At 39.6% G+C, this 144,179-nt stretch overlaps 3 protein-coding genes and 1 pseudogene across 3 annotated transcripts; 2 read left to right on the top strand and 2 right to left on the bottom strand.

The window, feature by feature from the left end:
• Positions 1-25,597: 25,597 nt before the first annotated feature.
• On the top strand, positions 25,598-34,162 carry HSPA13 (heat shock protein family A (Hsp70) member 13). The gene is made up of 5 exons (XM_049824899.1): positions 25,598-25,674; positions 26,866-27,206; positions 28,148-28,361; positions 28,975-29,142; positions 30,682-34,162. The coding sequence occupies exons 1-5, from the start codon at positions 25,650-25,652 to the stop codon at positions 31,350-31,352; spliced, it is 1,419 nt and encodes a 472-aa protein (XP_049680856.1). The 5' UTR covers positions 25,598-25,649; the 3' UTR covers positions 31,353-34,162.
• A 3,489-nt stretch (positions 34,163-37,651) lies between these two features.
• On the bottom strand, positions 37,652-75,318 carry LOC126048814 (multidrug resistance-associated protein 1-like; annotated as a pseudogene).
• A 2,400-nt stretch (positions 75,319-77,718) lies between these two features.
• RBM11 (RNA binding motif protein 11) lies at positions 77,719-87,680 on the bottom strand. Its single transcript, XM_049824242.1, is given in 7 exon segments — positions 77,719-78,128; positions 80,054-80,147; positions 80,909-80,987; positions 81,906-82,068; positions 86,255-86,609; positions 86,611-86,763; positions 87,604-87,680. Coding segments are annotated over 7 exon segments (1,254 nt in total). The 3' UTR covers positions 77,719-77,795.
• Positions 87,681-92,768: 5,088 nt separating this feature from the next.
• On the top strand, positions 92,769-113,408 carry LIPI (lipase I). The gene is made up of 10 exons (XM_049824900.1): positions 92,769-92,908; positions 96,047-96,423; positions 98,015-98,123; positions 100,640-100,741; positions 102,151-102,240; positions 103,387-103,554; positions 105,121-105,213; positions 108,605-108,716; positions 109,104-109,277; positions 112,979-113,408. Exons 1-10 carry the CDS (start codon positions 92,860-92,862, stop codon positions 113,079-113,081), a joined length of 1,377 nt encoding a protein of 458 aa, XP_049680857.1. The 5' UTR covers positions 92,769-92,859; the 3' UTR covers positions 113,082-113,408.
• The last annotated feature ends 30,771 nt before the right edge of the window (positions 113,409-144,179 follow it).

The following is a 144,179-nucleotide window of genomic DNA, read 5'->3' as shown; positions in this document are numbered from 1 at the left end:
TGTCAAATCTTCTATTTCGTCCTGTCTAGGAAAGGCCAAGAAATGCCACTACAAGCAAAAGGGACAGGGGGATAGTAATACATTCAGGGAAACAGAACTGTTAACTCTACAGGGTCACATCACATATGCATAATAAACAGCAGTCATTGCATGAACCTGAATTTCTTTGGAAAGATGTATTCTCTAGAAAGAAGAAAGAGGTGGGATGAGGTCTATGATAAGCTAGGGGGATCTGAGATGTCATCCCATTTTTTTGTGACTAGGCAGAGTTTGGTCTGACATGCCTAGCAATCTCTGCTAGGCATGAGATGTGTTTGCTGACTGCGTGAGCACAGAAAAACTGCCTGTGCCAGGAAGTCAGGCACAAATGAGGGACAAGAGGGCTGAAGGTCAGGTGGTGTTCCTTAACAGTTCACATACCTTGGTTGCTTAATTTAAACCTGGCCAGTGTCCCACAATGCATGTGTTCCCTGGGTAGAGCCCACATGTCCTCACCTCCTAAGGTGCATTCCCCATGCCAACCAACTACATTAATGCCCTCCTACTTACTGGTGCTCTGATGTGGGGCTGTGGCAAACCCCGGGCTTTCTCAAATGATCCACATTCAGAGATCTCAGATTTCAAAGTCTGATTCTCCATGACTCCTTTGTGCTCACAGTGAGTGAGGGTTAGATGCACTCTTACTACTGTCTCATTACTTTCCCATTATAGAAGCTGTGCAACCCAGGTTTTCCAGAATACCTATCTCTATTCCTCAGTCATGGCTTCTGGAGATGTTCCCCACATATGGGCAGCCTCTCTTGTTGTGTGCCATACATGAGTTTTTAGGGTGGAACGCCAAAAGGGTAGACATGTTGTGCAATTCAGCATTGGGACACAGAGACAGGTCAAGAGTGTGCAGGACCATGACAGACTGTGGGCAAGCTGTTGACACTGTTTGGGTGCCAGTCATGTCCCTATGGCCGAGGGAAGATGTGGGAGGGCTTCAACCTGAATCATTCCCAAGCCTTAGCTTGCCTGCAGAAGGAGCCAAGCTGTGTGAAACATAGCTACCCTGACTGCAAACTAACATTCAAGTGTTAAGAGTTACTTGGTGACTTGGGATCGAGTTTGAATACAGCAGCGTATACTCCACTGTCATGACAGAGATTCTGCTACTTCTACTCTCTCAGTTTTCGATGTACCCTCATCTGGACACTACTGGCCTGCTTTGTTGGGTGCCCAGTACTCGGTGCAGGTCTCAGTGACTGCTCCTGGAGCTGGTTAGCTCAGCCAGAGCTGAAAATCAGACCCCAGCCTTTTGCCACTTTTCCATGATAAGAAACAAGGTACTTGTAATTTGTGCCTGTGATACACATCATATCACAAATCCCTCTAAAATGTTCATCATCATATTAGAGAGCAGTCCCTTGCTGGCTCTCAAAAAAAACATCCTCCAGGGAAAGCACTTAAAATATTATCAGCAACAACCTTACACTTTACAGAGTGCAAATGTAAAAGAAATGGAAAGAGAAAGCCACTCATGGGGAAAATATGCTACAGAGAAAAATGAATACAGAAAAACTGAGGAATTTGCATGCTTTCAAAGAAATCTCTCTGTATATTACTTAACTACTTTGCCTCCTATGTTTGCTCTCATCTTTAACATAAGAGGTGAATGACTAACACCAATCTTTACAACGGTGTATTAAAATAAAATGTAACTTACTGGAAGAAGAGTTATTTATCTTTAAATAACTTTGTGGTAAAAATATACAGTAAATACTTCTTTTATTTGCTTGCCTATCTGTCTAGCTACATACCTATTTAAAGACAGCGTATCAGAAGGAGCTAGAAGATTATTAGTGTAACTGATAGCTCTGCACCACTCAATAAATGCTATGAACATGCCTACAGGACATTTACCTGTCATCTTAGTTCTGCTTTATTTTTAAACAAAATGTATTAGCAATCTTTGCTCATTTTAACTTGGTTAAGCAAAACATGCTTTATAACGTAGAAAAGGCTTCCATCTGGGGCTTTGGAGGGGTTGCTTTCTCACTTTGCTTTCATAGTGAAAGGAAAGCCATCATTAGTGGAAGTGGATGAGGGACCAGTGACTTTGTCAGCTATGGCTTCCCTTCATTAGAGGAAAAAAAAAATGGTAAAATTGACTGGTTTGGACCGAATTTGTGGACATATGTAGAACTTAGTTAAGGGATCTAAAATACTCTGTGTTGCAAAAATCATTAAGACTGTGGCTATATTGGCCAGGCCCTGCAGGTGGTTAGTGAGGTCTGTGAAAGACAATGTCTCAGTGTCTAGCAGAACAGGACCCATGTATGAGAGAAGCTGTATATACTCTGACTTACACGTTTGATATAGCAGTGAATAAGTGTTTACCATAATACTGGTTTGCCCTGTGAGACAGACCAACCACCTATAATTCTTGTATAAACTCAGTCTCTGTAGTACCATAATTTCATGTTTTGCTCTGGAGAAAGACCTGAATCTTGCACAACTAGCAGAGAATTTAGACATTATTTGCTAAAAATAAACAAATTTCTGTGAGACACGATTCGACAATTTAAGATCCTAGATAACAGGATTAGCTACATATTGTACAGTACTTCACAGTTTCAAAATTGACTACAGGGGATCATTTAATTAAAACCTATTCAACTGAAAATCCTATTTATCTGAAACAAATGTTTGTCCTATCTATAATATCAACAAACTATTCACATGAGCAACTAGCAATAAACAACAGAAAGATGCACAATGAATATCAATTAACATAATTTCCTTTCAAATAAACTTTCAGTTTATGTATACAGCTTTAGTACTGTCCTGTGTATCCATTATAAAGGTCAATTAACCTCAATTGCAACTAGTCAGCTTGTTCTAAAACAAAATCAGCATAAGATACCTTTTTTTTTTTTTAAATCAGCATCTCAGCAGTTCAGTTGCCTGGCACTGAAGAAGTTTTAAATTGCTGAAAGTCTTTGCTGAAAGTTTTATGTTAGAAAAAGTAAAAAAAAAAAAAAAAAGGGGGGGGGGGGCGGGTAAGATTAGCTTAAATTGGTGAGGTATCACAGTGTGGCTGCATAAAGCTTTTAAAAAATATTCATTATTCAGCATATAATCATACAGATTCAGAACAACAAAGAGCTTTGGTAAGTGTGTGCCTCAAAGGATGAAAATCTTCCTAAGTAAAGCTTTCAATGCATACGCTAATCCAAGACTACACTAACAAATCTCTTGAAATGGAAATCCTTGCTGAAAATGGTCTGTGTGCTTTAAACACTATCAAAGATAAATTTTTTTCCTTCTCCCCTTTGGCTGCAGAATGTCAGCATTTATGGTAAAAGTCAATCAGGTGCTCACTTGTTTTGCTTAATCAGGAAGAAATGGTACCACGTGAGCACTGAGAGCTCTCATCTGGAATTGCACAAGCATCACTAACTCAAAGGTCCATCAAAGTTATAGAAAGCAAAGGCAAGTGATTGGAAGTCTGACATACTGGTCTGTGAAAGAGGCATATGTGTGACATTTTAAATGAGAATATTTGTAATCACACTCAGGAAAACACAGCTGAATCACTGGACTCAGAGGAACACTTGTTTCCTCAGATGTTAATAATTACATTGCTAATTAAAACAAAAAAAACCTCAAAGCTAAACAAACCCAAACCCAATATGGATTATTGATCACTTTGCAGGACATCATACAATGGCCATTCCAGCTGCTGACCACACCAACTATTGAGCCAGGCTTATATTCAATTTGTCACTGTCTGAAAGGATAACTCACTTCTTAAAAAATAACATGAAAGGTAGTGTCTGACATCATGAATCAGAATTCTGGCCTCACCAGATGCTACTAGGGTTTTTTTGAAGCTGATGATAGTTATAAAATGACTATGGTGGTGTCTTCTCTCTTTAGAAAACATACGAGACTGTACAAAGACCTAGGGGGAAAAAAAGATTGCTTTCTCAGAGCGTAGTAACAAACCTCCATTTACAGAAGGTTAACAGGGCTCTGTGCTTTCTGCGTCCTTTATGATCTTCGTCTTTGCTGTACGCAGACAGCGTTCAGTACCACAGTGCAATTTTCCCAATAGTACTGCTACTGAGGCTCATGGAATATTAAAAAAATATGCAAAAACTTGAGAACATAATTATACCGGACATAAAACTGTAGGAAAATGCTTGGTTTTCTGGGTAAAATTCACCTGCATTCCCTAAGGCCTATGAAACACTTGCTTACTATTGCAGTCTGAGAAATACAGAATCTCTTAACTACATTAGAGTATCCTGACTCACTGCTTCATCCTACTTCAGTGCTTAAGTCTTCCTAAAGTGATCTTTACTTACCACTTCATTGCTATAGCAAACATCAAACTCCATTACACTGTTTCACTTACTAGGATTACATCACTATAAAGAGCAACTACTGTTCATAACAAATAAGTCATAGCCCTGTTTGATGGGTGTGTGCTTTCAAAATTCAGCAACAAAAATGAACACAGTTCATGACTACAGAAGAAGTGAAAATTTTTCTTTTCATTTGTTCACATTGCTAAAGGAAGCCCTCCTAAAACCAAGTCATTGTCTTAACCTTTACATTATGGTTTAGCATGAGATAGAGTGAAAACAGATGCTTGGCTTGGTTAGCTAACAATGAATGGTTGACCTGTATAGACTAGGCTAGAAATCTTCTGCTAATCCCTAAGTTTCATGTGAAAAGAGAAAATGTGCAGCTATTGATCCAGGACATGCTGAGATGCTGCAGTTCCTTCAACTAAAAAAAATATTTACTATGATCTCTCACTAGTTGAAAAACTTTGCAATGAAACAGTTCTGTACCCACATAGGAACTATTTGCTAGAGGAAAGCATGCCTTGTAAATCATGGGGTTTGGTCTGGTAACATTATAAGAAATAGACCATCTGAGTCAGCCAGATTGGAGTAAGGTAATACCTCCTAAAAGGCATCCTGAACATCATCAGGGTCTTGTGAAACAACATTTTGATTAGCTAAGTGAAAATGAATCACAAGTGTTGGCATACAGCTATGCTATCATTTTATTCGAAGAATGATCAATCAGTAGCAGAGTGATGAAACATTAAACAGAAAGATCAATTCAAGACATTATATTCTTACACGACTCCTAGATCCTCTACTCAAGACCTGACAGTTTCCACAAGACTTATCAGACATGAACGATAATTACAAAGATATGGTAATTGAGGGCATTAAATCAAGCATGCGAGCTAGATCTGCTGTCACAGCAAGAACTTCTTCATCGAGAACTGTCAGAGAAGGATTTTCTTCCCCCTCGACTGGCACAGCAGGATCCTCATCCAGCCACTGGCACAGTAACAGGTTCCACTTTAAATCTATCCTATCTACACCCTGTTGAAGTAATTCAGTTAATTCCGTGCATCAGTCTTTGGAGAAATCTTTCATACTGCTAGTTATGTCCTTGGGTGAGCATGCTAGCAATTGAGCAGTGTGGTAGCACACTGCTGCCTGCTAGATCTGGAGTCACTGCTACAGAGCCAAGATTCCACTTAAGCACCAAGGAACCAAGAAGCCCACAAGACCATCTAAGCTTTTAAATGCTATAAATTACTCAAGAAGGGATGTACCATAAGCATAAAATGTTCACCATGGCGCAAAGCACTATATGGGGGGAAAAGCTAGCCAGAATATGACTTGACAATTTAAAGAATTTGAAACTAATGTGACTTTATTAAATTTCTTTTTTCAGCTTTAAGGGAAAAGAAAGAAAGAAAGAAAGAAAGACCAAGTAAAACCAAAAGGATTGCAAGGAAGGCCAGACAAAACATTCACCCAGACAGCTGAGCCACAGTTCTTCTACAGACTGTGCCAATATTGACTTCCACATAAAGTCCTACTTTTTTTATAGAAAAGGTTAACCTTCCACAATTTACTTACTCATGAAATATAAGGTGAACAGAGACACTGATGCAAATGATCTAGTATATTAAAAAATGCATTGAGCCAGGAAACATTCAAAGTTCTGTTATAAATTATCTTTTAAGGTCTGGGATAGCAGACATAGTGGCTGTGCCAAGCCCTATTAACTGGAATAGCTGGATTTAGAAGGAATCTGCTATTAGGGCTGGTCTCTAAAAGATATAGGGGCTTCCTGTCCCACTCATCCTTTAAAGATTATTTCAAAAAGGTTATAGGTAGTCTATTGTGTTGTTAGGAGCTGAGTAGCAAAGTAGAGATGGACAACTGGAAGTATATGTTTCAAAGGAGCAAGGTATAATAACAACTGTTTGATCCCTTCCTATCCTATCCTATAAAAGTTACTGCTATAATTTATTAGGGTGGGTGAGAAAGAGGCTAAGTTGGCTTGGTTAGCTTTTGAAGTGAACTGAAAATGTTAGGCTGTGGTGTTCTCCTTCCCCTATTGCCCTCAGACAGCAGTCAGAGAAGTAACCAAAGACAAGCAGGGAAGAACCGAGTTTGTATGCTGCTGATCTGAATAATAAAGTTTTTTTGCTTCTCTCTCTGGCCTAGGACACCAGAGAGATGAGTTCACACCCCCCCCTTCTACTATTCCACTGAGTCAGAGCATTTGTGGTAATGCTGGGAGTTTGAAAGATCAGGCGCCTATAAGAAATTCCCCCAAACTTCCCACTGACTAGGGACCTGAAAGGCCTGTAGCTGTTCGTTCCTAACTTAAGGCTTGCATGAAATAGCCTATGTGGGGCAGTAACACAGTGCCAGCTCTCTGTGCAGACAATTTCATTCTGCTGTAATAGAGCAATTCTCTCCTCTTTATGAAGAAAATAGGGTTGTGGAGGAAGGTTTTGTACAGGAGAGCACTTCCAATTAAGCCCCAAACAATTACAATACTCATGCACATATTTCTTAGAAGAGGCAAATCTTCACAAAAAGAAATTACTACATTCCAGAATCAGAGCGCTTATAGATGGGATGAGTCCCTCTCCCTGTAGGACTGTCCCTTAGTAGATAAGTTTACAACTTGCTAACATTTGGTGAGATGAATGGAAAGGTTCTGATACAGAGTGGGACAGTCTTTAAAATTAATTGTATTTTTCCTTTAAATATGACTAATGTTCTAGCTGGTGAGAATTGAAAGGAACAAAATCAGAAAAATGAAAAAAAAATTTCCTTGGGTATGAGATCTGATATAGAGATATTTACTATGTAGGCTGTGCTGAAAACCCTCTAACACTTTGGAGGGACCATTCTGGTCCTGCTTACCTGCTGCGGTTGAGGCAGAACGGGGTTAGTGTTGGGACAGCAAGAGAAATTCCCTGAGAAAAGGATTTCCTCTGACAGGTGTATTGACCCTGGCTAATGAGAAATGCCAAAGAGATGCCAGATTTGAGAGGAGGTTTGAGGAGACCTTGATCCAGTGTCCCCACGTTCAGAGTTTATGTGAATCCAGTGTCCCATACCTTTGCAAAGCCAAAAGAGACAGCAGACTATGCAGTCAGCTGGGTTTGGGTTTCACAGTTCTTTGCTCAATATGTGAAGCTCTTACGAGGGCCACACAAGTTCATCAGTCAAGCATGGAGCAACCCAGACACCATGTCCTCACGTGTTCAGCCACTCTTTACAAGCTGCAGTATTTTAATACTGTATGAAGTAATACACCCAGCCAAAGCAGGTTTCTCCTACGTCTGCCAGAAGGTAAATTAGCAGTAGTGACTTTTACAACTACACTTTCTCAGACATTTTAGAGTCAGTTGGTAACTTATGTGGTCACTTTCTTAGCAAGAAAAGTGCTTGTGCAGTATCTGCCGTATGTGCTCTATCTGGCATTTAATCATTCTTTTTAATTTAACTGAGAAAGATAACTCCTCTTGTGTCTAGTCTCTTCAGGAGGTGACTTACTTCCTGTGTAATTTCACTTTGTGTGGCATGAAAAACAACTATGCTGTTCATTTCTTCCTGTCTCCTCATTTTTAGCTCTAAGGTATAGAGCTCAGTACTCTTGCACATTATGCTAGAGGTCTATTAAGCAGCATACTGGTGCACCGATCTGGAAAAATGTAGCAGTCAATGATGCTGGCTGCATTCAGCATGAGCCTCGTAAATTGTGGGCACGTTCTCTGCATTGCTTAAGAGGTGCTGAGGTAAAAGAGAGAAGCTGTGCTACCTGCATGCATGATTGATTGCCAGCACTGAAACATTCCCTTGGAGCGCGCTGTTGTTCCTTTGCCACCTTTGCTCCAACGGGCATTTCAGCAGGGGAGACAGAGATGAGAAGGAGAAAGAAGGGTGCAGGGGATGCAGCCAGGTTATAGCACGGTCTGTCCATATTCATTGTGACTAAGGCCTTGGAGATGCCGCTAGGTGCTGCATGTCAGAGCAGCTCCCTGGCTGCCCCAACCTGCCTGTGGGCTGGCAGCCAGGCAAGGAGTTTGGAAGCCATAACCAGTTCCTCCCTCTGCTTCAACAAATGTGGACTCAGCAAAGCTGAAGCTCTGGCCCAGCGCCTTTGCTGAACACAGAACCTGGGATACGGGTGTATTTTTACCACTTGCATTCTCCCTCGAAGTCTGAGACTGGAACATTTATGCAGAATTCATTTGCTGAGTTTTTAATTCTTTGCAGGCAAAACAGTGTGTCAGCAGGTATTGTCTTGCTCTCTGAAAGAAGTAATCATCTTTAGCAGCGCTTCCAGTCAGAGGGTCTCCAGGGCTGACTCCAAGATCTGCAAAGTCAAACGGGATGTTTGAAAGAGGGGTATCTGGATTCAGCTCCAAAGCCTGTCAGACATTTTAAGTATGTCACTCGGCACTCCTTGAAAGTATCACTGTCCCGGTATTATGGGCGTAAATTGTAATGTAAAGAGACCCAAGTTTTGCTAAAGACTCCTATGCAAAATGGTGGTGGCTGCTATTACGAGTGATATCCTGTGTTTCTCTATGTTCTCCCTTGATCATGTACCTCTGAGGGTATCAGCACCTCAGCTCTCACTGGTGTGAGCTGGCACAGAATTTGGAAATAACCTCTTAGCTGCTGTCTGTGAGGGAGTTTCGAAACAGTGCCTGCCTGCCACAGGCAGTGAGCCACCAGCTGTGAGGCGGTGCTGCCCGAGCAGTTCCCATGCTGCCAGGCGGCCCTTGCAGAGCAGCCTCACCCCCCAAATCTTCCACACCAAGTGCCCAAACAAGTACCAGGAATGATGCTCAAGCAAGCCATTCACGGTACGGGCACGAAAACAAAATAACACCCCTTGCCTTGATAACCATTTCTGAATTAAGATAAATACATCTTCCACTCGCTGGGTGTGACTGAAAAAATTAATGTGCTCTTCCTCCCCTGACCCTGCTATTTCTGTCACCAGTGTGCTGGTGGCAGCCATCCTCCCCTCCGCAGACCTGTCCTTCCCATCCATCCGAGGCTCACTGTGCAGGTTTCAGAGCTGCAGTGGACTAGGGAAACCCAATGGCCAACCTGCAAGGCTTGACTCCTGGCAGGCCAAAAAGGGCAATGGTGAACCCTCACTAAAAATGGTGGGCTGCATCTCACCCAAAGGTGGGCCCTCGGTCTGCACTGCCCACGCACCGCTCCCTGACGTGGGCTTGCAGGAGCCATCCTGGGCTCAGCACTTGGTTTTACCCAAGAAGTAACATCGAACTACGTGGTGATGTGGGGAGACAGCGCTGAAACTGCCAGCCTCTCACCTGCGTGAGAAGGACAGACAAGCTGAAACCTCCTCGCCAAGCGAAAGCTCCTGGGGGCTGGGGTCTCTCATAGCCCTGGGTCAGGGCAGCGCTGGTCTCCATTAACACCACACGGGGAAAGTGTCCTGGCTGTGGGGGCTGCCATGAGCGGCACGCGGGGCATGGGCGAGGGGAGGTGACGGCCCCTGGGCAGGCGCAGGGAAGGGGAGCGCAAGGCCGTAGCACGACGGCTTGTGGTGAGGAGCTCCTGTGGGGGGCAGGGTGAGGGACCTCAGAGCCTCCTGGAACTTCCCAAGACCTGACAGCTCAGCTGCCAGGTGCTCCTCCATGTTGTTAGGTAGATGAGGAGGGGAGAGCCTCTCCTTTGGAAAGGGGGATAATTAAGACATCAGGACTCAATTTATTTGTCTTTGCCCTAAAAATGTTGCATTAGAAAGCTCCTGTTTTCTGTGGGGTTATGAAGGACAACAAATGGACAGAGAGGCCAGAGGACCGAGCTCTGGTGAGAGCCATGCTGAGGAATACCTCATCTTAAACAAGCAAGATAATTATTCTGCTGTACTTAGCATCGGCTAGGCCTTATTCGGAGAATGGCAATCATTTGGGGGCGTTGCGTTTTAAAACAGACAGAGAAATTGGAGAGAGTTCAGATGAGAGCAACAAAAATTATTAAAGAGTTAGTAAATAAGACCTCTGAGAAAAGGTTACGAGAGCAGGGCCTGCTCGGTCTGGAGGAAAGAGGGCTTGAGGGGAAGCATTACTGTCTACAAATATGCAAAGGGCTAGTATGGAGAGGACATAGACCAATTATTCTCATTAGAGAACAAGGACAGAAAAAGAAGTAATGGGTTTAAGATGCAACAAGGGGGAATTTAGATTTAATATTAGGCAAATGTTATAAGTATTGGAAAAGTTAGGCAACAGAACAAGTTTACAGAGAAGATGGGGGAATCATCCTTACCAGAGAAATATGTGGCTGAGATTAGAGACTCATCTATCAGGGCTAGGCTAAGACTGATGAAACTCAGAATCCTTCTGCAGTGCACAGGGATGTTCCTGAGCCCCTCACAGGCAGACGACAAGGGCTCCTAACAAACAGAAAGCTATCAATTCAGAGGAAAATGAGAGGCTTGTGTATACGCATGTGCATGTGTATGTATATGAATACTGCTGAAATTAACACCATACAATGAAAGAAATGTTATCAGTAGTCACAGCCATTATTGTTATCCAATATTTTGTCCCAAAACGCAATGCCTCCACGTCAGTCTTTCTCCAACACTATGGAAACCATGACTGGGACATCAGTAAAACTGTATATACAGTTTTGGGTCCCAATTCTGCATTCTTTTTCCTACAGGATGATGAGCTAGGCAGAAAGCTCACAGAGCTTGATTTACAACCAAAAGAACACACAATGTAGAGGTTACTGTGCTACTGCCATGGATGCTACTGTGACAGCTTCATCATTTTCACCCCTACGCCTAGTTCAGATACAGCTGCACAACTAAAACCAGGTCCTTCCTACTCAATGATTACCTTAACTGCAAGCCAGAAGTCATCCAAGGCACGAGCAGGGAACCACAGATGGTAATGCAAGCACTGAGTCACTCCTACTACTACCTGCAGTGACTGAACACTGTAGAGCCTGAAAATGCCACTTTTTTGCTATGAAAATAGAGTGCAAACAGAATAGCAGTATCTGAAACTCAAACATTCCCTTATATTTAGATTAACTTCTGTGAAATCCTAAATGCTTTGAAAATCAACATAAGTGACCACTGTGCTTTAGAAGTTTAATAACTATCAATACATTTGGTGAAATTTTTCCAAGAAAGACATTAATTTCTCCTTTTGTCATTTAAAGGACGTCCAACCTAAATCAAAAAAGCTCACACATTTAGTCCACTCTGAATCTTCAAAGGCTATTCTGATAATTTTGAAAATTTTGGACTAAATAATACAATTAATTGCAGGCAGGCAGTCTATGTACCATTTAGCCTAGACCAAGGTTTTATGCTGAAGTTATAAATTCATTTGAAACAGAAAAAAAAAAATGGGGTGGAGCTATCAGAAACAAAGTATTAGTCCAACTGTGAAACACTGAAAAGGGTGACAGCGTAGTCAAGTGCAAGCACAAACTACTTATTTGCTAATATACTGTAGTCATCTGGAAAGATTCCTCTCCTTGCTGTAGGTCAGTGTTCTGCAGAGGTTATCATCACTGACCAAGCTCTTTGTAACATTTTTGAGGCTATTGTAAAGTCAAGCAAGAAGCATGTGTTGATAAAGATCTGATTTGAAATGTCAGCCATATGGGAGAAGGTGCCAGCAGAGCTACCTGGCTTTTTTCTTTCTTTCTTTTTTACAAGTACAAGAGGATTAAAACCTTCCTGGTCAGGAAGCAAACCCTGAGGAAAAGAAGCCAAAAGTCTGACAGGGCTGTGAACCTCATAGCCATAGCAATAATTTTGCAAATGACTAATAATAAGGAGTCGATAATCCAAAGGATGATCTCTGAAGTGAAGAGCGGCAAATTACTTTGGGGAGAAAATCAATTATCTCCAATGCAGTTTCGTGGCTGCACAGCCTACAATATGCAAATGCACAGAAGTTACCATAGTCACAGAAACCTGAATATCAAACTTAAAAGAAAAAAATCCAAAGAATTTTAAAAGACTCACTGAAAAAGTATCCTCCTCATGAATGGATGCATATCTGCTTTATTGACACAGCTACATTATTCTAATATTCTTCATCACAAAAGCTGACAGCCATCTAGAGATGTCAGCATCTATGAAAGAGATGCTGCACTGTGGTGAAAGCAGACCAGGGGACTGGATCTGGGAGGCAGTACAGAAATCAAATTATCATCAAATACTGTGGGCAGATTTTTAACATCTTTTCTCTTGCTGAGTGGTGTCTTACTCCATAACTGGGTCACTGAAATTAATGGAACTACTTGCAAGTAAAACAGTACTCAACATGCCTTAGAGCATCAGAGTCTGACCCACAGTACATATTCAAATGTCACCTTGTATTTTAATGTACCTCAGACTTGAGGGGGTTTTAAAATTATTATTAATTTAGAAATAGATTCCTTATTGGGATCAGGCTCTTTTTTTTTGTCACTAGAAGCACAAATGTCTTTAGAGGGGACATCTGAACATTTGGCCACTTGTTACTAAAAATCCCATTTCCATGTGTGTAATCCACATTCCCTGAAGGTTTTAAGAGCAAGAAGCTTATTGTTGATGAAAAGGGAGAAGTGTAGCCTAAGGGCTGCTGGCAACTCCAGGCGGATGGAGGCCTCCAAGGGGAGGGTGCGTTCCTCAAGCATCTGCTGGCGAGCCAGGAAAACGACTGTCTGGGACAGACCTCATTTACATTGCAGTTAAGCATTGGGTTTGGGCACTTTGGTTAAAATGCATTTAACCTTTGGATTTAAGGATAATAAAATACTATTATCCCTGTTGGGGGATAACTGGCAAAAGGACTGTATCAATTGTGCTTGGAATGAAGAGTTTCCCTAATTACAAGCACCGCCTTCACCACCACACGAGGGAAACCTCTGAAAAGGCTGGGGAAGAAATGAGACAAGAAAAGTTTTTCCCAGAACATCTTATTTAGGAGCAAGGATTTTTCTCAGCCTTGGTATATCACTGGTATTTTCTAAAATATCACTGGTATTTTCTAAAAAATGGGAACAGAATGGTGTCACTTCTGAGCTGTCAAAAAAGAGCTGAAAGTATTTGGACTCAAGCCATGGAGAGAGAGTAACCTAACTGAGGGACATGGATAAGGACCTCCTAGCCTTATTAAGTGATCTGAGAGAAGGAAGGGACAGACACTTTTCTCGGGGTCAAAAAAAAAAAGCCGTGAGAGATCTTTGTGCCCCACAGGTGAATTTCCCCAATTCTGGACAATACATTTTAAGACATAACAGAGAAGATGGAAAAAGTATTTGCAAATTGCCTCAGTACTTACAGCTGTTAGAGGCGTACTGGAGTTAAGACTTCCCTTGGAGGAGGAAGACTCACCTAATACCATTTTACTGTTTTTCAAGCTTATTCTGTGACCGCTTTTGTACCTGCCAATAATGAGCTCTTCAAAGATACTCACTGCCAGTGAATATGTGGGGCTGAATAACACCTTCAGAGATAACTTCATTTAGTGTCCCAAGCTGCTGGGATAGTCCCATAGCTGCACTAAGTTGGAGTTACTTAAATATTCTTTTAAAAAAGAAAAAAAAGTAACTCCTAAAAACTTGAATATAGACCTTACTATTACCCATAGGACTTCACTGAAAGCATGGTGAGTTTTAAGAAGCTGCAGACTTGTCCAGTCCAAGGTCGACCCAAGTGTATGTACTCCCCAGGCCACATGCCATGAAAGCAAATATTGCCTCCAAGGATCGTTTAGGTCAGGCCATGAAGTTCTGGGCTTTCAGACACCCTCTCTGCTGGGGTGTTGTTGCTGAGTTATTTTCAATCCCAAATTAAACTGACACTGCACCAGCATAAGCACAAGCACTAAATCCTCTTTTTTCATCAGGTATAAAGTACAGCTGAGTGGCCCTCAAAATAAACATTTATGGCAAAAAACAGTCAGTCATGGCTGAGACAGCTGGATGAGAACTACTGTGCAAGTAGTGCCTCAATTACACTCTTCACTCTTTTGGAGCAGCACTGAGTTATGCACACTTGCTTGCTATAGTATATGACGTGTTCTAATATTGAAAATATGTATACGGAAATAAATACTAAAACCAAGATGTAAAGACTACACACCATATCCCAAGCCTCTGGGCATTCCTTTGCTTAGGCTCATTAGTGACAAGAATTACCATAACAGAGAAATACATTGGTCTGCATAACACAGCAAGCAAAAAGAGCCATCTCAGAAGGAGGCGCTATGAAATATTTACATATATTAATTCTGTGAAGGCATACATAGACCTTAGAAGTTTTGCCCTAACACCTATTTTGTACAAGTTGGCCAATGCTCTGCAACTTGAAAATCATTATCCCTTCCATCAGCTTCTGTTCTTATTCTTATTGTCAATCCGAAAGTCCAGCCCAAGGTACCCACAACATTTAGCCTTTTATAAGACAGATCTCATCAAGAATTCAGTTCACCAAATCTTGACAAGAATTTTCTTTTTTCAAGTAGCATAGACAGTATGTATATGTATTTAAAGATAACATGGGAGTTGGTTGTCTTAGTAACAGGATCTTTCAGCCATTGCGTTTAGTATTTACTCAGCACTGGAAATGTACACTGTATTGAGAAGAAATGTGGTATTTTTATTACTCTGCCCCTGTGTATATGTCCATCAGCAGCAAATGCATGCCGTGTAGTTTGACTTTCCATTTCTGAGTTATGTGAAACCTCTGAGAAGAGAACACGCAGAAATGAAACCAGGGCACCTGGTGCAATGTATTTTTGTTACAAGTATTTTGAGAGAAAAAAACTGTTGTGAGAGTTTCAAGCACTGCCCTAAAGGTATTCCTTATCTCACAATTTTATCTCCAGCAGCAGAAGAGTGTAAAAGCATTTCTATTCCATAGTTTCATATTCTGATGAAAAAAATCTACAGAAAATAGTTAGGAAAGAGGGTATTTCTACAGTGCCAGTTTCCACAACTGTATTAATGTACAGTAAAAATTTAACAAGCACAGTTAAATGCTGTTTTATCTGACATTTGGGGGCGGGGAGTGAGGGAATATACATATAAAGGGCTATTTCAAAGCCCGCTTCAGTCTGGGAGAAGTAAGGCATCGGTTATAGCTGCATCAATTAAAATGCAGGAGAAATTAAGTAGGAGAGAGCCATTTAATTTTGGGTCCAGCCAGGATGCCAAAAGGATTGTATTTCCTCTTCTGCGAACATGCCATGGGATTTTTCATCCTCCTAGCAAGAGACCAGAGTTGCCCTCAGATGCTAAGGAAAAATCTACACCTCCAGCTGCCCAGTGCCTCCTGGGAGGGTGCGGGGACGGAGGCCGGGCTGACTGGGGACAGAGTGCCACCTACCGCGGCACCGAGCCCCATCCTTCCCGCCGGGGCTGTGCAGAGCCTGGCATCAGTTTGCTCCAAAACCACGGGCAAAACTCCCCGTGGCTTTGATGGATTTTGTTTCAAGCCCTAAGGACTGCATCAGCCCCTTCCCACTGGGCTAGTGCGAGCCGATGGGATGACAGCACGTCGCTGGCGGTGCAAGAGTGCGTTGCGCGGGACCTTGTAGTCCCAAACGCACAAAGCTGATGCTGGAGAAGACTTAAGTGCACGAGCTAACCTGGTGGTCTGTTTCTTGTAATAGTCTGTGTGTTACCTCTTGCTATTAGGTTAACCCGGCTATTGCACCAAGAAATCCACTCCTGGGCTGCTCTCTCTCATTACAATTTCAGACTGTGTAAAACACTTCTGTATTATATCAATTTAATATCTGATATGGCCTCCGTCATGGTATTATATCATACCCTTACAGGATGATGGTCTCCAGTCTAATATGGCTTTTCCTTCTCTAACTACTGCGATCCTCTATCCATTTTGCCATTCAGATGGAACACAGCCTGCTCAGACAGAGAAGCAGAATGTTCTAGTCACATAGAATAAGCATAATGGCAGACAGAACATTTATTCTGTATTAAAAAAATAAGAGCTGGAAAATAGACGTGGAAAGGCACCATGGTGGTGAGAGCAGGTTGAACCAGACAGTTCCACTGGTTAAAGCACTATCCAACAAATGCAGCCTTTTTCTTTCATCATGAACAGTTTTCTCCCCAGTCCTGACTTTCTCAATTTTGTTTCACTCTAAATACCGTTTCATAGATGGGTTTGCAATGGACTTTTTGGTTAACTGCTGAAAATGAGCCAGGAAGTCTTATGTTACCAGACGGCATTATCGGACTGTGTGTGTGCTTTCCCCAGAGGGGAAGGCACATGATTTAATCATGTTTCCTATGTAGGGCTCTCCTGATGCTCTGGCAAAAGCTGGCGGTGCCACACAGCACAGGTGCAAGGGAGGTTGCAAAGCACCCAGCTGGATGGAGGAGATCAGCAGCAGGAGGAGCAGAGAGGTGGATCAGTTTCTCAGCAGTAAGCACTTCCCCCAAGTCATTTAAAATATTTGTGTTTAGAAAAGAAAACTGCTTTTTTTCTCCATTTCTTTTGCCATCCTTTCGTATAGGATAGAGAAAGCTTCCTGTTTCTGTCAAAAGAGGAGGAAAAAAAGATAGATAATACACGTTGTTTAAAAATGGCATAGAGATTTTAAGCTGATTTTCCTGACAGGCCCTCCATGAATTATCTCATTATCGTGGGCTGCAAACTAAACCGCATTTTTCTTAGGACTGCCTTTTACAGGAAGAGCTTTGCTCCTAACAGTTTATCACACATCTGAGCTAAAATCTATCAATCTGCACTAAAAAAATCAGAGAGTTCTGAGAACCGGGGAAAGGTTTCAGCTAGTAAAGCTTTTTGTCTAATGAACTTTCCAGAAAAAATAAATAGGCTTTGCTTATCCTGCTCAGATTTTAGGGCCATGCAAATCAAAACTGAAATATATAAACCAGTCACACAGAAACAGGCTTATCCATAGCATTCTTACCCCCCCACAGAAATCAGAACAAAGAAACAGAATGGCAAAAAATTACTAGCCCTTAGTGACTGAAAGTAACCTCAGTGACTGAAGGTGTTATTTTATGTGAGATCTACTGTATGAAATCAAAGAGGTTTAACTATTTGGCTCCCAATATCCAGACATGCCATATTTTCCCTATATTGAGCCAGAATGTGTAATCCAGCTTCAAAAACTGTATATTACTAACTGTGTCTGTACACAGCGTGATATACAACTATCGTTTTGCTTTAAATGAATGTAATAGCAACAAGGATGTAGACACAGATCTTTCAATTCAGATTATTTATTACCACTGAAATTGCAAACCCCTTCTTTACCACTTGTTTTTTTTTTGCTGATATGCATATTGCAGGTGTTGTAGATATGTAGCAGTTGCCTAACTACATTCTTTCTGAGTAGCACATTGTTATATATCTATATCTATCCTACAGTTCTTCTGTCATACTGCTGTTGAAATGAAAGCATGGAAGATGGTTACCATAGCATACAGCAGACAGAGAAGGACAGGTAGCACATTGTATTGTTCCTTGGATCCTTTTCAGCAAAGTGAGGGCAAGGTATTGATGTTGCATGATATGAACTGAACCTACGTCTCCTTGTGAGAGAGAGGACAGCTATGGTGGGAGTAAACAGGTAAGGGAAAAAAAAGAAGTTTGTTGTTCTGCAGCTGAAGCTGTCAAGGTCCTTAGGAAAGGGAGAATCTGAAAGAATCGACATCTGTCAGCTCTGCTCACTTTGGGACTGACTGACAGCAAGAAAAGAGCTATTATACTGAGATGGAAAACATTTGGGGCTTCTCCAGAACATATGAAGAGATGCATTCTCTGTCACAACAATTCAGCAGGAATTAATGTACTTCTATTACATCTTTCTGAGATTGCAAAATTCCTCCCTCACACTGCTGTTTAACTGTAATTATTGGTACTGTGGGACCACCTCAGGGTGTTGACAGCCACAGCTCCCTTTCTGCTATGTGCAAAGAACAGCAAAAAAAAAAAAAAAAGCAGTCCTGTCCAATGAGACTGTTTGTACATAGTCAGAAATGTTTATTAGAACCACAACACAAACATACTGTTGCATTTTTATCAGTATTTTGTATTCTGTAAAAATATTCTGAAGCTTGAGGGCTCAGTGCCCACAAATATGCTTGCACGCAGATTTCACATATCTTGTAAAGTCTACTACTGTGCTGGTGTGTGCATATGCAGTAGCTGATTTTTCAAATAGGCAAAAGCATGCACTTGCATATCTGAGCAGCAGGACTGAGCCAAAAGCATGGCAAAGAATTACTGGCTGCAAGAAGGTACTGGTGCAGTCCAGCAGACTTATACACAGCACAATCATTCAAGAAAGAGAGAAAGCTGGCATGGGATTTTTATTTTAGTGTGATTGCACAGAAAGACTCATTTCTGCTCCTGTGGATGGATCATTTTCTGTAGCAGTGCACACTTCTAGAATAGCTCTAACTTTACAGGATCTGCTTCCAACAAACTTCTCTCCAGGATTCACATGACAGTGCATGGGAGAGTGATGCTGAGAAAGGAAGACACACTGTGGCTAACATCTTTGCTTGTCTTGTAAGAGTAATCTGACTAATGTCAGAATGATTCCATCAAGATTGTCAGAAATAGGTTCAAGAGCCCTCCAGGTACATTGCAAGCCTTGGCACGCGCAACGACTAATGCAAAGTGGATGCCAACTGACCAGAGGTTCTGGGAAGGTACAAAGCAACACTAAGGACCTTGACTTAAGCTGATGAGCCCAAGTTTTCTTCTTCTGTGTTCTCAGTATTTCTTTCCCTATTTCAGACAGACTAGAGTATATAAGAGGCATTGTGGGATATGCTGTCAAGTGCCATTGGTCTCACGTATCGCACTCAGAAATAAAACCAAACTGAGTTTGTATAATGCTAGATGAGCTTGCTCACATCCTGGTCATATTTGAATTATGTATCCATTAAACTGAAGTATGCTGGATATTCGTACAATAATGACAACTCTGGTTCCTTCAGGACAGATATGTGTTATAAAGATCATTAGGAAATGCCACTAACACTTTGCCCAAACAGCAATTATAAATGAGGACACTTATCTCCCATGATTTTTGCTGACTTTCCTTAATACAGATTCCTTTCCTTAAAAGAATGAAAGAAGGCTGATGTTATGAGCTCTCTGGAACAGTGTTTGAGACATCTTGCTTCAAACTGTATTTGGCCTCCAGGCTTGTTTGCTCTTGAGTAGTTGAGTCACTGAATTTCTGTGTTCCTCTGCTTCACACTGTGTAGAGAGGAATAATAAATTCTCTTACCTATTATTTCTACTGTATACTTGGATTAGAAATCATTTCCATCAGGGACTAGCTCTTCTATCAAAGTAGGCATGTCATAGTTGCTCCTAGAATACCATAACACTATTTATAAGGGATAATTGAAATAGATCTTCTGTGTCAGTGGAAAGATTCACTGTAAAGGCCCAAAAGTTCTTAACCAGTGTACAATTCGCTGATGTACTCTAAGGTGATACCTTCAGGAAAAGAACAATCATAAAACAGATATTCTGAGACTTTGGCCTCAGTACCCCACAGAAAGAAAAGCAAGACTTCTCCATCCACACATATTGCAAAACCTCTTCCTCCTTGCCTAGGGAGCTTGCTGTTAAGGCAGTTATATTTGAGTGCATTCCTCTGTTTATCCTTTTGTTGTCACTTACAATAGACAAAATTGACAAGCCTGACTGACATCTGTATGGATTTCATATACACAGCAACAACGTGAATGAGAAAATGGGCTCCTGGGAGACTGCTTGTTCATTACCACTATCATGATTCATGCAGTTGATGAGACTCCCAGCCATATCCTCCTCCTTGTGCTCTAGGTTGCACTTTGCAGCACCTTGTCACCAAACAGTTGTACAAGCAGTTTTCCTGTCACCCCCAGAGTTTCTGCAGTATTGTTTTCCCTGCTTCCACACAGGACACCTGAGCAGAAGGCAGATGATGTGCTCCAGACATCAGCACAAATCCAAGACAAGACACAATTCAGCCCCACTAACCCAGGCCGCCAGTGGCTGGGGAGAATTCAGCCAATCTCACAGCTGCTGTTGAGCTGTTGGCCTTGCAACACCTACCCAAAATGGCACTTTGGTGAAGCAGGAAGAGAAACTCTCATACCAGACCAGTAAGTGCCAAACCTGCTCCGTCTCATCAATAAAAGATCTCTGCTTTTTTTTTTTCACACCACAGCAAGCTGTATCAGCATGCAGACTAACTGAAATTCCAGTAGAGAAGTGGTAGAGAGACGTGTGAAAATCTCATTTCTCTTCCAGACTGTTTTTCCTGGACATCTACTGGGTCAATTTACACTGTTATTGCTGCAACTGTATTCATGAAAGGGGAAATAGTAATTTCATTGTTAACCTCAAAATTATTTCATGAGGGTTCTGTGAAATAGGTATGTTAATGGCAATTAAATAAACTGTAATGAAAAATGAGGCAGTTTTCATTACTTATGCCTTTACCAGAATTTGGATAACGATTGCAAAAGGTTAATACGCTTTATATGAATCTGCAGGTATCTGTCAAACACTAAAAGCAGTCTGGGGAAGCAACACTGCATGGCAGAGACATCTGCTGGAAACTTCTCACACTTGTCTCACGCCTCATGGTTCAGTTCTCTGGGGCTACAAATCCTCGGAGCAGCCCCACGCTGCCCCTGCTGCCTCAGACTGGGGAGCGGGTTTCTGGCTAATGAAGAATTCAGCTCACACCTGCCTGGCGATGGCCAGTCAGCCACTCAACAGGAGCCAGAAATCTTTAAGCTATACACTGGAATTTAAATGGAAACTTTTGCATCTAAATTGAAGGTTATACTTCTCTTCCAGCTGCCTGACATTGAACTGTCTGTCAGAGGAAGACCAGGCATTGGTGAAATCCTTCCCTTTCCCAGCCATATACTGCAGGAGAAGATCAATGTTTTAATTAGGGAAAGGAACTTTCAGTGAAGTTCTCCGTGATTTTGACGATGTTATTACACTAATGCTAAGAACCTACTTTTACCCAAGTTAAAAACTCAAAATGAGGTGTCAGATTTTAGCATGTAAATAAATTGCCTCCCTTCTCACAGACATTGACTACACTTACCACCTAAGAAGTGGATCCAAATCCCTCTCCCTTTTCCTCCTTCACAGTGGGAAAATACAGTTTGATTATACTGTGTTGCTGGGATCATACCATGTTTTGACTATACCCTGCCACCCTGCGTTTCAGTTTTGGACACCGGCTTGAAAATGATTGAGAGGGTACAGAAAGCACTCACTGAGTCCACCCTAGAAAGAGGAAGCCCCGTTTTGTACAACGGCAGAAAAGAAGATGCTTTGCAAATTCAATTCCCTTTTCTCCACATGCGAGGATGCAGCTGATGCAAAGCATCCTACAACTGAAAACGAGCTTTATTTGATTCCACGCACACTGAATACTTGAACTGTGTTTAGCACATCACAGGTCTACGGTTTGAGCAATACTCCCCAGTGTAGCAGCTTTTTTCCTGCAGACACCAGTTTGTATCTGATGGGAGACCGTTTTAAAAACCAGCCTCTGCTCTTACATTGTAAGAACAGCTCTCTCCCTCAAGCTGCTTGCAGACAAAAACATGTTTACCTCCACCTATCAAAGCACCGAGGGAAAACAACAGCCCCTTGAAGGAAATTAATCCCAAAACCCTTTTGAAATGTTATAAACAGCTTACTACCAGAGTGAATAGATACACTAATAAGGATAAACAAGCACTTGCCTTAGACCCTCGGAGGCAGTTAGCTGCACGCCCATCTTCCACTCAAGTCAGCAGGCAGGTGAGTATTCAGGGCCCAGCGGGTGGTCACCAAGGGCTGGTCGACGCTGCACTGCCAGCACGGCCCAGGTATCCAAACCAGCAAAGATACCAGAAGCTGTTCAGTCCTAGTAGCCCATGTCACCCCAGCACCTCGCCTACCCTCATTCAGCTACAACCAGTGAAGCTTTATCACAGTGGGGAGCTTTTTAAAAGCAGTTCTATGGGTCTGAACTTGCAAAGCCCACCCACAGGTGAGGATGTTCAACACAGCAGTATGTGTCTTGCCTGCCATTACGGGGAAGTGTCTAAAGTATGTCATTTCAGGAAAACGCAACCTGCCTTCCAGTGTCTGCCCCAACCATGTCTACGTATTCTCCATGAGGTGGTCCGTAGGGCAGGGGCTACCCATGGCTTTCCCCTCCCAGCCAAACAAGCCTCTCCCTCTATTGACCAATGAATATTTAATTATCCCATGCAAAATCAAGCAATTTTTTCCACAAACACTGAATCTTCCCTTCTGCTCCTGAGCAACCTGCTCCTGGGTGTAGCACCCCCTCAGATAAAAGAAAAAAATTGAAAACAGGTCCAACGCCCCTGGACAAGAGCTCTGCAAGGGTGGTAGGTAGAAGACGCTGATCCAGAAGATGCTCTGGTAATGCCCAAAAAGCCAAGGGCAAGCTCACTAGCATTAGTTCTGCCAATTTTGCAGATGCAAGAGAAGTTGGGCATCTCTGTGCAGAGTCCAGGAGTATCCATAAGCAGGTCCTGATAGTTCATGAAGAAGGTGTGGGGAAAAAATTAGGCACTTCTGGACTTCATCCAAGCATGGGTGCTGATTGCCTTCAAGGGACTACAGAGTACGTAGCACAGATCCAGCCTTCAAACTACACAAAAGCCAAAAACAGCTACAGGGAAGAAGGTGGCTTCTGACAGATTTTCTGGCATGATATACCTTTGCTGCAGGGCAGAAAGCCTGCTGAGATGCTCTCCCTGACTTGACTCCCAGGCAGGTGAGGTGGCCTGTGCTGTGTAATTCTGCAGGGAACAGCCAGACCTATGGGGAGTCAAGAGTCGGGTGGGGAGGCCTTGACTGATACACTGAATTCATTAGGCAGCTTTGTTTTGAAGAAACAGAATGGAAGCTCTATAGGAAAGGGCATTTGAATTCTGTCCTTCAGCAGATACATTATCAAGTGATCCCAATGTCTGTTTCAGAGTTTTAACCTCCAGGATGAAAAGCAGAGCCTGGCCTATGCTTTAGGAAAGGATAAAACCTCTGAAATGAGGCTTTGTTATCAGTATTTTAAAAAAAACATCCCTACGTATCTGCATTCTGTAGTGTGACATTTCAGATGCTGCCTATGTATTAAGGCATGTGGTTGCTATCAAACATGAAACTTATGAGCAAACCCCAGTTTAATCATATGCCCTGTTTTCACTAAATCTTTTTATTCTGCTCACCATCCACTGACAGTTGCATAAAATGCAAAGTGCCTGCGCTTGAGTTATACAAGTGAAGAAATACTTGTAAACAATTACTACAAGTTCCCCCGCCCCACCTTTAACTTAAGAATGACCACAATTACAATGGTGCCACTTCAAGAAACATGACCAAGTATTGAACTCTGATGTATGGAAAAGAAACTAGATATGTAGTTTGAAAACAGTCAGATCATGAGTCATTAAGAAGGCTGAATGGCTTAACCTCCTCTTCTTCCCTTACCAAAGAGTTTCCACCTTCTCACGCAGAGAATGACCCACATTCCTATGTTAACAATAAATGGAGAATGCATCCACTTTTGACTATTAAGTGGTGCTGCTTTTTGCATAAAGCAGCAGCTTAGAAGCAAGCAAGAACTCCTGGGAATTACTTTTGGGTTATGTGTCTTCCCCTCACTTAGAAGAAAGAGAGGTGCTAGAGATGGTAACTGCAGTAGAACTTAGCCTAACTTTTCTTCCACTATGCTATTTGCTACTAGCTATCCATTTATGAGCATTGCCTATTAAAAACCATCTGACTTAAACTGCATTAAGGAAACCCCAGGTTCTGACATTCGATTACTGCCCGAAACTGAAACCTGATCAGCAAGAACCTGAAAATCCGTTACTCCTTACGAGAGCAGAGCTTAGCAGAGGGACAGCTGACAAGAACCAAACCCACACCATACTTCACGTTGCACTTTTTGGATGAATTACTACTTCCACTCCTCCAGGATGCATTTGAGGGGCCGGTTTCATCTGCGTTCTCCTTACTTGGCTAAATGTCAGATGGGCGAGAAGGAAGCCTGCCCTCACCATTGACAGGAAGAGGTCAAAGCTGCCATGGCTGTCTCACTGTTGAACCACGGCATCCCAAGAACGCTGTCGTGTTGCAAAAACGGACCAGAGGACCGCGGGGAGAGGAGGTGACATGTTTGTAAAAGTGAAAGTGCAGCCTCAGCACAGGAGGCCCTGGTGCTCTCTGCGGGGTTGGCACGACAGGGCAGACGAAAACGCCGGTACTACGCCTCAGCCGAACGCCTCGGCTCAAAGCCCCGGCGGCCTCGATCTGCCGCCAGGACCGGCATCGGGAGGATGGATCAGGCCCCTGGGCCGGGGGTTTCCTCGGTCCCGCTCGAGCCCGCCTCACCGCGGCGCCCGGCGCTTTCCCACGAAGCCGCGGCCGCAGCAGCACCCCCGCTCCGCGGCAGCCGGGCCCGTCGCCCTGCCGCCCGCCTCCGCCCCGGGGCCGACAGGGTAGCCGCCCGCCTCCCCGGGCGAACGGCTCCGAAGCACGAACGCCAGTGACCACAGCAGGCACGGAGGAGTCACGGTGGCCGCTCTTTTTAAAGGCCCGACAGTTTTAACGGCTGCTGAGCTGGCGGCGCCACAGCCGCGGTCTCTGACGCCTCACGCCGGCAGCAGGCCGCCGGGCGGACGGGGCACGCTGCGCCGCGCCGCGCCGCCTGCCCGCGCCCCGGGGGAGGAGATGCGCCGGGAGCGGGGCGTCGGTACCGTCCCAAGCGCCGAACCGCAACCGCGGCCGCGGCGCCCGGCGCACCCGGCACGGCGAGGGCGGCCGCGGCCGGCGGGTGTCCCGCCGCCGCCGCCCGCCGAACTACCGCTCCCAGCAGACGCCGCGGCCCGGCCCCGGCCCGGCTTGCGCACGCGGCGAGCAGGAACGAGGCGCGTCCCTCCCCGCCCCTGCTGTGCGGCCGAACGGGCTCCGCACAGAGGAGCTGGCGCCCGCCGGAAATAGCCGCGCCCCCGCGCCCCCTGGGAGTTGTAGTTTTCTGCCCCCCCCAGCAGCGGAGCAGCCTGACCAGGGCGAGCGGGACTCCCGTACCACCGGTCCCGGCGGGCTGCGCGACGCGGGCCGGAAGGGGCCGCGGGCCGGAAGGGGCCGCGGGCCGGAAGGGGCCGCGGGCCGGAAGGGGCCGCGGGCCGGAAGGGGCCGCGGGCCGGAAGGGGCCGCGGGCCGGAAGGGGCCGCGGGCGGCACTGGAGTCGGCGGGCAGCGATGGCCGGGCAGATGGCGGTGCTGGGTGAGCGCGGGCGGGGGTCCATGGGCCCGCTCCGCCCCTCGGGCTGCGGAGGGGACGACGCCCGGCGGGGCGGGCGGTGGCGGGGCCGGCGGAGCGCTGGGGAGCTCCCGCCCCGCCTTGTGGCGGCCTGCGCCGGGCAGGGCCCGGGCGCGCCCCGTCACCCCGCCTCGGGCGGCGGGCCCTGCCGGGGCTGCGGCAGCCTTTCCGCCAGTGTCACCGCCCCGGAGTGGCCGCTCAGGGCGGCGCGGCTTCCTGCGGCGCAGCCGGCGTGTTCCTCCGTTCGGAAAACCGAATTGCTCGGTCGTGTATTGCGAAGAAGCGCCTGGGGAGGTTCGCCGCAAAAAGGAAACCTGTTCTTTCTCGGTAGTCTGTTTGCAGCGCAGCTGTGACCGCCCGTCGCTCCCGGGAGAAGGAGCTTAGCCGCTCGTGGAAATTTAAGCTATTTAGATTTCTTCTTGAGTTTTTGTTTGTTTGCCGGTGCTTTTTTTTTTTTTCTCCTTTCTCTTCTCAGGCATTGCTCTATGTTAGCTTTTGGGGTTTCTTGGTTTTTTTCTGTTGGTTATACGTAGAACTTGAAAAGAACCCAGCCAGCTGCTCTGCACTTGAACTAGTCTTTCCCTTGATTTCAAGGCATAGAAAGGATTGAGAGGTGTGGGAAGATGCTCTTTGGGAGCTATGACTGAAATAAGAGAAGTTAGCATGGTTTTGCATCTCCTTATTTTTAGGCTTCCGGTGAAGTTGGAGGAGATGGTTGAATCGGGATTTTGTCGCTTCAGTGTGATTTTGTGCAGCCTTATTAACTAGATGACCCTTAGGGGTCATTTGTAGGCAGTTCCCCCCAAAATGCTAATTAGCCTATATTTTTGAAGTACCTTGTAGACAGAAAAAGAACTATTACAAGGTGGTGATATTTGCTGCTTTGCTGTACCTCTTGGGCTTTTTTTTAACCTGTTTAGTATTTAATGCCTAATATGTTTTACTTTTCTACTCACTTTTTTTTGTTGAATTAAGAGACCTGAAATTGCTGGTGACCTTTGAAGAAATTGAAAACTAATTAGGTAGCTGAACAGACTTCAGAGCGTACAATAAAACTGCACAAGGTGTAATGTACAATACCATGTAATTTGCACTGACTTCTAAGTTTGCAGCAGTAGATACTCTGACCCTGTTTTTTTTAAATATGTGTTTCAGGTTCAGCTATTTTGGCTCTCTTGTTAGCTGGCTATCTAGCACAGCAATATTTACCGATGCCTACACCGAAAGTAATTGGGATTGACCTTGGCACGACTTACTGCTCTGTTGGTGTCTTTCTTCCTGGAACAGGGGAGGTGAAAGTTATTGCAGATGAAAATGGGCACAACAGCATACCAAGTATAGTCTCTTTCACAGACAGAGAGGTATATGTAGGATATGATGGCCTAGAACTGGCTGATTCAAATCCTCAGAACACCATATATGATGCAAAAAGATTCATTGGGAAAATCTTCACTTCAGAAGAACTGAAAAATGAAAGTAGCAGGTATCCCTTTAAGGTAAGTAGCCATCTTCTTCAGTTCTCTCCAAGCAGTAAGCTATAGGACATTTGAAACATGTAGTAGGTGACCAGCTTGGCTGACCATTAGCCATTTGGCTAAATCTGATGCGCCTAGAAACCGTAAGAGCTATCCGGAGAGGGGAGGAGGAAATGGTTGTGGAAGTCGCGTACCTCTGTGTGAATGCTGATAGTGATTTTCCAGAGGACCCTGTCCTCTACTGTGAAATGTGTTTCTGGGTAACCTTCCAGCCCCTTAAAATAAAAATTTCAGCTAGAAGTTCTAACTGTGCTTTGTTGAAACTTCACTTCTCCCCTGATATTCTTAAAAAAAAAAAAAAAAAAAAAAAAAAAAAAGTGTAAAAGTCACATCACTTCTGTCCCAGTGCATTTTTTTTTCCCCTAGCACTTACTTGACCAGCAGCAGATTTTGAAAGCTGCTTTATAAAAAAATATATTGCATTAATTTAGCATGGTGCAGTATTTGCTGAAAAGAGACAAATTTCCAGGTACTGGAAACAGTCTTTGAATCCTTTACTTGTTAAGACAAGCTCTTCCAGTACCAGCCTGTTTGCTTCCTTTCAGAAAGAAGAACCTATGGGAAGCTTTATCAGTAGGGTAAACCTAATGATTAAAAGCAATACTTTTATCTTTGAATGTGGTGTTGAAGTTGATTACATAGTTGCTAGGTCTTAATTTTTTTTTAATGTTCTTACCTGGGCACAGTGGGTGTTACTACTTTGGATATACTTGGACACCTTAAGTGGCATGTTTTGCATAATAGTAATGGTCAAGGAATAAAAGTGATTTGGGAAGTGGCAAAAGCACGTTTGTATTTTTCCAGAATAAACAGACTATATGCAAATAAAACATTTGGCTGGAGCAGGGTGGGAGAGCATAAGAAGATGACTTCACACCTGTTGTGTTGCTTTTTCCTCCTAGATTTTCAACAACAATGGATCAGCTGAATTTTCTGTGACAACTAATGAAACCTTTCGCATCACTCCAGAGCATATTGGCTCTCAGCTGCTACTGAAATTGAAGAGAATGGCAGAAGGCTATCTTGGCATGCCCGTTTCGAAGGCAGTCATCTCTGTGCCAGCAGAGTTTGATGAAAGGCAACGGAATTCTACCATTAAGGCAGCTAACCTTGCAGGTGATGTTTCTCTATTCCAGTGTTTTTCTAGGAAACCTTCAGGTCTGTTTCACTAACAGTAAATTCTTTGGGGAGGATATGGAAAGAGTGAATCAGTGATAGAGAACCTTGGAATGGATTTTTTTTTTTTACAGTCCATTAACAATTGTGAGGAACAGCAGAGAACTCTTGGGTACCAACAGGTGCAGCTAATGCAAGCATAGATAGCTAGAAGAAATAAATTTTACGTGAGGGAAAATAGTCTTTTTTGGTAATCTCCAAACAGAGAGACTATGCAGAGCATCCTTGGACAATATTTTAACTGGAAATAGAACATGTGAAATAAGTCTCCTTAGCAAGGTTTCTCTGGAAGAAACGTGTTTGGCCAAATCATGGTTCTTGACTTCACCCTGATGCTGAAGTAGTACACTTTAGGCTTAAATAAAGAAAAATGTTAATTGAGTATTACTGCTTAGGAAACAATTTCCTTTAGATCTGACATTTTACTTAAGGTAAGTTTGGTTCAAAACAAAACAAAGAAACCCAACAACTAATGGTAAATGTCATTATGATGGAAGAAGTGCAGTTTTCTGGAGTGTACCTGACTGTTGGTTGGTATCTTTGCTCTTTGTAGGGCTAAATGTGTTGAGAGTAATCAATGAACCCACAGCTGCAGCTATGGCTTATGGACTCCACAAAGCCGATGTGTTTAATGTTCTGGTGGTGGATTTGGGTGGAGGAACTTTGGATGTGTCTCTGTTGAACAAGCAGGGAGGGATGTTCCTCACACGAGCCATGGCAGGTGAGAAAAATGCTTTACTTTCTTGAGGAGTGGGGGGGAAAGGAAAAGTGCACTTAACGTCACTATTAGAGGAGCTTTTGAAAACATACCATCCTTGTCACAAAGTGTTCTCCAAATGTGTTCTCAGCTGTCTTTCATGCAAAATTAAGCTTGTGACTTGTTTCAACAATTGAGGTAAATTCACAGGTTTTGGCTGACTCAAAGGAATAAGTTGTGGTTTCATTTTACCCATGGCTGTTAAATTTTGTGCCCATGAGTAAAGTGCTGATGCATATTACAATTACTTTGACTGGACTTTTGGGGGCTGGGGGTGTTGCAAATTTTTCTGTTACCTTTGTCCAAAGCAGAAGTACTTGCCAAATCATTGATCAGTGATTTTAGAACATCCTCACCTTGTGTTTGACTCCACCTCAGTTGGGCAGGGTTTGGGAATGCACGCGCTGTTAACCCAGAAGTTTTGTGATATATATGTGCTGGAGTGTTTCATCACTTGGCAAAGAGTTGTGGCAGCAACGTTTAGTAAAAATGTAGTGAATACGCAACTGCTTTTCAGATGACCTGGATTCAGACAGGTCTTGAGATGCAGTGCTAGCTGTCTGTGTTGCCTTCAATGAAGAATTTTTGGTTCCAGTAAGACTGGAACAGCAAGAAATATTTAGCAGCTTCATTCTGATTTATTTAGATGGAGGTCCACTAAGTGAATTCCCATTTTCAGTCAAAACAAAACAGTGGAAACTTTGAGAGTATTGTTCAATGTGGATGAAAATCTGCAGACTGGTTTTTTAACTCTGAATGGAAAGCGTGAACAATTGTTTGAAAGGTTCTGAAAACATGGTGCAAGAATTATCTTTCAGTAGAAATTGGCTATATATTATACTTTTTTTCTCTCTTTCTCTCTCGCTGAAGGCTAATATATCTGTTAACAGAGCTTGAAGTTCACTGCTTGCATTTTATCACTTTCTTCCGCTTTTGGCAGGGTATCTACATATACTTCAGTAGCATGTAGTTTTCGTGTGGGTGCATGGAGACACTGAATAACTTGAAACTGTTAAAACAGAAATCCCAATAAAGCTGTACTGTGGAAGTGCTAAGAGAAAAATCCATTCTGGGCAGAGAGAAAAATTTGAAACTGAGAATTTTAGCTGGAAAAGCAGTTTGCTGTGAGAGATTGCACTTCAGTTACAGGGTTCCAGCTAGAAATCTATCGTTATGTGTTTTCTTCTATAGAGAATACCTCTGAATTAACAACCACTGCTTTTTTTCTGCTGTAGTGTCGCAGAGCAGTTCCAAGGGAAAAACATTGAGGGGGAGTAGATTCTAAAATAGTTGCTAAATAAAAATCTGGAAATTACTATCCATCATGTGTTCTTCAGTGGACAACAATTATGTCTATTTTTGCAGCTCTTGAGCTATGCCCGTGGTTCCCTAGTATCATTGTTCTGGTGCCTGAGCACCACCTCCTAGTAACAGAGAAGATGCATGCTGTGTTCTGAAGCTTTGAAGGTGACGTGTCTGATGCCTTCTATTCTGATGTTTCAGGTAACAACAAACTTGGAGGACAGGATTTTAATCAGAGGTTGATGCTGTATTTATATGATCAGCTCCATCAAATGTATGGTTCTCTGCCAACAAGAAAAGAAGAAACACATCGTCTCAGACAGGCTGTGGAAGCAGTTAAATTAAATCTGACTGTTCACGAGGCAGCTACACTAAGGGTGTTGTTGACTATGCCAGAAAGGAAGCTTATAAAAGAACTTCCAGAAAGTGAGGTAAAAACAAACACTGTGCTAAAAGGCAAGCCTTCACAAAGAACAAAAGAGCTGAAAAATCTTGGAGACACTTCAAAAGTAGAGAATAACTTTGTCAAAGTTGTGTTTGAAACAGAAATCTCTAGGAAACTATTTGAGATGTTAAATGAGGACCTTTTTGAGAAGATTCTTGTGCCAATTGAACAAGTGTTGAAGGAAGGCCACCTACACAAAGCAGAAGTGGATGAAATTGTGTTAGTTGGAGGCTCCACCCGGATTCCTCAAATACGCAAAGTTATTCGGGATTTCTTTGGAAAGGAACCTAACACCTCGGTAGATCCTGATCTAGCAGTTGTAATGGGTGTAGCTATCCAAGCAGGAATTGTTGGTGGGTCCTGGCCTCTTCAAGTCAGCGCTATAGAAATTCCTAATAAGCATTTACGGAAGACTAATTTTAACTGAAAAGAAACTCTTCCCCATTGCATTCCATCTCTTCGAAAGTGTACTCAGATGGTACATACTTATCTGACTGGCAGTGGACCCTAATCTTAGCCGTATTATATTAATTTTTTATCTATTCCAGTTAGGTGATACTGGACACCTAACTGTGTTAAAGCTAGGTGTTACTTTAAAGGTACGAGTGATTTTTGAAGTTCTGAAATGTCCTGTATTTGCTTGTAGATTGAATATTGGATGAAAATGCTAGTGATGACACGCCCACATATTCTTGCTAAATTTTATTAGCAAACCCTGAAGAGGTGTATGTTTAAAATACAAACGGAGTGTGACCAAAGGTTAGTGATAGTATCGTATGGTACTGTAGGTATTCCCAGGTCCAGTATATTTACTTTGAAAGAATGTGAAGCAGCGTTAATGCACGTAGCACTAGCAGTGTTGAGCTTAAATTTATTTATTAAATTGAGTCATTTGAGCATTTAAGCACCTTTCTAAAAGGCATGTTGCAGCTTGAATGAGGCTTATGCATTCACTTGATTCTTTGCTGTTCATAACAGCATAATGGTATTACTGAGGCAATATGGCAAACTGTCTCACGTTTCAGCTGAACCATATTAAGAAACTTGGCTCTGCTAACGTAGAGTTACTTAGTGGGTCTCCAAGGGCTTTACTTCCTGATCTGGTTTTGATGGTTAATGTACAGGTGCCGCTGTCATACCACTGATGTTCTCCATGGAGAACAAGGACATATTGCCAACTATACCTCCCCCCGCCTTATTTGAAAACTTCAGTAGTTTTATGTATCTTAAAGCTACACCTGGATATCTTCCCTTGAATTTGACCAACACCAGTTTCATTGTTGTGCATCTACAAGTGTGTGATGTCTGTCCCCTGGAGTACCCCAAGCTGTACTGTTCTTGGGGAGAAAGTGTGGGACAGAAGGGACTGCCCGGATGAAGTCGAGTTACTGTTGTCCTAGTAAATGAAAATTCACCCAACTATTTTGTACTTTTTAGCTCACATCTCTGGTTTAAGTTTTATCATATCCCAACTCTAAACTGAACATAGAGCAGAGATTGTAGCTATTCTTTTGGGAAGGAAGCAGTGTGTATAACTCGGGATTTGAGGTAGCGCTTCTTGGGACTTTATTTTAGGCAAATAGTTTGCTACCGAGCTATCTAGCAAATGCATGAGAAGGAAGAAATTAATGATCTGGAAAAAAAATAATTGGTGTCAGTTCTACTCTCTTTGGAGAGTTAAATCAATGCTTAAAGGCCAGTTGAGTTATATTGTCTGTGCAGGACTTTCTACAGTGAAAACACTTCTTTCAGCTAAGACTGGCTTCAACATCCATCAACCCAGTCTTAATCAGGTAAGCTCTAGTAACAGGTGGTTCTAAGCATTTTCTTGTATTCTCCAGAATAATTTTGATTGTATTAAGCTTGCCAAGGTAAAGTGTGGGGCTTAGATTTATTGTTTAACCTATGACTGTATTAAAATAGGCCTATTATTCTCCTGGCAGTAGGCCTGATTTATGGCACTTCCATAAATCGATTGTGCTGATTCAGCTGTTTGCATAGCTATTATCTAAACATATCTTTGAAGTAATCCAATTAAAAACCTCTTCAATTGAATCATAGTTGCACACAACCATTCCATCAGCATTGCTTAACTTCACGGAGGATTCAAAAAATACTGCTAACACATGTTTCATTTCACTGAATTGAAAACCAAAGTGATTTTTTTATTTGAGAATTTTTTTCCTTTGTACCTCTTTGAAAGTGACCCTGTCTAAGTCTGTATGGAACTTCCAGTAACTAAAACTCCTGCATGAAAGAAGTGCCTCTTCAGTGAAATCATGGATGAATGCCAATATACAGTACAGTTCTCATACATGGTTGCTATTTGGGGCCTTTGCTTTGCAGATATAAATATATACGTATTTAATTTAACATATATTCCAATGTCTTTGGAGTCATTGTGGCCTTTCCTTCTGCCCTGCTGTAAATTCATCTCAAAGTCTCCTGGAGTTACAATAGGTCTTTAGTCTTCATTTTTTTAATGCACTCTGTAAAATGAGCAGACCTGTGTAAAAACAGAACCACATGACAGTGAAGTTAAACTGTTAAAAGCTTTTTGCAATTTTGGGACAAGTTAGGTAGGAGTAACTTTAAACTGTTAAACTCTCAATGCAAATAAATGAAGTACTACTTTTCTTTTGCATACTCCACTCTGGAGGAATTAAATCTCCTTCAGTATTAATCTGGGAATAGTAAGGGAGGGGTGAGTTGTTTACTTGTAAAAAAAAAAAAAAATACACAAAAGAGTATTTATTCAGATATCTATACAGATTTTTTTTTGAGTAAAGTTACTGTACATTGGATATCTCACAATGCATCCTTATTTATTAAGTAACTTTTCTGAATTCTGTAATCAAGTTATTTATTTTGTATCTTTTGATTTTAATACTGTATTTTGGCACGAACCGTTGAATTTTAGAGATGAGTCCACTGTACTAAGTGGGTATTTCCAGGTATGCACATGTACTGCTTACCAAAAGTCTCTCTTTAAACAAATTGGTATTTGAGGACTGAAATCTTTCTAAAAACAAGCCTTGAAATGTGAGTATGGTTTCCTGTGGTGTTTGGTGTGTAACAAATTTATATAGCTAAAGTTTGTTTTGTGAGTTGAAATTCTGAAGTACAAGATGCCTCACCAGTTGTATCTTCCTGAATTGTTTCCAAGTGCAGATGATTAAATGCATTTTATAAATAACCTTTTAGAATGTTTTTAATAAAAGCAATTTCTGTCCCTTGGACACGTCTGTCTTCAGTTTCTCAAGGAAGTACTGTAACAACACTATTTGCCTCTCTTCCTTGAATTCCTTTGGGGTTTAGAGGATGAGGTTGTAATCCCTCAACTTGTCAAGGGGTTGCTATACCCCAGAGTGACAGATCTTTGGGTAGTGGTACAGAGGAGTGTTAGGAACTGGGGTGGGAGGGGGAAAAACCCTTTGTCCTCAAGCTGCAGTTTGGGATGGAAGAATGGAACTGAGAAGAAAAGTGCAGGTTGGTACAAGGAAAAGCAAGGAATGACTGGGAGGAAGGAGGAAGCACCAACAGGGAGGGAAACCCTGGTCAAGGGGTGATAGTGAACTTGCTCCTGTTGGGAGTGGGGAGAGTTCCCACCTCTCCTATGCTCTTTGTGCCCTGCCTGCGGGATCACAGGATGCGGGGCAGGAACAGTCCCTTCCTTGTGTTGTTCAACAGCTTGCAGTGTGGATGTGGGGAATGGCTCCCAGCATATGCAGAGCGAAGGCTGGGGGCAGGTTCATGCAGAATATGAGCAAATGTGATGATGTTTGAAAAGTTGCAGGGAGGGAAGCTTGCCCCAGTAGGTTCCAAATTGTCCTTCAGTATTTCTAGCTGTGAGAGGATTTCTACATGTATGTCATCTTGGGATTCAGGCTGGGAAATGTAAGGTCTAGAGAGCCTGAAAGATGATGGTATTTCATAAATGAATCTTAGCCTGCAGTTTAAACCCAATTCAGAATTTTCATGGACTGCTACACCCAGAAACAGCCAGAGAAAATGCTACAGTGCAGTGGCAAGCCTCTTGCTTCCTGGTGTAAAAGCTGTGCTGATAACCCTTAAGCCTAGTCCAACATTCCCCCAACAGACAGCCATCAACTATGGCTGGCAAAAGGCAGAAATGTCTATGTTCCTGTTGGGGAATGGAGGGTTTCTGCTCAACTTCTTTGCAGTTTCTCCTGTGATGCTGCCAGGAAAGTGTAGAGCAAGGACTGGAAGCAGGCCTGAGGGAAGGTGGCACCTGAGAAGATGCTGCCTCTGGGATTTTTGAACGCTGTGGGGAAGAAAGTTGAAGCAGACCATGAGCAGATTCTGCTCCGTGCTTCTTCCTGTGAAAAGGAAAAACAGAGCCATGGTGCCCTCCTGAGCTGCATCCTCACTTTAGACTCTGCCCTGATACCCTGGCTGTCCCACCTTTCCCTAACCCAAGCAACCTAGCTGAAAAAAGAGCCATACAGGATCTCCTCAAAGGGGTGAACTGTTGGGTCTCTCATACTGTCTCCAGCCAAGTGACAGTAACCTGTGCTGTCAGAAGGCCCTTTGAGAATAGCCCCAAGCTGGTTTTTTCCACACTTGCCTTTCCTCAGCCTGGCACCTTCTCAGGAGTCTCAGCAGTTAGTGGCCCATGTGGGGCAGAGCATTTTACAGGTGGGGGCTGCCTATGAGTAGCCCCATGGGATGAGGCTGGGACCTGATCCCTAAATGCCCTGGAGGCACGGGAGAATTGCTGTTTGGAGGAGAAAGCGCAGGAGAGGCGAAGTATGGGCTGAGCTGGCGTGCAGGGCTATGACACAGCTTTGCACTGTCAACAGCGTTAGCTGGTGACATTAGTATTGAACTTGAGGCAGGCAAGTGGTCCCTCTTTGTTTCTTAGAGTGAGCCTCTTTGACATCAGGCATGTGGGGAGAGGAGATGTTGCAGACCCTGGGTGATGTTCTTACTGCAAAATTGCCTTTTCCTGCTTACCCTAAGCCTGTTAGATGATTTGGTGATTGCTGCATGAAAACATAGCAGGAGCATATCATGCTGCTTCTGCCTTTGCTGCACCTCCTTTTTTCAAAGTATAGCTGTATGTGAGGACTACAGCTTGCTGAAAGAGAAGGAATGGCTATTCGGCTTTTGCTGACACTAGTCCACTGTTTTCTTTTCTCTCAGACTTTGCAGTTACTCAGTCTGCAGCTTTTCCCAGCTGTGGTCTGAAGGTAGTCTGAAGCTGTAAGGCTATGTCAGTCCACCAGTAGGCATAGAAAATCCTCCTTGACACAAACAAAAATAATGATTAAAAAAAAAAAAAAAAGGTAAACATTACCATGCATTGCTGCCAGTCCTCAGATTATTTTCTCTGGACCTTGCAAAAGGGGTTGGTCTCTGAGGTACTGACATTTACCTCCCCTAGCCTTACACCTAAAACTTATTAATCAGTTTAGGAATGGCACTCACTTCTGCGATACTTGCAGGTAAGGGTGGGGTTGGAGAGGAGCATGAAGGCGGGTAAGGGATGGGGACAAGGTTGAGGGAAGCAGAGCTTCAGCAGAGTCTGGCTGTGGCACTTTTTGACTGTTTTGGGGAAGATAAATGTTGGTATGAGAAGGTTCTGCTCTGTTGGCAAGGTACTGTTGGCCTCACTTGGGGGAAAGAAGAGGAAAATGGAGATGAAAAGCAGGAAGCTGTTCTCCCTCCTCAGAAAATTTGTCACACCAGTCTTTCCAAGACTTTCAGAAGATAATAGTTACTTGGGCAGGGTTGTTGCTAGTCTAAAATCATTACATACTCCTAATAGTTTTGTGCGAGTGATGACAGTATATTTAATTGTGTTTTGTAGCCAATTAAACTAGGTAGTACTGTGTCTTTGATGTAGGAAGAAGAGACTTTCTTTTTTACCTTCAGGAAAGGATAGAGAAATCATTCACCTTTGCTGTGGTAGAATCGCATCTTTGAGGAACTCTCATCAGAGCCTCCATCACTTCCCACCACCTTTCTAAAACAGCAAATACAGTTTGCTTGCTATCAGGCAAGAAATTAAGATCCTACTTGATATTGAGCAGGTGTCAATATTAAAGTAATACAACAGGGCTGTAGCCTGAAACTTTATTCATGTACTTTGGGGGTTTTTTGTTGTTGTTATAGTTTGGGGTTTTGGGTTTTTTAAAGCAGTTGACAGGGATCTTCTCTTAGTTTTGAAGATAAGATTGTATTGATTGAGTTGTTACTGAATTTGAAGAGTTTCAGGACCTGTAATAAAAATGGAAATGAATATTTATGTGGCCTACAGAAGCACAGACAGGTTTAACTGACACTTTCAGTAAATGTACGTAACCTGTCCTGCTGCTGTAGTTAGTACTGAGGTTTCCATTAAAATCTACTAGCAAAGTGATAGCTGCACCTGACTCCCTTTTTTCAGGGACACTTTCACAATGTGATAGTGTAGTCCTCAATTAGATACATAAGAAGTGGTTTTCGGTTATTTGAAATAATTTTTCATTTACTCAGAAATTGCAAGGTCAATACTTAAGTATACATGTAAATATGTCCTAAAAATCAGCACCAAGTGACATCTACCTGTATGTCCACACAATAAGCAGTTTTCAGTTTTTATGAATTTACAATCATAAATGTATTAACTAAATGGGCATGTCAGGGCCATTTAATTAAGTACTACTTTAAAATTAAAAACAGTATGTGAACAGCAAGATTTATTTTTCAATCAGTCTTTACTAGTGCAACAGTTAAAATACGCCATGAAAATTGCTGCTTCATTATGTTGTTGCAGTGCCAATATGATCAAAATAAGTGGTTTGTATAAAATCAGAAAGTTGCTTTAAGAAGCCTGATCAATATCTATAGATTGTAGTTGTAGTAAACAGCACTGTTGTGAGGAGCTTTTGAGTAAGCTAGTCATTTTATAACATCAGGAATGCCACATATCCCTTGAGTGTTTACTGGAGTAAGGAATTCTCATCTTCATTAAGAATTCATTCATCAGTTTTCTTTATCTTCTTATCCCAGCCTCTGCAACCATTTCAGAAAAGGCACCTTTTTGTTGTAATAAATTATGTGGTATATCATATTCTAGAATCCTTCCTCTGTCCAGAACAAGTACTCTACAATGCAAAAGCAGAAAGATTACAGGAAAACAAAGATGAGCTATTCAACCATATTTTCCAGGCCTAATACAGTTATGTCTGGATAATGGGAACTCTTACTTGGAAGAAATATTACTGAACAAGATAATTCATCAGTTTCTAAAACTAGGAACTCCTATATTTTAAAAAGCCTTTTGAAAATGGCATTTTTGCTTAATTGGTAAAAATTCTATAGTATAGTCCATTTACTCTAGAGAATTAAGTGGTCTTAATAGTAGCTTATACCTGCACCTTAGCAGGAAAAATATTAAATTAATTCTGTCATTAGAAGGGGGAAACAGAACACAGTTTATTGATATTTAAATAATATTGATGCTGAAGTCTTTTGTGATACCTTGGATTGTACAGATACAAAGATACTAAGGTAAAAAGTGTTGGAGTGTAAAATTTAGTAAGTCTGAAAACTGATGCATTTAAAGGAAGCCATTTATTTTTAAAATGGCTTACTAAAACTTATTTACCTCTCTGAATCCATTACTGTATGTAACCTGTAGGCTACAGTTAATATTGTGTAGTCGTAAAATTCTCATTTGATGGTGGACTGCACCAAGTTATCTGTTTCCATGTCAACAGAAGCCGTCACCTCATCTAGGACCAGGATTTTTATTTTTTGGAGCAAAACACGGGCCAGACAGACCAGCTGTCTCTGCCCAACACTGTTAAAAATACATTTGAGAAGGCCAGGTCAGGCACATTGAGAAAGGGAACAACAATATAAAGCTGCGATTACTGTGGAGCCTATCTGTTCTATCTTTCTTAGCCACACTTTATACTTCTCAAAAGACTACTGAAATCTGTTCACCTTGTTTTGGAAGTTTTGATTTCTTCTTGCTCAGCAATAGTTAAGGTGTGACTCAAACACCTGTGGCTGAACTTTGTAGTGTAAACCTAGTCTTGCCTACAATTTCTAGATTTGCATTATAATGAGGACTCTGAATAAGCCAGATTGAATGCTAAACCACTTTTTAATGATGTTCAGTGTAAAGGTTTGGATACTCCTGTATGTTAGCTGTGGTGTATGCCTTCTAGAATCTTCCTCCTGAAAATGATCTGTCAAAAAAATTCAAGTTGATATTTAGTACACTCCATTTAAGACCTGCCCCTTTGATGATGGAAGCTTCAGTATTTGTGTCCTAGAGCTTAGAGTCGTTTTATTTCAAGTGTCACCCTTGTTACATAACTATGAGTCGATGTTTTACATGGAAAAAATTAGGTGCTTTGCAAAGCACGTAAAGTAAAGGAATAAGCCCTCTGCAGTTTTGCCTTCTTTCCAGGTTTGCTGGTTTTGGTTTGGGGTTTTTTTTTTCTGTTTTGTTGGGGTTTTTAAAATTTAAATAAATGAGCACTCTTCTACCCAAATCTAAGTAGGCAGTGCATGAATTGCCCCTCCCCCCCCACTCCTTTACAATTACTCATATACTTCAGCTGAAAATAGTCTACTTCCCTGGCATTCCATACAGCACAGGCCATAAAACTTTATCCAGTTGTGAACAGTTTGCCACCTCAAAGAAACTCGTACTACCAGAATAATTCTACTTAGAATGACGAGAGAAGTGTCATTTTTATACTGACACTTTCTGATGTAAATTCTCTGGAAGAAACACATAGTTTTACAGTACCAGAAAATAACTGCAATAGCACTTTCTTGTTTACATATCTGAGATTTTCACCACCTTCTGAAATCTCATGAAGGAGCTTCTTTGGGAGTGACTGCACAAAATCCTTTAAGTCACACAGTTCTAGTACCTCCCACAGTTCAAGATCAGAGTGTTTTCCAAGTGGATCCAAATTTGACTGCAGTGTCCCAGAAAACAAGACGGGATCCTAAGTAACAGCAGAATGTGAGTGTGCAATTCCAACACAAACCTAAAACAGCCTGCCACAAATCCTGACATTAACATAGGGAACTGGGACAAATTATTTCAGAAATGAAGCTTTGCAAGGGAAATTGTAACGTTTTGAAGCTGGGGATGAAAAGACAAAAAAATCACGTGGGGTCTCAGTGTGCTCAGTTTTTCATTAAGGTGAAATGTAAAGAGCAAAATATGTCTTATGCATTCTCTGTACTACCAGTTCTATGGCTGACTAAAGACCTGGCAACTGCAACAACATATGAGTTTGTGAAGCAGTGGATACTACGTCCATGAGCACTGTTAAGAAAGATTAGAAGGCTATGATTATGATTCAAATATTCTTAATTTCCTGCAGGAAAGGTGACATATTCAGAAGTAAAAACAAAAGCAATTATTGCATAAATGAGCATCACTAGCTTCTGTGCACTGAATACAGCAGGGAATGTCTGGAAAAAAGTACACGTAGGCTAGTACATGCTAGGATGAGTATAGTACAAGAGCATAGTATACATCCAGCACTTATGACTGTAGAAACAAGCATTCAGTAGTTAAGTCTATATGCTTTTTTTGGATGTACACAAAAGCCTTTTTCTTAAAAAGGCAAATTTAAGAAATCAGTACTTGACAACATATGAATACCTGCACAGATTTATAAACAGAACTGATGTTTTTAGAGGCAGTGGACACCTTGTCTAAGTGCAGTCACAGTGGTTGTGACCCAATAGGTAGACTGTAAAAGGCCAACAACGTTCACTAGCAAGTTACATGCAAGCAGAACGGTGATAATTTTTAGGAAGCTAGGTGACCAAAAAGGACTGTTAAAAGGGTATAAGATCTTGTACATATTCTTCATTTAAACTTCATGTTACTTGCATTAGAACATCATTGAAGTAATTTTCAAATCTGTACTTTAATATGATTGTTAAAAACTTTTTCTATGAGATAGAGTTGTCTCATCTGAAAAAGTATCTGCACACTGAAAGCTTTGGTATCTTGCCCTGCCCTTTTTTTTGTCTCAGACTTTCAACTTCATCCAGTTCCATTCTCCTGACCTACGCAATTCAACACTCCAGACTCCACCTACTCTCCACAAATTTCAGTCTCCATTTTTCCACCCTTCCAGTTCTAGTTTCCTTGTCAGATCCCAGCTTCAGTTCAGTTCACTGAACTTTCCTGTACCTCTCTCAATTTAATTGTCTTGATGTGGTTCCAATATACTCCATTCACAGTAAATCAGACCTGCAACTGCAGTTGAAAAAATACTGCATAATTTACAACTGTCAGACGTTGTGCAGATTCATAGAGTATTGGTTGCTTAAAACAAGAAAAATGTTACAACTCAGCAGGTAAGAATTGTGTTTTGAAGTCCTGCAGCATAATCAAATTTGGTTTAAGATTGTCATTTCTGACCCAAAAATTATATCAAAAACTAAATTTATCATTCCCCTGAGCAAATATATTTCTCAAAGAAAAGCAGCCAAGGATTTGAAGGAATATATACATATTTTTTTCTATTCAGCTCACTCTTAGAAAGACCCAAGCTGTTTTGCCTTGTCTCCATGCACAGTCTATGGTAGAGACACACAGGAAATATTACCAGGGTTAAAGCTCCAGAAAAGCTAAAAGAAAAAAAAAAAAAATAGACCTTCCTTTGGAAAGTGTCAGATAAATTTATTGTAAGTGATGTTAACATCACCCATGCACAAAAATGCTTTTATGAATGGCATTCAGGGAACATGCAAAAAGTCTTCAGGTGACCATTAAATTTGTGTTCCAGGTTTTACTTTACATTAGAGCATTTAAATATAAGTCAGTTTACCAGTGTCGTGGTTTAAGCCCAGTCAGCAACTTGGCACCATGCAGCCAATTGCTCATTCCCCCTATTCCCAGTGGGATGGGGAGAATCGGAAGAAAAAAAGTAAAACTCATGGGTTGAGATAAGAACGATTTAATAACTAAAGTAAAATAAAATGTAATACTAAGAACAACAACAGCAATAATAGCAGTAGTAGTAATTAAAAGGAATATAATAATTTATTTTTTTTTTAAAAAAGAAAACCCAAGAAAAGACAAGTGATGTACATCAATTGCTCACTATCCGCTGACTGATGCCTAAGCAGTGATCTGCCCCTCCCAGCCAACTGCCCCCAGTTTCTATACTGAGCATGACACTCTATGGTATGGAATATCCCTTTGGGTAGTTCGGGTCAGCTGTCCTGGCCATGCTCCCTTCCAGCTTCTTGTACACCTGCTTGCTGGCACAGCATGGGAAACTGAAAAATCCTTAACTTGGGATAAGCGCTACTTAGCAACAACTAAAACATCAGTGTGTTATTAACGTTATTCTCACACTAAATCCAAAACACACTGTACCAGCTACGAAGAAGAAAATTAACTCTATCCCAGCCAAAACCAGGACAACCAGTATGAACACAATCCTAATGATATGTGAACTAAACTTGAGTTTCCTGCCCTGTTCTGAAGTAAGCAGGGACAGCTTTATGTAACAGACCATAGCAGATTAATTTAAATACATATTACATGATTCGTGTATACATCACTTTATTCCCTACAGTTTCCAGACATAATTACAGTTATTTTAAAATATTTTTGTCTTCAGGTGGGACTTGAAAACCCTTTATGTAGCTATACACATATAGATTCTGGAGAACATTGGGCTGCATCAAAAGAAATGTGAACAGCAGTTCAAGGGAGGTGATCGTCCCCGTCTACTCTGCTGTCACGAGACCCTACCTGGAGTCCTGCGTTCAGCTCTGGGCCCCCTCAACATAAGAAGGACATAGACCTGTTGGAGCAAGTCCAGGGGAGGGCCATGAAGATGATCAGAGGGCTGGAGCCCCTCTATGAAGACAGGCTGAGAGAGTTGGGGTTGTTCAGCCTGGAGAAAAGGCAGCTCCAGGGAGACCTTATAGCAGCCTTCCAGTACCTAAAGGGGGCCTACAGGAAAGCCAGAGAGGGACTCTTTACCAGGGCGTGTAGTGATAGGATAAGGAGTAATGGCTTTAAACTGAAAGAGGGTGGATTTAGATTAGATATTAGGAAAAAAATATTTACTGTGAGGGTGGTGAGGCACTGCAACATGTTTCCTAAAGAAGCTGTGGATGCCCCATCCCTGGCAGTGTTCAAGGCCAGGTTGGATGGGACTTTGAGCAGCCTGGTGTAGTGGAAGGTGTCCCTGCCCATGGCAGGGGGTTTGGAACTAGATGATCTTTAAGGTCCCTTCCAACCCAAACCATTCTATGATTCTATGAGTTATTCTAGCTAAGACTGTTAAACTGGCATAATAAAACCTGATGTCGTAGTTGTGGTCTCCCTGTTTTGAGGCTTCTTCCATGTAATTGCCAACATGCAGTTGTGACATTTGTCAGGATAGCATTATGCCAGCAGTACTGAAGATTACTGTCTAATGAAATAGCTAAGATTCTCAAAAATCCAATTCTAAAGCCTGATAGGCCATAACAGAGCCTGTTTTCAAAGATCACTGAAACTCTATTGGAGTTTTATACCTCTGTCTCTTGGCAGCCTGTGAAATTTGGGGTTATAATTTCTCAAAAAAAAGTATCTTGCGTTAGTCAAAAAGAAAGAAAAGTTATCTCTAAAACACAACTCACCTGTGGAATAATGTTAAGATTTCCACGTAGGTCATGGAGTCCAATAGTTGACATATCAATTCCATCAATAATTATTTTGCCTTCAGATCTCTCTAAACAAGCAATTTGTGAGTGTGCATTTACCAGCTCCTGTTCTTCCAACAATTCCAACCTGAAACAGAAAGTTTTCTGATAAAGGCTATAACTTTCCATGCTACACATTCTATATGAAATATGATTAGTGAATTCAGTGTCAACTTTCAGTTCAAAACTTCGGTTTCTTTCAGCAACATGCAATCCTATAGGTGGATAAAGCTGAAACTCACTTTTGGAACACGTGACTCGCAATCACAGCTTTCCCTCAGAAGCTGTACAGCCTATGCCTGGTTCAGTGGGAATCCTTTCCACTCCCCTCCCTTTTGTCTAGCACTCCTCAGCTCAAACCAATGACTCTAAACTAGGTCTCACTTGGTGTTCCTTGACCCCAAACCCAAAGCTGATTAGCACTAATCTGGCAGCATATTCCTCTACATAAATATTCAGCACAGTGGACAAGAGGTTTAATTTCAAATTTGGATCTTCCTTAAAACTGCTAAATTCATAAAACATTATCTCAGTTTCTTACAGGGATAAGAATTTCTACATAGTAGGAGAAAATACTTTTCCCTTTCTCATTTGTCTTTTCTTTAATGTCTTATCCACTTAACATCTTCCCTGTTCAACATCATCTTGCTGTGTCTAGTACTGGAGTCTCCTCACATGAAATCCTTTTGAAGCAGAAAGTTAGGAAACAGAATTTTATACCTCCAATTTATTTCTTCTTATTTACAGTACCTTCTCTTTACTCTGTGTCTGAAAAGAGACATCATTCAGGGCTCAACCAAGATCCTTCCTGTACTGAGCCTTGTAGTTTACAAACTCTATTATTCCTCTATCTGGCCACCCTGCTGGTGGTCTTTTTGACATTATACATGCTTCCTGGAATTAACATCATTGGTATTTCAGTATATGACAGTAAAAATGTTACAAGTTAATAAAAACATTAGAAAAATCATATATATCTTTAAAAATCCCTGGAGCTTTTAGGATAATTCCAATACAGTATTAAGGGAAGGAGAACCTGCTCATGAACACTGGGCAGAAACATTCCACCTGGGTTTTTTCAGGGGTTTTGGTTTGTGGTTTGTTTTTTTTTTCCCTAACAACATCTTATACACTCATTTAAAAAAGTAGACTCCATTTAACTGGGTAGTTGCTAATAGTCTGGTATCTGTTCCATCAACTGACAGGAACTGAATTTAATCTGATGCCTGATCTCCCAAATATTTAAAATGCATATTTTATGGGAAACTTTTTAAGGAGTAGGAGAGAGCAGAAAGATGTGAAAAAAAGTTAAGAAACATAAAACATGGGGGAAAGGGTAAAAGAGAATGAAGAGGTAGAAGAGTCTTGTTTCCGAGACAGACTAAGGCTCTTATGCCTTTGTACTTGACATGGGTACTACTTTCAGAAAAGCACAATAACCAAAGCAAATTGGTTTGAAACAAATGTCTCTCCAGAAATTAGGTGACTAACAGTTAGGGGTCTGACAGGCCTCTCTTGCCATCTTAAAATGCTCCTCTTGGTTGCACATAGCATAAGAGAGTTCACTTGAGCTGTAGCTGCATTAGTCTTACTATAAAATCCATTGGTAAGAAGGATGCCAAGCAATTTACTGATCAAAACAGGAATAAAACTGCTATGACTATAAATGTAATGAAGAAGCTACATATTATTCTCAATGTTAAAAAAAAATGAGAAAGTATTTAATAACAAATTGTAACCTATTACCACTCACCAACATTAAAGTCAATCGAAGTCAGTAATTTTCTATGCACATAAATAAATATTCAAGAAGAATGTTCACCATTTCAAGAAGAATGCTCATCTCTTTATCCATTTTTGCATGTTCATAAACTCTTTCAACTGAAACTGCATTGGTTTCGATTTCACATGCTTTACGCACCCAAAAATTTAGACTCTGAATTATTTGGGGAAATAGTTGCATCACAGAATGTAAAAATTTGACTCTACTAGAATACAGCATTCTGATTTCAAAACTTACCCTGAATTTCATAATCACAGAAGCCAAAAAGTGTACAGAAAATGATGAAATGCCAAATGAACTATCACTTAGAAAATCACTGATCTTGGCATTCCTCTGAGCACTTCTTTCTGCTTTTAAGACTGACCAATGAGTATAACAGCTCCAGAAATTTGAAACTACTTCAGGATCAACAGAAAGTACACAGTAATTATGTGATATGTTGAAAGGAAAAACATATACAGCTCATATTGTGGGTACATTATTGTACTATTCCCTAGGTAAAGTAAGCTAGCAATACAGAACAAAGAATTTGTAATGGAGATATGTATTTGGTCTACCATGTCTGGCAAATTTGTTGCCTTCAAACACTGGGAATGCTTCTGCAGACAGAATTGGTACCACTTCCATGGTTAAATATTCCCACTTCTATAGGAAAAAAGTGAGCCAAAAGAATTCTTAGTCAACTGTTTTGAGATGCTGTATGCAACTAAATAAAGAATGGTGTCAATTTGACATCAGACAGAGGTGAAAAACTGTGCAGTACTTGTGACTGTTATCACCAAGTATAGGATGATATAAAGGAGATTCTTCAATCTCTGAATAATAGAAAATGGAACTCTTTTGAGTTGGGGGTGATGTGGATATGCCATGACAGGTAATTGTCTGTATATTTTTTTTGTATTTCTATTCAGTAGTATCTGTCAGCTGTGTTTCTGAAGTACTTACCACAGTAAGAGAATTTGGATACAGCTAGACTTCTAAGCATCACAAGATTAAAGAAACTTGGATGCTTAGTTTGTGTATACATAATACTTAAGATTTATTTTAACTAGCAACTTATCAATACAATTTATCTTACTTCAAGACATATTTCAAATGTGGTTCTTACATATTACTTTTACAAGAACAATGCCAAAGTAAATGATTTTATTCAACTTCTACATAAGCATTCCTACATAACATTCAGTAAGTGAACAAGAAATCAGTTATGAAGTATAGTTGTACCTGTTCTTATTTGGTTTAACAAAATACTTTAAAATAAACCATACCTAGTTTCATTAACTTGATTTTTAAATATGTTTGAATAATTATTATTTCATCTAAATTCAGAAGTGGAAAATAATTAATGTGAAGCTTCCCAGAATTAATAGAATTCAAAGGAAAACTCTGTTCTGCCCAAGGGATTTAGTTTCATCAATGCCACCATGTATATTCACCTACACAACTTCGTTTATGTATTCTTCTCTTTTCATATACAATGTGGTAGCAGCAAAAAATGTATACCATTACTTACATTTAGAGCATAGGATATTGATAAACCCACTGTAGAGGAACTCACTGTATTTCCAGCTAGTACTACAAACAGTGCAGCAAAGAACACCATTAAACTTCCCAGAAATTCAAGCCTGACACATAGCCACCTGTAGTAAATCAAGGCAAAGAAAAAAGTGAATTACCTCCAAATTTTTTATAGTATAGTGAATACATTGCTAATATAAGGACTCTTTGAGATCATTATATTAGCAATTTACCCACTTTACAAGAGAGATGAGCACTATCATTCCCATTTTACAGATGGACTGGGGAGGGAATATGACATATCTAGAACTGGTAGCACCACTAAAAAGAAAATACAGGTCTCAACTCCTGGCTAGTGCTCCCTTCACTCCCCTCATACTGCTTTCCTACTCTTCCTATCCGGAAAAGATTCAGGTATTTGACTGAAAACCAGAACTGAAAAATCTTATCCTTGCTAATCTTTGTCTGTAATTGAACTGAATCACAAAGGAAGGAGAGGAAATGGACTTATTTCCTTAAACCCAGGATTCCACTCTCAAGACCTACTTCCACATGAACTACTGAACTATAAATTTGTTCATAAACTTGTAAGAGGAACTGTTAGTTGAAATGTAGCACAGTCTATGCTCATGGCCTATTGGTATCTATGAGCATCAAGAAACAGGAACGTAGCCATTAGTCGTTCTGAAACATTACTTTTTGGTTTCTCAGTAGCATAACTGACACTTGACAAAAAATAGCACAGGTAGTATAGGCATCATTATATTTTACATCTGCTGTTTCAGGGTTACTCTTCAACTTTTAACTTTCACTATAATATACACCCCATATTTTCAGGTAACTTCATCAAATTTCTTGGTGGGATCTATATCAAAAATGTATTTTCCTAAGAATAAGGAAAATACAACAGAAAAACGTAAGTCATTAAAAGTTCCCAAGCATTACAGGATATATTCAAGAAGTGTTCTAATTTCCTTTTAAGAAGCCTGAAGATTTTTTCTGAAAGCAATTTCAAATGTTGTGTATATATATATATATATATATATATATGTATATGTTTGGGGTTTTTTTTTCACAGTAAGGAATAACTTAAGCCTGTACCTTTGACTGCTTTGGATATTTCACCCACATACATCTAGAAACCCTTATAAAAGCTTAATGCACTTGAATAGTAAAATAAAAGTATCCCAGGGGAATAACTACCACTATGAATAGTGATGAGGCAGATGTGATAACTAGAATGGTTCCAATAACATCTAGTGTACAATTTAGCCAAGTTCATAAGTAATAATGGAAACGTAAGTCCACTATAAAAAAGTCCTGTAATAATGCACAGAAGAATCAAGATTTTGTGAGTAAATTCCACTAAAAACTTGAAGAAAGCATCCTTTAAAAATGGAATCAAACTAAAGTATCTTCAATAAAAATTAGTAGGATCCCTCCTGATTATATCGTAACAAAATGTATTAATATATCATTATTGTTTTCTAAAAGTGAAATAGATATAATAGCTTTTAGACTACTCATAGTATGTCAGAGAACAGGCTCAGAGTGTTTGAAGTAAAAAAGAGACAGCTCTTGCTATTTTGCTACTCAATACTATTTAGCTTATGTAAAGCACAGCAGACTGAAAAGAAGGCCAGGAATTCAGATCCTAACTCTTGTATGCTCCTGTTATTAATTCTAGAAGTGTACTGAAATATTAATATTAATCTTTTACTGTACATGGTAAAGCTTTTTCAAACCCAGTTTACAATATGTTGCTACCAAAGACTAGGGGCTTGAGTGAAACCTAAGTCAACTCACCTTTTAGTGTATCATGCAACCACTCTCGGGTCTATTCTTGAGAACACAGCTATTTACAGTCACTGTATTTTCAGTAATTGGTAATGCATTGCAACAATCTAGTTATGATGAGAGTGGGAAGTATTAAAGTCATAGTAAATAACATTTGTTTGTGTATTAGAGGTTCCAATTAAAGCCAAAACACTACAAAAATAGAAAATAACATTCACTTTAAGTATATATACCTCTGAGAATGTGAATTTAATGTATTAATTGGTTTTGACAGTAACATTTGATTCTGATATGCAATATACTATCGAAGAAAAATATGGTTTGTTTTTTTAAAAAAAACAGATCAGATTTAGGTCTGGTAAACTTGCTGCACTGCAGGAATGGCCTTTGAGTAATGGCCTCCCAATGATCTTGGACAGGGTCTATACAACTTCTACTAATAACATGTTTTGGTGATTTTGTAAGAAAATAGCTTTAAACAGTTTTTTAAGTTTTTATGTACTGAAACAGCTTTCTATTGCTAGATATTGCATTCACTTACTTTGGCATCTTTAATTTTTCAGCAATACTAAATGGAGTTAAATCTGTAGTGACTTAAGCTTAATTTTCATAAAATGGAAAATACATACGAGTTTTCCCTTTACCTTTGTAAATCTATTGATGATCTGACCAACTGGATTAGTTTCAAAATGCTGAAGAGGAAGGTGCTACACATTGTCTAACAGCTGATGGTGCAATGCCCGAGAAGCAGACAGGGATCCCCTGGTGAGCAGATAGGCGCTGCAGCAAACGGGAAGACCTTGTGAATGGATACATTAAAAGACAGTATGAATGGTTGGGGCGGGAAAGGAAATGGAGCTTGTTTCTGTCACTGTTTTCTACCACAGTAAGCACAGTCCCACTTCATATCTTAGATTTACAAATGTACATATTTGTATTTTGTTGATACATCTTACTACTTCATAAGTATGTTTTTCCTGCAATTAATTCTCTCATGCTAGCTTGCCACTACACATCAACACAGGTTTCCTTCCTCACTGAGATGCCAACATAAATTCATTAGGTTACACTTGGATGTTCCAAGAATTCACAGAAGTATCATAAAATTAAACAGCATTTTCTTTGACATGTCTGTATATCTCTTCTCTCCCCAGATTAAACTATGATACTGTGTTGCATACAATTCTGTTTATGAAACAACCAGCATTATTTCTTTACTAACACATATTCAGGCAGATCAAATTTGGCAAATGGTGAGAAAACAGTCATAAATGCTCATCCTTGCCTTGTATGAATCCCAGAAGCCCATAGATACAAAGTTTATAGATTTGTGATTGTTTCCATTCTGTGAAATCATTAACTTTTGCTGTTTCTGCAGTCCAGGTGCTAAGCCACAGATTTTGTCCAACGGCTGGTGCATTTTGTCCTAAATAAGCAGCTATAGTTAGCCACATCCATCACCAGTTGAAGGCTTGGAGGTATTTCAAAACAACTGACATTTTCATCTAAATATATTTAAAAAATAGAACATATTAAAAAGAGTTACTCTTAAAATTATTATCATTGTGAAGGCAAATACATATTAGATAATGTGAATTAGATACATTAAATTCAGAATAAATCTAAAGAATTTCTTAACTAAATCTGGTAACTTAGGTATATAAAATCATACTGTAAAAAGGTTTCCTCTCCCCCTATACTCTGCTCTTTAATGATTCATATTCTAGGCAATCTTGCTTGTGCCAGTTTTCAGTCTCAGACTTAAAAAATCTTACATATGTAGATTATACAAAACAAACAAATAAAAACCAACCAACCAACCAAACAAACAACAGTACAATTCCTGGGCAATTTGTATGAAGCAAATCTTACTCTATTCATCAATGGAACTAGAAACTTTAGAACTGCCACTCTGGGCTACTGGAGCCAAGGAAATTAGTGTTGGCAGGAGAAAGTTCTCATCCTTGGTGTAAATGAGACTAATGGGACCAAACTTACTTAGTTAGGCCACCTGAAAGGCAGAACTGGTAGGAGCAGAATAATGACAGATTCTTGTATTTCATTACAGGGTCTGCAGTGAAATGAGCTCTAGTTGGCACAAACTCTTCTGTCTCTTCTGCAAATTCATTGTTTTCAAGTGCCTATTTCTACCACCTTGCTAGAAACTCATACCTTCTTCCCCTCTCCACCTTCCCCATTCTTATTTTAATTAAACTGTAGCTTCCCAGGAAGTTTTGACCTTCTGCACACTCTGTTTCACTTGTTCTTTTCCTTCCCCTTAGCAGTGTCATATTTTTTTAATGGAGACTGCAGAAAGTGAGCTTCTAACATAAAACAATACTGCAGCAGTATTACCAGGCAAAATTTCTAGTCTCTGCTCCAGGACACAGGTATTTAAACTTCCTAACGGTAAGACAGAATGTTTTTCTAAGAGAGGTAAAAGCTTTTTTAATCTTCTTCTTTCTGAAATATGCAAACAGTCTGGACCTAAATGTAATATGAAAATACAGCCAGTAGCAGATCATCAAAATCTCAAAAATCTCAGACTACACTTAAAATTTGGTCAAAACCTGTAAGATTTATTTTAAATTCAGTAATGAGATGTCAGGTAACCTTAATAAGAAACAGAAAATTGCAACTGCAAAATAATACATTTTTATAAAAACAAATTTCAAAGCCTTTTCCATTAGTAATACTTACACCAGCAGTGGCAACTTTTTCTTTATTGTTACTGAGTATTTTCCATTGATCAAAGGAAGAACTGCAAATGAGAAACACTTTCAAATATTCTTGTGAATTATCATACAAAGAATATATCCATTTATCCCTAAGCAAAAATGGATACTATAAAATCTTGTAAATTTTTCTTATGGAGACACGAACTGTCCTCAGCTGTTCTATTTTTGTTGTTAGAATAATGTTATGGTCAGAAGACAACACTAGGTATGGCCTTTTCATTTCTTGTATAATTATGTGTAGATAAAACTGAGCTTGCCCTACATAGGTGTCAGCTAGAGATGCAAGACCACCCTTTTCTGAGGCATATGAGTGTGGTGCAACTTGGTTCTCAGCCCCTGTCTGGGCCCAGGATTAGGGCTTACAATTTGACACATCCCATTCTACCACTTCTGGACCAGGGTCGTTAAGCTTAAGTGTCCTGCATTGTCTGAACTTGCTAGGTTGAGTGTCTTCTACTTCATCTTTGCACTGTCTTCTACCACTGCAAATAAATCACTACAGTGCTTTACAAATTAATCTAGGAGGTCATTCAACAATTTTAAAGCCCGGAAGTTTTCTTAAAGGTGGAAAAAGACAAATCAATGTTACAGGGGAAAAACAAAGCATAAACAATTTGTTAACACACCAAGAAGTCAAACTGTTGCCAGGGAATTGTGGGTGCATCCACATCAGTGACTCCAGCTGGTCTTCTGAAAGTCCCCTTTATTCCTGCTTTAATGTACTTTGGTTCACAGAGTGAAGCAGCCCATACCAGACCTCTTGAACTCATGCAGCATATTAACTGGATTTATTTTGTATAAAGTGAAACCAGAAGATGAGCTCCAGATACATGCTATCCAGCCAACTGCTGATGGGCATTCAGGCTTAACCCAAGTTTACACAGTGAAGCATAGCAGCACAGCCTTCAGCACTTAGGGTTGTTCTAGCATTGCATCAGTTAAGCAATGGCTAATGGGTTTTTTAAAATACTTACTCTTTATGTTTCAGCAGTTCTCTTTGTTGCAGACTCCTGCCCAGTTGGCCCTCTTCTTTTGAAGAATTCACTATAACAGAAAAATAAAATAGAAAATTCTTTTCAGTATTGTACCATGAGTAGACAGGTACAGTACAAGAAGCTAGAAATAAAAAACAGGGGCAAAATAATGAATGGGGATACTTTAAATTAAGAACTCCTTAAGTCGACCTAGTGTTGGGACAGCTGCTACACAAGACAGACACATTTATGACCAAATGCTAGAACTGTGACAGCAGGTCAATCTCCCTCATAAGCCTAGAGTCTCTTTAGAATTCCATTCCTGCTTAGTGAAAGTATTAGTATCACTGCAAATATAAACACTAATGTTATTCTCAAAGTATTCTTGCATCATGGCTGGAAAACCGAGCTTCCTGTTCTTTGTGTGTTAATGAAAGAAGTCAACACTATTTTTCTTCCAGGAATGGATTTTTTATTTCTTTTTTTTATATATTTGACATTATTTTTGTCAACAGATCTGTTAAGACAAAGATATATTTTCTACATCCATCCATCCTGCTGAATGTACCTCTGCTGTATAATTTTGTATCACAATACATCACATGCTGTTTCTTCTCCTCATTACTTTGGTTCCCCTTCCCTCTCTTTATTACCCTTCATGAATAATACATATTTCCTTACATGGCTACTTCACACTTTCATCCCAACACAGCTAACTCAGGACTGCCCACTGCTGCCTTTTGCAAATTTGCTGTTCTGTCTTTCCACTCTTCCCTGTCAAAACCCAGCAAATATTTGAGAGTGCTGGCTCCAGTATGGGGACTGAATTAATAAGCCCACCAGATTGTGCATTGTACTTAATACAGGCTCAATTTAAAGTTACTAAGCTAACTGAAAACCAGCATTATAAACATCTGCAGTTACTCATCTGTCATAGGACTCTTCTGTGTCATGTGGAGAGATTCCTTGTCTCAAAATTAAATAACTACAATTAATCTCCTCCTGAAGTACATGATGAAAACAGGTCAAACAGACTGCATTGTCAATGAACCTATTTCTTTCCCACAACTGTAAAGAGCACACATTGAACAACTCTGGTACAGAAGAAAGTTGAGTCCCAATCCATCCATGTGAATGATTTGTAAGTATGCTTTTCTAAGATACCTGCAGTACTTGTTTTTATATGCTGTCTACTTGTTGGCTGGAAGTATTTCATAAGAGTATTAAAAGTTTCTTCTTTTTTTTTCTCCTGCAAATGGACCATATTCTCCTACTCCTTCTACCGTACTCCATGATTACAGCAGTCTAAGGTGATGGAAATGCGAAGCATCCAATATAAAACAGGACATAATCATTGACACTACAAGATTAATTTGAAATGTTTGTAAGTTATTTATTGGGTGATAAATCCTTAGCAGAATCAGAGATAATACAGTATGTAAAAATAGAAAACAACTGCATAAGGCAGCTTTATCATACATTCATTAGTTGAAAAAGTAAACCATTCAATCTCAAGACATTAAAGCCTGAATTTTTTTTCAGTTTATAACCTATAGTTCTATACCAAAACATAGACAGGAATGCTCTACATTTTCCAGCAATTAGTCTATTTGTTTCTAGGAAGTGGAGGAGGAATATTTTGAGATGCTTGAATGAAAAGGGAAAAAACATTAAGCAACCACAGTATACAAATCTCACCTTCCATTAGGGTTGTCTCTCCACTTGTATGCTCTGTACTGAAGACTTTAATAAGGTCAGCAAAATTAGCTCTCTTTGAAATGAGTTCTTGGTAGGTCCTCATTTGACTTATTCTGCCCTCTTCCATTACTATTATAAGATCAGTGTGAGGCAGGAGCGTCAGGTTATGAGTCACCAATATACGAGTCTGAAACACAATGTTTTCCATTTTACCATATAAATATAAAGCATATATTAAAAGTAGAGATTATATTTTGATAGCTCAAATGAGATAATGGATTTTTTTCTGGAATTTTGCTCATTTGTCTACTTTATTATTATTTATTGCCTACTTTACTACATTACTCTCTTAATTGCTGATTGTAATGTCAAAATTTATGTTTATAGCTACTTGCTATTACTTGTACTTACCTGTTCCTTAAAGTGTATCTTCTGCTCAGGAATGGTTTAGATTAGGTTGAAAAGAGAAGAGGTAGATACTACAGCTTTTAATATACTACATGAATTTTGTAGCAGTTTGATAGTCTCAATATTAAAATCTGTTTACAAGTCTACCATTACTAGAGTCCTTGCTTCTGCCAAATACTCACAACCCACGGAGCAAATAAGAAAAGGGAGAAGGGAGAGTGGGAAAGTGAAAAACATTTACTTTATGGTAAGTAACATATTCATAATAGTATGTATTTCATAGTAATACATGTGTTTTACAGGCATCAGCCAGTGGGAATAATCTGTACAAATTCGTAACACTGAGCTTTTTTATAAGCTATCTTACCTTCCCACATGAACAGTTTTAAAATGGAAAAGTCTATTCCTCCTGATTGCACTTTCCCCTCGGAATTTCTTTGTTCAATAGCAAGCCTTTCTTTCTATAACCTATGCTGGCTATAACCTATTTACTGCAGTGAGGCATCAAGAGCGACCACAAAGGGGTCCACCTTGCCTTCTATATGCAGATCACAGCACTTCTCAAAAACGGCCAGTAAAGAAGAAATGAGCAAATATTACATGAAACTTTCAGACTCCCAGGTCAGACCATGTCTCAACCTTTTTTTCAGTCTGTCCTCTCTACCCAATAGGCTTCAAATTGGCACAATCAGCTTGCTTTTTATTTAGCCTCTTTATTCAGAATAATTTTCATCAACACACTGGGTAAGAGATGAGCTTTTGCAGAACGACTGTGACTTTTACTGTGTCTGTTGTATTGTACAAAGCAGTTCATCCGCAAATTGAAAGGAAGCCGTCCTACTTCACCTTGCTTTTTAGCAGACCTGAAGGGCCAATTAGCTTCTCAAAAAGATGTTTCCCAACATGTACATCTACAGCAGATAGTGGGTCATCCAGAAGATACAAGTCAGCATTGCTGTACACAGCTCTAGCAAGACTCACCCTCTGCTTCTGCCCTCCACTTATATTGACAGCCTAAGAAAGATAGCCAAAATATTCCACATTTAAATATGAAATACTAAAAAAGACCAGTGTATCACACTCAGTCTCATCATTATTTTTTCAGGTAATCAAAGTAAATTTTATACTAGATATGAAAATAGAAAGGTAACATTTGGATTTTCAAGTAGAGTAAAGTTTGGGCTCTGTTGATTAATTCCCACTCCAAAATGGGGAAATGCAAGGTACTTCAGATAATTAAAAAATAACTTTTATTTACTGTCATACAGGCATTTTTACAGTATAGAGGAAACCCCTGGAGAAAAGAACAGGGCTGACAAACTTCTGTATAGAAAAGAGCCATTTTAAAAATTAATAAGAGTTCAGAGCTTAAATAAAAGTTAAGTTCATAGTAAATAAACTAAGTAGGGAGATGGGCTAGGTGTACTTGGCTGAGCACTGCTTAGTCATCAATGTAAACTATAAAAACATAAAAGCCCTAACTTAAATTACTGCATAATTTCTGACACCTCAAATTCTCACCCTTTCTCCAATCTCTCCTTGGCCTCCATTTGGTAACTATTCCAAATCTGGCAGTAAAGCACAAGACTCTAAAACAAGTTCGTAGTATGGCCTGTTTAGATTTGCACCAAAGAGAATATTTTCCTGTAAACTGTCATTTTGAATCCAAGCCTGCTGAGAAACATATGCCACTGAACCCTAAAAAGAATTGGAAACAATTTTTTCACTTGGGCTTTCTGAACATCAAAAATAGCATTTAAAAATACATTTGAAATTCCAGCTTTACCTCAAAGTAACCAGTAATTACTCCCAAAACTTAGACATTACTAAACTGTTAAAATTTTTACTAAGTCAGGTAATAAAAACAATCTGTTGTATATTCCTGTATAACAGCTTGCCTACAATTATTATAAGAGCCCATACTTTGAATAAAACTGACAGAGCTGGGACATACACTGAGCAGTCTTTCAGGAAAAGATCTCAGTGAGAAACAGGCATCCACTGTAAGATTTATATGCAGAAAAATGGTTCTGTATTAGGTATATATGAAAATACAGTTTGATTGTATTATTACATAATATGCTGTGGAGTGTGTCAGCCATTAGAAATTAAGGTAACAGAATAGGAACGATAACTGGAAATGCTCTTAGATTTTTTCTTACATTAAGCTACATGTCCAATGAAAATCTATTAATTTTACAACAAATTGATAGTATAGACACAATTGTTGGGTATATGCCTTCCTTATTAGATTCTACAGAGCTGATCTTTTTCCCATTAATTCCCAGATTCAGAACACCTCAACTTCATACTCTTCCCCGACCCCCCAACAGCGACAGGATACTGTACTAGATTTCGACAGGAGTGGATTCCTGTTCAACACTTATTTTCAAGGCTGAGACACTTCTTTAACATTGTCACATACACTTGCAACCAGATTAACCGATATCGTGTTTATCCATTGATATTTATTGGCTCAAGCACTGTAGTCTGCCATCAGAAGTTAACTTCCTCCATATCTATAACCTATAAAAAACTTCCCTAAACACTATTCTGTGATGGGGACTTTCATTGCTCTGTGTAACTACAAGACAAGTTAAGCTACAGGGTTTCCTATCACTAGGAGACCCAGCACGTTAATTCTATCTCTGCCTAAAGTTCAGCTTTGCCTCTATTTCCATATCCTTTATCTTCTCTAGCCATAAGCCATTGCAAGAAAGATGACCATCTTCTACAACAGTTTATAACCACTCCAAGTGCATCATGTTTGTACAGCTGTTTAAAACCAGCAACCATTAGATGTTTAGGCTCAATATATGACTTAGACATTCATGATTTTTGCACTGAATTACATAGATTATAAAAAAAAAAAAAAAAGAAAACAGTTTTGCAATCACTTAGGTTGAAAAAAAAGAAAGAGAAATTGTTACACTGTTAACAAAGCGTCACTGTGTTACTTTTAAGATTTAAGAAGCTGAAGCTACCCTTGCCAGTATTTCTACAACCATAAATAGTTGAGGAGGAAAAACTGCACTTTCAAAAGCAATTCTGCTTAATTTAGGTATTGAGGAGTGGACAGAGCAGGGGGACGCGGACAGACAATCTTACTTTTCTCTGAACTGTTCCTTCAAGTTTCTTCATTTCTCTAAGAACAGCAGAAAGGAAAGATGACTTTCCAGATCCAACCTGTCCCACAACAGCAACTAAAGAGCCTTCAGGAATGCTGACACTCAAGCTGGAAATATTGAGGAAGACAATTTAGTTATCCTCTTTGTAAATACTCCATCATGTATAGGTTGTGGTCACTGTAAGAAAGAAATACTCTATTTTACCCTCAAAATGACGAGAAATTAGTACTTCAGTTTGCACGTCTTTTGACTATGTACCATTGAGAAAATTCCAGTAATGAGTTTAAGTATAAATGTATTTGTCTGCAAATTAAGAGGTTGTGCTTTCATCTGGTCAGAATAAAATCAAATGGGAGACAGTCTAACCAATAAATAGTCTTATCGTATTCTTCTCAGGCCTGTGGTTCATGTTCCATCTTACTCTGACAATCAACTGCTAGACTTCTTATGTAGCCAATGCGTGATCCCTCTTAAGGAAAAAAATAGCTGTTTGGGTAAATAAAAACTGCCCTTCCTAATTTTGACAGCAAAATATGCAGATAAGTACAATATGTACTCATAAACTTTAGCATATAAGGAGAGCCACTTGTTGTGTCTGTACGCTATGCTACCTGGATCTAACTGTGTTCTGATTTGAAGGCCTTATGCTAAGATAAGCATAGTCTCTTCAGAATGGAGCTTGGAGCACAAATGAGGTAGAGAAAGACTGTGCCCAGGGACTATACCAGACTTTAATGAAGTCTGTATGTGATGCTGAAGGCAGCTCATACCTGGATACTATATTGCAGGCTATGGTGGCTGAGATGTGGATGCTCAATGCCATGTTATGGGAAGTGATCCCCCCAGCCCTGAGAGGAATAGGATAGACAGTGTAGTGAGATGGTTAGACTGGGTGGGTTGTAACCTCTTCAACTGTCTTAGTAAAATTTAACAGCTGTATAGAGCTTATCAAATAGGTTCTACATTCCACTCCAGCATTTCATTACTCCATTTCCTTACTAACTCTCCAATGTGTTCATCGCATAGCAGTTTGAGCATAGCTGAATTTACACCTAAGAAATACCTTGTAAAGAAATGACAAAAACAGGGGTGGTTTCAGGCAAGAGAGACCACTGTCAGAAAACCAAACTTTTTGTTTGTTTGTTCTTTGCAAAGAAAGCCACAGCCCAATTTTAAGATCAATATTCAATGCAAGGCTGCATAAACTACCCTAGCTTACTTTTAGGCAATATAAAATGCTATACTGACAAAAGGGCATCTTGCCAGTTAATGCTCCACAAAATGCAATTCAGGAAAAATTGATATTGCAGTTAAATCTCCCTTGTGTGATCTGAGGGGGGAGGTGGCAGGAAAGAACAAATGAAGACAGAGTGAAGAGGGAGTGAAGAGCACTGGCTTCCCATAGCACTTATACAGTGCTATGTTGGGGAACATGTACTTTTACGTGGTTCCTGTTGAAGCATCAGGGAGAACAGGTCAGATTTGACTTTCCATAGCACACTGATCACATGTGATACTCTGGAACAATAACTTATATTCTTTTTGATATGTAACATCATGAACTAGTCTGAATCAGAATACATTAAACCTGAACAAATTCTCTACAGACATCACATTCTGCCAAAGAAGCTCATAAAAATCTTTTAACAATATCTTACTTCTTTAAGACTGGCAGGCCGTTTTTTTCCCAGCGGAAAGAAGCACCAATAAACCCAACAGCATGATCTGTTGTAGTAAAGAAAAATGAGCAGAGAGTTGCTAATCCATCCCCTCAGTTGAGTTTCTTAATGATCACCCATATAAACTCATGACCAATTAAAAATCAGTAACTGCTGCTTACTTCCACTGCAGTTTGTATTGACATCCTCAGGGTTAACATCCTCAGCACACAGAAAATCCTCTAAACAGCTCAGAGAAGCTTTTGTCTGCAAGATGAACATATATATATATAATATGTTATATTTCTTTTATATATATAATGTTTATAACATGCCTGTGCTCCCTATATTTTTAAATAATATTTTAAAAGTTCTAGATAATAGGGAAAGACATATTCCTTGTCTTATTTGAAGACAGACAAAAAAGGTGTTCAGGTATATAAAATTTTTTTCTTGAAGTACTAAACAATCTAAAGTCACAAAAATGTGTATTTTTTTTCCTGAGGATCTACTGCTTGGTAGTTATAAAGTAACAGAGCATGCTTGACCTATCCAATGTTAGAATATATTGTTAATCCTTGAAAGTCTGGCTCCTCTTACTCAATTAGTTTGTTTTCATAAACCTGTGGTGAAAATACTAGGTTTTTTGTTTGTTTGTTTTTTAAGAAATCACACAGAATAACTCTCTCTTCTTATAATGAAGAAAGACAACGTTTTACTGTGAGTGCATTATGAGATGTCCATCACTGTGCCGCAACAAAGTAAGAAGAGCTTAACGCGTGTGCTAATTTTTAAGCTATTAGAAGTAAACCTTAGGAAAATAAAAGGTTTTGATCTTACAGTATGCTAACCATAAATGAAATCAAATCAGGATGAGCATCTGCTCACAGCGGTCCCCTTCCTTACAAAAAGCTGAGTTGTGTACAAGCTGTGACAGAGTACATTCATGAGCAGCTCATATAATATACCCATAATAGAGTCTTAAAAGTAAGAAGTTCCCAACTCATATGGTAACCCTACTGGTGTACCCTTAGGACTGAAGGTGGCTGATATGGTACCCTCAGCATCTCTACTCCATTTTTTCTTTAATTCCTTCAGTGGTGACTTGAGAAAAACAGTATTGTAGAGTCCACAATGGGTCTCCCCAACTTGGCGTCACGGACTCCAATATATAACAATGGCTGGGTGGTTTAAACATGTGCTGCCCAAATAGTTCATACTTTATCTTTGGTGGACTATGAAGAAGATGAAAGAGTATGACCAGAAATTGAGTCCAGTCCACTGAAAGAACAAAGGCAAGAAACAGAAATCTCAGTCACAATTAGGTTTGCTACCCAATTTTCATTCTACTTAAATGACTGAGACACCGTTTAAACAGCCTGCATGCTTCTCATTCCATACAAATACTGTGCAGTTTCATCTTAATAAAATGTAACTTATAATAATTAAATTACTTAATCACCCCTAGAAATAGATGAAACTTGACTGAGTATAAACATCAGCCTTTTAAAGAACTTGTTCATAATATGTTTACCTGGGCTACAGCAGAGATCACAGATGGTAAATCAAACAAAGGCAGTCACAAAATGTTAAATAAAGAAATAGATGCAAAAACTTTAGTTGCTGTTAAAACAGTCTCTTTGTCCAGATAAAAGAAGACTCCAAATGTAGCCAATGAGACCTTTTAAATAAAAAAAAAGGAAAAGATACATCCAGAAGCAAAATCACATTATAACTAAAATTTATACACAGATACTATTTTTGTTTGCATTTGAAAGGTGTAGGATCACATTTCTGCTCATGTATAAACAGGGACTCTGTAACTGCTGCACATGGAAATTATTGCATAGCTGCAATACCGAGTGCAGGAATACTATAATTTTAGTGAGCAAAAAACATGGCTACTGTGTTTGACCCAACCACATACATGTGAAACTACATGAAATAACTTTCCCATCTCAGGAATTGATTTCTTCATTTTGAAAACACACAAACATGATGTTTCAGGAAATTCACTGCTTTTTTTTCTTTCTTCTTGCTATTGCTATGAGATTGGACATCAGGTAGAATTATTTACTGCAGATATTTTTATTTTAACCACTTGGAATTTTTTTCAAAAATCTAGTCAGTAGTCATCAGAGAATAAGCTGGCATCTTATGCAACACATATTCAAGCCTTCAGGATTACCCAGAAAAGCCTAAATTTAACAACCTGTCATATGGGGGTTGCTTCTGCCTTTCGTTGAGTTTAGGAGTCCTAAACTAAACTAGAAGTCCTAAACTAAACTAGTCATAAAGTAGGACTCCTAAGAAAGTCCTAAATAGTAAGTTGATTATTTCACTGTGTTTAATTCAAACTTCGAAATTTTCTCACTCACTGCTTCAAATATTTCAGTTATTATCAAGGTTACGGACTGAAGGATAGCCTTAATCTTCCTTTACACTATTCCTAGGGAATTTTCCTCTTCACCTCTTACATATTGTGAGTTAAGCACTAGAAGATGTCAGTTTGTGCAACTGAAGTTAATGGTGATCATTTATCCCTAACAAAGGTTCCAGTTTGAGCCATAGAATCATTTAGGTTGGAAAAGACCTTTAAGATCATTGAGTCCAACCATTAATCTAACGCTGCCAAGGCCACTACTAAACCATGTCCGCAAGCACCACATCTACACCTCTTTTAAATACCTCCAGGGATGGTGACTCAACCACTTCCCTGGGCAGCCTGTTCCAATGCTTGACAACCCTTTCAGTGAAGAAGTATTTCCTAACATCCAATCTAAACCTCCCCTGACACAACTTGAGGCTATGTTCTCTCATCCTATCACTTGTTACATGGGAGAAGAGACCGAGCCCCACCTCGCTACAATCTCCTTTCAGGTATTTGTAGAGAGCAATAAGGTCTCCCCTCAGCCTCCTCTTCTCTAAACTGAACAGCCCCAGCTCCCTCAGCCGCTCCTCATAAGACTTGTTGTCTAGACCCTTCACCAGCTTCATTGCTCTTCTTTGGATGAGCTCCAGCACCTCAAGGTCTTTCTTGTAGTGAGGGGCCCCAAAAGTGAACACAGTACTCGAGGTGTGGCCTCACCGGTGCTGAGTACAGGGGAATGATCACCTCCCTGTTCCTGCTGGCCACACTATTTCTGATACAAGGCAGGATGCTGTTGGCCCTCTTGGCCACCTGGGCACACTGCTGGCTCATAGTCAGCCAGCTGTTGGCCAGCACTCCCAGGTCCTTTCTCTGCTGGGCAGCTTTCCAGCCACTCTTTGCCAAGCCCATAGCATTACACGGGGTTGTTGTGACCGAAGTGCAGGACCCAGCACTTGGCCTTGTTGAAACTCATATGATTGGCCTTGTCCCATTGATCCAGCCTGTCCAGATCCCTCTGTAGAGCCTTCCTTCACTCAAACAGATCAACAGTCCTGCCCAGCTTGGTATTGTCTGCAAACTTACTGAGGTGCACTCAATCCCCTTGTCCAGATCATTGATAAAGATGTTAAACAGAACTGGCCCCAATACTGAGGCCTGGGGAACACCACTTGTGACCGGCTGCCAACAGTATTTAACTCCATTCACCACCACACTTTGTGCTCGGCCATCCAGCCAACTTTTATCCAGCTAAGGGTACGCATGTCCAAGCCATGAGCAACCAATTTCTCCAGGAAAATGCTGTGGGAAATGGGGTCAAAGGCTTTACTAAAGTCCAGGTAAACAACATCCACAGCCTTTCCCTCATCCACTAAGCATGTCATCTTGTCATAGAAGGAGATCAGGTTAGTCAAGCAGGACCCGACTTTCACGCACCCACGCTGGTTGGGCCTGACCACCTGGTTGTCCTGTACGTGCCACATGATGACACTCAAGATGATCTGCTCCATAACCTTCCTTGGCACTTAGGTGAGACTGATGGGCCTGTAGTTCCCCAGATCCCCCTTCTGGCCCTTCTTGTAGATGGGCATCACATTTGCTAACCTCCAGTCAACTGTGACCTCCCCAGTTAGCCAGGACTGCTGATAAATGGTGGAAAGTGGCTTGGTGAGCACTTCTACCACCTCCCTCAGTACCCTTGGGTGGATGCCATCCAGCCCTATAGACTTGTGTGTGTCTGAGTGGTGTAGCAGGTCGCTAACCATTTCCCTTAGATTATGGAGGCTTCATTCTGCTCCGTGTCCCTGTCTTCCACTCAGAGGCCTGGGTACCCCAAGACTAACTGGTCTTACAGTTAAAGACTGAGGTAAAGAAGGCATTAAGTACCTCAGCCTTTTTCTCAGCCTTTGTCACTATGCTTCCCCCTGCATCCAATAAAGGACGGAGATTCTCCTTAGCCCTCCTTTTATTGCTAATGTATTTATAGAAACATTTTTTATTGTCTTTTACGGCAGTAGCCAGTTGAAGTTCTAGTTGGGCTTTGGCCTCTCTAATTTTCTCCCTGCATAACCTTACAACACCCTGGTAGGTAGTCATCCTGAGTTGCCTGCCTCTTCTTCCAAAATTCATAAACTCTCTTTTTTTCCCCCTGAGCTTCAGCCAAAGATCTCTGTTCAGCCAAGTTCTTCCCCACTGGCTCATCTTTCAGCACATGGAGACAGCCTGCTCCTGTGCATTTAAGACTTCATTCTTGAAGAATGTCCAGCCTTCCTGGACTCCTTTGCCCTTCAGGACTGCCTCCCAAGGGACTCTGTCAACCAGTCTCCTGAACAGGCCAAAGTCTGCCATCCGAAGTCCAATGTAGCAGTTCTGCTGACCCCCCTCCTTACTTCTCTGAGAATCAAAACCTCTATTGTTTCATGACCGCTATGCCCAAGATGGCCTCTAACCATCACATGACCCCCAAGTCTTTCTCTGTTCGCAAACAACAGACCCAGCGAGGTGCCTTCCCTAGCTGGCTCACTCACCAACTATGTCAGGAAGTTATCTTCCACACACTCCAGGAACATCCTAGACTGTTTCCATTGTATTGTATTTCCAGCAGACATCTGGTAAGTTGAAGTCCCCCCACGAGAACAAGGGCTAGAGATTGTAAAACTTCTCCCAGCTGCTTATAGAATATTTCATCTGTCTGCCTGGTTGGGTGGTCTATAACAAACTCCTACCATGATATCTGCCCTGTTGGCCTTTCCCCTGATTCTTACCCATAAATACTTGACCCTTTCATCACCATCACCAGGCTCTAGACAGTCAAAACACTCCCTAACATAAAGGGCTATCTCACCTCCTCTCCTTCCTTGCCTATCCCTTCTGAAGGGTTTATAGCTATCCATTGCAGCACTCCAGTTGTGTGAGTTATCCCACCACATTTCCCCGATGGCAACTACATCATAGTTTTCCTGCTGCACAATGGCTTCCAACTCCTCCCATTTGTTGCCCATGTTGTGTGCTTTGGTGTAGATGTACTTCAGTTGGGCCACCTTTTTGGGGGGAGAAGCCCTAATTCCTATGTGACTGTTCTCAGGTGCTTCCGTGGTCTCTAACACATCAATAACCCTTGCATCTTTGCTGCACATGCATCTCCATCCCCCACCTCCACTGAGATGGCAGACCAAAGGACCTCACTAGCACACTGTACCTCAAACATTGGCATGCTGCCCCCAGGATTATCTCTAGTGAGCCTGGTTTTATCTGTTATCTTCTTCAAGTCTAGTTTAACATTCTTTCAATAAGCTCTGCTAACTCCTGTGCAAAGATCCTTTTCCTGCTTTGAGACACGTATACACCATCTGTTGCCAGCAGGTCTGGTGTTGTGTAGACTGACCCATGATCATAAAAATCTAAAATTCTGCTGGTGACACCAGGCTTGGAGGCAGGTATTGATCTGCTGGCTTTTCCTGTTTCTTCCCTCATCATTCCCTGCAACAGGAAGGATGGAGGAGAACACTGTTTGTCCTCCTGATCCCTTAACCAGTTGTCACAAGGCCTTGAAGTCTCCATTTACTTTCTAATGGAGTTTAACAGAGGGATTTAAAGATCCAAAGACCTGAATGCATTCCTGATAGAATTCCACTGAAATAAGGCTAGGATGAATTTGGTTCATATTCTTTTGTTTTTTTCCTTTTTCATGTATTTAGAGATTTAGTGTTTGAGAAGGGATAGCTAAAAATTACAGATCAAAAATGCATTCCCTTAAAACTTGAAAAAGGAGGAGTATTAAGAAGGTAGTTGATTTCTGTGCAATAGAAACAGTATGATTAAAACAGTGAAAAGAGATTCAGAAGCTTTGGATTTGGTTTCTGACTTTCTAATAGAGGTCTTTAAAATCTTGCTCAATTCATAATCTTTCTGTTCATATACATACTATTAGAACCTGAGAATGCAAATATATTGAATTGATAAATCTAAGTTTTGAGATACTGTGAGGCAACATTTGTGAACCATTCAGTTACTAAAGCAATAGGGAACATGAGAAACAGTCCTGCATGAATTGATATTTTTATAAACAAACCATAAAAGGAATACACGTCAATATTAGCATGGAGTAAGTTGTCAGATACCCAGATGACTTCAAAACATCCACTTCACGTTCTCTAATGCTCACGATCTTCCTTTGATATGCAGGTTCCCATGCATAAAGTTTGAGGATCTAGAAAATCAAACAAACATATTTTAATAAAACAAAAAAGCAGTGACTATGCTTCAGAAAATAAGCTTAAGCTCCAAATTTAATTTTCAAATATCCAGTAATGCCAAACTACAAAAATTTGAATGTTTTACAAATGAAAGCAAGAACTGAGATAACTCTAAATTAAGTTTTTCTTCTGGAAGATATACTCTAGTCACTCTTAATTCTTCAGATTTCAATTTGTCCCTTATGTATCATAAATGATGAGCTGGTTTATTTCAAAACAGGATAAATAACAAAAATGAGACAACTTTTAAAAGTGCTTTTCTTCTATGCTAAAATTTCACTCTGCTAAAGGTTTTCAGACATCTATTAATGTATTTTACATTTTCATTAAAAATATGGTAGTAAAATTAATTCATCATGAATAGTACATTTTTCAAATCAAACCAGTAAATATTTTCCAAAAACAATTTAAGCACATTATGTTAAAACATTTTCTCTTTAAACTTTTATCTTTATCAGCTGAAATATTACTCATAAAACCTTAGTTTTTTAAATAACTTACTTTCTAACTTTACAACCTAACAAAAAAGCCAAAACCCTTGTTAGTTGTGGCATTACCTTTATTCCATGTAACATTTCACTTAGTAGCTTGACTCGTTGATCCAAATACCTCATTTGGCTTTTCTGGTTAAAAGACAGCAGTGTTTTCATTTTTGAATGAGAAAAAATTTTGGCAAGTAAAATATGTAGTGTACTGTAGGCAATAAGTATATTTTATGCTATTTTTACCTTGCTGAAAAACATAATAGCACCACAGTTATACCTTTTTCAGATATATATGTAGTAAAAAAAAAAATCATTAGATAGGACAAAGGATTAAATACACTAACATAACATTTTTCCCCTAAAATATCTTAAGAGTGTATTTCAATTTTTGTCCTTTTTATTTTTCTTCTTAAAATCTTAACAGGCTTCCAGTCCCCAGGGTGTTCAGGAATGATAATATGGTTTTAATCTTCAAAATCACTAAGCAGGTAAATACAGACTCAATTACAATATACTCACATATATGTATATGTATGTAACACCATATGGATATAAAACACTGTATACATATATATGTACATATACAGGAGTTAGGAAGGAAGTTTTCTCTGTTACTGATTAATACATTGTTATTGAAAAAATCAATGAAAGAAACACAGAAATTCTTCTCACTCCTACACTATACTCAGGCTCTTCTGCATCTCACATTTCTAAAATACTAATTAATGGCCTCTTTAATGTTTTGAGTCTTATTCATATAGAACAAAGGTTTGCATCTTGTTAGACAGAATTATTTTATTGTCCTTTGTATTTCTTCTCTCTCATATCACAGTAGGGATCTAAGTGTATATGTAGCTGCTGCATCTCACCTACATTTTTGGTTTGCAGGTCAGACAGCTACTATTACTTCTACATTATTAGCACCTGCATTTATTGTAGCTAATAATGCTACCACCTCAGCATATCTTATTAAAGGTGGAATAAGTTATAGATAGATTTCCACAGCAGCTAGCCATCTTTTTAAACATCTGAAAAACAGCAAACCTACTGGGTATTCAACTCAACAGAAAATCAGTTTCACTAAATCAGAGGAGAAATTTCAAGCTCCAAAGGAGACAATGTGGCAAACTTCAGCTTCTCATATTCACTACTACTATATAGTAAAAACACTGATTGTGTATACCCTTGCTTTTCCCTGGACATCCGACCAAAGAAGTTCTCCCAGTTCATTCAGTAAATTTAGGAACATAACCCATAATCAAAATAGGAAGAGTTCAGTTTCTACATATATCTCCAGTATTATGGCTGTACAGGTGGCTGACAAAAGTATGTAATTTCAGGATTAGAGTCTTATAATAGAAATACTACTGAAATTCCAAATTATTATAAATAATTATCAAAATATAAAGTCAATCTGTTAGCCTGTCACCAGTGTATAACATCCTGGGTTCTGATCATACTGGTAAGCATATTGTCTTTTAACACTGTGTGTTTATTTTAGTTTTTGTTTTGAAAGAAAAGTAGAAGAATACATGATTACCTTTTTGTATATCAGGCCAACAACTGCAGTCTCGATTTTGACCGCAGTAAGCATGTTGTTATTCTGGTGTAACTGATGGAGAAGAGTTTGTGAGAGAACTACAAAAAACAGGGCAATAGCATAGCCATATCCACTCCCATATGAACTAGGATGATTTTCACTGACCATTATCATTGCTCTGAAAATGAAGGAAAATAAATTTTAATTTTTGTGCATTAAGGCAACAACAGACAATAAAAAGTTCAATAAACTGACATACTGGCAACTTCTTTAACTAAGTCCATTTTGGATCCAGATATGGTGGAAGGTCACAAAGAAATATGATGTTAAAAAAAAGGCAGGTCTTATCTGTGTTTCCCAATTTGTTAGCTTAGAAACAATTCTCAAATACTATTCTAGACATGAATGTGCTATTGCCGACTTCACTGACAATGGAGTAGAAATAAAGAATGGCATAAAAGAAAAAAAAAATTAACTAGATATTTGTGCTTAGAAAGATTGCAACTACCAACCACGAAAGTGAGAAAAAAAATCTAGAGGAAAATTCTTATTTTTCTGTTAGTAAAAGGTTATCTTAAATAACCAGCAACTGTGATGTCTTCAAATAGATTATAGTTCGGAGGTTAACAAAAATTCTGTTCATTAACTTTTTTCTTTATAAACACACAGGTATTTGATAAATTCTTAACACCTCTATGGTAAGCACAATTTCTAAAAACCACTTCCATCAACCTCACGGTAGCTATAACATGATAACAACAGCATCATTGCAGTTTTCCATTAAATGCTGAAGCTGTAGATATTATTATATATTTAAGTGGGTTTTTTAAAAATAGAGAGAGAAAAATATTGACAAAAAGTAGGGAAATTAAATATCCTGGCACTCCATTTTTCTTAACATTTGATTTTATATTTAAGTATATGAAATATTTAAATACAATATTGAGGAATTGAACTTCTACCGGTTTTGTCTCAGTCCTTTGGCTAAGAAATTCCTGATCTCTTTGAGCTTTTCCTCATTAGATCATTTTCAGATAATCACTGGCGCAGAGGGAGCATGAATAAAATCTTTACATGTCTAAGCCGTTGCTTAGTTTGGTTTTGATATTGGTAACCCTTTAGCTTTATCATTAGTGTTACTCTCTGAATATGAAGTGAAACACATTAAAAATTTACTTCATTATTTGTGGACTCATGAAACCCAGAATGTCAGCTGTAACTTTCAGAAATGCAACTTTAATCAATAAAAATTTAAATGTTTGCCATAATGGCAAAATCAAAGATGGTTTATGGAAACTCGTTTTCTTAAATAGCACTCTTTTGATGCAAGAAGCCTGCAAGATAACAAAAATATGTACAGAATTAAGAGAAAAAAATATTTTTTAATTTTACCTACATTTACAAATATAAAATATGTAATATTAGAGTGTCCATCTAAAGCCATCACTGTATTTCCAATCTGAAAAAGCCCATTTCCTACAGTCAGAAGAAAAGTTTTGGGGTAAGGAATGAATTCTGGTTTTATTTACCCTGGCTAATATTATTTCAGGAAAGGATAAATATAATTTCTAGGGTTGCCCCATTCATCCCCAAATATAATTAGAAAATAATTTAGAGAGGTAAGCTTCAACATAAATGCATTATCATTTACAGCAGGCTTACAGCAACTTTATGTTTAGGGTTGAATAACCCTTCTATTCTTACTTTTTTTCAGTTTGAATTTAGGTCAAACAATTGCAAATATTCTTACAAGGGCTCAAACAAAAAAAAAAAAAAAAGAGTCAGCCTTTCTTAATTATCACAGTGATCAAGGACAGTATATTTTTTACAGATTACTTGGATAATAAAAACAGTATCTGAATTAAAAATTATCCTTATTGAAAAATACTTTTGAATGCTTTGGTAGAAAGTGTTTTGGTGTGTATACCATCAGCGGAAGAAAGGGTAAATCTACAAATAGATAAGAAAAATACTGAAGAGATGCAGTAACGTCAGACTCTGCAGGAGCCCTCCTCTCAGTAAGTCAATAAAAACCAAAAGCTACACTCTTACTGGACTTACAGGTTAGGTCCTCTCTCCTGTGAATTTCCTAACATTACAGAGCTCCTAGTGCACTTGCACTACAACAACAAAATAACAACTGTGACTGAAACTGTCAAGGATTTACAAGAAAATCACACAGTGTAACTCAAGCAAAAACCCCAAAATATCTGTAAAATTCAATATTGTTAAAATTAAATAAAGCTGAAGCCTGTTTTGTGCATTCTGTAAGCCACAGTGTCTACTGATAAGCAAGCTAGTAAGAATTCTCTACCCACCTGAAATACAACTGCAAAGATAAGACACGGTGAAACAGACAAGTTCAGAGAGAAATTAGTTGGACAGTTTTGACAAAGATGGTAATTAATCACCAAAGCAAAAGTCACTGTAGATTCTGTTATCAGTCAGGGTAGATTCTGTATCACCTGAAGTGTTAAAATGTAACTAGGTATCTTTCTAAGAAGTAAGTTTGACCTTAATTTAGAAAAATCCTATAGCCACGCTAGAGATCACTGATCACAACACTGAGTGGCCTTTGTGATCTACAAAATGTAGGCTGTTCAATAAACAACAAGATTTTAGAAATCTTCTCCAGCTTCTAGACTCCTTAAATTTAGAAAAGCATAGTGCCTTTTGTCAGAATTATAGCTACCGTTAATCCTGTGGTAGACTTTTGGATTTCTTTTCTCCATTGTTTTTCAAAGTTAGGACACACACTGTATGGTGAATCACTTTCATTCAGTTCAAACAGGTCATCCCTTTCCAATGGCTTCTTATAGCCTATAGATATTAGTCTGAAAGAAAGCAATGAATTTAGACAGCATAAAATACAGCAGACAAAACAAGCAGAACTATTAACTCAAAAAGCTAACAATATAATTTAGTGTTTATAAATAAACTGTATAATCAAAATAATATATGTAATCCTATAAAGGCTACAGACTAAATAGTGGAACATACTTAGAATCACCTTAAATACACTGAAATTCACCTGAAGTATGAAGAGCCAAGCAGATTGTCACATCTGAACAGCAAATTCTGAGGAACCTTTGTATGTCAGAATCTGTCTATGTTTCTGACCCCGTATTTCTTTATAGAAAAATACAATATTTCATAAACAAATGTGCGTAGCATCATTACCCACTTACTATTGTGATCTGGAATGAAATACCTTTTCTATCACAGATCATTCCTGCGCCAGTCAGTGCCAGCACTGGGCTTGGGACTAATGTGTGTGCTGTTGTGTTTATCACAGGACAGAAAATAAGACTCAGAAACACTCTTCTGGAGGCTGTAAAATTCTGGTGGGGGTGGACCTCACTATCTCCAAGGGCCGCCCAGATATCTACTGAAGCTATAACATTAATAAAAAGTGAATTTGCCTTATGCCTGATAAATTAAGGCAAAAACCCCACAGCTTCTCGCTAAGAGCACCAGCTTTTGAGGCAGATGAGGAAAGCAGACCAATTGGTACTTGAGTGGGAACTGTTGTTTGAGTTATGCATAACTCATCTGAATGCTAAAACTCGCTGCTGCCAGAGGATAAATAGATCTACCAAATGCACTCTGCACCATAATCTCCAGATTGCATGAATTCTAAAGAAACATAATATAGCATTATGGGTTCATTATGTAACAACTAATTTGAGACTTCCTTATTTAGATTGCAAGCACTTAAAGTGAGTATATATTAGCCATAATTTATTGTGTTTGCTTGTGATTGGAAAGAGGTAACATACCTAATGTTCACAATATTAGTTTAATTGCATCCAGTTATTTCATAGCTAAATAAGCTCTCACTGAGCAGAACTAAAATCCTTTCCCCCCCTTCTTTTGTTAAACATTGTGGAATTGGTTAAAAAATAAAAAGGATAGCCTAGCTTGAACATTTGGGTGACCACTGTGACACAATGAACACATAAATGTCATATAGAAGCACTGCAGTCAGTACACTACATAACTTTCTAGAAAAAATGAAAATTTATATTTACGGTGTAGAATGCAAGGATTGGTAAAAACCAAAGCTACTTTGATACTGATGGGGAACTCCTAACTTCAATGGGGACAGAGTTCAACTGAATACTCTGAATCTTTGAAACAATCCGATTGTTTTGCCTCAGCTTATTAATAGCAAATACTACTTTCAGTTTTTCCTTAAAATTAATAATATTGAATAAAGCAAGAAGCAGTTACAATACTCTTAAAATGTGGGGTTTTTTCCTCACTTTTAGATTTTTGAAGCGTGTATGTCTGACTCAAATGATTTTTAAAGAAAAAAGAAAAATGTTATAAATGAGTAATGGTCACAAGACATAGCACATGAAATTGTTTGAAATAACATCCAAAATATGAAGTGACCAGAAGCTGCATGACTTGATATAGTTGAGCTTTCAGTTCCTATTTTTGAGTGGAAAATTTCCCAAGAAGTAGAGGGACTTATCAGTGTTTATGAGCAGGTGATCTGCAGTAATAACATCCAGCCTGCCATAAAAGAGGGAGGAAAATGAGCATGAAATTGGTGACTTGGAAAATATCTTAAATGTACTACTGCATATTTGTTCCTGGAGATCTAGCAAATTGTTGTATCGCTACATGGAGTATAAAGGAAACCTTATTTTTAATTTTTGTCTATTGACAAACTTTACACAGACAGATAATAAATAAAAAAGGATAGCCTAATTTGGCCTTTTATATCCCATTGTCTAAAAATATTGTCTATTGTAACAAGAACATTGTGCTTAGTTATGAAAATATTGATGTTTTAAATAATGCCATTAGATAACGTATAAAATGGTTGTCACTATGTATAAACAACACTCCACAAAATATTTGAATAAGACCTCTAAAAGTTATAAACTTTGATTTTTGTACAAAAAGCTAACAGCAAGCTCAGGCTTAGGCTCAGGCTCAAGCCAGAATGATGGTGTGGAATGTAAGTGTGTGCTCTATAATTCTGTGAGCATCAATGAATATCAACAACCAGTTTATTAAATTCTCACCTGCTAAACCAGGAATATGTTAATTTACTGAAGAAAAAACCATCCTCTTCAGGGCTACGTTTCTGTTTAAAAAAGAAAAAAGCATCAATGTTACTTGAAAGACTGAAGAAGTTGGTTTTGTTTTTTTTATTTTACTAAACATATAGTTTTTAGGAGCTATTTAATTCTGAGCTATAAGGTCTATACCTACACTTCTTTGTTACCTTCTCCCACCAATATGCTCTAACACAAGGTGTGAAGAATGAAAGAGATCTACAGTCTCATGACTTACTAGAATAACTTAACTTGCTGTAACAAGATATTAACCACCGCCTTAGCTTGATTTTACACTGTTTACACATACCCTAGAGTATGATCACACCAACAGTAAAGCATAGGAGTTGGACTTTATGATCTTTATGGGTCCCTTTCAACTCGAGATATTCTATGATTCTATGTCCAATACAAGCAAACCTTCCTTAAATCTTTGACAATTAAAATCCTGCAGATTTTTTTCCCCCATTTGACAACCTAGCTATTGGAAGTTACCAACTGCTAATACCTAAAGAACAGCAAACTCCTTTCAGACCTTAAGACATCAAGTACTAATAACATGTACTGTACACATAGATGAGGAGAAGAATACAAAGCTTGTGCACTGCTGCCAACTTTGTAATTCATTGGAGATAAATGTAATAGAGGCAAACAAATATGAACTCTCCCATACTTCTTGAGGAATGTGTATCCATACCCAAGAATGACTTCAGCACACCTAGGGAGTAAATTCTGTCCCTAAGTAATCACCATCTTAAAATAATTTCTAACTAAAGATGCAGTTACAGTTCTTTTCGGTAGGTGGTGTAAAAAAACCACCTATCAAAAATGTATGCTGCCGGTGCTCTGAAATCCTGTATATTTTCCACAATTTTCCTTGTACTTCCAGTGAAAAGCCAAATGATTAAATGATAATCCAAGAAACAAATACGCAACAAATATGCGTGCCCTCCTCCAACAAACACATCTGCTTGTGCATCTATCTACTCACCCTTCACTATCAGACGTAAGCGTTTGCCTTGGGCCATTACGATTTACACCCATACAGCACTGTTGCAACTATTGCCTTTTACTATTGAAGAACACAGTAGAAGTCTTGGTCACAAATATTCCCTGCTTAAATCCTGCTCCTATTCCTATCTGTGGCAAAGCTCCCATTCCCTTCAGAAGAGAACGATAAGAAATATTGAACAAAACCCTGCCTTAAAAATTATTCCCCCCCCTCATAAATTCAAAGGATGCAGCCCAGGACATATCAGTTGTCTTTTTTTTTTTTTTTTTTTTTTTTTTTTTCTCCCCCCCCCACAGACCCAGCACGGATCCTACATGAAATCCGATCAGGTTTGAAGCAAGCCCCCGCAGCTGCCCCGGGAGGCAGGCCCTGGGGGGGCAGGTACCCCGCCCTCAGCCCCGCCAATAACGCCTCTCCCCTCCGCTCGGCCGTCCGCTGCGCTGTGTCACACCTTCTTGCCGGTGGGACTCGGGCGCTCGTAGAAGCCGCCCCGCTGCCGGCGGGAGGCGGCCACAGCTCCTTCCCGAGGCGGGCGCGCCGAAGGGCCTCTCCGAGCTGCCGGCGGAGACCGTTAACGGCCGCCCCGCGCGCGAGGGGAGAGACGTCGGAGGCGGGAAGCGGCCGCCGGAGGAGCAGATGCGGGCGGGGCGGGTGGGGGCGGTGCCTCAGCCGCAGCCGCAGCCGCAGCCGCAGCCTACCCCGCGGCTTGGACCCCATGAGGCCCCTCCGGTTCCCCAGCCCCGCCGGGCCCGAGAGGAGGCCCCCGGTAGCTCTGCCCGGCCCGGCCCGGCCCGGCCCCAGAGCTTGTGGTGAAATGCACTTTGTGCCCTCAAACACGACCTGCAGCCGCCGGGGGCCCGGTCTGCCTCTGATTCTTGTCTGGTTGCTGTCATTTAATGACAGGCGGGACGGACGTGTGTTGTACTAGTGGGCAGCACTCGAGTAAAATTGAGAGGGCAGGCAAGGGAACAATGTGTGGTGGGGTGTGTGCATCCTATCGCGTGACCAAAGATACAAAAAATATTTTTTTTATTTTTTAAACCGGCTCATGGCTGGATCCGTGCTACCAGAAGTTTATTAGTGCATCAGAAAATGACAAATGACAACAGTACTTTTGTCCTAGAGTTGGGCCCACGTAGCAGGCTGTTTGTGACAGAAGCTGTGTCTCCCACTTCAGTCAGAGCACTGCAGTGCTGTTGCTGCTGAACAGGTAGATCCAACTTAAAATGCTTTAGGATAAAACTTAGAAAGCACATGCTCGCTGTTGACAGAACTACTCCACCTGGCAGCTGCACTACTCCAGACTGGCAGCTGGAAGTCCGGCGTGTCTCGAACCAGGCTGCTGCAGCAGGGAACACAAGGTCTTGTGGCCAGCCAGTAGAATGGGAAGTGAAAGACCAGGACAAAATAACAATAATTTAGAATCAGAACTAACATAGAAAACATTCATTTCATATTCATAAAGAATTTTTACAAGTGACTGAAACAGATAAGGGGTTGAAATAATATTTGGTCAAGGCCAAACTCAAGTGGTTTTTGTTTCCAGTATTTTATTTCCTAAACATGGTGACAATGTAATCAAAGTATCAATGAGGCCCTGACTAAAGGGATGTCTTAAGTTAACAGGTGTACAAAAGAAATTTAGTTATGGCTAAAGTAATTTTAGCACATTCCCACATGCCTAACTTTTCTTCTTTTAACACATTGATGAGTTTTAGGTAAGCGGATTTTGAGAGGTGTTAAAATCCTTACCTCCCTCAGGAAAAAAAAGACTGGGATGAAAGAGGGTAAGAAAAATTACTTCTTTAGAAGAACTGCATGGATATTTTATCAGCCATATGCAATATGATCTTCCTTGACATTCCTTTTGTAGAGTATAATAGCACAGAACAGATTATTTTATCTATCCACTGGGGAAGTCTGATAAGGACACATTAGGATAGACCTGACTAAGCTTCTCTTTCTGCAGGCTAACTCTGATTTGGGCATCCGTTTCCTCTTTTGTCTGATGAACTTCACTTCTAACTTAACCTAATGTTAACATATTCTTCCTCTACTTGATTATATTTACATTTCTTTAACATAGGGAGCAGGTTTAAAGAAATCCAGTGTATTTTACTTGTTAACATTTGCCATTATTGTGGCAACTATTGTGATTAGCAGCTTATTGGTATAATGTCAGCAGTATCTTCCAACAGAAGTTAGATTACATGTACATAGCTTAGTCCTAAAGTTACTGGTGTGGGGGAGAAAATAATCAAAAGGATAAAGTGGCAAGTGTTTGCATGGAAGAGGGAAAAAGGGAAAGGGATAGGGCAGATGTAGCAAGTTTCTTAAAACATAAGGCATAAATCTTATTTAAGACACAAACCTTTGTTATATCAGTTCTTTCTACAGAAGGTTGAATTTGGTTGCTAATGACATTTCAAGGGTGCCGTACTGTGGTGTCTCTTAGGCTAAAGAAGTAATCCCTTTGGGAAGTTAAAAACAGTGTCTTGAGAAAATTATTTTATAGCTGTGATTTATCTTATCAGACAAAAGAGAAATCGTTGCAAGCTAAACATTCTTCCATTTCTGAAACTCATTTGGGCTTGTAAAACACATCACCTTCAAATCAGTAAACTTGGATATTCTTTCAAATCTGAACAGATGACTTAACTTTAAGCAATATTAAACAGGTGAAGATTAAGGGTTTTGATTTCTCATATAATAGGATCTTAAAAGTGTTTCACCTGTACTTGTATAAGACAGTACCACTGTATCTGTCTATAGGTTGTTGGTGGCAGTTGTGAAAGATAGAAAATAGGTCATTTGACTATTTTGATTCATCACGATATGAGACAGTTTATTCTTCCTCTGCTACACAACGGGAAAACTTTTCTTCTTAAGAGGTAGTACTAACTCCACTGACTCATGCTTTTGTGCTATTAATTAGATGAGACGCTCATTAAATTTTTCATCCATTTGTTACGATGAACATTTAGATTCTCAAATAAGTGAATAAAACACTAGAGTAACTTTATAGATATAAAGATGCATATATATGCATGTAGTTCTAGTCAGTACATAACTGCAGCCATAAAGTAGATACATTCATTTGAGTATTGATACATATGTAAGTCCTGTAGTTAGCGCAAATGCCCATGTTTTACTTCAAATTTACTACTGGAAAAAAAACAGTTTCAATAACCATACAAGGTGATCCTAACGGAAAGTAACAACAGAGCTAAATCAGAAAAGAGGAAAAGTTATAGGTGTTGATACTTCAGTGACAAGCATGTCTCTGAAGTGACACTTCGGGTTTCTAGCCTGCTCGCTTCAATGGCTCCAAAAAATTCTTACACCATACACAAAAATACATCCCATAAGTGATGAAAGTGATGCATATGCTTCACGAGTAGCTGAAATTATGTATTTTCATAAAGTTTCTATATTAGTGAAATAATAGCCTTCCATGATTCTTGGGGAGGGGGGAGAAACCAACTAGGTTTTTACCTTTATTAGGAAAGCTTTATCTTCTTAAGTGTTTCCTATACCTTAAATAGTACTTTCCTCTTTAAATAGGTTGAGATTAAATGAAGTATCAGTATACTTTATGCACAACACATTTCAAAAATAATATGAAACTTGAACATTTTTTTTAATAAAGTGCAAAGATGAAAGATTTAATCTCTCTCAAATAAAAATAACAAATATAATTTAAAAAAAAAAGATGAAACCAGTTAACACAGTATTAATGCGTCTTTTTCTTGGCTTTGTGCTTCTTATATTTTTGGTCATTCTTCCTCTGTTTCTTTTTGTCTTCCTCAATACTAGTGTCACTGTCACAACTTTGCTGTTCTCTCTTTCTTTTAGAGGTGCTTTTATTCACCTGGTGCACTTCACAGTCACTTGAATGTGGCAGGGCCAATTCAAAAGAACTCTGTGCAGACTTAAAATTTGCAGCTTGATTCTGATAGAGAGAAAAGGATAAATTTGAAGGCAGTGGTGGAGTCATCTGATAGTAAGGAAATTGTTGAGCCATTGGACTCCGTACTGTGTACTGCTGTGCTAAAAAATGGTTCGTCTAGAGAAATAGAAACTTGAGTTGTTAACACTGTAAGGAGAAAGTTCTGAGGAGTTTAATTTTGCATGCATTACAGCTTCTACAATGAAACTACTGATAAATTATAAAATAACATAACAGAACATTTAAGAGTAAAGCTCATATTTTATTATATCAACCAGTATAGTTGGAAAAAGCAGACATTCATGGCAAAGTTAGAACAGAGACAAAATCTAATTTAAGATTAAACTGCCCGTTAGTCTTTGTGTAAGGTGATCAACATGGCATTCCTTTCATTTTTACATCTATGTATGTTACAAACATTTGTAACTGCAATGCCTATTATTAAAGACATGCACATCTGCAATTTTTTTTAACCTGGTTTAACTAATTTTAAAGTTAATGTGGAACAAAGCATTCTAACAAGGTATAGTGAATCCCTAGATCAAAGCACTTGGAACAACACAGTAAGTGCCCAGCTTCTTGCTACAGTCCCTGAAGTATCCCAAGAGTCCCTCTCATACAAAATGCCCAGCCAAAATACAGAAATAGAGCTACAAAGGTCAGAAGAGAGTAGCTTTCTACTGGCTGGCAGTAACCAGAAAAATTAGGGGGAGCATGTCCGAGTATGTTATATGTGCAGACAGACTCCAAGTGAGTAACCTGCCTGGCTCACCCAAATAAAGGTGAGGTAGATGTGTGAAGTTCTACACGTGACAAGGTCGCTTCCTGCTGAAGCTGCAACAAACTGTCATTGGAGGCACACTGCAATACCATCCCTTCTAGCAAACAGAAAATGGGATGAAGTTGGTCATGTGTGCTGGTCTGCTGAGTTTGGTCTCCTGGTGTTTACATACTGCATTGTTACTGAGCTGTGGGTTCATCAGCAAGCACAGCGGGGGAGATAGTACACTCCCAAGCCTTCCAACCACAATGGAGGGGATGGGAAAGTTTCTGCAAGCACCAGCTCTTCTGAGGGCACAGCCTGGTACGAGGGAAGGCAGGTCGCCACCGCATCTGTGCAACAGGGAACAGACCCCCTCCATTCTCCTGCTCAGATTGCAGCTAGCAAGAGTCATCTACCCAGACTTCACCCCTTCTACACTTACAAAGGGCTGGCCATTCCCCAGTCATACTGGGTGGCAGCAGTACTGTCCACAGTTGGTACCTCACATTAAACGCCTGGTTTCTTCACTCCTACCAATCCATACTGATCAGATTCAGAAGCTCCATGATGCGTTTGGTGAGTAGGGCTTGGCCCACATGTTGCCATCTGAAGAGACCCATTCCCTTGCCTTGTGGAGTGGCTCAGACAAAAGAGATTAGGACAAGAATGGCCCCGTGCACCAGAGTCTGTTAGAGGGGAAGTGGAATATGGGTTCTCACTGTCCAGTGCTGTGAAAGTAAATCATGAATATGAGAACTGCAGGGGCATGTGAAGGTTCAGGCCAGAAACCCTCAGACTGTTGTTGCCCAAGCTTGGGCAGTGGTGATTTGTTGGGCAAGTTTTAGGCTTGGTTTTAGGACATTTCAAGCTTTTGTTGGGCATTTCTGAATTAAGTAGAAGAGCTAAGAAGTTCCGACTGAATTAACTGTATATGGAGAAGCTATTGCTTGCATGTTTATAATTTTACTAGGTTAGCTTGTGTCACCAAGGGGATTTGATCTGGAGCACAGTACAGGAAAGAGCTCTCTTTGTAGACTGACATTTTTAGCCTCCCTAAGCTATATACCTTTAAGACACTCCTGCAGTAAGAAAATGGTTTGGTTTGGTAGATCACCTGTTATTATAGTACCTTAAAGTGAAGAACAGACCTAATACAGTCAAAGTTAGCAGCCTAAACCACATTTTAAGACATTAAATAAGCACTGTGTTTGCAGAAAAGCAGAATACATCCAACTTCATAAAAAAGGTCCCAAATTTTTAACTTTTAAGGCAAACTCACCATCTTTTGAAAGCCTGAGTATTCATGAGGTAAACTATTGTTCATTGGAAAAGGAGTAACAGGAAATGGAGGATTTCCATAAGGCTCTTGATACCTAGAAAAAACAAGCAGACATACAGATTCTAGACATCCACCATATACTGCTTATCAGAGTGCTGAGACTTAACTTTTGGGCTATAATGAGTATATCCAAGAGGAGAATTGAGATATTAACAGCTGCTTCCATGAAAAAAAACCCTGATAAAACAAGGAAAATACTCCCAAAGGCTCAATTAATGAGTAATCTTCATGTGTACTTAAGTGCAGATGCAGAATAGTTCTGGATTTCACCATAGGAGTTTAGCTTCCACAGAGAGTTCTGTCACATTTGTAACTAAAAATGTTGAAACATTGAAAAATACTGAATCTGGGGTGTTCAGACTTCCATTATAACAGGTTTATAACCTGTACATTCATATGTGCATGACAGCTGCTTGTACATATAGACACAAAAAATACAGATATAAACTCAGTGGGGTTTAGAAAGATATCTCCATTGTCAGATTTTTTTCCCCTAAGAACTGCAAACATTGTTACTACAAACACCATATTTCAGTATTTTCTCATGGTCCTTTATCTTGCAGAAACAAACAAAGAATGGAAAATTCAGGCTAACTGAACCTCTGGCAAGCTAAACAACCAAACATTAAAATTAACTACAGCCCACTGCAAGTCATCAGTAAGGATGCAATTAAAGCATGCAACAGCTGTTTTAACAAAAAGCCTGAAGATTGCTCTACCACATGAACTGATTTTCTTAATAAGATTTTTAAAAAATTACAATCATACGGTTCATTCACAGGTGGTTTTTGTTACCTATACAAAGGTGAATATAAGTCAGTATGGTTCTCAAAACCATGCATAGGGCTGTTTAGTTCTGGTGAGCGAGAACTCCCTGTAAATAAGACAAGAACATAATGACTATTCAGTTATGACTATTCAACTAACAAGTCAAAAACACAGAAAGTGTTCTGTGTCATCTGCAGTGTGCTATTATATCTAAGGTAGTATATAAAGATAAGCTGCCATTTTATGGCAGATAATCTATAGCATCACTTTACTGCTTGAAAATGTTCATTTATCATTTATTCACTTACAGAAGCACAAATCAAGGCTATTGAAGTAATCAAGAACACAATAATTCCCATTCAGTTACAGACACAGGAGATGCTTCTGGTTTTAGGAACCTCCGCCATTCTACTTAAACCCAGCAACTGCTCTGTACAGCCTTTGAAGTAAGGAGTGGCATAGTGCATAGTGGGAACATGAGTCCTTAATATTTGGGTTGCAAATGCTGCCTGCATTAGCTTTCTAGGTGGTTTATTTTCATAAACATAAAACTAAGAATGTGACTGATTTGACTATATTCTTTGAACTACAATCCCTTCAACTTAAAACAACAGCTCTGGTAACTCTCTGGCTTTAGTATAAAAACTATCAAACTGCTTGATAGCTGCTGCACTTACTGAATCAACTTTTCCTGCCAGACTGCAAGTTAAAGTCACACCATGATTCCTAACTGTAATCTGGCATGAAAACCTATGTTTTCTATACAGTGTGGTCTGAGCTGGCTTGCAGGTTATGCTGTTCTGAACCAACCTATTGTATTTTCTTAGTAAACAAAAAATAGAAAGACTGAATCCTTCCCTACATAAAAGCCACAAGTTTTTGTTTCTTAAAAAAAAAAAAAAAAAAAGGACTGTAATTTGTTCCAACTATAAATTATCATCTTTGTAAAAGACTGTAGGAGTCAAAAATAGTCATTAAAAAAATATATTTACAAAGACTTAATCATTGAGACTACTAAACATACCAAGCCGACACTGCACTTTAATTGGCCTTCCATACAAACATATTCCATTCAGCAAAGCTATTGCATAAGGCACTGATTCTTTGTGCTTAAAGCAGACAAATCCAAAAGACTTAGTTTTTCCTTCTTTGTCCTTACACATCGTCACATCAGTTAATGGTCCAGCCTGAAAGAAATTTGCATTATTTTATCAGAGAAATTAACAGTGACATTTCGAGTACTTCATGATGTATATTCTGCCATTTTCAGAAACAGTGTACATTTCTTAGTATAAGAATCTCTACCTCATTTTGAAAATGTCTCTCCACATTCCCCAAGCCTAAATTCTGAGCCTTCTACAAACAAAAATCAGCTCCATGAAACGTTAAAAGAGAACCAAGCATCAGTCCACAGGTGATGTCTAGTCTTTAACAATCAGATTTTTTAAATTATACTTAAAATATGATGATAGGTGCCGCAAGGGGGAAGACTAATCTGCTGACTCCATAGCAAGAGTTATGTTATGTCTGTACAGCTGCTAGTACAACTATTACAGAGGTTTTTTGCACAGCTAACATAACAAAGCAAACTGATAACATCAGCTACGTAAAAGTGACCTACTTCATTAATATGCTTCTATTTCACTCACGCTTAAATTCTTAAAACAGGCAGCATCAACACTGTCAGAAAGCAAACCTGAATAGAGAGTATTGCTTCTGGAACCACCACAAAACAGAGTTTTCTGTACTGCCTAACCCTCATCACAACTGCATGGCAAGGAATCAAGAGACCCTATCATCTCATCAGAGATAACATACTGTTTCTGCTCAATACAGACCGCCACGCCACCCCCCCCCCCCCAAAAAAAAAACCCCAAACCCCATCAACAAAACCAAACCCCGAACTACACCCTTTGGCTGAAGTATCTTCATTGAAAAGTTCCATTTCTGCCTACACATACCATTTTAATCCTTGCATAGTACTTCTAGAACCAAATTAATGCAGTGATATTCCCATAAATACTGGTTCCATTTTCAAAGAAACTGTCCAAACTACACATCTATATGGCTGATTTAGGACAGTGAAAAGAAGTGGCCAGCAGCAGTCTCCTGCCACAGCTCAGGAGTGTTAAGGATGCAACGACTTAACTTTAGGAGGATACAATAACCAGATGATGAAAGAAGTGAATGTAAGTTACAAAAAATTCCATCACTAAAAAAAATTACTGAATGTCTAAATTACTGTAGTAGATGGAGTGTTCATTGTTCTGAATCAAAAAATAGCACTCATTGGTAGAACTGTCTTCCACTACTACTACTGATGCAATATGTACTTTTCAGCCAAAGTTGCTCCAAAGTCATCTATAGCTTCAGGCAAACACAAGTTAACACATAACAGCTCTACAGCAATTAAACTGCATAAACAGTTAAACATTCAAAACAAACACACGGCATATGCTTAGATGAAGAAAATAAGCCATAGAAAGTAATCTACTTTATTATTCTGCATTTTCAATGATTACTGTCAAACAACAAATCTGCAATTTGTCTACTATAAGTGATGAGGTGGAGCCATCTCCCTTATTATATCCTCCATATTGTCAGACTGAGGATATTAAGGATTGTCATCTGTGATAATAATATCTGATTGCTTTATGCTTTTGCCAGCTGTGTATAAACTAATCCTCAATTAAATAAGTGTTTTTGCTGAAAAATGAAACTCCCCTACTCCCAACCCTGGTGAAAGTAGGGGGATATCATATAGACAAACACAAAGGATCAAAAATAACGTACCATTTTTTATTATTGGTGCAGAAGGTGATCAGGCGGTAAAGCAACAGATACTACCTAGGTTGTCCTGTGCAGGGAATCTTCAAAATGCTGCTCTCATCTTTCCAAATATCTTGAAGTTCGGTGGGGGTTTGGGGGGTTTGGTTTTTGGTTGGTTTTTTTGTTTGTTTGTTCTTTTTGGTTTGGTTTTGGGTTGTTTTTTTTCTTTTGGGGGGGGGGGGGGTGTTGTTTTTTTTTAAATAACGGATTTCAGTAAGATTCTGAACATGTTTATTTTTGCTTGACTTGGCTCCTTAAGGCATTTTTGTTGTTCTGCACTACACCGCAGTTTTTAAAAAAAGTATATCTATCCAGTCTTGTGATTATTATTTGCCTAGCAAGGAGGATCTGGTTCTTCAAGAACCAGAAGCAACAAACTCAAGTCCTTTGCAGATCAGTCTTTTAAATATGTAGTCTTCCTGTTCATAAATAAAAATATTAATAGTTTAGAAGTAATAATAGATACTTGCTCGTAATTTGATGGGGGAAAAGCTACAGGTCAGGAGTGCATCTTTAGGACTATGCCATGGCAGGAATATTGAACTGTATACTTTCCAAAAAAGGACAATACTGCAATGAGAAGCATATGCTGTTGCAGCAAAAGACAAAGAAACTCGAGTGAGAACAAGATGAAGAGAAGGAAAAAGGTAAGTAGGTGTTATTGGGATGACCTAAAGACCCAGATAAAAGTCAGGAGTTGGATGACTGCTGCAGATTATGCAGGGGAGTCATGCAAAACTACATTCTGAGAGCATACACTTATTTTTATCACTTTTGTACCAGAATTTGTATGGTATTATTCCTGTCCCTGGTAAGATAAGTTTAGGTTTTCTTAACCTAACATTTACAGTTAAACAGCAGACTACTGTTTAGTATTGACAACAGGTAGGAATACTACATAGAAAATGAGGAAAAAAGGAAAAAAGGAAAAAAAAAAAAGAAGAAACAACTGTTTCTTAGCTAATTTTAGGGAAAAGTTAAAAACTGAAAGTTAGGAAGAGATGGGAACCACTAAAAACCCAAAGGGCTAGAATATACCAAACAAAGAGGCCTTCCAATGCAAATGGGGTAGCATGCTGAGGTCTTCCCTAGTTAACAAGACAAGTATCAAATTACTCAGTGGAATAAAACTGGTAAGTAGAAATAGTTCTGATTAGCAAATGAAATAGCAAGAGAACAGATGATTCTGCCCACCTCTTTTTTTGCAAACTCACCAGAAGGAAGCAAGGTTCATTCTTAGATTGGGGGAAATGAGTGGATTGGTAGAAGCAAGTTTATCACCATGCTGTTAAACTGGTGATAAACTGTCCAGTCAGAGTATGGGACCTTTTAGCATGACAGAGGCTGACTGATGCCAGGAGGAAAAAAAAAAAAACAAACCCCAAACCAAACAAAACACAAAACAAACACACCATAAACAAATTCAGGAAAAGCCCATGATCAGCAACTATTATCAGTCCACCTTGAAATCTGATGCTTGCATTAGTGATAAAATGCTTCCTCCTCCTCTCCATATCTTGCCCTCTCTTTTCCTTACTCCTTTCAGGTTAACAAGCCTGCCTTAGCCAGAGACGTTGCCCATGTAGCGACCAAAACTGAAGCCAAGTCAGTGTCCTAATATTTTCTGTCTTTGCCATTTTCTTTCTTCCTTGGCATGCCTTATTTCCAAAGAAAGAGAATTAAGCCCAGCTTTGAAACGGGTCCAGCTACTTATTTTTTTCCACCACCTCCCTGAAAATCCCACCGAGGGAGCTTTTAATATCTCCTCAAGCATTAAAACATAAAACGTTTTGATATAAAGTCCATTTATAGGTGGAAGTCCAGAGCCCCACCTGCAGATCATTCCTATTGCCTCTCGCACTCTGCTAATAGTTTCAGCCTTGCTCCGCTCGTTTTCGGGTTTTACACTATTTTTTCTTAATCAAACCATCGATCAAAAATGGATTGCTCAGAATATATATTAAGAAGAGCGTAAAAAAGATTTTTCCTCGGGGATTTTAAAAAGCGTCGTTAAGTTACTTAACTTCCTCACTAACTTGGGGGCCCATCTGCGGCACCGAAACTTGCACACCCGGGAGGAGGCAAAACCGAGGAAGGGAGAGGGGAGACGGGCGCCACGGGCACCGCTCCTGGCCGCAGCGCGCCCAGGGTCACGGAGCCGCAGCGGCGGCCGCGAACGGGCGAGATACAAAGCGGGCTCCTGTCCCCGCGGACCGCCGGGCGCTGAGGCCTGCGGACGGCAGGCGCCAGCCGCCGCACCCCGCGGTGCGGCGCGGTGCGGTGCGGGCAGGTCCCGGCCCCGGCCGCGCCCGCCCGGCGAGCTTCACGCTCTCCGGCCGCTCACAGCGCTTCGGTCCCGCGGCGGAGGCTGCCGCGGCCGCTCCCCCGGAGCGGAGCTCCGGCGCAGCGAGCCGCAGCCCGGGACCGAGCCCGGGCCTCGCCTGGCCCCGGCCCCGGGAACAACCCGGCCGCCGCTGCCCGGCTGGCGCCCCCCGAGGGCTCCGCCCCGCGGCCCCGTCCCGCCCCTGGGGGCCCGCCCTCCACCTGCAGGAAGAGCTCGTAGAGGATCTCCTCCCGCACGCGGCTCTCCAGGTTCCCCACGAACAGCGTCCGCTCCGCCTCCTCGGACCGCCCCGGCGAGGACATGGCGCCGCCGCCGCCGCCGGTCTCGCTAAGGGAGGGGATGGGGGACGCGCCCCCGCTGCCGCAAAGCGCCGCGCGACGGGGCGCGTTGCTGTGGCGCGGGCTCGGTGTCCTAGCAACGCGGGAGCGCGGGCGGGCTGCCGGAGGGCTCCGTGCGAGGGGAGGGGCGTCGCCTAGAGACGGGGGCGTCGTGCGGGTCCGCTGTGACAGGACGGGACGGGACGGGACGGGACGCGGTCGGTCCGGGTCCGGGTCCGGGTCCGGGTCCGAGTGCGGGTCCGGCTGGAGGCCTTCCCGCAGCTGCGGCAGGGCTACGTTTTATGTGACGGCGTGTTTGAGAGACGCTGCGTGTGCAGTCGGTTGGTGCCGGACGCGACAGGCCCTCGCTCGTGCCGTTACTCTGCGGGGAACTTCAGCGTTGTAAGACGTTTCCTTCGGTTTTTCTTGCCTAGGTTTTCCCCGCTGACCGGAAGAAAAGGTTGTTATCGCCAGACCTACCGGTGGAAGCGTGTATTCTACAGAAACATGGCCTCGGGGAGAAGTACGTGTGCCCCTGGAGTATTTCTTTCTCGTCTGTGTGAAACTGCAGGCGGGCAGTGAGGAACTGGCAGAAAACCCCGTAACCGTACGAAAACAGAGCTGAAAAGCTCTGTTCTCCGCCTGCCGCCTTGTGGGCCAGGTGGGTACTGCACGCTGCTGGAGGAGGGCCGGGTGACAAATACTTCAGAAACCTTTAAAACCCTCGAGTGTTTTAGTCATCAGTAGGACAAAGCATTGTGATAGTTACTAATAAAATACACATGTAAAGTGTTGGATGTTGTTCCTTTCTCAAGATTTAAAAAGAACTGGAATATGATTGCTATTTACATGTTCTTTTTCCGGGTTCTGGTAAAGGTGGCCCATCCACTTAGGTAAAGACCAGTGATTAGTCTCTTTCAGCGGGACAGATGACGAACCATGACTCCAAGCCCCTTGTTGTCCCTACATACTACCAATGCCCTATCCTGTCTCGCTTGCCCTTCGGCACTCCTGGAGGTCCAGCTCCCACCTCAGGTAGAAGGAAAGAGTCAGTTTATTTACGATTCATTAGTTCATACAATTGCTATTTATTAATTCATTAAGATCTTAAAATAGTCAGTGCTTGACTAGCAAATATATGTACAATATCTAGTGACATAGATAGCGCCCGATTTGATAGACGACAAGTGACCTTTTCCTGTCGGGAACTGGACAGTCCTAGTTCTGCTCACAGTTTGTAGGTGCCTTGATACCACTTGCCACATGCTCCTGTACGAAATCCAATAAATTTAATAGTAGTGGCATTCATCAGTTCTTCAACTTGATCTTTAAGATGTTGGTGTTTGTTTTCTCTGCTGCTGCATCTGCCAAAGATGCTGATTTACTCTCGTACCTAACTGATGTCTACTACAATGACCTGACCTCCTTTAATGAATACCAGGTCTGGTTTGTATAATTAATTTTATTCACCTTTCAGCAGCAGCTCCTGGAATACTGCCCAATCTTTCTTTTTGGCTTCATCTACCAACAATTCACATGGTTGGTTAAGTCTCTGTCCTGGGTTCAGCTGGCATAGAGTTAATTTTTACAGGAACCTGGGAGGTGGGGGCATAGCCAGGGCAGCTGACCTGGACGAGCCAAAGAGCTATTCCATACCATGGGACATCATGCTCAGTACATAAATGGGGAGCGGGCCGGGGGGTGGTCTCTGTTTTTGGTGGGGGAAGTGGCAGAGCGTCGGGTCCCGGGTGGTGAGCAGTTGCACTGTGCATCACTCTTTTTTGTATATTCTTTCATTAGTACCGTTGTTGTTGTTGTAATTTCTTTGTGTTGTCCCAGTAAACTGCCTTTATCTCAACCCTCGAGGTTCCAGGGGTTTTTTTTGTTTTGTTTTGTTTTTTCCTTTTCTCTCCTCCGTCTCCTCACTCTAAGGAGTGAGCGAGCGGCTGCGTGGTCCTTTGTTACCAGCTGGGCTGAAATCACGACAGTCCTTTTTACTGAGCATGATGTCCCATGGTATGGAATAGCTCCTTGGCTAGTTCAGGTCAGCTGCCCCGGCTATGCCCCCACCTCCCAGGTTCCTGTAAAAATTAACTCCATCCCAGCTGAACCCAGGACAGTCTCTTAATCCTAGCGTCTTGCACTGCGGGGCAGTATCCAATAATACACGAGCAGGTCTCATTCTCAGCCTGACAATGCCAACAAAATTTAATCTGAGTGTCTTGTCTGCCCCGTGCCAAAAATTCTCTTGTGGGGTAGACATTAGCTCTTAGCTGTAATGCCGTGATGAGCTTTCTGTGGGGAATGCCTCTGTAATACTCAACCCAGCTGTTACTGATTTTATCCTTCTCAAAGTTGGAAATTCCACGGCCCTGGGATAACAGCTTGGTCCAATTCACAAATTCCTGGTTTTGCCAGTTACAGGGCCTCAGAAAGATTATTTCTGGAGTAGATATCTCCCATTCCAAGACTGGTTGCTCTCTGCCTACTTCCTTCAAAATCACCATGACCGCTTTAGGGTACCAAATTGTTGGAATTTTATCCTATCTCCTACTGCTGCTATCCATAATCTTTCAAATTCTTTCTCAATACCCTCTTGTTGAATGACTGCTCTTATTGTCTCATCCAAAGACTGCGGAACTCTGTGTAGCCTTTGAGCCTGTACACTAGGGATCAACCCCGAGAGTCTGGTAATACCCAGGCCTCCACCCCCAGTGCTGGAATATAGGATGGCGTCACAGGTGGTAGAGGTACATGCTGGTAGAGGTAACCATTCCTTGATGGCAGCGCGAATTGCCAAATCCAGGATTTCCAGGTACATAGCTTTTACGTCGGCCTGGTCTGCTAAGTAAATCCATCACAGAATAGTATATCCTTCCAAGTTGTCAGCTTTCTGAAATGGCTTCAGTGAAGCCTTCCCAATCTGTTGCAACCACCCCTTCACTTTTTCCAGTAGCTCTGGTTTTGATACTCCAGTCCATGGGTCAATACATAGGCCCAGGTACTTCTCAGAGCTACCAGATTCAGTCATATTTAAGGGAGTGCTGTTAATTGTCCATGAAGGACAGTCATTGATCATATATGAATCTTTTGCAGGCTTAATGTAAAAGCCGTGGCACTTCTCCCCTTGTGTTGAGGCCAGTTAGATCGCAAAAGACCTCCAAATTTTCAATATTTTTCTGCATTCCTTCCCATGATCCTCTCAGCAGTCCCAAGTTGTCTGCAAAAGCCATAGCTGTTATATTTTGCAAGCAGCGTTGGAACCTACATCCTTCCTCCTCTAACTTACAGAGCAGGGGCTCCACAGGTTAAGTTAAATAAAATTAGAGACATTGGCTCACCCTGTTTCACACCCATCCAAAGGAGCACATTTTCAGAAGCCATCCTGATGACAGCAATGCCAAAAATAGTATTAAAGAAAATTTTTTTTCCCAAGCGTAATTGGTGTGCTTTGCCTCAATGCCCATTATTTTTTAAGGAGTCTTAGTTACTGACTTGTCAAGTCTATTTAGAAAGGGATTATCAATTTACAGGAATTACAAGCCTCAGTGTAGAATACGTAATAAGTCTCAAATTTCTTCAAGCTAGTCAGGGTTTTTGCCTTTGTAATCTTTAGGCAGCTTTTTTTCATAGTTAAACATACCGCATTGCAAAAGCCGCTGTGATTTCGTCTTGCCTGAAAGGGAGGAGCGCCCTTAACTAGCGGTTAGAGAGGAATTTTTCTGGAGAAGTGGCTTGATTCATAAGAGAAATGAGAATTATGGCAATTGTTATGAGGATGGGATTTCCCAAGATTACAAAATCCTTGTGGGTAGAGAGAAGATTAGAAGGGGAAATACATTTACACGTGACCACAGTTCAGGATATCAAGTCTTGAGTAAGAATTCGATCTTAATCTTGAAAACCATGCTGTAATGTTTTTAGCTGTTATTTTATCAAAACCTTTGGGGGTAAACTGAGTTGTAAAAGTGCCATTCTGTTTCCTGTAAATCGTCGTAATCTTGTACTGTAATAAAATGAAGTTTTTATGTATTTTTTCAAATTGAATATTTGGCCGGTCTTGAGGGGGTTTTAATAGCTGGCAGACTGTGGGCTCCCCCAAAAGCATTGGGGTTCATTCAGGAGGTACAACTCCTATGGTCCTCACCACTGTGGGACACAGTCCGAGTGCTGAAGAGGCAGTGCCAGCATCCTCCACTGGTTTGCGTAACGCTCTTTCGGAGCAGGTAACTCTGAATTTCAGTGTGAGAAGAAGTGTATCCTTGTGAGAAAAGCAGTTGACGTAACAATATGCAGCAAAGCAGGATGGGCAGTAGATGAACTTTAAGGGTCTTACATCTGTTTGTGACCGTGTACCTGAAAATCAGGGTATCCTTGAAGGATTTACCTGACAGTGGGATGTCAGTAGAAACTACAGTGTAAATAGTAACAGTAGTTAAGATTTATTAATTTCTAAGTGGCATAAGTGCCACATGGTGAACAAAGTCCCCTTGTCATACGACAGAGAGGTGAGGCCAACAGAGGTGAGTTCAACATCATGATCAATAAATACCACAAAACTTTCTGGGGATTGATATAGTAAAGGAGTCCTTTCCTGAGACTGATTTCAGAGGGCTTTAAAACTGTTTCATGGGTCATTATACCAACATGGGTAGCATTGTACTTTACTTACATGTGAGCTGGGCTTACTGGTTTTCAGTTCAAGAGGGAACTTAAAATTTCCTTTCTTTTCCCCATTCATGTGTAAAAGAACACGTGTGTATTTGTTCACAGCATTAGGTATATGTAAAGGCACATACGTAAGGTTTTCTTCTAAGATCAGGTGATTGTATGGCAGATATTTCACTGGGGCTATTACCAATTTGTTTTCAGTGGTGTTGAGCTCTCCATGCTTTAACTTGTATTTGAATGCATACTCCACACTGAGTGCATGCTGAGGCTGCCTAACTGGTGGTTGCTTGAGTACACTAAGTTTTTGTTATAATAACAATCTATATTAAAAAGTAGAGAGGGGAAAGAGCCAAACTGACACTGAACCTTTACTTGATCTAAGTAATATGTAATGTCAGTAGGGCTGTGCTTTTATAATAATAGTTGGACGAAGTGTCAAAGATTTGAGATGAAGACGGAATGCAAAGGAACAACAAGAGCTGGCTTAATGAACTTTATTGAGAACACGGTGACAAATTTGAGAGATGGAAGCAAAAAAGTAATAAAAGGTCACTGGTTAAGCTGAGTCGATTTTCATAGGTGTGGACATACTGCATCTTCTGCTCCTTGTGGCTGCATTCACAGGGGAAAAGACCTTGAAGACTTTGAGATTTCCTGAAGGCTATCTGCTGCAGGGGCTTGTGTAGCACAGCTTTGTTGAGCTGGTTAGAATCATAAAGCCAGCTGAAGAGACTCATCACTTAAAAGTATATAATGAAACACACAGCCCCACCCCCTTAACTGTTGTGGATGGAAAATAAAGAGACCTCGACCTCATGTTTAGAAGCACTGCGAAGGATACGCTGTGCAAAACCCCCACATTTCTGGGATGCATCTCCGATACTCGAGTGGTTATGGTTTGTTTTTCTTTCTCCTTCAGTGGAAATAATTGAGGGCTATATATAGGCAAACTGAGCATCCAGATGTCTCACTTGAATAATGCAGAGTTTATCTACCTCCTCACCTCACAGTGAACTCCAAGAAGCTGAAGCTTGTCCTCTTGTATTTACCCAGTGAATTGGTTTGTAAATAAATGAGCTTCACAAAAAAATGTTTCTTCACCTGTTTAGTAGTTGGGGACACAGAAGGAATGAGGTTAAGTTACACACCCAAAAAACCCGGCAAGTCAGTGTCTGGGTGAGATTTGTGGGACTCTAAGCTCCATCTGTCTCCCATATAAACACTTTCACAGACCTCCTCTGGATTTAGGTTAGAGAATGACTCCTTGGAAAAAGCTCAGAAGATAATTTTGTGCAAAAATAATCCATGGAGGTACAGTTCTAAGAATTATTTTCAAGTTCTTGCGGAAAAATCCTGTGTCATCAGAATGACTTTTTGTTCCAAGTTTCTTTTGCCCACCTCAGTGTGTTTAATTGCAGTTGACTGACACACTTAAAAAGACACATGGTGGTTCTCTAATGCCATGTACCTCCAGTTACTCTGCTTCCTAAATTCCACGCATGTAACAGTGTTGCCAGTAATATATAACATCGATTGCTTACATTTAAATGTGCTGATAGCCAAAGAGAGAGGGAAATAGATTAAAAACCAGTCCCAACCCTTAAAGACCAGAAACCACCCTACTTACTGAAGTCATTCAATAGGAGGAGTCATGAGTTGCAGAAACTTGAATACAGCTTTGCTTTCTGCTTCCTACTCTATATGTCACTCACTTCATTAGTGACATTCTGTTAGTTTAGAAATCTCGCATACTCTAAGGAAACACCCGAATTGCCACTTGTCTGTGAATACTACGTATTGCTTTTCTCCATTTCCACATGCTGAAATTGTGTTTCTTCATCTGTTTGATATACTGGGTGAAATCAGGTAAGAACCATTAGCTTATTCTTTGCAATGTAGTCTCTTGGCTTTTATTCAAGCATTAAAAAATGAATATTCCTTCATTTAAATTGGACAAAAGATTAAATCTTGTGAATTAAGCCTAATGGAGCAGATGATTAGTAAAGAGAATTCGATCACTTTGAAACTGAGACGTAGGTTTTCATTTTAAAGTAAATAGAACAAAGCAAGATACTTTATCTCTGGCTGTACTTTGCACACTCAGGTATGTGCACTTTGTACGAAGTAAAGAGGTAATTGTGAAATAGTTTTAACATATTAACGTAGGTTTATTGTTTATTGCTGATTTGATAGGCTGACAAGTTTTCAAGTTACATGCTGTGCTTTAAATTTAGTTACAAAAAAGTCAGTGTGCACTTAAGATTTTTCCCTTTTCAAGCACGGAAGAGACTTACAATGCTTACAAATGTACACAGAAAAGTTAAAAATGTATATTAACTGAGTTAAACTGCATATGTAACACCCCAACACCTATCAGTATGTTCTGATTGTACAGAAAAGTGTATGTGAGCACTCCCACAAGTGTGCAGAAAGGGCAGCTGGGTATTCCTTCCAGTAATCAGTCAAAAATGGGAGTTTGAAAAACCTCTGCTTAATGACTCCTTGCTAAACAATTCAAAGTATTACCTCTATAAATCTTTTTATGGTACATATCTAATTCCACAGTAAAGACATAATATTTTTTTTTGTCTATTTACTTTTCAAAGAATAACTGCTGTCATTTCACAGCCATAAGTGAGTTGTTTTCTTTTGACATGTGCCAGCTAATAAATAGGTTTCATCAGTTAAAATAATTTCCTTTGTGACAGATTCTCACTTCCATGGACCAGACTGTGTCTCTGTTTTATGTCACTGTCATTCTACTGGCTTTAGAAGAATTAATTGTTATTTCTACCAACCAAATGATGAGAAATCAAAACATTTACATGGATATGGAGGAACAATTCAACAATATCTTAGCATGAATCTTTTATATATTAGATATGTAGGAGTGAATTATAAGGATCAGTCATTAAACTTGGATTTAAGAACACTATTAGACAAAAATGAAAGAGTTTCATGTTGTAGCTTTGAATCTGAATAGCTGTAGTAATCAAGTGGCTGGTTTTTACTTTACCTTTGTATATGGCATTTGTGTAATAGAATTTGTATTCTAGTTTTATCATCATATATCATTATATGAAAACTAGAGATTAAATGTGACACATTCTGTTAACATCTCAGTATCATGACACATGTATGACATTTTACCAGGTTCTTGAATATTATTTTCATTAAATTCAAAGCAACTGCAGCTGAACAGCTCTCAGTTTCAGATCAACTTCTTGGATAAGCCTGAGCAATGAAATGAGTCCTCTTCCTGTATCGCTAGTTAGTTAATAACCTGTCCAGTAATCTCAGTAAAAGTTACGTAAATTATTCAGTGTCTAAATGAGGAGAACGGTGAGATTTATTTTGAAACACAAGTAATTGTAACTTTTCCCACATGAAGTAATTTTTCTATTGTCATAAGGTGATGATAGGCACAAAACTTTTGTCTGGTTGATTTGAGACAGGAAGTTTCAGGCCATTTCTAACACTCTGTAACTTCAACCCTGCTCCAGTTTGCAAATATCCATTATTTTTTGTGATGTGTAGTGCAGAGGTGACCGATCTAGTCACTGTAGATACATGGTTTGGCCTAGAGGTGATTGATCTTGTTCCCTAAGGGAATTAGAGTCTTCAGTGTCTTTACCTCATCTTTACTGCACCTTAAGTGCTGTAATTCACATTGTTTAGCTTTGTTTAGATCTGCACTATAGTATCAAATATATTTTTCAGAGACCTTGCAATGCCCCCGCACTTGCCCTTCACAGCTTTATAAACTGGTGAGGGCTTGCTGTCCATTTCAGATATGCAAATGTGGTGGATTTGGTTCTGCCTGCTAGCTGCTTCCTGGGAAAAGGAGAAGAGCTAGGACTGCCTCACCTCTAACTCAAAAATTCTGAGAAATTCAAGTTACTTTTTAAATTATTTTTTAAGGAACTGAGTAGGCACTATTTCTCTTCCTACTTTTGCTTTCTAGAAGTTGACTTGTTTTACAAAGTTGTTAATGACAGAAAAATTGAGAAAGGTGCCTTCAAATATCAGACAAAAGCCTTGTGTAAAGTAGCGTAGCCCACTAGAAGTCAAGAGATGGCCCCAAATTTCTTTGGCCATAGACCAGCTAACGCCATAGTGAAGGTGAAGAGGCCATACAGAAGAATTATGATAGGTGTTGGTGTTGTGCCCAGTATCCTGAAGTGGCTTATCCACACAATGTGACCTCAGCAGCCAAAGGATACTTCTTAAAGCATTGACTTTGGATGTTGACAAGCACACAGGGGAAAAGTTAAGTCTTTTTAGGCTTTTTTGAAAATATCCATCCTCTTGTTGATCCTGACTTATCTACAGCTTAACCTTGTATAGCAGAACTGTCAGAGTGCAGAAATGCTAAATACTACAGCTTTTCTTGTGCCATTATGTACACTGACCTTACACATTCTTATTTTTTCAAACCCAGAACAGGATCTTTTGTTTCTTCTTTCTTTGCTTCTTGGTAATGGTGTCCTTATGGTTATCCAAAACTAGAGAAGGGTTCTGGGTCATCCTGTACTGTCAGGCAACTGTTTCTTATTGCTAGATCAAACAATAAGGCCTAAGGATTGGCAACTTTGACACCCTGGCCAAAAGAGGAAGAAACAACCACATTGGTCTTCCTGTTTATACAACGCACACTAGTTGTGAAAAAATTCTGAGAACCTAAATGTGATGGTTATGCAAAGTATCTTCTCAACACTGACAGCTAATTTGTACTTGTTATGGAGAAAATATATTGTTCAGGAACAACAAGGTTAATTTTGTATTTGAAAGGTTCAGAGGAGCATAGTGATATCTGCAGAGTCATTAGTTAAACTGTTTCCTTGTTGTTCAGTGCACATTCTGGCACCTCATTGCAAAGGTCTGGAGTGAACGAAATGGAAGTTCTTCACTTTTAGTGGAAAAATGAGGAAAGAAAAGTGAAGAGGTGGTATTTCAGGTGGTCTAACTCATGAAATGACTGTCTAATATTTTCATCTTTTTCAGATGAGGAGGAAAAATGTCCTGAATTTACAGATCTTAATATAGGCAATGCTTTGTCTGGAACAGAACTCGAAGTCCAGCTACTGCTATACACAAAGGAAAATCCAAATTGTTCTGAACGACTCGTGGAACACAATGTTACTGTATCTCAGTACCTTAATACCTCCAAGAAAATTGTCTTTGTTATTCATGGCTTCAGACCAACAGGATCTCCACCAGCATGGCTAGGTGACATAAAAGAGCTTTTACTGTCTTCAGACAATATTAATCTCATTATAGTTGATTGGAATCGTGGTGCTACAACTGTGAATTACATAACTGCTGTTGAGAACTGCAGAAAAGTTGCAGAAATACTGAAGAACTATGTTGACCAGATGCTGGTAAGGCAGAGAATTGCATCTGTTCTGAATAAGTTTAAATAGCATAGTTTGAATGGGAATAGGATGTGTTTAAAATACGTCTGAAAAAAAGCCCAGTGAACGTTATCAAATGACATTTCTTTACCAAAGTATTTACTAACTTTGTATGCATTTATTACTGCATATCTTTAACTTCACCTGAGTTTTTATTTCCTTTTCACTGAAGTATGCCTGAGAGTGCATCTGATTTCTTTAGCCAGCTGGAAGTTTTAGGTCTTCCGGAAAGAATGAATGCACCAGTGGGGCGGTGAAGTGAGAGGTGTTCAAATGGTATGCAGCATTAAAATTTTACAAAAGCATTGCACTACTTTTTACTATTAAACTACTATAATAAAAGATTTTAAATGAAAAAGAAATCACTGACAGAGATATAAATATTTGTTCCAAAATTATATAAACTTCTTGATTCTAGAGGGAACTGCTGAAACAATTGTTGGTGCCGGTGGTCTTAACTGGGCATTAGATTTATTGCTTAATCAAATGAACAAATGTGTTATCATCTCATTTATGCCATTGTTAGATTTATCACTTGATTTTTTTCTTCTCAACACTTCTTTTCCCAACCATCCTCAGAAATTTTGAATGCTGTGCAGTAAGAAAATATTCATGTGGAATCTGAGTAAAAACCCCAGCATTCTGAGAAAGGCTGAGGTGAAAGAAGAGAAAGCCTATCTGAGTCTGTCCTGTGGGACTAGATATAGTGATAACAATTTGTAATTATGACAGTAAATGTATTGTTACGGAATAGAAAAATAAAATAGGACTAGAAAAACAGTCTCCAATCCAAAGTATGTTAAAAAAGTGTATTTTGCAAATCTCTTGATGCAGATTTTTGGTTAATTGCTGGCAAAGCAATGACAGCAGTGCATGCTTGGGCTGATCTTGTGCGAGCCATTGAAGTGATGGTGGTGGGTTACATTGCGTCCCACAGCTATTGGTTTCATACTTGCAAGCAGTCCTGAGACCTTTCTTAATTCATTTTCATTTTGAGACACATTAATATGTCAGGTCCCACATATCGTCCCATCACTTTGCAGAGATTCCAACAGGTCTGCTGTTGTTTAGAAGGCTGGTTTTGTTTTTTTTTTTAATACTGCCTACTTTGTAGAACGGGCATTTGGCACCATTATTCAGCAGTTCTGTGGCATAAGTCTTAGTTAGTAGTATTATGTTTTTCTTTTATTTTAGTGGAAGGATAAGGCAGCGAGAGAATTTTTTTCCTAGTTCATAGTTTTGGTTCATCTTTCTTGTATCTGGTAAATGTCTTCCTCTTCCCTCCCTTGCTCCCCTTCTAACTAGCATGACATTTTGGAAGAAATGTGATTCAAGCTTCTTTTTTTTACATTTTTCTAGTCAAAGAAATTCATAATTACTAAACTGTTTAACTAGTATGAATGGCAAACTGAAAAGAACTTTGTAATTTCCATTTGTTTTTAAAGTTAGAGATATGAGTTAGATTGTAGACAAAAAGTGAAAGTTAAATCAGTCTACTGATGTCTGTTCAGTTAACTGTGTGTGTGGTTGTGACTTTTGGGTTTTTTTTTTCTGATAGGTGAATGGAGCTTCTCTTGACTCTGTGTATATGATTGGAGTTAGTCTTGGGGCTCATATAGCTGGTTTTGTTGGCCAGAAATATAATGGCAAACTTGGCAGAATTACAGGTAAGGCTTTTAATCCTGATAAACATATTCTAATGTACCTTGTATTGTCATAGCTGTGAATCACATAGATACTAGCACTGAAATATTGACAAATAAGAACTGATTATTTAGTAACATACACAAGGAAAAATGTATCCCTGATAGAAGTTCAGAAAATTGTGAAAATCTGCCTTCAGGACAAATTATAGGTGAAATTTCCAACCTGTTTAATCTCTAGTCCCTTAAATGAAAGTTGAGTGCTACATCCAAATGCCGCTTAAATGATGTGCTACCTGAGTTTCTGTCTAGTTGACAGAGCAAGTCAGGTTCCCCCTGAGAAGGGAAGTTCAAAAGCTCTTGGTCAGGCCACTGGAATCAGGCACAGGGATTTCAGTTTGAGGTATCTGAACATGGTGTAGGCTTTAGTACATTGAGCTATCTTGTACAGGGAGCTTAGATGTGTATGGATACTGCAAATTTTACCTCGTACTTGTTTCATCATTAGCATTGCCGTCTGTGGGAGTGGTGCATACAGTGAACCCTGGAGTACCCTCATGTGGGTACACCTTTCAGGACAGCAGGAAGTTTAGGATTAACTTTTAGATGCTGGTTCCTAGGGCAGAATCCAAATGCTGATTTGAGAGCACAGGCTCCAGATACTTCTTGTGGTGAAAGAGCAAAACTCACTGCACCCAGAGTGTTGAGTGTTGAGAAGGAAGCTGACTAAGGTATCAGAAAAGGTGCTAAGGGGAGAAGAGACTGTTGTATCCTGATAGTGTTTAGGATCTAAGAGAGCAGCTGTTTTCAGGCTGAAAGGAGGCAGTTACCTCTCCTTGAGCTTCATAGCTCCAAACCCTCTCTGCAGAGAACTTAAGTAATTTTTTTCCCAAAATGTAAGAGGAGCCAATAGCCAGCCTTAAAAGAGTGAGTTAGAGACTCCTCCCCTTTTCATACAGTAATCTGGAAGTCTGGGCATTTTCTATGGGTGTGATTGATAGGCTCCAGCTATATTCTTTTGGTTAAGAATACTAATTTCCTAGAGTTTGTTGGTATCACTGGTTGGGGATAGCCTTGATTGCAATGTCTGTACAGTAACTGGGAGCTAGTAGAGCGATGTAATTTCTGAACTCAGATGCTCACAGTTAAATGGAATTATATGAAATGTTTCAATCACCATCTTATAATTACAAATATGGATGAATAAAGGCAAAGACTGAGTAGTCCAAACACACAATGCTCATAATCTCTTATGTAACTGCTTTGGTACTTTTTCTTTCAAACAAGTTGAGCCAGTGGCCCAAACTGATATTGGAAAAATGAGATTTTAAAAAAAAAGAAAAAGATATTGTCTTCTTCACTGTTTGGAGGTTTCGGAAGTATAAAACTAATTGGAGGACTAAACCAACTACCTTTGTCACCTGGGTTACTATGAATGTGAATTCCTGGCATTCCATGATTCTCTGTGGTAGTTTGGGTCATGGTTATCTTGATCTTGAGAGAGAACCTTCCTAGACTAGTTCTTAAAGCACATCTGCCAGTTAAATCATAATACAAATTTGGATAATCTAATATCATACACCGTCCCTGTCTATCAGTCAGTGAGAAAGTAATTAGGAGTCATTTAAGTGTAGGAATATGTTTTGCCTTGACAGTTGTATTTTCTGTCTTTGCTGCTTTTTCTTTTCCCCTCTTGCTCTTTTCTCTTCTTGGTTTTATTGTCAAGAAAATAGGAGCAAAGCAAGCCTCAGCTAACAATTTCACTTCCCTGTGAAGGACAGAAATTACTACCTTAAAAATTATCAGACTTCAGGGCTGCACAACAATAATTCCCTATCCCTAAACTGAATGAGAATATGCAGCATTTATACTTCAAATACTTTGCTACTCAAATCCCCTCCTCCTTGATATAAAGTGCTTTTTGAGGATCTCATTTGGAATCTCTTTTGTATTAGTTGAGTTTTGATTTAGTATAAGATTTCCAAACCTCATTCAGGTGAATATGTGGTCAAAACCTAGTATTTCAACTTAGTTGTATGTAACAATTGTTTTCATATGTTAATTTCAACACCAACTGATAAAATGACTGAGGCATGTTTGAAATTGTCTCCGTCCAAGATATCTTAATCTTGTTCTTCTGGTGGTGAGAGTAGTTATATTGTGCATTTCCCTTTTCTTTTTATAGCTACATAATAGGCATGGTATTTTCTGGGAAAAAGGACAAAATTAATTCTCCTAATTTGATCCTGATCCCTAATGCTGTTGGCTTATAATTCATCTGGAGAACTGGGAGATGAACACAACTAATTAGGGAGAAAGAGAAATTCAAAGATTTCTGTTGATCAGTCTTGTGTTACGAACCCTTGCTTTGCTTAGCAAGTTGAAGAATGGAAACTTGAGACGACTAGTGCTGGTTTTTATTTTTATTATTATCACAGAAAAATGAAGAGTCATTGATGAATAATGCTCAAATGTCAGTCTTGTATATATCTGTAGAAACAGACCCCAGGATTTGTAATGATGGTGCTATTTTCATTTAGGGCTGGATCCAGCGGGCCCTTCATTCACTCGAGAACCACCAGAGGGGAGACTGGATCGTACTGATGCACAATTTGTTGATGTAATCCATTCAGACACTAATGGTAATGACATAGCCTTAACTCCTATTTCAACTTGAGGAAAAGCAGGAATTCAAAAAGAGAAGGGATAGGCTATTTCAGTAACATGCAAACAGTACTGCAGAAGTATATTTTGTGTTATCAGGTAGACTCCTGTGCTCTTGCTTTCTAACAATGTCTATACTTTTAAAATCATACTGTATGTTATTATGCCTATTCATCAAGAAATTGAAACTCAACTTTGCTAATGACTTAAGCAATGATGGGCTGTTTTGTTCAGTTCAAACATGAGTAGCTATGTTATTAAGTGAAGTTTCATGACTGAACCTGAAAATATTGAAATAACTTTTATGTCCAACAGCTAACTGAAGGCATTTAATGTTATGCAAAAGTAGCGATTAAATCACTGTCATTTATGTCTTGTTTGTTCCTTCTGAATACGAAAAAAACAAGTCTGCATATTGAATAAAGAATGCCTATTGCATTAATACTGCTATTTCCAAAATAGTTTAATATTAACATTCTTTTTGCTGTGTTAGTGTGTATGAACATAGAGGTTGTAAGCACTAGATTATCACTGAATTAGTCCCTTCTGAGACAGCCAGTCTCAGCTGTATCATGATAGTACACTACAGATCCACTGCTTAAAATTCTAAGTCATGTTACTCTAAGGTTAAAATGAAGTACATTACAAAGTCTGCTTCATCCATCATATAATCTGGTTTAATTTTTTTTCAAAACCTTGAGTAAACCTTTCAAACCTACCACATGTGTCCCATTATTTGTGTAGTTTCCCATCAGTTTCTTTAATAACACTAAAAGTTAAGCATTTTACTATACAAATTTATATGTGAAACTGTAAAACACCAATTTTTTTAATGGTCCGATTATGTAAATGAAGATAATGTGTGGTAAGAAAAAAAAGTAGGTCAGATTGAGCTAAATCTTACACAGGGTCTTTTATAGGACAGATACAGATTTTTCTAACTTGATATACTGCTTATATTAGTGCAGCTCAGAATCCAATGTCACATGCAAAAAAATGGAAAATCTTGCTCTAGTGAAAATTACGTTGAGAAAGAATTTTGATTGCTGGAGACAACATGAATTTCCTAAATTTCTTTGTGCAAATAATGTCTCTGCTACAATACTAAATAGTTGCTTCAGTTCTTTCCTTTTTCTTTTGTGGCAGTAGGAATCTTACACAAATTTGTGTACATTTGTGTACAGCACTTTACATGTGTATAATTTTCTTAAAAAGAGCAAAAGCCATGGATTTTAACTCATAACATGACTTCCCTTTGCAGAACAGAAGAACAGTATAATTGCAAAAATGTTCTTTAAGATCTCCATGTTATTTTGTAATGAATGTAATGATAACTGACTGCATAATTTTGTTTATGGTTCTTTGATTCATGATGTTTTTACTTTAGCACTAGGTTTCAAGAAGCCTTTAGGAACCATTGATTTCTATCCAAATGGAGGAATGGATCAGCCTGGTTGTCCACAAACAGTATTCAGTGGTAAATAAATATGTGCTCAATTAATGAGAAAAGAGATTGAGATCAAATCATAAAAAGTTAAACTGAAATCAATGGACACTGCATATATTCAGTAATATGGGAGCTGAGGGCATTGCACTCTTTCTTGTCCATCCCCACTCAGTAAATGAGAAATAACAAAGACATTTGACATCTTTTTTTTTAAATAAATAACTTCCTATATGCATACATATTCCACCATATTATTATAATTGGAATGATGGAATTATTAAGTTAACCATACAATCTGCATATAGTGATCATTATTCTTCTGTGTTTATATATGGCTTAGGCATGGGGGAAGGTGTTTGTGTCCAAGTGGTTTGGACAGGATCACTTGCATATAACAAGGAAGGCAGGGCTTTCAAGTCTTCACTGTGTCTTAGGTTGGCAATGATGAACTAGGTTTTGGACAGGTCTTTCAGGCTCTAGAATGAAAACAATTTTACAACATGTTATTTTGCTGCAGAATTTTGCTTATTTCAACCTCTATAAATCTTAGGCAAGGTTGCTGCCTATTTTTTTTGTTTACTCTTTTTGGATATGTTTATGTCTATCTACGTTTCTGTTACTAATCTGCACAGCGCTGCTATGAATTAGAGCTGGTGCAAAAGCATAGAGCTTCCATGTGTGCACCTGTGATTACGGGAGAATCCCTTAAGACTCAAGATCATCTTCATCTGTACAATTCTCTCAGTTTGTTTTGCTAGGAAAGGAGCGAATTTATTACCCAGAAAAAAACCTCAAGAGAAGAAACTCTGAAGTATTCCTCACAGCAATTTTTCTGCCAAAACATTCTGCACTGGGTGCAACAAGGCAAATTTTAACTCAGACTCATGCTTTATAACAAAAAATTCTGTAAATTTGATAGGACTATTTCTTACATATAAAAACCCTGTAGATTTTTCTCTGTACCTGTAATATTCAAAATAGTCTTCAGTTGCTCCTTGTCTGTGTGTGCGCATCCATTTTTTTTTACACTTAGTGGTCAACTAACCAGAGTATAAAAGCATGGCTAGCTAAGAATGAGTCAGGAAAATGGGATTACTTTGATAATACCTTTTCTTTCATCAAGAAAAATGTTTACATGTTCTTTGTATATTTTGGGGTTTTTTTTCTTTCCTGAAGGTCTTCAGTATTTTAAGTGTGACCATCAAAGATCTGTCTTCCTCTTTTTATCATCTTTGAAAAGAAGGTGCAACATAATAACATACCCTTGTGACTCTTACTTGGATTACAAAAGAGGAAAATGTGTTGATTGTGAAGCTTTCCAGCCAATGTCCTGTCCAGTACTGGGTAAGTGCTACGGTATCTGCTCTGGGGTGGGTGAGATTTTTCTGGGAAATCCAGACTAACTCTTCCTATGGCTAGAGATTGATCACGTGCAGAGCTGCATACTGTTTAAAGTATTTTTAAGTTTATAGCTTTGTTTGCTTTATTGTTAGCTGTTAGACACAGGTGCTGAATGTTTCCTAATCTTTGATTATTATGCTTTCCAGTCTGAAACAGATTCTCAGTGTATTTCCTTTCTACAGAGAAACTGCTTCCACTTAGTTCATCACTTTAGGCTTTCATAGTGTGTTGTCATCCCTAGAGTACCTGTGGTTTTTGTTTAAGACGAATAATGTTTATAGCAACTTCATGGTTGCTCTGGCTCTTCTTTTGGAATCAAGCTTTTATCTGGAGGGGGTTTTAGTTGCTTGGGGTTTCATTGCTTTTACAGAGGGTCTGGGGACAGTTTGAAAAGAGCTACAATAGTGTGAGCATTTCCCAGTTGACAGGGTTTTCTTAAGAATGAAATTTTAAGAACATTTAATTAGAAGTTAACTTTCAATTTATACCTTGTCTTTTTTATATCCTTATATTAGGATGTACGCCCTCTATTAGTTAGATCAGATTTGAAGAAAAAGCATAGATAGACAGATCTGTATGCTATTTTATAACAAAACGCAACAATAACGGGACCTTTTATTAGGGCAGAAAGACTCCAGGACTTCCCCAACATGGTTAGTAGCCATACCTGATGCACTTACACAGAATGCCCAAGCTAGAGGTGGAGAAATATTTGAATGTCAGCTTCCACTCTTTTTTTAAAAAAAAATTTTAATAACCGTAAAGCCTATGAGGAAATGGCAGGCAGCTGAAGCTGAGAACTGAGAGAATAAGCAGCATCCTTCTAGTGCAAGCTTTCCTGCTTAGTGCTTTGCAGTGGCACCTCTGCAGCCTGGAACTAGTCTCCTTGTCCAGTCTAGCTTAAGAAATCAAGAGGGAAAGAATAGGACCAGCCATTTTAGGAACAAGGACTTAACTGTCAAGCCCCAGAGACAATAAGTATAGAATTATATTAACCAAAAGTTCTTTCTAAATTATATCCATACGCTTAGGAGGTTTACAGAGTATCTAACATTTTATTCAATAATATCCACAGTTAGAGACTAGTGGGTTTAAAAATATTTACTTTAATGATTCAAAAAAGAATGGAATAAATTTTGCCTAATGTGAAGCTGTTCTGTAACTGTTCTCTGCAAATATGTGGGCTACTTTTGTGGGTTAGTTTTTATTACCTCTGCAGTAGTTTATAGGCGCTAATTTTTGGACTAGTACTCTAGACTAAATAGATTCCGACTATTATGACAATTTTAGTGATACTAATAATATTAGAAGAAGGAAATACTTGCATACCTCATTCTATTATACTCAGGGGAATTCTGCATTTTTCCAAGTCAATTAACTTTCTCAGAGAATATTTAAGAAAATGAAAGCCAAATCTGTCACTTTGAGTGAGTTTCTTTTTTGTAGTTTTTATGTGTATCATGGTTTTGCTAAATATCTGAAATAAAATATTTAAACTTTTAATTTCAGGTTATTATGCTGATAGATGGAAAACACTGTTAATTCCAAAGAGTTTACCAACGAAAGCTTATTTCGATACCTCAGACCAAGACCCATTCTGCAGTGAGTGACTGAATAAATACATAACAAACTCTTTATCTTAGCTGATCTGCAGGGAAAGCATGTTAAAAGTGGAAAGTTATTGTTAGCTGCTGTGTAAAATGGTGTAATAAACCATAAGCTAAGTGGAGGAAAAAGAAGAAAGATTGCAGCAGAAAAGTAAGCAATACATGAACTGAAAAAGAAATGTGACTTTAAAAGTAAATGGGATGGACTGCCAAGATGACAAAGAAGCCATAAAATGAGAATCTAGTGACAGGGAAAAGCTGGACTGAGAGAACCTGCTTAGATGGGATCATTGCTGCCGTTTTTCAGAGAGCAAAAAATGGCAAATGGGACTTCCCCGTGTGGGGGACAGAAAAGGAAACACCTCTGTTGTCCACCCCAGGAGGAAGGCTCCCCACAGTCAAATAAAGCTACTCCAGCTTTTAGAAGCCCATGTCTCTCTAGGAGTAAAACAGTAGAGGGAAAGCTTAGCTGACTGTTTCAGAGTTATATTCTATGGGAATGAATTCTCTTGATATGGCATAGGCCATATGTACCTATCCATGTAGAGGTCCAGTTTAAATTCTCCTCCAATTTTTTTTATTAACAGACTTTACCACCATAAGCAAACGTTAATGCACTCTTCTAATTGCTTATGTTTAAATTTCTTTGATTTGCTGTGTGGGGATAGACTTACAGGGAATTCAAGTGAAATCAAGTTTTCCAATTAGTTTTTTCCATCATCTTGGCAAGTTTTGTGACCAGGGACTGAATATCTCTTTTTACAGTGGTAATCATTGTTACTTACTTCACTATTTCTTCCAAAGGGCCAAGCAGAGGCTAACAAAGATGTGATGGATGGATTTTACATACTATAACTCCTACTCCCAGTGGTCTTTCATCTCAATGCAAATCTGCTACCTCTGTTCTCCCATGCCTCTGTCTGCTTGGACCTTGCTCTTCCATGCTCTCTCTCAAGGACAGACAGGCCGCTAGCTCTTGTCTCCTCATTCATTCTTCCAGTAGAAAAATATGGCTTTGCTTTCACTCTCGCACACTTTAAAATCTGGGCTTTCATCCAAAAAAAAAATCCAGCCAGGCAGAATACTGATGATGTACATTGCAGAAGGAAAAGATGACAGGGGTGGTAGAAGAGAGAAAAGGGGACAAATATTACTAAACAGAGGAGGAGACACATGGAGAGGAATAAGAACCATTGTAATGACAGCATAAATTTAAGGGAAAATATGCAAAGAAGAAAAATAAGTCTACTAGACCAGTCTGAAAAAGAGAGTATTATTTTAATTCATAGATATTTGAAAACAAGACAAAATAGAAATAAAAAAAGAGGTCTTAAAACTAAGTGAGACTGTAAATCTGAGCAGGACAAGTTTTTTTATACAAGGTTGTCACATCCCAGTTTCTCAGGATGATGATACAGGTTTGCTGATTCCCAGGTCAGGATTAAGGTGAAATAACACTAGGGATCCTTTAACTCACAAAACTAAATTTTTATTTGCTCACCACCAAAATTAGTATGATCACAACAAAAATTGGCATGAAACTATGTCCAGTAAACTGTGTAACGTGTGCTAACCACATATCATCAAACATATACTACCAACCTTGCTTATCTGGGAATCAGTTCAGGGCAGACAATAAGGAGAGCCCTCCCGTTGGGTCAGGAGGTTCAGAGCAGACCCCCCCTTTGCTTTCCAGACTCCTTCTCAGAGAAGAGCCTGGGGCGGCTGGATCCGCTTCTAGTCCCAGACTTGGTCAATGGTTTATGTCTAAAGGGATGAGGTCTAGGGATTACAGAAAAGGAAAAGGGAAGGGATAGAGAAGAGGGAAGGGAAGGGAAGGGAAGGGAAGGGAAGGGAAGGGAAGGGAAGGGAAGGGAAGGGGAAGAGAAGAGAAGAGAAGAGAAGAGAAGAGAAGAGAAGAGAAGAGAAGAGAAGAGAAGAGAAGAAGAGACAAGATTCCACCAGTCCTGGGTGTCCGGTTCCGGTGGGCTTGCACATCTGGGGCTTCAGTTTCTGTCCTTTTAGGAGCTGTGCACCCTGGTGCACATCCCCATTCCCTCCTGGGGCTGATGGGCTTCTTTTCACCTGGGGTTACTTGCTAGGCAGAGTTCTTTGTTATGCAGTCAGTCCTTAAGCAGAAATTGCCCCATCACAATGTTTGAGACATTAACTCTTTCAGTGTCTCACAGAGGTGTGGCTAAAGGAGAGAATGTTAAAAAGCAACATGCCAAAAAAAATAAAATTTATTTGGCTTCCTTACTTTGGGCGTAGTTAAAAATGTGTTTCCTCTGAGTAGCCATACAGAAGTTCAGTAAAAGGCCAAGTCAGGGTTTCTGAGGGCACAGCGGAGCAGGTCTTCAGCCAGTCCCAGGTACCCAGCCGGTTTTCCTGAGACCGTGGGTCCCCAGGGGAGGGGGAGAAGGGGCTGGAGCATGGGAAAGCAGTTAGATCCCTCTCCTCTTCCTCAGTCTTCCCCATGCAGTTTTTCTAAATATCCTGTCCTGGTTTTGGCTGGAATAAAGTTAATTTTCGTCTTGGTAGCTGGTATAGTGCTGTGTTTTGGATTTAGGATAAGAATGTTGATAACACACTGATGGGTTAGTTGTTGCTAAGCAGTGTTTATACTAATTCAAGGACTTTTCAGCTTTTCATACTGCCCTGCCAGTGGAGGCTGGGCATGCACAAGAAACTGGGATGGGAACCAAATGAGCCAAAGGGTTACTCCATACCATATTACGTCATGCATCATATCCACACAGAGTTTTTGACAGGTTGACTTCTCTGAGGGAGGGGAGCCTGGAGCGCCTGTACCGCTGCACCAGCTGAGACTGAGCAAGCAAGGCATGGGAATAATGTCTTTCTCTCTCTCCCCATTTCTTACCAACTGCTTAATCTGCTCACCTAGCTAACCGCCCACTTCGCCTATACATAGAACTTGTGCCAGTGCTGTTCTTCCTCTCTCCTTGCCAACGTACCTCAGCTGTTTTCTGGACATGTCACTTCTGTGGGTAACGTGCTCGTGTTGCTACACTAGTAGCTCAAATATACCCTCTTTGCAGAGCATGCCAAAACCTGGAGGTGCTAGTTAGGGCTCGATTTTGCTTTTGTTCCTTAGGCAGGTCAAAATCTTCATGCTAATTCTGATGGTAGCTTTCTGATGCAAATCCTTTTCATGTAAAAACTGGAGGAAATGATACACTAATTACACAGAACTCCAAATAACCATTTCGTAGAAGCTAGTTTTTGTCAATAGCCTTGTTCTTCTGCTTTGAGCTGGTAACTTAAAGAGTCACTACCCCTATCATCAACCAGTGAAAAAACTTTAAACAGTATCCTGTTGAGGTTATTCTTTGAATCTTCTTATTATTTCCAATTTCTTTTTACAGTGTATAACTACTTACTGGATATTATTACCTGGAATAAAAGCATTAGGAGAGGTTTCATTAAAGTTAAAATAACAGACTACGCTGGAAACACAGTAGAATCGGAGATGAATAGGTATGTTGTACTTTGTGTCTAAATTTTTTTTAGTCACTTTATAGGACTAATTTTATGAGTTTCCTAAACCTTTTAACTTGTTACCTTGTAAAAGTAAGTCGAAAAATTGTCGTGCGGTTGTTAAGGCTTGGCCACAGCTCCTTTTCCTGGTTATGGCTCAGCATCAGAGGCAATGCTCTTCACAGCAAAATGATCCTCTCTGCATTTATGAACTAGCCCAGGTCCCTGCATGGTACTTGTTTGAATCCAGTTCTAGATGTCTTTCTTTGTTCTGAATGTTCACGGTTGATACATCTTACAAGATTTCTGACCTAAATGATAATGCTTAGCAATAATAAATATTACTCAGCTAACAAAACCCTGACTAGAAATAATATTTTTCTTTAGTGAAGCTTCGACATTTCAGCAATATAAAAGAGTGAAAATACTAACTGGATTTTACCAAGACCTTGACAAAATATCAAAAATTTCCTTGACCTTTTCTACGAAGACTTTAGTAGGCCCAAAACACAAGCTTAGGATTCTCCAGATGAGGCTGAAATCACTTAGTAATCCAGAAAGGTAAGTGTCATGTATCAACTGAACTGCTCAGGGTGTTTCCTCAGAAATATGTATTTCCCTTTATTGGCTTTTTTTAAAATCACATATTCCTAAATGCATGAATATCCTTCTTTTCCTACCTAGGACCAAATTTATCATGTGGAAGGGCTGGTCAGTACATTAACATTTATTGCACCGCACCCTTGTACATGTAGACGTCACGCATGCTGCTTGTTACAGCAGGCTGCTGCTCTCTGGTCACAACGGGTTTCCAAGGCCCACTTATTATGTACACCACCCTGACTTACACCTGCATGGTTAAATTCCCTTGCAGAAAATAAATTTTATTAAGAACTTCTCTGATTTTAATCATGTTTCCATATACAGCTTTTCACACTTACATATGAAATGGACCACTTCAGCTAGCTGTGTGACTGGACTAGGTTTTTGGTCTTGTTGCTGAAGGTAAAGACCTTCCAAGACCAAAACACATCATATGCTTGCCTACACTTAAAATGAAATCATCTCCTTTTTTTGATAATTAAGTGCCATTACTAAGCTCTTATTACTTAGTTCTGCTTTTAAATACTTCAGCAGTATTGCCATATGTTCATTTTTTTTAGATCTCCAGAATTACCTGTACAATAGCACTAGCAATTAAATTTTACATTCGCATCTTGTGAAAATAACATATTACATGGAGTAGGTAAGAAATATCCAGGAATAGCAAGAGAACTTTAGAGTTGTTACACTTATTTGTTTTACATGAATGGCAGATTCAACAAACTCAGAATTTAAAACAAAACCTAATACTGGTTATCAAATAAATAATGATTGGGAATAATATTACAATACGAGTAAGTCTTAAGTCAGTATGTTTCGTTAACTTGAGAAATAACAATTAAGACTTTCTGATTTGGTATATGAGAGTAGTCTACTAGGAATTGGGTATGATACTTTGTAAAAATTATGAAACCTTGTTAATCTACTATTTCCTATTTACTGGGAAAGATGAGAACATAGGTGGGAGAGACTTAGGAAGAAACAAAACATTCAGTAATCAAAATACTACCCCAGAACGTATATGCATTAGCATTTATTAACTTGTTGAAGGCCGTTAGTCTCAAGCTCTCAGCTGAACAGGCATGATTTTTATTTAAAATCATTTGGTGCTGATAGTCGAAGCTCTAAATTATATTGCAATTGTTTTTTCCCAGCACAGTGGTGATAAATCAGAAGATACATTTCGTGCAAAAAAGGAAGACTTTTTTTTTTAGTTTTGAATTTTCATTCCTGTTAATTTCATTCCTGACTCTTGTTAATTTTAAAGTAAGATGCACTTGATTTGCTTTAACATAGGATCCACTAAAGTCCTTTGTACAGAGCCTCATCAGATGGCATCATATAGGCACATTAGATACTTTTAGATAGCAACGGAAAATAGTGTATTGAATCAGCATGTATTGAATCAGCATGTGAAGGTAATTTAAATGCAGATGTTACAACACTACTGGTTGGTATAATTACATAATTGCTCATTGTAATTATAACTATCTATAATTTACTTTAATTAGTTACATATAATTACAACAATTACTTGAATACAGGATAATCAACTAGAAAATACATTAAACTATTTAAATTATTCATATAAAAAAGTAGTAGGTACAAACAAGGGCAGAGGTGCAGAGGATAAAAGACAATAGGAGTCTTAGTCTCCCCAGATCTGGGTTAATACCAGACATTGGGAGTTTGGGCAATGTCACTGACAAATGCCTACTGGGCTGGTCCATTATTCACACAGACAGTGTGTGAATGTGGGAATGCTAAAATTGTCAGACTCTTCTTCTGGTCTCTAAGAGAAATAACTTCTTCTCACCCATAAAACCAGAAAGCTTTCCTGAGTTGTGTGTGACTATGTGTTGGGTGTCCCAAAAAGCTTTTGAACCTGTTAGTCAATTCAAACTCAATTGCTGGGGAAGTCAATGTCTCAAAGACTCTTAGCCCAGCCACCTTTGTTATTTTGACAAAAACAAGAACAAGAGTAACAAAAAAAGAAGACCTTATTAATACTTCTACCGAACAAGAGAGTGTGGCATGCCCTTGCTTTTTAGTAGACAGCAGAGAAGCCACGCAGGGTGTGGGATTATGAAAGCTTCACCTAACAGAAAAATTATTTGTGTTTTGCTCCTTGTCGGTGGAGAACCTGCTCTTCACTTAGGGCTACTTTCCTGTAAGACAGTCCTGGTACTCAATAATTACAAGGTTAGATGGATTGCACTTCAAATTAGATACAATATGTTGGAAACCATATGTTTTTATTTCTAGTACTCATCATTATGGTTTGTCTAAGTATTGTGTCCCCTACGATTAGATAGAGCCCTTCCCAGATGACAAATTCTGTTGGCTATACTAACGTGGTTTTCTGCTGTGTTGTAAATACGCTAAAATACAGCATCGTATTGTTACATGACATACTGAAAATGAGCTCAGGAAATGGATGCATATAATAATCTTACATTGTTCTGGTTGGAATTTGTCCTGTGAATTCTTTCACAATCTTTTATAAGGACTTTTAAGTCTTTTAAGCTGGCGATTTCTGAGCTTTTATGTGTTTTTTTTCTCCCGCTACAATAATTTAAAGCAAAACAAATTCTCATGAAATTCTATGCTTTGTGTTATACGGAGTACCAGAATTTGTCTTGATCTTCTTAGCCATAAAATCTACTGTCTTAACTTTGTGGGCACCTGAAAAGCCCTCAGATTCTTACATCCAGCAGTCTATGTAGAGGTGGAGCCTTGAGTGGTTGAAAATTCTCACACTTATGGCCAGTAACAGAAGTGCCTGGTGGGATGGTCTTTCTCAGACTTTGTCCTTTAGCTATTTCACTGTACACTACATCCCAGTCCGAGGTGGATTGTTTTGTATAGCCACATCTGTGAGTTCAGAGCAATATAGAATAACTTGTATGGCCTCAGAGGTGCCATCAGAAGGTATGCTAGTCATTTGCCCGTTCAAACCAGCTCTCGCCGTCTATCTATAGCAGAGCATAAAGAGCAGAGCTATGACCTGTCTCTGCCCTAAAAAGCAGAGCATCTATGTTGACCTCAAAAAGTAAGATTTTTTGTCTGTGTGTGACTCGGTTTGTGACCTCTGTATGTGTTTCATGTAGTATTATGTAATTCTGAGTTTTCTAGGTGTTAGATGAGAAATTAGTCTCTTGCATGAACCGTTCTTACACATGCTGTCATTGCAACTGAAAGAGTTATAATATATTATGATATGGTTTTCTACTTTCCTCTGTGGAATTAAAGGAGAGAATCTTTCATACCTAGGGAACTCAAGATAAACTATTCAGGCCCAGTGTTAATAGGAATGAGATTGTTCTTGGGCCACTGTTCTAAAGAATTCATTTCAATGCATATTCATAGCTTTAATGGATGAAATATTCCTTCTTCATATTTCAGATAAATGTGATACTTATGCGACTTTGCACCAGCGAGCTGATGTCCTGGTTGTTTTTTCACAGTCTGGCAAAACTACTCTAGCGATCCATAAAATAGGGTGTAAACTTTGACAAGAAGACATTTCTTCTTGACCTGAGTACTGTCTCTGAGAGGTGGTAAATACTGGAGGTTTAATATATTGAATACTTAAATATTTTTCTATTAATGTTAACTTTTTCCATTGTGCACATTTTTTCTTTTTTCTACTTTTGTAGGCTGCAGCTGTGCAGATATGATTTTGTACTGATGGAGAACACTGAACTGACCTTCAAACCTATCCCTTGCCCAGAGAGGGGTACACAAAGAGAGAGCTTCTAACTTAATTTCTCTTACAGCAGTGACATTTTGATTCTCCCTCAGGATAAAGACTGCAATGAGAAAGGAAATGAGATAAACTAGATTTATTTTTAAGAGTCTACTTGGTAATATGCATTACTTGCTCTGAGTGCCTTAGGGTGAAATTAATTGAAAAGTTCAGATATCTGTGTATGAGGGAAATTTGAATAAAGTAAATGTATCATGGTGGAGTTAGCGTGAAGCAACTACTGATTTAATTATTAATTATCTGCATAATCCTGGCACATTATTTGTGAAGTCATACATATATTTATGTATTATTTATAATGGCTTTTACATGGAAACATAATTATCTGTCTACAAAGTGAATTTAATATACTATACATGTGATCTACAGATCTAATACATAACAGTTGCAGTGCTGTGTTCATTGGATAAATGAATTCACATTTTTCTCATTTTATAATGTCTCAGTCTGAGAACTAGAACAACAAGAGTTGTGAGCACAAAATTTACACAAAAATTTGCTATTTAAATCAATCATCTTTATTGTCATCGTAAATGAATATTGCAACCATTCAGACATTTTTTTGTATTAAAGCTATGGTAGGACCAGGACAGCCATGCTTCAGATATGAAGTAATTCTAAAGAGAATAACTTAAAGATGAAATAAATGCATTTTCATACTGTTTCTCTTTGGGCTTCTTGGAATTAGAGCTGCTGCTCAGGTTGAGACTGATGACAGGTTTTCACTTATTGGAACGTGAACAGGAATAAGCCCTACATAAAGATTTCCTCCTCCAGTTCAGAAAATGGTGCCTGATTGCCTTTCCTGATGATACTGATTGAAGAACAAATGTTTATTTTTTTCTTCTTTAAGGTTGTTTTATGTATTTAACCCTGGTTGCTCGTGTAAATATGTCCTAAGCACGTTATCTGTTTCCTTTCTTTCCTATGCCCCTCCTCTCTTCTCTTGACTTGCTTGAATGTATTAATCAGTTTCATCTGAATGTCAATGGAATAAGATGTCCAAAATCTATGAAATGTAAATTTTATTGGAAGTCATCAGCTGGGTAAGATGGAAGATAGTTGTCCTGAGGAGGGGAAAGCAAGTTATAACTTTGCCCTTTTCATTGCAAGTGGCAGATCCAGTATGCTGGTCAGTACATGTGGAGCTCTGAACCAGCCATTGCACATGCTTTTACTTGTCTATACACAACAAAAAATTTACAGAACTGTGGACAGACGTGCTCAGGGACTGAGTTTTTTTAAAAAAAACATTTTATAGAAATGGCAATTACATTACCGTATGTTTTCTCAGGTGGTGTGTTAGCGTCATCATTTTATTTTAGCCTTCTTTGTTCCTTTCCTCTGACGGAGTCATTAGAAGATATACGGAAAATTTTTTTTGTCTGCTTATATGCATGCGTATGGAGGGGTAGTTTTTTTTCTTTTTACTTCTCCTCTTTTTTTAAACTGCTGTAATTTTGCTTGTTTTCATTCTGCAGGTTTTTGACCAGCTTTGCTCTCATCAACCCTATTTTCTCCTTTACCAATCTCCTTTCTTTAATCACCTTGCCTCCAAATACATGTTTCTTTTATCACTTTAAGAAAGCATAGCGACCTGAGAGTAAATTTCAAATATCTTGAATTAGAATCTTTCAGTGGGTGACATAGTTGTTCAGGCATAGAAATGTGTCAGATAGCCTGTTAAGTTTCCTTTTAATGTTGCTTTCCACAACTTATATTTTTATATATTTTTTAAAAAAAATTATTTTTTGTTTTATATTCTTGATTTTTTAATATTGATTTTGTGTCCTGCTGAGAAGAACTGAAGTAAAGAACTATGAATATGATTTTTTACTATAAACTTTTATTTTGCTTGAGGTATTCAATTGCAAGTTAATATCTGGGAAAAAGTAATGAAATTTTATTAGCTCTAAATTGGCAATATAAAGGGTAGATATACTGCTCTTTCCAGTAATGGAACTGAGTGCTTGTTTATTACCACAGCTATTATTGATGTTGTTGTCAAATGAGTGTTTTTCCTCTATTTTGGATTGTTTACCCATACAAGCTTAATTTTCAACAGCTTACTCTTTTTAAAGACAAGAAACGAATAAAGGTTTACCTTTTCTGCATTTGCTGGAGTTGACATTTTTCACTATGAACTATAACATTTGCCATTTACTTGCTTCCAAAATTAGGACAGCAGTCTGGTAATGCAGCTCTTGGAATAAAGAACTTGCATTAATACATGTTTTTAAGCAGTAGTCGTAATCTATATACAACTGACTACTAGCCTCCTGCATCCTTTGTCTATCACGTAAACATACTGGCAAAATGGTGGCTGCGCTAACAGTAGTGATACATTGAGTTGTGGGGCAGAGCATAAGCCATGAGCAAGAAAAATGTGCAGAATTAGGACTTACATACCTTCCTAGAGTTTTTCTGTTAAAATGCATGGAATAAATATGAGGTAAGGTGCTGCTGAAAAGGTAAAAGGAGGCATACAGACGAGTAACAGTGTAACATACTACCGCATAGTAGTGTTGTATAAGAATAATATTTTCACACATAAGGCCTGTTAATACATTTTTTACAATAAATGGTCAAGGAGTAAAATAGGCTAACTCTTAAAAGTCTGTGTTCAGTTGGTCTCAATTCCAACTGAACTGTCTGTCCTTTCTCACAAGATGAAGAATCAGCCTTTATTCCTACTGCCATAGAGCTCTGGATTTACTACAGCTGCAAGAGGTTCTGCATTGTGGCATCAAAATCCAGTTTTAGTTTCAGCCCTTGCGTCCCCCTGTGTACTGTAGGAGGGTAGGAGAGAAACACCGATTAAGAGCTTTAATAACCTAAGTAATGTGGTAGCTTTTAGATAAGCTCAGCTCTTAGGTTCCTGGCCTGCTATGGCTTCAGTGAGCTGGAGACAGTGATTGTGTCCATCAGGTAAGCATGGCCTGGGAGGAGAGGATTGGTACCTTTAACAATGGATGTGAGACTTGATTATTCACGATATGCTCTAGCTTTAGCAAGTGCTGTTCTGGTCCCACTGACTGACTACCAAGTACTGATCAAAGTGTATTAGGTATGCTCTTGGAAAGCGTCTTTCAATTTAATTTCGTTTGAAAGCAACCCACTCTACGTGCTCTGAGATGGCTATGAGATGGCAAACTAGGATGTGGGAAGTCAGGATTGTCCTGATTCAAAGTAAAAGGCTTATGGAGCCACAGCCAAAATGGTGTGGACAAAATGGGAAGATGACAATTGTTTAAGGAAGGGAAATGTGACACCTGTAGCAGTTAATATTTCTACCAAACCTCAGAATACCATATATCCACTTAGTTCCTGTTTGAGCGTTTGAATAATGGAGAGGCAGTGATTTTTATCATGTTTATCAACTGCATGCAATTTACACAATTAATTGCATAGTGTATTTAACCTTCTCATATTTATGTTTCTTATATTCTTCTCAGTATGAGTGTAATGAAAAGGGATACTAGTCCTACTAATACAATGTACAGAGAAACAAGGGATAAAGTACAAATGAAAATGAGAACATGTTAAGGTGTTAAGATTTTAAAGGAAATGAAAAAGTTGTCAGAAGAGGGCAGCCTTTTCATATAAACTATACATCAACAATACAGAAAACATGTTAAATTATTCCTTTCACTGTAATTGAGCATGCCAGTTTGGGGTTGACCATGTTAAGGAAAGTAGAACATGCAGAAAACTTTCTCACTACAAGAATGATCAAGCTTCTCTTCTTTCTTACCTTGAAAAGACGGAGCCCTGGCTTTGCAGTTAATAGGTTTTCCTTTTGTGGTCAGACAAATTAGTTAGAAATAATTTTAAGATGAGTCAATAAAGGGAAAGTGGTCATCCTTTATTTTTCTTTTGCAGTTAAAGGAAAGTAAACTTTGAATACGTTGAGCACTAAGGGCAAAATCCACTCGCTTAAATATTATTGCAGAGGTAAGCCAATATTTAGATTAAGAAAAAGACAAAGCACTAACAAATTAAATGAATGCTTCATTAATGTATTTTTAATCACCACTCAGTGTCAGTACTTATTCAAATACAATATTTATTCATTAAGACCAGTTCAAATAGTGAATTACATAAGCAATTGGCAGACTACACTGGTTTTATACAGAACTTGTTGCAGGAAGTAGACTCCAGCTACAGCTAGCCTGTAACTATGCCAGCGAATGTATCACTGCAGTGGTAGAAGAGAAACCGCAAAATTTGAATGAACATCATTTGGGAACTGACACAAGGGATTATGAAGATGTGTTTGTTTTAATTTCTGATTCCTGTGTGAAAGGACTACCCTTGTGGATGTGTCTTTGTGAATAATTTGGACTGGGTAGGTCAAGGCAATGGAGCTGGAACTCCCAAACTGTCTAGGTAAGGCTAAATGAAGATCATCTCCAGTGTAAGTATGCATAACTCATAAAAATTTTTAAAAAGATGACAGTTAAAAGATACCTATTGGAACTTTTCCGTATTTATACCATTCCACAAATCTCAAATTAAAATGTCCAGCATCTCAGCCATTGTTGCCAAGGGACTTCAAGACCAGGGGAATCTCATGGCTAGTAGGTTAAAGCAGGAGCACAGGGAGCTCTTATCTCATCTCCCTGTACCTAATCAATCTACTGTCTGCGGAAAGAGTAGAATGTGAAAGCTACAGGCAAAAGAGAAAGACTACAGTAAACTCTGTAGCTGTGCCTTAAAGCAGAAGGGTTCCTTGAGCATAAAGGGATTCACACCAGGAAAAAGTAACCCAAGTCGTTTCGGCCCCCTGTTCCAAAAGGTGTGTGCAGAATATATCCTTGTTGTATTCTAAGAATGGGAACGCCTCTTATTTTCTATTCAGGACAATGCAATTTGAACACATTCTTTATGTTCAGAAAGGAAAGGAAAAGCAGTGCAACTGGAGGATTAGGACTCCTGACTTTCCAGAGATTTAATATACTTATGTAACATTTGGATAGGAACTTTGCCCATTTTGAAGTGTTTGTAATTTTGGTTGCTATTTCCTTTTAGTTGATATGTGAAAGAATCCCGGCAAAATGCAAAGAAAACACAGCCACTTCTTTCAAAAATCTTTACTGAATTAGATTTAGTAACATTTTAACAAAGTGGTCTGAAACAAAGAGAATTAGGCTGCAGTGATTTTTTTTTTACAGAAGTGGTTTTAGTTTTGTCCTGTGTTCAAGAGGAGTCTATTCCACTTACCACAGTAATAATCTCTTTAAAATATATTTTAATTCGAACAAACTAGGAGTCCAACTGAACTGGCTTGAGACAAAAACTTTTATTCTACCTCAGAATCGTTCCTCTGTCAATTAGGAGGAAAGTTTCATGAATCAAAGCAGATTATTTTGGCCTTCTGAAAAGCGAGAGGGAGTGGCAACGGATTTCCAAGCATGAGTTTAAAAAAACACCTAGGTAGCAGAACTAAAGAAATGTATGCTATGAAAGCTGGGCTAGTTTGGTATTATCAGTGTTTTAAAAGGCAGGCAGGTATTGGCCAAGCCAATGTTGTGCTTTAACCCCAGCCAGCAACTAAGCACCACGCAGCCACTCACTCACTCCCCCCACCCAGTGGGATGGGGGAGAAAATAGGGAAAAGAAGTAAAACTCCTGGGTTGAGATAAGAACAGTTTAATAGAACAGAAAAGAAGACACTAATAATGATAATGATAACACTAATAAAATGACAACAGTAGTAATAAAAGGATTGGAATGTACAAATGATGCGCAGGGCAATTGCTCACCACCCGCCGACCGACACCCCGCTAGTCCCCGAGCGGTGATCCCCCCACTCCCCCCCAGTTCCTAAACTAGATGGCACATCCCATGGTATGGAATACACCGTTGGCCAGTTTGGGTCAGGTGCCCTGGTTGTGTCCTGTGCCAACTTCTTGTGCCCTGGCTGGGCATGAGAACCTAAACAATCCTTGACATTAGTCTAAACACTACTGAGCAACAACTGAAAACATCAGTGTGTTATCAACATTCCTCGCATACTGAACTCAAAACACAGCACTGTACCAGCTACTAGGAAGACAGTTAACTCTATCCCAGCTGAAACCAGGACAGTATCCACCCCTTATTCTATACCATTGTTGTCATGCTCAGTTCCCATACCTTTGGTTACATCCTGATCAATCATCATCACCTTTCCATCCCTTTGAGACATATGAACAATGAGAGATATATACACACACAGAGATATCATTCCTTTAGTTCATGGGTTATGTTCATAAAACGTTTGTTGAGCTCATTTAGTTTCCGACTCTGGGCTCCCTCTGTCATACCAGTCTGCCTGGACAGGAGGGATGGTGCAAAGTCCTCTCAGTCGGTAGAGCAGAATTGGGCTTCAGTGCGGTGTGACGAGCAAGTGACATTTGACGCAGCAGGAGGATGGTGTGCACCGTTGGATTGTTGCATGCTGGAGTCAGTTCTGGTTCCATCAGTACTGCGCTTTGCTCAGTTTTATCACAGTTCTTTCTTGCTTGATCTAAGTGATTCTTACTACAGTACTATGGATATAGCATATAACAATTATAGTAATGATAACATACAATGGCAGGGTTATATAGCAGCTAATATCATACAGTTTAATTCTGGCTATTTTCACCTAAAATCAAATCCCCTTGAGGCACACATCGGACTTCTCCATCTTTTCACATCACCCACCAAGTGCACCCAGGCCCTTGAGCAAAAGCAATCCCACGAATGAGTTTACCTTTGCCTGAGGCAGGAGTAACCCAGACTGTTTTCCCTGACATATTTTTCATGTGCACTACAGGGACTTTATCCCCTTCTACATCATGTAAAAATTCTGATTGGGCAGGGCCACTCCGATTGGCAGATCCTGTGGTGTTGACTAACCAGGTGGCTTTTGCTAGATGTGTATCCCGATGTTTGAAAGTTCCGCCCCCCATTGCTTTCAATGTAGTCTTTAACAGTCCATTGTATCGCTCAATTTTCCCAGAGGCTGGTGCATGATAGGGGCTATGATACACCCACTCAATGCCATGCTCTTTGGCCCAGGTGTCTATGAGTTTGCTTCGGAAATGAGTCCCGTTGTCTGACTCGATTCTTTCTGGGGTGCCATGTCGCCACAAGACCTGTTTCTCAAGGCCCAGGATAGTGTTCTGAGCAGTGGCATGTTTCCAGCCATCCAGTGGTTGCTTCCACCATTGTCAAGCACATAGCGCTTGCCTTGGCGAGTTTGTGATATAGTCAATCTGCCAGGCTTCCCCATATTTATATTTCAACCATCGCCTTCCATACCACAGGGGCTTAAACCGCTTGCCATGTTTCACATTATTGGATAAGAAAATGAATAGAATTCGGTGAAATGAGGCCAAGAGCTTCACCAAGTGTTCACCAGCCCACACAAAAAAGATTGTGTGTTGTTAGCGTTTGTTTTGAGTGGGGAGCCTCGGAACAGTTGAAGGGGCAGTGGATATGCAGATAAGCATTTTACTGAAAAAAGAAAAAACCCACAGGACATCGAGTGCGTCCCTGAGGACTGATAGACAATGCAGTGTGATGCAGACAAAGTGCAATCAGTCACAGAGAGAACTGGCAGATCCTTGTTGGTAACTCTTCTTGACTTCTGCTTTTACTGCAAATGCAATTACTAACCAATTTACCTCAGTGTATTTTGATTGCTATCAAAGACCTGCTATTTAAATTGCTCCAGCTAAACCACGTCACATGTATTGAATAGGTTAGGAGGTTTGTATATTTGAGGATATTGTAAATACCAGGTCAGTGATGACAAGAATGGAACCAGAAGATAAAGAAAAATGTAGGAAATCTTTCAGGAGAGACAGTCAAAATAGTGACAAAAACAAGCTCTGGAATGTGCTCAGGGAAAAGGAAGGATATTTTTCCCTTAAAAGACTCGGCTGGTCAAGCATATTTGGTGTGTTTTTTGCTTTGAATTGAATTTTTTTTTCTCCAACTATTCCCACGGTAGTGGATGATTCACAAGGCTTTGGTTATCTTATAAACGAGGCTGGAAATGTGTTGGTAGAAAGAGGATGAAGGGCATCAAAAGCCCTAATTCTCTGCGAGGTGCAGGGTAGCAAGTACCATTGATCAATTCGCCTTTCATTTTTAGCCAAGGAATGAAAAAAGGACTGGCCCCGTGAAAGCGGGCTGATGAGCACCCTCCCAAATGCTATCACGGTACGAATGATTTACCACTGAGAAATGATCCCAGATTTAATGAAGGTGTCGCCTAACTATACTTATATACCATGCATCATGTCCTTCTTCCCTTTTACCTTATTCTCTTCCTTCTTGTTGTTATGGCTGATGCCACTACTTTGCAGATCTCCAGGAGGGGAAATCATTAGTTTGCTGCTTCCTTCATTCGTAGTCACCCAAAAGCTGCAATGTCAGGTTGCAACACTGATGCTAGATGAACCGGTGAAAGTACTGTTCTGTAACACACATTTTCTCATTAATGGTTAAGGTTTTATTTCTTGTGACTGATGAAGTACTAAATACAACTAGCTGGGCACTTCTTCAGTACAATTTTACTACTGATTTAATTCCTGGTGAAATTAGATTTAAGTCCTCACGAGAATGAAGCCTTTATTTAACTGGCAAAGGAGACACGAACACTCTATGCAAAAAGAAAAGATGTTTCTACATCAGTAATTGTTTCTGGTTTGGTAATTAGGAACATGATATATTACTAAAAAGAAACGTGAAGGAAGTGGATTGATACTGCTTAGAAAAAAGTGCAATAACAATTTTGCATGCCTGTGAACAGGTGAGGCATAGAAAGAAAATTCTCAGTAAATCTCTGTATGCAAAAGGAAACCATATTTTTCTTGTTAATGTTAAAGTATTAGGGTTCAATCTTGGCAGTAAGGAGATCTAAACTGACTTTTCCTATAATTTCTTCTGTGAGGGAATTTCTCATGTAAAGCTTATATTAAAATTTCATCAGAGCTGGAAAATTTTATAACAAAAATGTATGTTGTCATCCTTCACCCCCCCTTGGCCAGTTTGGTAATGAATAGTTTTTCAGATATTCAGTTATGCATAGAGTATTTTGAATTCATAGAATTTTTCGGTGTTCAGATTGCTTTGGTTTTCCTACCTCAGTATTCATTTTGTTGTTCCCCTTGTGAGTGTTCTAGCTTAATTGGTGTTTATTATGTAGAACTCTCCTAATTATATGCTTGCATATTGCAAATTTTAAGGGTTGGAATGTCTACTATATGCCTATTGTGCAGGTCTTCATAGGTTTTTTTAATATGCTCTGACACCGCGCTCATTCCAGAGAACATCATTAAAAGTATCCTTAATGCCTTTTCACTTGTTAAGGGTGGCATTTGAAGTTCCTTTTTTTGTCATTCTTATTCCATGCTTTACTTGCCTAGCATTTTTGCAAAATAAAATGAAAATTGCGGAATGGCAAGAAGAGTAAGCAAGCCAAAAATTATCTACTTTGTAGTCTTATGTTGTGAAGTATGCCATTCTGACTGTTTGGAAGATTTATGGATGTGTGCTTACGCAGAAGCACGTAGGATGAATTTTTTTGTCTCTAGAAATCATCTTGTGCTCAATTCAGATCTTTGAGAAATTGAAATGAAAGAAGCTGAAACTGCTAAGTGATGGTCCAGCTATCCTTTCACTACATGGATGAATTGAATCAGGAAACAGACTATCTTGAAAAATAATAGCAACGGAAGCAGAAAAGAGCTTTTGCAGACTCACCTTAATTTCCAGATGTAGTTCATAGCATGCCCTCAAAAACAGTCATTCTAGAGCCGTTGAGCCCCTGGGGTTTGTGGTTCGAGTTACTGGTCCCAAAGCTAGCTAGTTTCAAGGTCATGCTACCACAGCTGTTGAATGCCCTTTAAGCCTTGTGGGAGCTGGAAAATCTCTGCTGTGGTTGGAGCAGTTTGCAGCCTTACTAGTCGGGTCAGGCTTCCTGCAGATCAGTCTCTTCAGCACTTAAGCTTTCTGGTCCAACTGTTTTTCTTAAATTGAGAAGCAGATCTGAAACATCCTGTCTCCACTTCTTTTTTTCCCTTCCTCATTGTGATTTTATTGCTTTCTAATTTCTGCCAACATCAACAGGAAAATGTAATGCTTCTTAAAAATTAGCTAAAAGATATCTCTGAAACATTTTTAACCCAGCGAGTTAGAAAACTCTATGTCATTGCAATGACTTCCAACTACTTGTATTGAATAACTCAGGAAAGATTAAATGAAGCAGGACTATGAACAACTGTCTGGTTTTATTCCAAGAAAGAAACATGGTTTATAAACACACCTTTAGTGCTTATTTTAGGTTTTCTTCAAAATCATTACAGCTGACGGTAAATAGTAGGAGTTTTGTGGTTCAATACAAAAATGTCTGGGTGTGCGCCTCTTGCAATGTTTTTATTACAGCAGGCACAGGAGGCATAGTTCCAAAGAATTTAATTAATCTTTTCTTTGGCGATGTCTATCCTGAATATTTTTTTTTTTTTGCCTGAAGATAACGTTCAGTCGTTCATGTTGGTTTTAGAAAGAATGAGTAACAGAGTATTTCAGTCATCATGACATGTCAGTAGCAGGTATTGCTACTCAGCTATCATGTAATAATAGGAAAAGAAAATAAAAAGAACAAACGCAGGAAGAAAACAAGATTTTTAATTTCGGTATACTATGATATTTTGGCATTTTTTTTCTGGACTGAAATAGAAAATTTACCAACAGCAAATTCCAACTGGTAAAACCAACTGCAGGAATTTATATTGAAGACAATATAATTATACATAAATATGTTTACTTTAAACACTTTTTCAGAAAGAAAACTGTCACAACACAGCTACATGTATAAGCAAACAAGAGCATTTACCAATGATCTCAGCATTTTCCAGTTCAATGTATTTTATTGTGGAGGTATCTATGATCAATTGGGTTATCTATTAAAGTAATCTGGTTATCTGCTCTCATGACATTTTTCCACACCTAGGGCATTGCAGCTAATAGCGATGATTGTAGATCTACTGCTCCCTGAATTTCACTGTTTCCAATTGGATTTCTTATTAGGTGGTTTACTTGTTAAATGAATAACCTCCATTCCTGTGTCCGTGCGTTCCATATGTGAAAGTTTTCAGTATCAAAGTACTGTACCTGTCAGCAACGTTCTATTCAAATGAGTAGGAATTTTGTCTGATTGCAAACCACGTGGAAGGATCTTATCTGAATGCCACATAACAGCTCTTCCTGTATTTCAGACTTGCCAGATTGAATTGCTTTGCAAGAGTTTTCTTTTTTAAGATAAAAATGAGCAAGTAACTTAAATTTTCAATTATCTGTAATACAACGGAGGAGTTTTAATTTCTGAAAGGGTAAGAAAGCAGAAAAAATTTTTTGCAAGTGGGCATACAAGAGCATCAGAAATATATAAAACAAGTTCCAAGAGACTGATAATTTTAATCAGTTTTTTTGAAGTTGAAGTGCTAAAATATTCAATGCTAGAAATGACTAGCTCTGATTACATCCACTTGTGTTAATAATTCATAAGTACAAGTTTAACTAAAGAAGTTCACATCAACGGTAAGGTGGTTCATTTCTTAAATTTATATGTTTTTTATCTCGTAGATATACAGACTTTTAAAAAATAAAATATTTTAACGTACAGACAAGGAGAATAGATAATGGAGTAGAGCTGGAGAAGAGTTCAGAATCTGGGAGTGCAGGAAAAATCTGGGTCTATCGAGATCACCATTCATTTGAAAATGCTGCAGCAAAAAGTTTCACTTGCGCACTCTGCTTTTATTAAATTCTTCTACACAGGAAAAAATTCTCCTGTGTTCTGGAATGAAGTAGTATGTGTTTGGAAGGAGGAAGAAATTCGGGCTCATTTACTGAAGGCCAGAAAAAAAATGCAGCATTTTGGGAACATATTCTGATTCTCCCTACCACTGTTGCCAAGTTTCCTTTCATATTGATGGGTAAAAGCAGTAGGGCCATGAAAAACATAAGTAACTGAGGGTTTGTAGTATTTTCTTCAGGCTGCTCCCCAGGAGAGTTTTGTGGCATATCCTGCAGAGCAAATCTCTGGTGAGTCTCTTCCTTCCTTGTGGTAACACCCGTTGGCAGCCAAAAAAGGTGTTTTAGAGGTGCTGAGACATCTGTTGTTTGCAAGAGCTGTCGTATTATGGTATCAAGATGGCTGCAGGGAAAAGAGACAAGGACATTAAAGGTGTTTGCTTATGAGCGTGTACTATGTAATGCGTATAGCTAAATTTCATAGGCTGTAAGCTGTTTGCCTCCTTTTGTGAATTAATGTACCTGCTCACTGATTTGATGGAGTCTAATCTTAGGCCAGGTGTCCCTTCAGGTGGAAATGTGGTGTATTTTCTGTCTCGCTTGCAATGGGACTATTTGTAGCATCGGTGTCTACATGCTGTCTCCCATTATCTTCATGTGGTCCGTCATGCACTACTGTAGAAGCAACGTGTATTTGGTAAGAGCATGAAGTCATCCTGTTTGTATCCTACTTGCATATAATAGTTTTCCTGTCAAAGGTAAATTTATTTCATCAAGCTAATAATATACCCAGAAATATCAGGTGCAGTTACCAACAAAACAAAAATTTATGTTGCATATGACTGAGTGGCATGCTTCTATTGTCAGCCCATGTTAAAGCATAGGCTTCCATTAACCTATATAGGCCTACAGCAAGGCTTTGTTAGTCACTTATCTGGTTTAAGCAGTACTTATACGCAGAGTGGTAGCCTGTTTGCCAGCACTGGGAAAAAAATCTTTAGCCTCCCTAGTCCTGTGTCAAACAGTTGCTCTAGCTAGCTGAATGAGACTAGAACAAAAACCTTGTTCAGGAGGTATCCTATTGCTCTATATGATTGCTGTGGTTTTTTGCATTGGGAGCCACATCAGATGCCAAAATTTCCCGAAAAGGTTTTTCTGCACTAGGCTAGGACGATAAGGAACAGAAGCTCCTCAAAGCACTTCAGGAGTTAATTAGTAATTCAATTAGTACTACATTATCTCCTAAGTCTTTTTAATGACCAAGGGGAGATCTCGGTATTGGGCGCCCAAGGAAAAAAGGCAAGGGCAACGTACTTTGTTTTTTTGGGGGGTTGTTCTTTGGCTTTTTTTGATATAATATTATCAATGTTTCTCTGTAGGGCTATCCATAACCAGGGGAGAAAAAAATGGGATGTGGCCAAGCCTCGTTGCCGTCACCGGCCCGTCCGGTCTCGTTGGGGGCGAAGGGAGGTGGCTAGCTGGGGAGGGAGGGCACCTCTGCCTGTGTTGCCTGGCACAGTTTTATCCACCGTGTGTTATACTTGTCCCCTGAGTTGTAACTTCACAGGCTCCTTGCAAATAGTGGTCCCAAGGGTTTGACAATTGCAGGAGGATATATTCAGCCTGCTTCCTCGGTAGCAAAGCCTTGATATTTATTTTTTAATATATTCCCGTGTACGGGAGATATGGCAGCTAGCAGGTGATGAACAGCTCCCTCGGCCCCGCGCACCAATAGCTTGGAGGAGAAATGTGTAGTTCCTGCCACAAAGCATCAGTGTGGGATTGCCGGGAACAGCACATAGCAAGGTGCGAACAGCCTGGCTCAGAGCTCTGGCAGAGACTTTGCAGCCGAAAGTGAGCCCACCACACCTATTTGCCGTGATAGCACGTCATGACTCTTTCACTTTCCAAATCCTGTCGTGAAGAAATATTCTCTACGCGGGGTATGAACTGGAAGCAAGAATGTTTCTGCGCCTCCATGCAATTACAGAGCTGGTTCTGTAAAAAATGGTAGCAAAAATAATGTCTCATGCATGCAAGATTTGATGGGTGCTCTGACGACCTCTCGCACAAATTCTTTGTGATAGCCCGTTGTCCATCAGGACACATATGATACTCTGTACTGCAATGGCACCGCAGCTCACTGTTTAATAATTAAATAAATAGATCAGGGATCCAAATATGCTGAAATGCTTCTCCAAACAATATGCAGTCAGTTTAAATATGGAAATATCCTGACTTAAATGATAGAATTGCAAGACTTTCCTACAGCCACATAGAACACAACTAAGCTGGAGAGAGACTTTGAAGTAAAAATTGTACATATCCCTACCAAACCGTGGAAGTAAAAGACGGGAAACATCAATTCACACTGCTGATAAGAAAAAGGCTCCACTTTGTCACAAGAAGAAAGGTTTTAAATTTTCAATTTTCATCTACAGGATAAGGTGTTAATGAATTTTATATTTTATCCAGATGGGTATGTAAATGTCGTCTGAGCCTTGTTACAGAGCATCTACTCTGCAACTACTGAAAAGAGCGGAGACTGTATTCAGTTGAGGGGGAAGATATCTCATATACTTTGTTGTGGTTTTTTTTTTACTTTTTTTTCATGGATTCTTACATGGGAGCCTTGTCCAACTCCGTTACTGAAAACAGTGGAAATACTTTTTTTTAAAAGAAGTTTCAGATCAGGCCAGTGTTGGAATAGGCAGAAAAAAAAAAAAATAAATCTGTTATTTTAGTCACAGTACGCAATGTCCAACACTTACCGTATTCAAGAAATTAAAAGGCATTTCTTGGGGAACAGGTGGAGGGCTGCATATAAATGACATTGATCCTGTGAGCCACCAATGGCAGACACTGTGTGTTCCTCTAGTTTCTCTGTAGAAGCAAAGTAAGAGCTGTAGAGCAAGAGCTAATTTCCTAACAACAAAACCCAAAATGTTGACCTATGATGTACAAAAGACTTTGTTGTAAGATCTGACTTCTGTGTAAGTTGAAATACTGCCTTACATCAAGAATAGCTTTGCAATTTGCATTTAACTAATAGGAATATTAAACTATCCACTTAGAGGATCCACTTAAGTTTAAGTGGAATATCCTATATTTCAGTTTGTGCTCCCTATTATCTCTTGTCATGTTGCTAGATACCCCTGAGAACACGCTGGTTGTCTTCTTTACATCCGTAATGCCCATGTAATTATGACAGAGTTTAAAGTATTTGTAGCTTCAGTTCTGGATTTATTCCATTTTTATTCCATTTCCTTCTTCAACTCTGTGTCTCAGCTTGTGACTTTTGTTTTGGTGTATGAAGTTGTATTATAGATACAGGATTTATGCAACTTGAAGTTGAAGCCTTTGTTGAATTATGAGAAGCAATCAGCTTTACAGCACTATTCCGTACAGCTAAGTCCTACACACTATTTCATAGCTGAAGCATGAACACTTTAAGTCATGGTGGCTGTGTATATCTGGCTCTTCATAGTAAGGCAACGCCTAAACCATTTTAAAAAAATTTGCTCTGGAAATTCTCGTCAGACATGAATTCTTTCTCCAATTAGCAGGAGTTTTTCAACTACAGCCCATTTTCTAAGTGCAGAAATGAGTCCAGCCTAGATCTATCTCATCTATGGAATTACTCACTGGGATGAATTTCATGCTTACAGCAGTGTAAATGTAAAGTACATTCATGGAAGGTAACTGGGTAACTGCAGATTTACGCAGCCGTTACTGAGAAGTCATTTGCTGAAAGTGTTTGCTTTTTCACTCCCTCATGCCTCAGTTTCTGTACCAATAGAATATGTAGTAGTTATTATTTGGCCATAGAAGCATTCCAAAAATTAAATTGTAAAAAGGTAACACGTGACCAAATCAGGCATAAATATTTATTTTAAGTGCATCCTTCTTATAGGTAGTAGAAAACCTGGTGTCCAACAATGTAGGTTATGGTGTGTGGTGGGTTGACCCTGGCTAGATGCCAGATGCCCACACTTCCTCTCCTCAGCTGCACAGGGGAGAGAGAAATATAACGAAAGACTTGTCGGTCGACAATTTCCATTGCATGCAAAACAGACTCAGCTTGGGGAAAATTAATGCAATTTATTGTCAATCACGTCAGAGTAGGTTAATGACAAATAAAACACCGTCTCCCCTCACCTGTCCCTTCTCCCTAGGCACAACTCCACTCGCAAATTCTCTACCCCCTCCCCTCCCAGTGCCGGAGAGGGACAGGGAATGGGTTTTGGGTCAATTCATCACGTTGTCTCTGCTGCCCCGTCCTCCTCAGGGGTAGAACTCCTCACTCTTCCCCTGCTCCAGCGTGTGGTCCCTCCTACGGGAGACAGTCCTTCATGAACTTCTCCGACATGAGTCCTTCCCATGGGCTGCAGTCCTTCACAGACAGCTCCAGCATGGGTCCCCACGGTGGGGTCACAAGTCCTGCCAGAAAACGTGCTCCAGCGTGGGCTCCTTTCTCCAGAGATCTGCAGGTCCTGCCAGCAGCCTGCTCCAGTGTGGGCTTCCCCACAGGGTCACAGCCTCGTTCGGGAACCCAGCTGCTCTGGTGTGGGGTCCCCCACAGGCTGCAGGTGGAGATCTGCTCCACCGTGGACCTCCATGGGCTGCAGAGGGTCAGCTTGCCTCACCAGGGTCTTCCCCACGGGCTGCAGGGGAATCTCTGCTCCGGCGCCTGGAGCATCTCCTCCCCCTCCTTCTGCACTGACCTTGGCGTCTGCAGGGTTGGTTCTCTCACATGTTCTCACTCCTCTCCATGACTCCAGTTGCCCAGGTTTTTTTCCCCCTTCTTAAATATGTTATCCCAGAGGCGTTATTACCACCATCGCTTCTGGGCTCGGCCTTGGCCAGCGGCGGGTCCATCTTGGAGTTGGCTGGCATTTGTTCTGTTGGACATAGGGGAAACTTCTAGCAGCTTTTCACAGAAGCCGCCCATGTAGCCCCCAGCTACAAAAACCTTGTGTCAGGCTGCTTCTCTGTCCAACCACTCCTTTGAAATTTAACTCTTCTTTTAACCAAGATACTAGGGTCTTAGAGACAGTAGTTTCTGCATTTGTGACAGTAGGTGTTGCAGAACAGAGAGATACTATCAGCTCACCCTGAGGGAAAAAAGGCTGTGGGGTGAACTTAATCCTTACTAAATAGAAGAGAAGCGATGATGTTACTGATGCCCCATTCACCGGAAGACTTTTAGAATTCAGATGTAGTTACTGCAAACCAGAGAGCTCAAGTATGAACCATCATTATGCAACACTTCATGATCTTTGTTCTTCCTGTAAATCAGCAGAATGGTAAATAGTAGCTTCTCTGTGTTAATGTTATCTTCTTTGTGTAGCTGTGGGGAAAGAGCATAGCACAGAGGTTGTAGACCTGTTCTATTAATATGCACGAAAAGTCGGTTTCCTTGCTGGCAGCAGCACCAAATTTGGGGGCTGTTGCAGGATGGCGTAGTTGGGGAATATTACTGAGAAACTTCGGCCTTCTTTTGCACGCCCGTGTTCATGGCAGTGGCCGTTAACAACAAGAGTCCATTTGGAAGAAAGGGCCAATAGAAGAATATTTGTCAGGCCCACTTGAAATGAGTTAGATATCAACTTTGTCATAACCATTTCAGGAGTGGCCTTGTATGACAGTTATCCACACTGGTAACGCTATACTTTTTCTGTGACACCTGCTATCTCTATTACAGCAAATACAAGGGATCCAACCCTTGGCATTAACTCAGCAGACTGATAGCGTACTTCAGTTTATTGCAATCTTACTGGTCTGCAATGTATATCTACCCTTGTGGCTACCTTCTCTTCTTTGGAAAAACACTGTCAATCTAGCAATTTATTGCCTGACACACTTCCAATATTGAATTTTTATAGATACAGTTGGTAATAAGCAATGACCTTTTAGCAGATATTGTGCCAATAAGTAGTTGCAGACTATCTTGGCTGAAATATCTCCAGTGATCCTATTCTTTCTCCAAATATCAGAATAATCCTCCAGGAATTCAAAGAAAACTTCACAGGCTAGTACCCTCTGTGTCTAGAAAGAAGGTTTGGGGTTTTTTTGCAAACAGAGCAAATGCGTAGACTAAATTGTATAATTTTGTATTATGAGAGCCTATGTTCTGGCTGCACCGAGATTTTTAAAGTGAAGTCTTCCTTACCCCACCACCTTGCAGTGGGTTTGTCCAGCTATACTGAGCAAAGCAACAGGTTTGCCTGGCTGAGTACCTCCCCTGAGGTCCCAGGTGAGTTAATATAACTAAAGCTTAAGTCTGCTCTGCTATGGTTAGATTGTTACAAATAACCAAATTAACTAGATTAAAGTTACACATGGTGCCGTTACTGCTTGGATTGTGTATTGGGTGGACACTGGAAGAAGTATTAAGCATGGGTGTCTGTACAAGAAATACCAATTTCTTTAAGTGGAATTAATTTTGTAAATTTAGCACTGGATATTGGTTTCCTCAGGGAAACAATTCCATTAGTTTACAAACTGTTTATGAAAAAGGTGACAGTAGGATCAGCTTATATCATAAGCTGCCAGCTGCAAAAAAAGCTAAGCTTCATTAAAAGCTCGGTGTCCTGTGTAGCACATTTCACTGATTTGAATGGTGTACTGTGAGACAACTTAAGACAGGAGGGAATTGGTTGCCATATGCTGTCCTTCAATCGTGTCTCTAAGCAAAGACCTTGACTTGAGCCTGGGGAACAGGTTGCTGGGCAGGCAAGAAAGGATAAAGGAAAAGAGAAAATACATAGAATAACATAGCAGGTGGTTTGGTTCAACCCCAGCCAGCAGCTAGGCACCCACACTGCTTCTCACTCATTCTCCCCTTCCCTGTGATGGCATAGGGCAGAGAATGGGAGGAGAAAAAAGTGAGAAAATATCAGTGGTCAACATAAAGACAAGTTTAGTAGGTGAAGGAAAGGGTGGGCAGGATGGAGGGGACAAACTAACAAAAACTGATGAAAAAGCAATAATGAACCTCCTCCTGCTAGCAGACTGATGACTGGACAATCTCTGAGCAATGGCCACCTTGAAAGCCAACTCTCCCTGCCCCCTCCTCCTTGCCCCCTTTGGCCAATTTGGGTCAGCTCTCCCAAGTGCGTCCGCCTTCCCTACTTCTTGCCTATCTCCAGCTTACCCACCATGAGAAACCAAAAGTCTCAACTCTGTAGAAGCTGTGCTCAGCAATAGCCAAAATATTTGTGAGTTACCAACACTGGTTTAGTCACAAATACAAAACACAGCAGCATAGAGGCTGCTGTGCAGAAAGTTAACGCCATCTCAGCCAGACCTAATGCAGTGAGAAAACATGGTCAGAGTAAAAGACAAGATGGTTATTTATGGTCATTTTTTTTATGTTCAGTGATATTTGTCCTTAACTAAGTCCTGTATTAAAAAAAGTATAATTTCACTGCCCAGTTCTAACTCAAAAGTATGAAGTAGCCAGAATTTTAACTGTCAAATGATCAAGTGACGATGACTTATTGAAAAAGCTTCTGCAAGATGCTTTTGGAACGAGTTTCAATACTTCTCTGAATATTTTTTAGGTTTTAGTTGCGGTGATCGTTCTTCAAGTTCAATATAAAGTAAAACATTAGCTACAGATGCAAACTGTTAAGAAGTATGGCTTATCCTGTATATGAAGACAAAGATTTTCTTCTATAAAGGAAACAGATGGATTTGTAACACTATGCAAATCCTTAAAAAGATGCCTTAGATCCTTTTCACATAGGATATGTAGGTTAACTATTTAGCACTATGCAACAAAGTCTTCAGTGGGAAAGATGGTGAATGTTTTTTTTTTTTTACTGTTTAGTTACAAAATGTGTTTATAGTTCTACATCTACTTATGACAGTTTAGCACAAAAGACTGTGTGATAATGGCTTGTCCAAAAGCTTTTGGTTTTTTTTAAACAGAAATTTATTCAAAGGGAATTATAAGCAGGCAGTTTCAGTTGGCAGACACTATTTATCTGCCCCACTAGTTGAAATAAAATGAACAAAGTTTGATACACTGCACAAAGAGAATCAAAAAGGAAGTGCAAAATAGTAAATGGAAGTAACAAAATGTACTGAACTCAGCAAAAATGCATTGAAATGAATCATATTACCAATAAAGTGACAATGGAGGGTTTCAAAACCAGCGGTAATATATTTGTAGCCAATGGGATACTAATTTTTCATTGGAGACATAATCATGCATTTCAGGACATCAAAATAAATCCAAATGAGACTATCTTTTCTAACCATAAACAATTCTGAACAAGGGTGTGTGTATCTAAATGTATTCCAAACGCTAAGCCTTTGAAGTTATTTTTAATGAAGTTGAATCTTAGTGTAGAGTTGAAGTTGCTTTATTTCTTTAGTGATGAACTAGCAATGAAGGTTAAGGATTCTATCAGGTTACATCTGGTATACATGGCAGCCCCACTGACTGAGTAGATTTCTCTTTAATTACAGTTAAGAATAAGAACAATTAGCAGGATCAATTCCGTCTACCTTTTTGCTTACATAGCTACAGACTTCGGCCTTTTTGTGTGAATATGATTCTTACTATGATTGACAACAGGAGGATGTCCTTCATTCTCTCCATTTTTATTCAGATCAATTGCTCTTTGTTAAGTGGCAGATTAGCTACCAGGAATTCCATGTTCCATGTTAGTTTCTGCTAGTATTGGGGTTTTTGTTTGTTTGTTTCGTTGGTTTTTTCTTTAACTTTGCTGTAACTCAGCAACTCTGGATTTCACGTTCCCGCTTAAAAACAGTTAAATGTTAGGACCATTTTAAGGTTGAAATCCTTAACATTCATAATGCATTGTGGTACATCGATAAAGTCATGGAAGTTATTTTACGTTGGTATAATAATGAAAGTAATGGCATCATAGAAATAAAAGCCTAATTATTAGTTGGATTCAGACTCAGATTAATTGGCATATCACTTAGGCTTGTTGAGTCGAAAAATCTAACCTGAATACTTTTCCTATATTTGATCATATCAACTCTTTAGAGCGCAGTTTCTGGATTTGACATGTAGCTTCCTCATTGTTTTGCAAAATATAAGAGAATTAAGACGAGGTGTGGATGGTGGGATAGTTCCTGGGTGTTTGGAAAGGGCTCAGGCAGTTTATATTTGATCCTCATATTTATAAAACTGAAATATCACAGTCAGAGGAACTGAAAAAATTCACACAAAGCACGATAACTGTCTCTGAAAGGCTACCATGTCAGGCAAGTACTTCTGGAAAGCAGTTTGTTCCACACTAAAAGTTTCTAAATACATCATCAGTACTAAATGGGGACTCCCCATTTAGTTTAGATTTGTGGCTGTGCAGCTCATATGTCTGACAGTGAGCTAGTTAAAAGCACCCTGACTTTCTTTTTAACATAAGGGCAAGGGTCAAGACAGTATAGCACAGAAATCAAAGTCCTTAAAGTGATATTTACATAAGTTTTAAGGTCCTTTGATGCACAGCAGAAGGAAACTTTCAGAAAAAGTTTCTCTACTTAACATGAGATCACAAGAATATATAAAAGAGGAGTTTAAGAAAAACCCAAACAAAAATACTACCATCTCATTAAATCCCATTAGATGAATCTATTCTCTGGAACTTGTATTTATTGAAAAGTTTATTACCAAAGCGCGGAATCATCTCTTTCATACTAGCTGTAAGTCCTCTAAAACAGATGCAGTCAGGAATGAAATGATAGGAAATAAATAAAATAGTGATCACTTGTTCTTAGGGATCTTTCTCAGAGCTATGGGCATGGAAGGTACATTATCTGGTCAAATCTAAGGAGAACTAATGAACTGTTGTCTTCCATATTCTAAGCTCCCTAATCAGTATATTCACACTTGGTAGTAGAAATTCCCTTTGGAATTTGGAGAAGTTTTATTCATAAAACATTCTGGGAAGTTGTATGAAAAATAACAATGTTGGATCATGATTTCCAAATCAGAAAGTGTGATTCGGTAGCTTTCTGTCCAGTTCGGTTTCAATGATGCACTTCTATTTGTAAAAAGGTAGTTAACAAATATGAAAATCATAGAATTTATTGCTTTCGTGCTTTGATTCAGAAGGAGGCATGCTTTTAAGTTATGAGCAGTTTGTTCTCTTCATACAGAGCAAACAAAAAAATTATTGTTGGGGGGTTTTTTTGGCAATCTATGGAACATACAAACATTATTCTTTCTTGTTCTTGAAAGGAAGTAGCTAACATATAGGTACATGATTTGTCCTGCACCAAAGGAAGAACGTAAACTTCCCCAGCCTAAAACAAACAAACCTTCATCTCCTAGAAGTGTTTTCACATATCTGCAGGTGTAAGCATTGCATCTAATAACAGTCTGAAATAATAATAAAAAGTATATTTCAACTCTCCTTAGTGAGTCTTCTATTTGTCTTTACGTTCTTGTGTGTGTCGACCTGGTCCTAGCAACGTTGCTGAGGTTTCAAAGAAATCCCTCTGAAAACAAAAAGGAGAAAAAACCCCTTTTGTTATTGTTTGTAATAAACATTATGTGCCAGAATCCCTATCACTAATTTTTGGGTAATTTATTTTTTCCTAATATATTTTCAATTACCCAGGGAACAATTGCCTTCATTGAGCACTGCTTACTGGAAAGCATCAGAAATAGCATGGATTGCTTCTTTTCTCTTGATGCATATTCATATATTCACTTCTACTGTGTTGGCTACAATCTCCCAATCGCTCACCTGCAACTATTGTAGGGCTGTAATATTTGCCTAAACAACCCTTTTTATTAGGAGGGAACATCAGCCTTTTCAGTTACAATTTACCCCACCTGTCCGTGTGTTCCATGCCATGTGGTTTTTTCCAGCACAACGTGACCTCCACGGCTGGGGGAAGCCCTGAGGTTCTCTCCCTTTGCAGCGCGGCGGCCACTTGCATTTGCTTCAGCCCTGTGCTCTATTGCTCAACCTGCAACAGCCACACCCTGAAGAAGGCATGGGAGAAGTGTTCCTTTAAAACTTGCTTTCTTTGCTTCTTAAAGTTTTTTTTTTTCTCTTCCGAGGCAGTAGAGGTAGTGTTTGAGGTTTGGGGTTTTGTTTGTTTGTTTGTTCATTTTAAAGAAAAAGTTACCAAATATTCATTTAGTCACTGGAGTTTTAAAAAAACAGCACTGACCTTCGATTTATTTTTTTAAGGGCATTTTGCTAATAAAGTGGTGAAAAGATGAGCAAAGTCTTCCAATTCAAGTGGCAGAATGCTCAATGTTTTCAAGGAATGGGAAGAAAGAAGTAGAGCTAATTTAAGAATGCTACTGGTCAAAAGAGATAAAAACCAAATCTTTGTTATTAGTAAATGCTAAAAGAAATTTTATGTACTGACTCATTGTTTGTAGTCATGAACAAAGTGTTCAGAAGCAACAAAAGACAGGTAGGTACTGCGATATCCCCGGTAATAAGATTCCCTCAAGCATCAAAATGCTTTTAGTGCTCATCGGCGGGGGGGGGGTGATGTAGAGAGTGCATTTTATTAAAAAAATATCTGCAGTCTCAACTTCACATTTAACAGCCTTGCTTTTGGTATGAAAGGCATTTGACAAGTGAACCCATTACGATAATCAGGAGTGCTACTCTAACAACTGCTCTCAGGCAAAGAGCTTCTGTTCTCTCTCTCCTTTCTTCCTACTCCTTCACTTAACAGCTAAATTGAGTTAACAGGCTCAAGCGGTAAATAAGTAACTCAAACTGGAACTTTGGGGCCTGGCTTTCAACTTCTACCCTTTCCTGTCCCTTCTGAAATAAAAAAGTGTTCTTTTAAATTCTGAATTTGCATTAGAAGAATTAGCTACATGAAGAAAAAAGGCATTACTGTTAAACATAAATTTACTGCTTTAAATGCCAAGATACAGTAGGGTGGAAATCGTCTATGCAATGCAACTACAGTTCTATCACCGTAGTTTAATCTTACATAGTAATGGAATAACCTATAATGTTTTGCATGTGTATTTCTTAGGCTTACACAAGACAAGCAGTAGATTGTTACAACTATTTGGGCAAGAAAACAAGCTCTTTCCAAAATAGTTGAGATGCTCTAATACTATAAACAGATTCACTTATGTATTTGAACTCTGTCCATTTACAGATTATGGGGTTATTTGACATGTGATTTTTTTTGGTTAAGCATGGATTCCAAAATTGGTAGCTGTGAGACTAATTAAGATCTTACTACTGAACATATTCAAACAATATAATTGAGAACAAAATTTGATTTCTTTACTCCCTGCAGTTTTATTTGTGGTTTTGCTTTCCATTTAGAAGTGAAGCCAAGGTCACAGAATATTTCAATATCCTGCAGTCAATGGCTGCTAAATGTCATTGCCCTGAATACAATTACAACTTAAAAAAAAAAAATCTTTGGGACAGTTTCTCCTCCCCCCAACTCAACTGGATGAAGTCTTACGTTGTTGTAATAATCAATGCTGATATAAAATCACTTAGAAATTGGTCTGGCATTATAAAACTGATATTCTGGGTCGGATTCTAGGTACAAAGTAATCAAAGTGCTTAACCTTCTACACTATAAAGGTTTAGGGGTTAATCTTCACTTAAAAGCATGATTATATTTGTAATTAGGCAGTACTGTTATTGGTAGTATAACTGCTTTTGACACAATTATCATTCAAAGTGTTAATTATTAAACTGAGTAATTGGAAAAATGAAAATGACCTCTTAATTCATCCTGGTAATCCAATATTTATTTTGTACTGACATGACTCATATCACAATGATGGGGCAAGTAGAATGTAAATCTGGCTTTTAAGTTGATGCTAGCTGGGGACAAAGAAAGAGGCTAGTAGACAGTCGTCTAAAAAGAAAATGTGATCTGAGCAGTGATGGTAATCATTTTCATATATTTCTTTATAGGTTTAGATATTTTTACATATATGGCCTATTCTCCATCTGCCTCTCATTCTGTTGACACATTTCTACCTCATGCCTACTAAAATTTGTATAATAAAACTCTGATCCTGCTGGAATCACTGCAAAAAAAAAATACCAATTCATTTCAACGTGCCAAATGTTCATACATGAAGTTCAGGCTTTATGAAATTTATACAGGTAGATATGCGGCTGCTCTTCCTATTTTGGACCACAGCAGATGATTTCCTGCTCTTTTTTGCTGCCTATTGGTAATACTAATATCATAAAAAGTTTCTATGCGTGGAGAAATAACTGCATTACTTTGGTATCTTTCTCTCGCAGGCTTTTTCTTTTCTTGTTTTAGTCGCATTCAAATCTTTTGCATCTGCTTGTCTCTTTCCAAAATCAGTTCAAAGCCAAGATCTGATTTTGAGTTTTATGCTTGGCTCTCCCACCAATCTGTTTAGCCATGTATTAGGTGTCTATCACAGCAGTGTCTTTCTTACCCTGTACATATATTAGGAATCATTAGCTCTGTCACTAGAGGATAAGCCTCCTCATGGAAAAGCTCTGCAATGCACACTTTTTTTAAATCAAAGCTCTTAGAAGCAAAGAAATTACTAAATAAGAACACATACAACTCATGTTGCCCACACAGTAAGTACATTATTCTTCCTTACTAGACTATAAGCTCTTCAGTGAAGGAAGATTTTTTTTTTGCTGTTGCAGTTCCATATTTGTCTACTGTCTAACATAAGAGGACGCTGTCAGCTCTATAGCAAAAGTGAAAGAAACCAAGGAAGATCCCTTGGCTTAAAAATAATATGCAGTTCATCCAGTAATTTTAATTCTGATCTAAATGGATCATTATTCAGTCCCTAATAATTTCTGAGTATAACCGCTTGTACCTTGTTTAACTTTGATTTTTTTTTAACCACCTGAGCAAAAATATTCTGCTGTGGAAACTGCACCGAGACCATAGAATTGGTGCCATGTTAGAGCAATCTTACCTGCACTGCCAAATGTTAACCATAAGGATTTTTTTAATTTTGCTGGAAAATGAGCATAGAAAACTGGTCACTACACTAAATGAGCCTCTTGACTGGGAATTAGTGGTTAGCATAGGGAAGAAAAGAAACTCTTCTCTGCTGCAGCAGGTTATGTCATACGTTGCCTCGTGCAGTTGGTCGCATTCAGTTCGTGACTTCTGCCACTAGCATTTTAGCTTGCTTCTTCCATGCTTCATCTCTCTGACCATCTGTATAGCAAGGTGACCTCTGGGTCTGAAGCCGTAGCAGCCTGGATTTTGACACAACCATATCCACAGTCATGTACAGTACTGGATAAGCTCCAAGGCACTTTCACTAAAGAGGCCTGTGTCTTCACTGCACAATCTGTGATGAGCCTAATTGGCACACCTGCTTTCAGGCTGTTGTTGGGAAAACTTGCGTGGTGCAATTTTAAGAGTAGTACTACTCTGAAAACCTTTTTCTAAGCTTATGTTACTGTCTACATCTCAAATCCTGAAATTTCAAAGTCTATTTTTCCTCTGGTTCTGCTCCGTTTTGCAAAATGTTGTAAATGCCTGACATTTTATTTTGTCATATATGAAAGAATGTGTATATATATGTAAAAAAATTCTTAGCTATAAGAAGATCAGTAGAAAAAGAAAACATTTCAGAATATACTTTAAACAGTAAAAACTGTGGGAAGGCTGTGAGGAATGGTATGTATAATAAAAAGTAATAAAAATTCCATACATAAGAAAAAGAATTAAATATATAATATATAAAATTGCATAAATATAAATCAGCCTAACCTTTTTTTCTCATAATCCCTTTAAGATTAGGCAGAAAGTGCATGTTTAATAGTTATTTAGAAATTTGAGGGTTTTTTTTTTTTATACATTCAGCCTTCCATACTGCCTCCCATTTCCACATCTGTAATTTGTATTCTCATGTCATACATGTATTTAGGAAAGTCCTGCACATAAATAGGTCGTATAAATGTTGATGGACCGAAGAGTCATGCAGTATTGGTTTTAAGATTCACCTTACCTATCTCTTCTCTGTCTTGATTATTGATGAAATTTCCCAATCCTACCTTTATTTTTGCCGAAACCAGCAAGAAGTGAGTTTTGTTTGTTTACCCTTTATATGATTTATTAGTAATGAAAATTTCCTTTTTCATTGTAATATATCACTTTTTTTTCCCCCCAAATAATCAGCTCCACTCCTGTAGCAACGCTTGTTCTACGATACTGAAACAAAGCTTGTTTGTTGCCTTGGAATGCTTATTTAATACTCCATGAACTCTGGAGATAATAAGTATTTAATGTCTGGAAAGACTTTGATTGCACAGATTTACAACCGGTAAACCCTCTCCCTTCTGCTTGATAGACCCTGAAATGCGAACTTGTATCCCACTTGCTTGACACTCATCTCTGTGTAGATAAAAGGTCTAGTTCTATTCTCATGCTCCTTATTGACCGTTCCTCAGAAAACCGCGCTTCTTTGTTTGGGGCTGTTCACAACAGCAACTTTCGGAACTTGGAGGACCTCAAATCATATTTCAGTGCTTGGGTGAGGTCTATAAAAGCTCCCGGCTTAACGGGCAAGCTATTGCTTGTAGTGCCACCGAGGCACTACGCTTACACCCAGGGAGCAAGGCGGCCGAAGGAAATGAGCTGAGGAGGAAGATGATCCTACAGGTTAGGTACACTCAGATCTGGAGTCATGCAGGGCTCTGGCTCTGTGTACGTAAACGCGGTCATTTCTTAACCTCTCCGTCCGAACGTCCTCAGCTGCAGAATAGGGTTAATATTTACCAGCCAGTGGTAGCGGGTCACTAATCAGTCACGACAGGTGCAGTAAAATATAATTCATGCCTAATGGTGGGGTATTAGCGATTCGTCACACAATCACGACCCGGTGCCCATTTTCATCTGGCGACGGCTGGCAGAAGCCGCTCGGCGAATTCCCAGGCGGGTTAACGCGCCACCCGCAAAGAGTGATGGCAAATGACTGTTGGAACAGTCTGCCCGAGAGCATGGTCGGTTTTCCAGCTTTCAAAGTATTTACGTGCGGAAGGCGTGGCTTTTTTTTTCTGTCGAACAGGTACGGTAGCCGTAGGCCCCCGCCGAAGGCCACCCCGCGTCCCCGCCCCCCCCGCCCCCGGGGCCGGGCCGGGCGGCGCTGTCGGCGGTGCTGAAGCGCTCCCGCCTGCCGGAGCTCGGCAACTTTCCGACCCCTCCCAGCGGCGCCCGCTCGGGCCCGTTTCCCGGGAGCGCGGCCTGTAATTAAGCTAACTCCTCCCTTCGGCTGCGGTAATTGCATGGGCAGAAGCGTGCAGGGACGGGTGCCTTCCTCTCGCTCTCCATCCCCACCCCCCCTTTATTCGATTGTTTTATTTTCCTTTCCGTTAAGTAAGCTCGCTTCCCCTAGGCTGTGCACCCCGGGAGCTTGAATTCCAGCGGCATCTGCCCGCCGCCCTTCCCCCGAAAAACTTCGGGCACGCCTCACGCATCCCCTGGGATAGCGATTCGGGATTCCCGCCGCCCAGGTAAGAGCCGGGGAGCTGGGGCAGAGAGGGAGAAAGAAAAAAAGAGAGGAATTCTGCCCTTTACTCCCTCCGGAGGGCCGCCGCGCCTCCCCCCCCCCCCCCCGCCCCGGGTTCGCAGCGGAGCGGCCGCCTCCTTCCCGGTGCTCCTCCCTGCGGTGCTTTCCCGTGGACGGCGGTGCTGGATCCCCCCCCCCCCCCGCCCCTCCGGCGTCGGGCGCTCCGTCGGTAGGCACTTACCTGCTAGGTAAGTTCCCGAAGTTTTGGCGGGGCTGGAACGGTGGCTGGGGGAGGGTGGATAGGGACCACGGGGGTGAAAATCCATCCCGGGGCAGTGGGGATGACACCTGGTGCAAAACGGTGCTTTGGTTGCATTTAGCCTTGTTTTGGGCATCCCTGAAAAATCTTTGTGAAAAATCCCTGAAAAAGCTTTGTGGGAAAAAAAAAAAAAAAAATCTTGTGAAAAATCTCCTAAGGGAGGAATCAGTGAAGTGCTGGCTCGAAGAAAGGGCACAGGTTTTCGTATATCCTCTTTTACGTAAGGTTTGATGCATAAAAATGCCAAAGTCTTTTATTTCACGTTATGGATTACTCTATACATAGCAGTTTAGTTCATGAAAGGTATTGGAGTGTAGTATGTAAATTGGAAATTGCAGACTTCCGTTATTAATTTGGAACTGGCATAATATATTCAATTTTGTGGATGTTGATAGCAAGAAAAAGGCAATAAAAATAGTTGTAATTAGTTTTGGGAGAAGTAATACAAATGCAAATGAGTTTGATGGCACTTCAGCATAAGCATGTTTCACCAAAGAAAGCCCAACTTTATAAATTTAAGTTCTCTGCAACCAACACAGCAGGAGGCCTTTTTCTCGCAGTTTTCATAATTTTGGATAAGAGGAAATATGTCTGTTGCATACATGTGTGTGTATAGGTAAAGAATTTATGGTCGAGAAGGAACATTAATACTCAAGATGGGTACTTAAGTAGGCCTTCAGCATTGCAGAAATAATCTCTAATTATAATGTAAAAAATCTTGGGTCAAGAATAGCGAGAGTACCGGCTGCAAATCACAGGAACTAACTATCGTGCTAGCCAAAGATATGGTCTGTTATATGAAGTTGTTGATGCTGGGTCACTTGTTTGAGATTTAACCTGCGATATATGTACTTCATAAATTAAAATACTTGTGGAAAATTAACCCTATTTTGTTCCTACTGTTATGGGAAATTAATAATGGAAATTAATTGTGGAGTTACATGTTACATTTCAGGTACGTCTTTGCAGCTGGTACTTGTTATGCTGTTTTTGTGGCATTTTTTTATACAGCTGGAGATAGCAAGTGCATAAGTGGCTGCTTTTGGTCATTACAGAAAGTGTGACCCAGAAGTACAGAGACAAATTTTTTTTAAAAAGGGATCACTTCACTTGTCTTGTGCCTCATCCTGTAGGTATATTCTATTGCAGTTCAAATCTGATGAAAGTAGGTCTTTACCTGCATTTGCCCATCCAAAATGCCATCGACAATGTGAGACGAGAAATTAGAATCATTAATAGGGACACAGTATTTTCATAAGGATACTGATATAACCAACAGTTGCAATGTACATGTACGTTCAGTTGTCAGTCTTACTTGGAAATATTAATAACCCATGTGCAATTGACGTCTCTTATTATTAAAGAAAACTCAAACCAACAGATTTATAGGTTTCTTTCTAGCTAATATGTAGAAATTGGGTGTAAATGTGTGTTTTTCCTCCCTTAAATGACCCTTACCTGTATGCAGAAGACCTACATGTTGCTCAAGCCCCTGAGAGATTATTTATGGTGTGCTGTTTCTCTTGAGTAGTTACAAATTTCAATTGCATGTTTTTCTGTGACTTCAGAATGAATAAAAAAAAAAAAAAAGACTCTGCTGATGTCAGCAGAGCGCTTGAAATCAACACAGGAAAAAATGTTTATACTGAGGATTCCTTTATTCCAAAATTCCTAAATTAAGCAGGTTATAAACAAGCATCAACATAAATATGAAAAAACCCACCACTCCTATATCCAATCCTATGGAGATGATAAGCAAAGTAATAACTTGATGGATGAGAGCCATTTCTGAATATATTTTTACTGAACTACAGTAGGATTAGATTGACTTTTCCAAAGTAAATTTTTGTGCAGGTTCAAGTACTAGCTGGGCATTATTACCTTCCTTTGCCCTTCACCGAATATTTCTTGTTTGTGCTAAAATAAAGTTTCCCAACTGTGAGAGGTCATCAGGTTTGTAGCCATTGAAATTCCCCAATACACCTACAAAACTGGAAGCTGAGTCATCTGTTCAAAGAATGTTTTGAACTGGTGTTTTTCTTTGTCATTTATCCAAAGAGTGAAGCAGTTTATCTGACATCAATTCCCTTGGAATATGTGGGGTTTTCTGTGGAATAACTGATCTTAATGAATGTGGGGAATTGGCATCAGATTAAACCTTTATCCATGGTTCAGGTCATTGAAAAAACAGGAGTGCCTTCAGCTCAGGGGCTTTGCCTTTAAACATTGAAGATGGAGAACCCTTTACAGGGTCAGCTAGAAATTATAAGGAACAACAAATGACCACTTATGAAGTCTCTACTGATGACATGTTTTGTGAGAAGGAGAAAGCAGTCTGCTCATTTGGGGTGGGGAATCCTGTAGCCTGAATACCTGTTTATCTGAGTATCACAGTCACAATATTTAATTAGTCTCTGATATCCTACTGATCCTTATTTAGCTTACAATGAGAAAGAGAAAAGTCTTTGCAGGAAACAGAATAGTAGCTTTTACCAAAGAGAGAAACAAGCAATG

Source organism: Accipiter gentilis, chromosome 21 (assembly GCF_929443795.1).
Source record: "Accipiter gentilis chromosome 21, bAccGen1.1, whole genome shotgun sequence".
Lineage (NCBI taxonomy): Eukaryota > Metazoa > Chordata > Aves > Accipitriformes > Accipitridae > Astur > Astur gentilis.
The sequence above is the reverse complement of the archived record's forward strand: the minus strand, read 5'-3'. Positions and strand labels throughout refer to the sequence as shown.

What these genes read in the sequence shown, in the direction of transcription:
- LIPI (XM_049824900.1), top strand. Translation starts at nt 92,860, where the DNA reads ATGCTGAAATTGTGTTTCTTCATCTGTTTGATATACTGGGTGAAATCA. An exon ending in AATGTCCTGTCCAGTACTGG is followed by an intron (nt 103,555 to 105,120) that starts GTAAGTGCTACG and finishes TTTTAATTTCAG; the next exon opens with GTTATTATGCTGATAGATGG. An exon ending in GTAGAATCGGAGATGAATAG is followed by an intron (nt 108,717 to 109,103) that starts GTATGTTGTACT and finishes ATTTTTCTTTAG; the next exon opens with TGAAGCTTCGACATTTCAGC.
- HSPA13 (XM_049824899.1), top strand. Translation starts at nt 25,650, where the DNA reads ATGGCCGGGCAGATGGCGGTGCTGG. An exon ending in CGGGCAGATGGCGGTGCTGG is followed by an intron (nt 25,675 to 26,865) that starts GTGAGCGCGGGC and finishes TATGTGTTTCAG; the next exon opens with GTTCAGCTATTTTGGCTCTC. An exon ending in CCTCACACGAGCCATGGCAG is followed by an intron (nt 29,143 to 30,681) that starts GTGAGAAAAATG and finishes CTGATGTTTCAG; the next exon opens with GTAACAACAAACTTGGAGGA.